Raw genomic sequence first — 144179 nt, 5'->3', positions numbered from 1 at the left:
AACATCATCATAATGAACATGCCCATCATACAGAATATTTACATTAGCATTGCATTACATTCAGAATCCTAGATATACATTAAATCCACAAAAACCATTAAAACTTAAATAAATTAATCCTAACATACAAAACATCATTCGTTGCTTCCTCATCTGCAGTCTTTTTTGCGTTTTCTTCCTATCATTCTTATTGCTTGGCTATTAAAACTGGCTTACCTTTATCTGGTTTAATAGCCAAGCGATAAGCTCCATACACTGTTCTTCTATGTTTTTTCTAATAATATACTATATCGTGAAGTATTTGCAAACAATTCTAACCTTTGAGTTAACTTGTAAGCAAATGAATTGGTTTTTAAGGTTAAATATTTAAGTCTGTTACTATTATATTGCCCCAGTCCTGTTTGAAATGTTACAATACTTTGTCCCAATCCTCTGCAAATGTATTAATGTGTTGATTTTATAAACGCCTCGTCACTTTATCCATTTTGATTACATCTAGTAACTCGACTAGCCAATTTTCCATTGAGGTTATTATTTCCGATTTCTGTAGTCTTGCAAAGATTATTCTTGCTGCCGACAGCATGTAAAATAATTTTTTACTGTGCTTTTATCCCCAATGATTCATCAATTATATTTGACAAAAATATAAAAAGATGAAAGATTTCCAATACTCATTAGTGTGGAAGTGGGGAAGGTACAATTTGCTGGTGTCCCACTGAGGAACAGAGCGGGGTTCAATCCAGCAGATCCCAAACTGGACCTGTTTCCATCCTAGGCTCCCAGAGCTCTCTATGCACATAACTGGGGGCTTGGGGTGGATGGACCCATAGGTGCCACCCAACCTCCTCTCCAGCAATGGGGAACGGATTGCTCTGCAGCATCCCAGCCCCTTCCAGCCAGCCGATCTAGTGGTTCGATTTGCACTATTAGTCTTTAACAGCTGTCCTGAATTTTCAGGGAAGGAAGCACACCAAATAACATTTTTAAGGAAACTACAGGGTGCACGTGTGAAGCTTTTATATTCTAGCCCTTCCATTTAAGGTTGAGGAGAGAAAGCGAATGCTAGTGGGATGTTAATAGCTTTCAAGGAAGTCTAAATGCCAGCTAAAGGGACCTTAGTGGCACAGACATTATAGTACTGCGGAAGGTCCTAATTAGACTCCTTTGTAAGCCACCACTTCACTGCTCACCTGTGGTGAGTGAAAATGACCTCTAGGCAATCAGATGTTGGAAGCTTCTTTTCCCCCTTATTTTATAAAAAAGGCAGCAAAAGCTGGTTCCCTCTCTCCCACCAGAAGTCAATGTGCCACAAGTCACTGCCATATCTGTGCATAAGTTGCCAGGCTCACCAAAATGTTAATGGGCCACAGATTTCTGTGACCTTATATGCTAGCAGTGGTGTCACTAGGGGAGTGCAGGGGGTGCAGACCACACCAGGTGACACCCTAAAGGGGAGTGACACCATTTCTCCTGAAACACTTACCTTTTAGCAGAAAGGGGCTGTGTCATTCATGTGCTTACCTTTAAAATGCTTTGAGGCATGTTGAGAGTGGGACGAAGCTCAGTGGGAGGAGAAAGGAGAAGCCCCAGAATTTTTTAAAATTAAAATTTCAAAATTTTAAATTTTAAAATTAATTTTTTAAAAATAGATATGTATATTCTTTCAACTTTTTTCTTTAAAAACATCACATTTTAACCAAATTTTCACTAAGTATATGTAAATAAATTTAGGTTGTGCTTATGATATTGTAATTTGAAGGTATAATTTTAATTTTGCTAGTTCTTTATGTTACAACTATTAACATCGTATTCAGTGGTATATGGGAATTACAATTTACAAGTAACATTAGTACAAAAAAGCATTACTAAGGATTCTATATGATGTGAAATGTAGGAGGTCAATGGGGGGGTGACACCATGAGTTACTGCACCAGGTGACATCAACCCTAGGGACACCACTGTATGCTAGCCTGAGAGCCAACATGGCAGCGTGATTTGGGTGTTGGACTATGACTCTGGAGACCAGGGTTCAATTCCCCACTCGGCCATGAAACCTATCAGGTGACCTTAGGCAGATCACACTCTCTCAGCCTCAGAGGATGGCAATAGCAAACCACCACTGAAGAAATGCACCAAGAAAGCCCCATGAAAGGGTTGCCTTAGGGTTGCCATAAATTGGGAACGATGTAAAGGCACACACCACCATCACCATATGCTAATCTGCCCATGTATTCTGGCCTTTTGGCCATTCAGAAATAATGGATCCACAATCCATTTTATGGCAGTACCCTTATTGGAGCAACAGCAACAACAGCAAAAGAAGAAAGATACTTTTGCTTCCAAGCTGCACAGGCTTCTTCAGCTGCATTTGCACTGCAAAAATAATGCAGCTTGACACCACTTTCACTGCCATGGAATCCTGGAATTTGTAGTTTGTTGTGCACCAGGACTCTCTGACAGAGAAGGCTAACAATCTTACAAACTACAAATCTCAGAATTCAATAACATTGAGCCATGGCAGCTAAAGCAATGTCAAACTGCATTATTTCTGCAGTGCAGATTGTTACCAAGTTTGGTTTTATATAAATTTTGGGTGCCATGCGATCTAAATCTATGACCCCTGACTGACCCCATCACTAGCCGCCATCACCGTAAAAGCGAGCTGACCACGTAGCCAGCTGTCTTGCTAGGCTTGGTCGAGGAAAAAAGGTAGAATTTAAACCTTTCAGCAAGCAGTTTTGGGAGTTGCCATACTAGTTTCGCAGGCTGCCCACAGCAGGAAGACAACAGCAGAGCTTCCTCCTTTTGAGAGCCAGTGATTAACTTAACGGCTCGGCCATCGAGATATTTGTCCCCTCCTGAAAAGTGCCAGACCTCCTCTTTGTGTATCCATTGTGTAAGTTTCAGCTTAAACAAAGATAAAGTCATCAAGCCTTTGTTCGCCAGGCTGCCATAGCCTGAGGTTATGTTTAGGGGTATAAAAGGACCCCCCTTCCAACTTTCCAGTGGGCTTGTAGATTCAGTTCCAAGCCTAAGTTCCTTGCTTGTAGAGCATCCTGCTCCAAGTTTGCATTCCTTGAGCCTTGTGCTCTGCTGAAATCACTTGAGCGAAGCCAAGCTCACTGTCACCGGGCCTCCTGTTAGCTTTGCCTGCTGGAACTCAGCTCCTAGCCACCGCGGCTGCCGCTTTCTTTCCCCATTCTCACGGCCATGTCTCACCATTCACCATCCCTCACATCCGTCGCTTTGGAAAAGACTCCTAAGGTAAATATCCCAACGATGCCTCTATTCTTTCTCCTTTACTCCTGAATCTCTCCCCTCCCTTGCTTTAGCATTGAATGTGTGTGTGCATGTGTGATCCCCTTTGTTGTGTGGCTTTAATAAATGTTTTATATTTTTATTGCAACTCATTGGCATTTTGAGTCTCTTTCTCTCTGGGGGTGGACTAGATGACCTCTGGTATACACATAGGGACCCGACCCCGCTGTGTGTGTTGTTAGGACACGCCTCTCGTAATATTTGAGCTAACTGAATTCCCCTAATTCGATCCTTTCTAACAAGATGCAGCCTTCCACTCTAAATACAGTTAATAGTCTCCATTAAAGTGGATTCACTGAATCAAATAGAACTTACTTAAGTGTAAATGTCTCAAGTTCTCAGTAATGCAAGGGATCTACTCTAGCTGAGTCAAACAATTAAATTTAGACCTTTGTCTTTTTAAAGCAATGATTTCCAAAGTGGGCGATACATCCCCCCAAGAATGGTGGAAAGTTCCAGTGAGCGGGGAAAGGGGCAACAGGTAGCAAGGGGCAAAAAATGGGCAGTAGGGGAGACTAAGTACTGACATGCAAAAGGAAGTTCAGTCGAAGTATTGGTGTGCAAGGATGAGAAGGGTCTTTAGGACCATGGTAGCACGTGGTAGGGAGGGGGAGAAGCAGTGGCAAAAGGGAACTTTCATATTTGGGACCCTGCTTAAGCTTTGTGAGCTTTGTCAGGACTTGGCTGGCAGGTTGGGGATGACATGAAGCTGTGCGGGGAAGGCAAGGTTCTGGGGAAGGAGGGGAAGAAATATCTGGCGTCATTTCTTCCCCTCTGTCAAATTGAGAGGCCTTTCTCACTAAGGAGAAATGTTTGAAGCCAGATGCACCCATCTCCACCCCAGCGAAGAAAGATTGAGAATTCTTACTCACTGTGGAAAAGCTTCTCCCTTTGTGTCTGGTCATCTTAGGGACAGCTACAGAGCAGTTGATCAAGCAATGAGTTAGAAGCTTCTCACTCATGCCAGCCATTGCTGCAAGACTGGCCCAGGCAAGAGACTTCTTGGTCATTGGCCAGCTGCTCAGTTGCTGCTACCAGGGTGACTTGGTGTAAGTGAAGGGTCAAGCAGTGATTGAGAAGCCTCTCACCCATACTAGTCTTACAGCAAAGGCCAGCACAAGTAGGAAGCTTCTCAGTCACTACTCAGCTACTCAGCGAGCTGATTGGTTGCTTCTCTCAAGGCAGGGACATAGCCAGGATTTTGGGAAGGGGGGAAGGGGTCCAGACTAACTGCCACCATTATAATGGGGCTTGGGTGCAGCGGCGCAACAGCATGCACCATTCATTGTATCTAATGGAGGGGGGTCCAGACCGGAGCCCACAGAAATCCTCCTTGGCTATGTCCTTGCTCAAGGTGACCGGCTACTCAGTCACTGCTGCCTTTGCACCCAGTCACCCTGGGCACAGTAGCCAAGCAGACAGACAGACAGCTAGTGTTCCTTTTGCTATAAAGCTGGTGCAGGTAAGACAAAGAGCTCTGCCGCTGCTGTATTCGCACATGAGAGGCTGAGGTGGAAGAGGAGGCAGAGGCATGCTGAGTGCCAGATCAAGCCATTTCCTCTTCTTTTACAACTAACATGCTACCCTGTGATATTCCACAAGATGAACTGTCCCTATATCTTCCTTATGGTTTTCAGGTCCTGGGATATTCTTGATCTGGAACCGTAACTGTGAATAAAAAAAACAAGAGCCTCGTCACATTATTGAACAAACGTGGCAGGCAAATGAAAAGATGGGTGTTTTTTTCCCCTCCCTCCACATGACGTTGTTCACTTTTGTTCTCTTCAGGTTGTAAAAGCACATTGAAGAGGGTCAGAAAAGTTTCGGAAAAGTGTCCCATTTACCAGTCTGACAAAATCCATTTGGCAAAAAGGACGCTTTTACAATACTCTCACTCTTATAACCTGAGGGGAGCAAATGTCGTGCGGAGAGAGAAAAATAACCACACATCTTTTTGTTTGCCTACCAGGTTTGTTTACTAATGTGAATAAGGCTCAAATATTATTTTAATGATCAAGGTAGCAAAGAAATGTGCTTTGTTTTTTGGTGTGTTTTTTTTTACAAAAGAGTTGCATCCAAGACCTTGTCTTCACTTGCTAGAATACCCCAGGGTATTCTAGTCCTGAATTCCCCCCAACTTCTCTCTTTTGCTGTGGGTTTTTGCCTCTTGCACTGAATGACGAGTGGCCACCTTCCCATGCAGTCCCCATTCATTGCCTGGTGCCACTGCTAAGATCCAGCCATATAATTCATGCTGGACACTTCTTTCTGATCTCAGAGTTACCCAATGCAGCAGCAGCACCTGGCAGCTCACAGGGACTGCAAGTGAAAGAAGTTGCTAACATGGCTGCAAAGAGAGCAGAAAACCCACAGCATAATATTACTTATTTAGATATGGGTTATGGGGAGGAAACCTGAATCGGGTGCAGGTGTCCAAAGGAGGGCGACTAAAATGTTGAAGAGTCTGGAAACCATGCTCTATGAGGAAACACTTAGGGAGCTGGGGATGTTTAGCCTGGAGAAGAGAAGGTTAAGAGGTGATATGATAGCCCTGTTTAAATACTTGAAGGGATGCCATACTGAGGAGGGAGCTGACTTGTATTCACTTGCTCCAGAGACTAGGACCCAGAGCAATGGATGCAAGCTACAAGAAAAGAGATTCCACCTCAACATTAGGAAGAACTTCCAGACAGTAAGGGCTGTTCAACAGTGGAACACACTCCTTCCTCGAAGTGTAGTGGAGTCTCCTTCCTTAGAGGTCTTTAAACAGAGGCTGGATGGCCATCTGTCAGGGATGCTTTGACTGAAATTTCCTGCATGGCAGGGGGTTGGACTGGATGGCCCTTGTGGTCTCTTCCAACTTTATGATTCTATGATTCTAAGACCGTCCACACCCAATTCACAGTTTTGGCTATGTGTCATATGAACAGACAGAGGATGCCTTGGAGGAATTTGGGGTCCTTTGTCTCTGAAGACAAGATTGTTATATAACAAGGAAACCAAATGAGTTAATAAAATGGTGGTGTGTGGGAGAAGGATTTTGTGTGACTCAATCCCACTGTTTGGCTCTATTTCTTGTGCCTTGAAAATCTCATTGACACCCAAGTTTTGCAAGAAATGCAAAAAGCAAGAGAGAGAGAGATACCCTTTTTTAAGTTGACAGAACTGAAGGGACTGGTGGAACGAAAATGATTTGGAATGCCATGTGGATATCAAAGGAGGTTTCAATGTCGCCAGTAATGAGTTGGTGCTCTCTCCTCGGGACTCTGAGTGGTTCTGAGAATTCGTTTGTTCTCGGCTGAAATCAGTGACATTCTTATTCATTATTATTTGCTTGGCGCTGGCAGAGTGCCTGGCACTTTCCAGCCAGTGTGTTAAGACCTGGAACATCAATAAACAAGTGACATTGTCCCCCCAGCGCTGGCAGAGAAAGAGAAATGGGATGTAGAGAGAGGGGGGGAACTGTGATGAGGTTTCTGGTTCATCTGTTTCTCCTAGGAAAATAATGTTCTGGGGCTGTTATGGAAACTGCAAGTTCTAGCAACAGAAGTATGCTGTCCTCTGAGTATGCCAAAGAATTTATGTTGGGTCAGAGCAAAACTTGTCAATAACGCTTTACATTAACTTACAGTTATCTCCAAACATGTATCTGAGGAAGTAGGCTCAAGTCTATGAAAGCTCATGCTACCAACAATTTTCTTTCAGTTTGTCTCAAAGGTACTGTAAGATCCCTTTGCACACAGCAATGTCTTTGAATTTTAGGGTATAATGCAGTCACCATTCAAAAACAACACAGTGAGTAAGAGGACATTTTTAGAGGCTCTGTGAGATAAATATGTCACATTTTATGCCTATCTCTTATCAATATGAGGTTTGATAACCCCGAAAAAGAGTAGAAAAGCAACAAACAGTGCAACAAATAACAAGTTACATTGGAACGACTAAGCATGGGGGTACTTCTCAAAGCATTGCAGGAATTAATTACATTTTAAAAGTAACTTTCCAAATTCTGGGTGTGGAGAATATGATGGATTTTAACTTTTTGAGTGGAACCTTTTCTGGAACAAAATTTAAGGACTTTTTTTTTGTTGCTATCACTCAAACTTTTGTTTCATTCAGACCACAAGCAAAAGCCATCAACCTCGAGCCAAGAAAAACTGGGTATATTTGCTTAGTTGTTCACTTATGGCAGTTCTAAGGTGAATCTATCACAGGATTCTTTTGGCAAGATTTGTTCAAAGAGAGGTTGCCCTAGCTTTCTTCTGAGGCTGAGAGAGTGTGACTTGCCCAAGGTCACTCAGTAGGTTTCTGTGGCCAAGCAGGGATTTGAACCCTGGTCTCCAGAGTCCTAGTCCAATGCTCAACTGCTACACTATGCTGACTCTCAAAAGTTTAACCTAAAAAAATAGATTTTATGTCCAGGCGAGATTCTATTAAGAAAAGTTCACTCTTAATGCAGCTCACATTGTACAAAGCCACAATACCAGAAAATAGATGCAAAGAGCATCATACCCACTTTTTGTAAACAAGCCGACTTCCTTTAAATCAACTTAAGTGATGCCATTTAGCATCAGATGAGTTCTGGCCCATGAAAAACAGCAATTTTCTCCCTGACAGAGGAAGGGGAAAGAATCCTAATTGATTCACCCCAGACAGAACAAAAGGTGCGCACATGCATTTAAACAACTCCAGATACTTTTTTTTTGACTGATTAATTGCAAACATTATTTTTTTCTCATTTGCACTTGCAATTAAGAAAGGAGGGAGATGGTTCAAGTTTCAGTTAATGGAGAGTACATGTAATTGCTGAGATTTTCTGCATCAGAGGTCTAGGGATATTGGAAAGTCCTGAGGAAAAGTGAAGAACTGTGCTTTTGTTTTTAGGAAACAACTTCCTCCAATCCTCTCCCTGCCAATGTCAATCATAAAATGTCAGAGATGCTTACAGTTGTAGGTTGCATGTGTATGTAGAACCAGTGTACTATATTGGTTTGAGTGTTGACTGAGGGTTCAAATCCCTGTTCAGCCATAGAAATCCACTGGGTGACCTTGGTCGTCACACTCTCTCAGCTGAAGAAATAGTGCATTTTGATACCACTTTAACTGCTGTTGCTCCATCTTATGGAATCCTGGGATTTGTAGTTTTACAAGGTCTTTAGCCATCTTGGCCAAAGATTACTGATGCTTCACAAAACTATAAATCCCAGAATTCTGTAGCCTCCAAAATCCGATGGGTGACCTTGGGCAAGTCACATTCTCTCAGACTCAGAGGAAGGCAATGGCAAACCCTCTCTGAAGAAATACTGCTGCCACCACCCTGCCACCCTGTGATGGGTTCGCTTTAGGACTACCATGAATTGGAAACAACTTGAAGGCAAACAACAACAGTGTGTATGTGGGTTTCCTTTTTTTTTTCATTTTATTTTTTATTGTTATTTTCATACACATACAAGAAACCAAACAGAAAATCAACTTTCCAGTTATTGTATCAATTTTTACATCCTTATCTGTTCATCGGGGCTTCTGTGGAAATTTCCTATCGTTTTATCTAGCATCTTCCTTTCTCCCTTCTTTTTGTTAAAGATCCATCTCTTCCTTCGATGCTTAGTCAATGTTTTGTCATAATTGGATCTTTTGCTTAATAATAAACCTTTTAGCTAACCTAAATCTTACCTAATCTCCCTCCCTTTCTTTACAATTGCTTATTTTATAGTCTGTTCCTCATAGATCCATGTTCCATTTATTTTGTATATATCTCTGAAAGGGGTCCCATTCCCTCTCCCTATCTTTTTTTTCTGTAGTATTTTCTTTGTATAACCCCGCAGCACAGTCCAATTCCTTAATTTCAAGAGTCTTTAGAAGCCATTCGTCAACCGTAGGCACATGCGATGATTTCCAATTCTTGGCTAATATAATTCTAGCACAAGTAACCAAGTTCATGAATATCCTCCAATATTTTCTCTGGTTCGCAGGGTTTAACATTGAGATCATATTTAACAGGTACAGTTCCGGAGCGAAGGGAAAGTCCATTTTCAACATATTTTTGATATTTTTATGGATTTTTAACCAATATCTTTTTACAATTGGGCAGGCCCACCACATATGGAAATATGTCCCCTTCTCGTTCTGGCATTTCCAGCATTTATCATTTTTCAACCTATATATTTTAGCCAGTCTTACTGGCGTATAATACCATCTATTTGTAACCTTCAGAACATTTTCTTTAAGTTCCTGTGCCTCTGTAAATTTGTTAGCTCTCTCCCAAACAGTTTCCCAGTGTTCCAGAGGGATTTCATGACCTATTTCTGTGGCCCATGCTAACATATGAGTAGATATAACTTCCTGTTCTGTTTCCCTATTTAAGAACAGATTATATAATTTAGTAATTTTGCCTTTATCTTTTGTTTCTAAAATTTTATCCAGCTCATTATATTCCTTTTCAAAACCTTCTTTTTGTAGATCTCTGTCTAATCTGGAAATATCCAAACCAGCTAATACATTTTCCTGATTCTTTTAAATCCTCTCTTGAGATAAGCTTTGTACTGTTATCATATTCTGTTTTAATTAAGTCCTTGTATCTTATCCAGTTTGTATTTCCTTCCCATCTTCCCAAGAATGCCTCCTGCGTGGAAACCCACTTCGGTATCTTTAAATAGAATTTCTCTTTTATCTTTGTCCATGTTTGATATAGAGCTTTCCTAATGGAGTGATTATGAAAATCTTTATTTATTTTATCTTTGTTATACCAAGTATATGCATGCCAGCCAAATCTCAGATTACATGCTTCAAAATGTAATAAATTCTTTTGTTCTAAATTGATCCAATCTTGGACCCACATCATACAACAAGCCCTATAGTATAGTTTAAGATCTGGCAATGCGCAGCCTCCTAAGGATTTAGATTTCACTAAAACCTTCTTGTGAATTCTAGATCTTTTTCCTCTCCATACGAAATTTAGAAGAATTTCCCAATCCTTAAAAAGCTTCTCATTCACAATTATAGGAAGGTTTAAAAACAAATACATAAATTTGGGCAAAACCATCATTTTTATGGTAGCTATTCTTCCTGTTATTGATAAATCATAATTTTTCCATTTCAACAGATCTTTAGAAATCTTTTGCCATGTTGGGTTATAATTGTTTTCAAAGAGGTTTATATTTCTGTCAGTCAACCATATACCCAGATATCTTATTTTCTTTTCAGGTTTTAAACCGGATCTTAATGATAATTCATTTATTTCTTTTTCTTTTAAATTTTTTGTTAACATATATGTTTTATCTTTATTAATTTTAAAACCAGCTAATTCCCCAAATTTATTTAGTTCCTCCAGTACCCAATTTATAGATTTTAGTGGATCTTCCAGAATAATAAAAATATCATCAGCATAAGCTCTGAGTTTATGTTCGTGTCCCTTTATTCTTAATCCCTTAATTTTCTTATTAGCTCTGATTGCATTATTTGATACTTCCAGTACCGTAATAAAAAGAAGTGGGGATAGAGGGCATCCCTGCCTTGTACCTTTATTTATTTGTATACCCTCAGTTTTTTCGTCATTTATAATTATTTGTATTTTTTGTTGAGAATATATTTCTTTTATGTTAGTCAGAAAAAAGTTTCCGACCTCCATCTTCTTCAAGACTTCGAACATAAACTCCCACTTTACAGTGTCAAAAGCCTTTTCGGCATCCAGGAACACAAGAGCTGCTTTTTTTTCATTATGAAGTGTATAATATTCAATAACATTTAAGACAGTTCTCACATTGTGTCTAATTTGCCTTTCCGGAAGAAATCCATTTTGATCGGTATGGATTATTTCTACTAAGATTTTTTTCAATCTGTTTGCCAATATTGAGGTGTACAGCTTATAATCTTGATTTAATAATGCTATTGGTCGATAGTTGGCAATGTTTTTCTTATCCTTTCCCTCTTTAGGAATCAGTACGACGTCCGCAGAGTTCCAGGATATTGGTTTCCCATCTATACTGATATTGTTAAAAGTCTTACAAAGAATCTCAGTTAGTTCTGCACTGAATGTTTTATAAAAAAGGGCTGTATAGCCGTCCGGGCCCGGGGATTTCCCGAGTTTGAGTTGTGAAATTGCTTTTTTAATTTCCTCTTCTGAAATAGGGCTGTTTAGTATTCCTTTTTGTGTCTCATTAATTTTATTAATGCAATTCTTATCTAAGTATGTTTTGCTCTTTTCTAAAAGAAGTGGAACATCTACATTTTCCCTAAATAAGTTCCTATAATATTCTTTAAATGCATTTTTAATTTCTTGTTGTTTTGTAATTTTTTCCCCTTTATATTCAATTTCTGTAATATATTTCTTCTCTCTCTCTTCTTTTAATTTCCGTGCAAGCCAACGATTTGGTTTATTAGCATGTACAAAATAATTTTGTTTTGCAATCTTGCTTTTCTTGATAACCTCCTCCATGTCCTGTTTATGTTTTTTCCTTCTTAATGCCTCATACTTAATTTTAAGTTTTTTATTTTCTGGATGCAGAATTAATTCCTGCTCTAATCTTTTTAATTCTTGCTCGGTTTCCTTTTCCTTTATGTGGGTTTCTGTGTGTGGACTCCATTGATGGATTAGGACCTCCTGAATAATCTCAGTGCAAAAGGACAGCTACATTCTGTAATAATAATAAAATAATAATAAATCCCGAGGCGGGATTACAACCTAACAGTAACAATAAAATACAAGAATAAAACATATAATTTCAAACATAAACAGTTAAAAACAATGCAGTCACTTTTATAAGATAAAATGTTCTGATCCTGGATAGAAGAGTGAATGATGTTGTTACAGAAGATTGGGTGGATAGGCTGTACACCCAGGTGCCAAGCATCCAGTCCAACACATCTACCTTGTTGAGTGTCACTTTACTCATTACCTCAAACTACTCATTGCATGCAGCTCAGATGCATGCAACTGTTTTTAGAGTAGAACTGTAATTTTCTAAGCCAATCTTCCCAATCTGTCATCTTCTAAATGCATCTGACTACCAATGCCATTGTCCCCATCAAACATAGATAGTGGAAGCAGTGGCCCTGCACCTTTGAAGGGAGTCAAGTGGGAGAAAGGTGTTTTGCATGACTTTCGTGTAGGGTTCTCCTAGGTCACAGTCTTGCAGTTGTTGGACCTTTGCCCTAGCCTGCGTAAAGGGCTAAGAATGTGCTTTTGACCATGCACAATGTTACTCCACGAACACACCTGATATTATCAATGGCAGAGGCAATTGTTTCCTAACTGTGGTGTGGAGTCAATCTTTTTAGAAATCAACCACTTCCTTTATGGTTCCCAAAGAGTGAGGTGGTGAATTTATGACAACATCAGAATACATGAATGTTACCCTGATAACTTTGAGTTGGCAGAGACAGACAAACCTTCAACATTACTGGAAGCAAAATCATTGGTTAACTATATAAAAGCATGGGAATGCTTTCTATTCTATTATGCTTGCGACAACCAAAAATGCTTGCAAACTGGGATATCTGAAACTTTTTAGATGTTGACAGTACTAGAATAGAAATGGCTTTCTAGTAGAATAGTATATTAGAGAAGTTTACTATATTACACATCAAATTTCCTGGGATGGGAGGGTGGGAAGTTCAATTTTATTTAGGTTATTATATGTAGCTACTTGGTTTAGATTAGCTTGATTCACTATATGTTGGGTTTAGTTTTTTTAAGGGGGGGATAGAAAGGCAATACGGTGGGGGGGAGTTTTTTTTTTGATTTTTTTTTTTTTGTGTGTGTTTTGTGGTAGTGTTTTGTTTTTTTTTTTTTTGCCCCCCCCCCCCAACTTTGTATGTTATGATTTAAAATGTAATAAATATTACTATTTTAAAACAAAGACAGCATACATCTCCAAATAAAACTCATACACCAGGCATGAGCTTGGTCAGGCAAAAATATATATAGTAATAAGAATGTATGAAGAGTGCTGTAGGATCAGACTCAGCATCTATTTAGCCCAGCATTCTGTTTCCAGCCATGATCAGCCAGAGTCTTCCAGGAAGGTTGAAAACCGGGCATGAAGGCAGCAATCTCATCCATCCAACTACCTAACTGCTTTTCAACAACTAGTATTCAGAGATATAGAGTGGTGGCTTCCATGTCACTGGGGTGGGTTATCCACTCTGAGGTTTACCCTAAACTTTAAAGGAGTCATCTAAGCTGCTGAATCTTATCTACCCAAGAGATCCTTGAAAGTTCATACCAAAACTGAGACATGGGAGCCACCTGCCATTATTGGAGGCCAGTAATACCACTGTATATTGCTGCTGTATGTAACTTGTTATATAATAAATCCTTACTGGTTTTATTTCGTACAACTCTGACTATTTACATTTAAGAATTGAAAAGAGAACTGGTCACACTTTACTAGACTGAACCCACTGATCCACACAGCCACATGTCCAGCATAGATGTCACCTTGAAGCCTGAGTACCAGATCCAGAAAAGGATCCTGAAGATAAAAGGGCAAGGTGAACGGCAGGAGCCTAGGATTGGTATTGTGGGAGTGCCTGCTTAAGAGGTTCTGTCACAACCACCAACTTGCCCTCAAACACTGTGGAACAGAGTGACATGAGGCAGGATGGCATTAGATGATGCTATCCTTCCTGCTTATCCAAATGTTCTGGTGCCTTGACTTTGCAAATCCAGGTGGGAAACATGCAGCCTGCTAGATCTTGTTGGATTCCATTTTCCCAGTATTCATCCCTGGCTTTGCAGGCTAGGGTTGTTGGGAATGGCAGTCTAATAATATGGGGACAGCTATGTGACTCCCGGCCCTCCTGCAAACCCTGATTGTTTTATGACATCGCATAAACCTCTTCCCCCTTTCACTTGCCCCATTTGGATTGAGGCCTTGCATTGCAACTGTTTTGTATCTGCTGAGGAGCACTTGTTTCCCCCCCCCCTCCACCCCGCCACTGTAGAGCAGGGTAAACAAGCCCAGCTGGAAGCCTAAGTGAATTTTTGAAAATAAAATATATGTATAGATCCAGGCAGATTAATGCTAATCCTTACACTTCTTTAGATCAAACTACAGTTCTTTAAATTTGTAAATAAAGCAGCTGAAACGTGCTCATTTCCTAAAGATTATATTTGCCCATCTGTCCCTTGCACAGCATCGGAATCAAAAGTAGAATTCTTGGGTTTGTTTTTTTTCTCCCAGTCTGATCCAGAGTCTTTTAGATACACAGCCATTGCCTAGAGATGCAGCTGGCATAATGGAAACCCAGTTCCTCTCTCTTTCCCTCTCCCCTCTCTGTGTGTGTATATGTGTATTTAGGTTTTGCATCTATTGGAAGGGTTTAGAAAAATATTTTCTCTTGGGAGCTGCTTTAGCAATCATCCCAAGGGCTTAATCTCTCCTCCTCGCTCCCTTTTTGAAAAAACCACACATTTTAACAGAGAAGCACTTTTTGAGCACAAAACACTTTCTGAAGAATGCTCAGCCTAATTAAGCCTCACAGCAATTCCATTTCTTGCAGCAGCAACAGCAGCTACTGCAGGTTGTCCTGGGGTGCAGAGAGCTTTAATGCTCTCCTTTTGTTTAGTCAGAACTGGGGGAAGATCTCGAGCATGGATGCACCCTGGTGATAAAACAACTCCTTGGCAAACATCTCCATTACCAGCTTCTTGAGGGGCTGTTTTCCAGAAGAAAAAAGCTTCCCGTTGCAGACGGTTTCTACTTCATTACCGTAGAAATGTCATGGCACTTTATTATTTCTTTTTTTCTTCGTCTACTTCTCACCCTGTGGCAAAACTGTAATCAGGTTTTGCTCTCCCTGAACAAATTGCTGCATTCCTTCTATCATTTCAGAGAATGAGAGTTTCTTCTTTGCTGGGCCAAAGCGCTGTGTAATTTCCATGCGTGGCGGCTGAATGGCCACGCCAGGGCTTTGATTATCATTTTCATTTCAAAGTGTTGCAGAAATTAATACAAGGACCCCAAATTAATTCCATGCCCCCTCCGTCTGAGGATGAAATGTTCCAGGCAGCTGAAAGCATGAAGAAGAGACTCAGTAGTAACACTTTGCATTTGGAGAGCAATCTCAAGCCTTCACACCACATTACATGCATTATCGCATCAATTTCTTTGTTGATTTAGTTAGTTTTTGTGCTCTTAAACCTGGCATGATTCTATGAGTTGTCGTCTAAATTTTCTTTCAAAATTCTGGCTTTCTTTATAAAACAGGAAAAACCAGAGTAAAGAACCAGTGTGATGTAGCAGCTTGAGTACTAAGACTCTGGGAGAACAGAGTTTGAATCCTCGTTCAGCCATGAAAACCCACTAGGTAACCTTGGGTAAACCATTCCCTATAAGCCTTAGAGGAAGGTCGTTGCAAACTTCTTTGAATCAATCTGGCCAAGAAAACCCTAAGGTAAAGAACAAGCATGGTATAGTAGTTTGAGTACAGTCTGCCCTCTGTATCCACATATTCTGCATCCCTAGAAGCAAACATCCATAGCTTGAAAATATTGTAAAAAAGTGAAAAATTCCCAAAAGCAAACCTTGATTTTGCTATTTTATATAAAGGATACCATTTTATTACTTCACTGTATATAAAGAGATGAGCATCCATGAATTTTGCTATCCATGGGGGTTCCTGGAACCAAACCCCAGTGAATGCCAAGGGTTGGAATGCTGTTTGCCTCCCTCTCTGCTCGTATACCTGTCAATAAAATTGGGAGCCAGTGTGGTGTAGTGGTTTGAGCACTGGACTATGTCTCTGGAGACCAGTGTTCAAATCCCTGTTCGGCCATGTAAACCCACTGAGTGACATTGGACAAGTCACACTCGCTCAGCATCAGTGGAAGACAGTGACAAACCTCCTCTGACTAATCTTGTCAAGAAACCCCTGTGATAGGTTTGCATTGTTGTATGTTGATGTGTGCCTTCATGTTGTCCCTACCTATAGGCAAACCTATCATGAGGTTTTCTTGACAAGATTTGTACAGAGGAGTTTTGCAATTGTCATCCCTTGAGGCTGAGAGCAAGTGACTTGCCCAAGGTCACCAAGTGGATTTTGTCGCCATGCTGAGAATTGAACCCTGGTCTCCAGAGTCATAGTCCAACACCAGAACCACTGCTATGCTGGAACTAGGTTTGCAATAGAGTTGCCATAAGTTGGAAATGTTGTGAAGGCACACAACAACAGCAATAACAAATTCAGCTACTACAAAACTCAAATACTGCTACAAAACACTCTATGTATGTGTCCAGTAATTTTTACTTCTGCAGGAACCAGTTCAAGTTAAGTGCCACACCTGGAACTTCTTGCAATAAGGAGAAGTGGGAGCATGGTAACCACTTATTAATTTTGTTATGCAGATGTATCCTCATTTAGTCTCAGAGAGATTTTACCTGCCCTTCCTCTCTTTCTCTCCATGACTTTGAGGCTCACTCGGATGCTGATGAGAACTTCTCCATTTAAGCTGCTTAATATTGTCATGTTGTTGTCAATGTTCTCTGAAATAGACCTTCTGGGAAATGGGAGGCAAACCAATTGAGCAAACCAAATGTCTTTGCGATGTAAATCTTCCCCAGAGGTCTTGACACTCTACTTGAGATCGGGAAAAGCTTTTAAACAAGGCATTAAAAAGCACCCTTATGGGGGAAGGGGGGAAATCCTGTCCCTTTTGATATATGGCTTTGATTTTCTCCACCATCTTTTATGCCTTAATTGATTTTGTCTGTAAGTGTGTGTTGACTTGGTAGATGAACGGAGTTTTCTATTTTTTCTGAAAATGGATTGCCATCAGGAAACACCTTGATCCTTTCTCCTTGTTTTCCCATCTGTCCCTCCAAAACATTACTATAGCTTCAAATACACCCTCACCTAAGGATAGTGTGTCTCCTGTACCTAGAGAAGGTAATGGTCTGGATGAAAAAACAAAACAAAATTGAAACTGGAATGAGACAAGATTTACTGTTAAGGGTCCTCACCTAGGTTTGGAGGTATGTTAACCAGCCCTGAATGGGATTACACTCCCCCTGAAAGGCTGTGTTCACAACTTGCGGGTGCTTCTGGATCCATTGCTCCAAATGACAATTCAAATACGTACAGGAGTGCTTATATCAGCTTCAGCTATTACGCCAGCTGCACCCCTACCTAGAAGACTTAAAGATGGTAGTGCATGCACTGATAACCTCCAGGCTGGACTTTTGCAATGCTGCATTGGGCTACCTGTATATCAAGACCAGAAACTTCAGTTATTTCAAAAGACGGCAAACAGATTGATTACTGGGATATCTAGGAGTGATCATATTGCACCAACATTAAATCACTCCACTGGCTGCCAGTTGGTTTTCGAGCAAAGTACAAAGTGTTGGTTATTACCTTTAAAGCCCTACATGGTCTGGGTCTGGGATACCTACAGTATCGCCTCCTCCCACATAATCCACCCATATACTCAGATCCTCTAGCAAATGCTTACTACAGTCAGCCAGGACTAGGATGGCAATTGCCAGCCAGAGGACTTTTTCTTCAGCCACCCCTAGATTGTGGAATGACCTGCCAGAAAAGATTCAACAGCTGAATACACTGTTGAAATTTAAAACAGCAATGAAGACTAGTCTCTTCCAGCAGATTCACCCACACAATTTTAAACTGTTAATTTTGAGGCTGAATTGTAAGTGTAGAATGTTTTAAATTGTATATATCTTATTTGTCTTTTTAAACTGTTTCATGTTTTAATTAATGTATTTAAATTGATGCTGTTCATTATTTTGCTGTTGTTCTTTCCTTCAGTCCATGAAGAGAGGTGGGTAAGAAATACTACTACTTCTCATCATCATCATCAACATCTTTATCATCATCTTACATTTTCACAGTATGGAAATCAAGACAGCTTAAAAATAGTTAAAAAGTACAGTAGGTAGAATGCACACATACAAAAAAATTAAAAGTAATTAAACTATCAAAAAAGTTAAAATAAGTTAAAATGAAAAGCGTTAGAAACAAAAAATTAAAATCTAGACCATTATACAGGCTGTTTCTCATATTAAAAAAAATGAGTTCTCAAAGGTCTGCCTGAATAAAAATGTGTGGAAAGATATTAAGGGGTTGTTCCCACTACAATTTGCAGCGAAGTGTAATTTGAGCTATATGACCCTTGTTCTCACTTGAAACCACTTCCAATCCTCATTGGATCGATTCCAGTTGGAATAAAGTGGGGCAAATGCAAAAAAATGTGGATTGTCTTCATAGTGCTTTTTTTGCATTTCTTTTCAGAAGGATCGATTCTAACGCGCGTTCAGTAAGTGGGAACGCCAGATCAGAATCGATTCTTTCTGAGAGGGGAGGGACAAATGGCCTCCCCAGAGATGTCACACACACACACATACAGTGCTGCCAAATCGTGCAAAAAAAAGTGATCACACTGGGTAAGAAAAAAAATCCTTTTCAGAGTGGGAACAAGGGACCTTTTTTAATCCCTTTCTAAAATGGAGCAAAGGCAAATCAGGAAGTGATTCAAACTGCCAGTGGGAATGCGCCCTAAGATACCTAGGTATGCAAAGGTTCTGAGGAGGGTGCAACTCTGACCACTCTGGAAAGGGAGTTTGAGTCTGGGGCCAGCCACTGAGAAGGCTCTGCCCCATGTCCCCATCATCTGTACCTATTAGGGTGAAGGGTCTCCCCAGAAGATCTCAAAACATGGGCAGCTTCATTTGGGAGGATATGGTGCTTCAGATAACCTGCACCTGAGTGTGGGGTGACTCTCTTTAAAGAAAAACAAAAGCCTGGAAATATAACTAATTAGAAATGAAGTGAGGAACTTCCAAGCCCCTGCAATTCCCTTCCTTGCAGGTTGCACCCTCTCCTGCAAGTCTGCATTTTCTCCACAGTCCATCTCAAAATGGCAACAAGAAGTGATACCACATCATTTCCTGTTGCCATTTTGAGAAGGACTGGGGATGAAAACTGAGGCATGGGGGTTTGAAGCGCTTGTGGAGGTGTGGGGCCATTTTTGTATGTTTCCGTGCAACTATGAAACTTTTTGTGTGATTTAGGGGCAACAATAGTCCAAAACCCATTTTATTTTGGGGGGGGGGATGACACCAGGGGCTTTAGAGGAATGGGAGTTTCAGAGGTGGGATCCAGCAACTGCACTTTGCCCATGGCTGATTTAAAATAGCTGGCATTCATCTTCCAGCTGGCAGCCTTATGGCTTATGTTCAAGGCTTTTGGATGCACTTTATAAAAATTGCCTACACAAGACCAGAAGTGAGAAATGGCTCGAGATACACACACAAATACAGATCACCACCTTTTTTTACCATGGTGAATGGCAATGTTTAAATTTGCCTAGCAGTGGGAAAAGAAAGTCCATATTCTTTGAAAATTCCTTCCCTTTACTATATTAGGATTGTCAGCTATATCATCAAATGTGATTAAGACACTGAAATTGTTAAAGTTTTTCAATCTCTTGGCTCAGTTATTATTAATCAAAATGGAGTCTCTAGTCAAGAAATGAGAAAACGATTAAGGCTTGGAAGGACAGCGATGAAGAAACTAGATAAGGTCCGTAAGTGTAAAGTGGTATCACTGAACATCAAAGTGATAACTGTCTATATACCGTGGTATTTCCTATTTCTGTGTGTAGATGTGAAAGCTGGACAATGAAGAAAGCTAATGGGGAAAAAAGGAAATTCTTTGAAATATAGTGCTGGCAGAGAGTTTTGCAGATACTACCGTCAGGCAAAAACAGAAATGCAGTCAGCCCTCTGTACCCACGGATTATTTTTATTCATGGATTCATGTATCCACAGCTTGAAAATATTTCAAAAAGAACTGCAAGAATTAAAGGAAATGAACAGATTAACGTTTATGGTTAACAATAAATCAAAAGACAAATTGACAGAAGAATGGCTTCCAGTACTACAATACTGGGAAGATACTTTTGGGATTCAACAAGATATATTGATTTAAGATTTTTTATCAAACGCAAAAGAAGTTTGTTATTAAGAACTGACTTTAACCTATAGAAAGCATACCTTATATATCCATTCCATAATTTTAGTTATTATATTAGATCGAGAGTAGATAAAAAGGAGAAATGTTCTTCTCTTTCTTTTGTGTTAGAACTGAAATCTGTATGGAATACCATATGCTTAGAGAAGCTAACTAATAATGAGGCAAACTAGAAAATGACCACATTAATGTCAATGTATTAGGTATATATCAAGCATATATTGTTGTTATTTGTCTTTTCAAATACAAAATTTTTAAATAAGAAAGAAAATATTTCAAAAAGAAATAAATTCCAAAATGCAAATCTTGATTTTGCCATCAGGGACACCATTTAATTGTATTTAATGGGATTTGAACATCCATGGATCTTGGTATCTTGGAACCAGACCCCAGCAGATGCCAGCGGTCCACTGTAAATGAATCTCTGCCACAATTTGATTCCCTTCCTTCAGGTTTCTTCACTGTCCAGCTTTCACATCTATTCACATAGAAATGAGAAATACAATGGCTTCTCTAGTTCCTTCATGGCTGCCTTTCCTAGTCTTAGTCAAGGTTACTATACAAATAAATAAAAGACAGCATTTTAAAGTGTGTGTGTGTGTTTGTGTATTTGGGAGGAACAAAATTAAGTGCTGAACAGTGTGCCAGCATTGAGGCCTAATTGTCCTCCAAGTGACATAGGCTACAAAGCCAGAATTCTTAAACAACAAGCTGTCTCTTAGCAAAAACATACCTGGCCCTAGATTCCAGAACTGAACTTTTAGATACAACTAGGGGTATCTATAGCAAAGGTAGGGGACAGAGGCACTGGTTACTCCCATGTCAGTGGGGCAGTGAATCCATTCCAGATTTGTGACTGCATTTTAATGGAGGTGGCCAAATGTTGGATCTGCTTGGGGTAGGATTTAAAACCTTGAAAAAGATTCCCTGCCAGTGGCTACTGGTACCTTCCATGTCAGTGAAGTGATGAATCTGTTTATTGTGTCTCAAGTCTAAAGGAGCTATCCAATGACTGAAACACATTGCAGAAATAATCCAGTTTGAGACCGCTTTAACTGCCCTGGCTCAATGCTAGGAAATCCTGAGAACTGCAGTTCTGTGCTCCATTTAACCTTCTGTGTCAAAGAGCTCTGGTGCCACAATAAACTACACTTCCCTAGCACTAAGCCAGGGCAGTTAAAGTGGTCTCAAACTGGATAATTTCTAGACATATACTCGAGCATATACAGTATAGTAGTTACACTGGCAATGGTGAGGGAAAGGTAATGGGCATAGGAGTGACAAAGAAATTAAGATAAAGTTATGTTTGGGAGGAAAAGGCTGTTGGTTCTGAGCATCTCATTTTTTCATGGTCCTTCCCCAGAACCTGAATGTTCTGGGAAGATTGACTTAACAAATTGCCTGTCCTTTGGCACAGGTGATTCTTCCAGCCAGCCTTCCCACAATAATCTGAAGACGCAGAGCCAGGGTACAATAGGCTGATCAGAGCCAACAGCTTTTTCCTCTGTCACTGCTGACTTTTATTTTCCTCCTTTCCCTGTGGCTGCTACATGACCCTGGAAAAAGTGCAGCCACTAGCATAATGATTCATTAGACTAGTGTAACGCATCAACAAGATTTTGACCCGGCTTTTGCATGACTTTGCACTAGCATTCACCTGAGTTTGTTGTAAGGCTGCTCAGCTACACAGAGATGTCTCCTATCCACTCCACTAAATCCATCCTCTGCTTTAATTGAGAATTTCATGCTTTGGGGAGTGAGACTTATAGATCTCAGGGCTTCTGTTGCATATACAAGAAGCATGTAGCTGGATTACAATGTGGTTAATCCCTTTAAGCCCCTGGAGGCTTTGCAGTCCTTTATTTGATTGTGAAGTTATTTTCCTGATAGAGGTTTGTGACTAGAACCAAATTGGAAGAGCTGGTGGACATTCAGCCATCACCTACACGATCTCACATTTGCTTATTACTGTTTCTTCCTTGCTTTAAAATCTTCAAAACATTATTAACAACATATACCTCTCTGTCCATTTTGGTAGGCCACAAAATGGCCTCCCCAAATTTTGTTTTCTTTGTAGAAACAAAGAAGATTATCTCTCTGGGAATCTCCAGTGAACACAATTTTGTGCTTAAAACTAGATGCACCCCCCAATGCATCTTATTTTAAGGGAAAGGTGCATTTCCCCTGTCCTACTTCTAGTTTCAGATACTTTTTACACACCACTGCCATTAGGAGTACTACCATAGCACAACTTCTGAGTAAGAATGAAAGTCCATAACAGTTTTCTTGTTGTACCATGTGCAATGCACAGTGGCAGCACTCAGCAGACTTATCTTGGTGTATGACTGTGCAACTGAACTGGTTCCACATGTGGAACTCCAGTCCCATCATTATCAGGTGGACACGTCCACAATCTCCACAAAAATTCCTTTGCATACATAGCACAGCTTACATCATATGTATGTTGCATATGTCACCAACACAATTTTGGCCCAAGTAATGTTGGTCTGAGACGTTTGAGTCTTGGACTAGGACTCTGGGTTCAAATCTCTGCTACGCCATGGAAACCCAGTGGGCATCCCTGGGTAAGTCAGACTCTCTCAGCCTCAGAGGAAAGCAATGACAAGCCCCTCTGAACAAATTTGCCAGGAAAACTCCATGATGGTATCACCTTAGGCAAGTTGGAAACAACTTGAAGGCACAGAACACCAACAACACTTTAGCTCTTCAAAATCCAGGGAGTCTGGCTACTACAGGAACAGAATGTTATACTACAAAGACCTTTGATCTGATCCCTCAGGGCTCTTTTTTCTTTTCATGCATCTAAAATTCTGAAGCTGCATCCACATTGCAGAAATAATCTGGTCTGACACCACTTTAACTGCCATGGCTCAATGCTGCAGAATTGTAGGAACTGTAGTTTGTTCCACGCTGCTCTGGTGCCACAACAAATTACAGTTCTGACAATTCCATTGCATTGATCCATGGCAGTTAAAGTGGTGTCAAACCGGATTATTTCTGCAGTGTGGATATAGCCTGAAATAACATAGCCACCAGTATACCAACACACCAATCTAGTCTCTCTCAAAAACATGCCGGAGGGTTTTCTTTTTTTAAAAAGAAATCACACAAATTTTCTTGGGCTTCTGAAAGTGATTGATTTGATGTAACCTTGAGGATTAATATGTCAATGGGAGTGATCTACCTGTTACAGCCAGATAAAAAAGGACAGCAGGGTATGAAAAGCAATTTATCTTCCTTCCTTCAGGCTGGCTAGTAGAGGTTGCTTATGGGAGGGATGGAAAGAAGAATCTTTTTTGATTGCCTTTCTGCCTCTGGTCCTTCCTGTACCTTGGTGTTTTGATGAAAAGATAGTTATTAATGGTGAAGAATTAAACAAGGTCTCTTAGGCAGGCTTGCTGCATTTCTTTTTTTCCACTCCATCAACCCTTCCTTCCTTCCCTCTCTCCCTCAACAATGTAAGGAATTTGAATGTCCACTAAAATGTTGGAAGAAACAATTTTATACAACACTACCAATGGAAGCACAGATGTACACACACATAGTCTGGCATTCTGTGAGTGATAACTACTACTACTACTACTACTACTACTTATTATTATTATTATTATTATTATTATTATTATTATTATGCCTTTTTCCTGATATAGGGACTCAATGCAGCTAACAATAAATTTAAAACAGTACAAGTTAAAAACACTATAAAAGCATTAAAAATGCAGATTAACATTTTGTAGATTTTAATACAGATTGGTGTAGATTAGAGAAAACAGTTTAAAAAGCTAAAAATATCACTTATGACAAATATTAAAATACATTAAAAACTATATACAAACCTAAATGCCCAACCCTCATCAGTTTTAAAAAAGACTGATGGCACAAAAATGTTTTCACTTCCTGTCGGAAGGACAAGGATGGGTCCCTCCAGGGCTCTTTAGGAGGGAGTTCCAGAACCTGGGAGAAGACTCCAAGAAGGCCCTCTCCCTTGTCCCACTTAAGGAGCCTGAGGAAGTGTTCTCAAAAGCCTGTTACAATTTCAAATATATTTTTTCTTGATGTTGGAAGGACAGCAAGGGTGTGTGTGATTCTAGCCTTAATAAAAAGGGAATTCCAGAGCCAAGAGGCAGCCACTGAGAAGTCCCTAACACCCAGAGATGTCACTGAGTGTGCAACAGAATTTAGTGTGAAGGAAACTTTTTTGGATCCTGACTCTCAGAATCCCCCAGCCGTGCTGCCTGAGAAAAGCAGGGAGTTGTAATCCAAAAAGCAACTTTTCCAAGATTGGTTAGAACTCTGGCTAGTCGAAAATGTCTGAAGTCACAGTGTCTGCCTTTGCTCCTTATCTTTTGACTTAAAGCAGACTAACTCAGCCTGGAATGCCAACCTGATGTTCTGGGGGTGATGGGAGCTGAAGTCCAATGCAGGTGGAGGATGCAGTTTGGAGGGAGGTTCTACTCGTGTCTGTTCACTGGAGTTATATTGCAAAGTATTTTCTCTCTCCGGCTGCATCTGCACTGTAGAAACAGTCCAGTTTGATACCACTTTAACTGCCGTGGCTCAATGCTATGGAATTTTGGGAATAGTAGTTTGCACCACAAATGATCTAACAAACTAGTATTCCTACAATTCCATAGCACTGAACCTTGACAGTTAAAGTGGTGTCAAACTAGATTGTTTCTGAAGTGCATATGCAGCCTCAATCTTCCAAAGAAAGATTACCCAGCAAAATCTCCACTGGATTTCCCTACAATGATATCCATTGAGCTCCACAACAGCCTAGGGAGGGGGAACATAAAACAATGTTGAAGATATATATAGATGCAGATATAGATATATAGGAAGGATTTGCTAAAGCATGATTCATGGTTTGCATCTTCAAAGTGTTGTAATGCTGAGCCACCAAGTGTGACCTTTGAATTCTTTTCTCCATCCAACCCCACTGCCCCATTACGAATCCTGCTCTTTAAACCCCATGTCTTTCCTTGCCATTTCAAAAGGGCTCTTTCTGTCTTTTGAAGCCATTTCCAGAGCAATGAGCTCTGAACTTTAAAGTGTGAGCTGGCTGTAGCAAAGAGAAGTAGCTGTCTGATTTCATGGGATTATTAAACACCATCACAGTCACCACCATTTTGTCTCTTGGTTTGTACTTCAGAATGTATGGATTTAAATGTGTGCCAAGTGCCAGGGAAAGAGCAGAGTTTAGGAAAGGTGGAGAGGGCAGTTTGGACTACCTACCTGAACTAGTATGATATATCCCCACTTGGCCATGGAAACCCACTGGGTGACCCTGGGCAAGTCACACTCTTTCAGCCCTAGAGGAAGACAGTGACAAAACTCCTGTGAATAAATGTTGCCAAGTTCCTCCTTAAGCTTGCCATAGGTCAAAAACCCAGAGGCTGAGAGAATGTGACTTGCTCAGGGTCACCCAGCAGGCTTCATGGCTGAGCAGGGAATAGGACTCTGGTTTCCAGAGTCACAGTTCAACATTGAAACCATTATGGCCATGCTGGCTCTCAGAGGTAATACGACAGTTATCTTTAAATGTCTGAGGGGCTTTCATATAAAAGATGGAGGAAGCTTGTTTTCTGTGAATGGATTCAATTTACAAGAAAAGAGACATTAGGAAGAACTTCCTGGTGGTAAAAGCTGTCCAACAGTAGGACAGACTCCTTCAGAAGCTGACAGATTTTCCTTCATTGGGCTTCTTTTTAAAACTGAGTAATTTATCAAGGATGCCTGAGTTAAGAGGCTAGACTAAATGATCTATGGGCTCCAGTTTAACTACACTTCTGTGATTCTGTGTTTGGTATCAGATGACCTCTGTTACAAAGCATCAACGATCTAATGTGAAACATAGCAAACAGTTACCACTTAGATCAGTGATTCCCCAACTCTAGCCTTCCAGGTATTTTGGACTTCAGCTCCCAGAATCCCCAAACCATTGGCCAAGGTGACTGAGGATTCTGGTAGCTGAAGCCGAAAACACCTGGTGGACCAGAATTTGGGAATCATTGATTTAGATGGTCAAGGAGGGGAAACCACACAAAGCAGGACTAAGTAATATTCAGAAGAAAAAAGATATACATCAGCTTTCCCCAACTTGGTGTCCTCCAGTGACTGGGGATGATGACATGTCTAATACAACACATGTGGAAGACAGAAGGCTGGGGAGGCTGATGTGAAACAAGAGAGAAGGCTTACAGAGCAGCTGGTCGTTGCTTGGCTTTGCAGTACCATGGAGAGCAGCCAGAGCTTGCCTCCATTGCTCCCATGGCATCCCATGGCAGGAGGCATGCTTTGACAACAAAATGTCCTTCAGACTGAGTGACCTGTGATGCTATGGATCCCCAGCTTCTGATTGATACCCTGGCTCTCAATCTCTGAACTGTCAATCAATCACACGGCATCTCAGTTCCCCAAGTGAATTATTTACAGCCCCAGACTTTAAATCAGGGGTGACGATACAGTGGGACCTTCTGGTTCCAGGACCCATAGATACCAAAATCTGTGGGTGCTCAAGACCCATTAAATACAGTGGCATGGTAAAATGGTGTCCATTGCATAAAAAAGGCAAAACCAAGGTTTGCTTATAGGGATTTACATTTTTAAAAAATATTTTCAAGACAGGGATGGTTGGATCTGGGGATTAAAAAAAATCTGTGGACATGGTGGGCCAACTGTACTGAGGTTCATTATTATTATTAACCTTTATTTATAAAGCACTGTAAATTTACACATGGGCCACACGTGACTCCTAAACACTTTTGTGGCACCTGAAGACTATGCCCAAGTTTTTAAAAAAGTCTAGTATGATTTTGGGGTAATTTTTGTGCCTTGAAACAATGCAGAGAAACACAAACACCTCTTCCACCCTGGAATCTTGAACTTCCCCAAGTGTCTTTATTTTCCTCTGCAGTTCCTCTCAAAATGGTGACAATGTCACTTCTTCTCACCATTTTGAGAGAGATTTCAGGGGAAAATGAAGGATTTGGGCTTGCTCTGGGGAGGATGTGGTCTGGGGAAGAGTGGAAATAGCTTCTTAGTACCTCAAACTTTGAATGAATTGCCCAAGGTGCTGCACCTATTTGTGGGCTGGCATCAGCACTTTGAATAGCCTTTAAAATCCATATGAAAACCTAGAGTGGATTTACCATCCCATTGACACCCCATTAGCCACCACTGGCAGCATCAGTCAGCATTCTATTGGTAATCTCTACCATAGTACACCCTTTGAATCAATTGCTCAAAGACATCACAAATGTAAATCCCATGGACTGAATGAGTCTCCTCTGGTTGGGAGTGATGATAGGTCTCAGACCATTAATAGTTAACCACTTTACTTGTTGCCAGGATATTTTTGCTCATCAGTCCTTTGAAAGTTTATGACCAGTAGGGGTTTTTTTTGTGGGTTTTTCAGGCTATGAGTCCATGTTCTAGAAGAGTTTATTCCTGATGTTTCACCAGCAGCTGTGGCTGGCATCTTCAGAGAATGCTGGCATAGAAGAGAGTGGGGTATATATACTGTTGGTTGAAAATGATTAACATATAAATCACTTTCAACCAACAGTATCTACATCCCTCTCTTCCATGCCAGCATTCTCTAAATATGCCAGCCACAGCTGCTGGTGAAATGTCAGGAATAAACTCTTCTGGAACATGGTCTCATAGCCTGAAAAACCCACAAAAACTATGGATGCCAGCCATGAAAACCTTTGATTTCACTTTATGACCAATGTTAATGATGAATGCACTTCTTGTTTCCTGCAGACCATTTTATTCCAGTCTTATCCCCACAATATGCTGCCCATGCATACCAGGATATGAATATTGTATTTCATGCATTTGAAGAAATGCCTTTTAATACGCATGATCTCATGCAAAAATAAAACTGTTAAGGGTACCATAGCAAGACTCTTTTAAAATGCTTTTTAAAAAAAAAAAAGATGCTAAAACTCATTCACATGGCAAACATTTTGTAAACAGCTTGAGTCCAACTGAAATTGCTTCAGAAAGAAAGGAGGGGGATGATACTGCAAATTCCAGCAAAATTCTTACATGCCAGGATTGCTTGGCTCTGTTCTTTCACTTTCACAAATCCCCCAAACCTATCCCAATCACTGCATTTTAGTTGCCAGCACCTGGCCGTTTGGGATTGTTGCTTTCCATTAAGAGCCAGTATATGATAGAGCTGTCTAAATGCACTGTTATTCAAAGTGGTGGTCCAAGGACAGGTGCTGGTTGGAGCAGCATCAATTGCCAGTCCATAGCAAGTTGTTGTAGCCAATGGACACAAATATGGATTCCTGTCACATTAGGAAAGAAATTGCTCGCCCTGGTCTAGAGGATTGCTTCGGAAAGAATAGCTGATAAGAGGCTCTGTTTTCATTCCAAAATTGTATATTTCCCCAAGTGTTGAAAGTGAACTAGGCCTTTGTACAGAAATCTCAATCAAGAGGTGTGTTGCACAATTTTAGCACTTTTCTCCCACTTGAATTGCTATGGCTCCATCCTATAGAAACCTGGGATGTGTGGACTGATGAAGTATTTTGAACTACATTGTGCAGTGGTTCCCAACCTTTGGTCCTTCATTTGTTTTGACCTTCAGATCCCAGAAACGCCAGGCAACGTGGCCAACAGTCAGGAATTATGGGAGCTGAAGTCCAAAATATCAGGAGGATCAAAGACTGGCAACTCTAGTCCACTCCCTTGAAATAGCATTAAAGTTTTCTGGTAGACAATTCTGTGTAGCTTACAAAACTACAAATCCCAGGATTCCATAGAAGCAAGTCCGGACAATCAAAGTGACGTGAAACTGATATAATTGTGTAATGTGGAAATAATTAAAGTGACATGAAACTGATATAATTGTGTAGTATGGATATATCCTAAAGGGGATTTAAAGAAAATTTCTTCCTTTTAGCCACTTAAGAAAGTTAAGGAGTAGAGAACAACGCCAAGGTCAAAAGCCACTTGACTCTTTCTTCTATCTTATACCTTTATTTTCTCCCTTTCTGCCTCTTTGCCAAAGATCCAGCAACCTATCCAGGACAGCAGGAAGCCTTTTTAACAGGCAGAGCATGCAGAAGGAGGCTGAGATATCGCCAGGCAGTGCGAGTCCATGAAGTCCATCAAACACAAAATCATTAGAGGACTTCTCCGCATTAGACAGACAGCAGGTCCAAGCTGTTGCAGGAACAGCAGAGGTGACCTTACCTGTCTGCAGAGTCTGGGAAGGTTGGAAGCAAATTAAATCAACACAGCAGTGTGTGTGTGTGTGTGTGTGTGTGTGTGTGTCTGCGTGTGTGTGTGTGTGTAAGGAGGAGGGAGGGAGACAAAGACAGCAGCAAATATCTGCTACTGTGCATTTGGAGCCCACAGTGAATCCTAACAACCTTGTTAAAATTTGACTGTTAAAATGATTTAGGGAAGACTTCTCTTTCTTTCTCACCAGCTGTTCACATCCTCCTCCTTCTGTCTGGCTAAAAGCTCACAACAGCAGCAATACACAGAGGGCCTTGTGAATATCTGTGATCAAAACAAGTGTATGCCATATGAGTAGATCTCAATGACAGCTTGTGGTTTCAGTGTCAGTGGGGTGGTAAATCTGCTCTTGGTTTTGGTCCGACCTTTAAAAGAGTTATCCAAAGTGCTGCGTTGTTGTTCCTGTTACTGTGTGCCTTCCAGTTGTTTCTGACTTATGGAGGCCCTAGGTGAGCAAAATAATGGGTTTTCCTGGCAAGATTTCTTCAGAGGGCATTTTCCTTTGCCATTCTCTGAGGCAGAAAGAGTATGACTTGCCTAAGGTCACCCAGTGAGTTTCCATGGCTGAGTGGGAATTCAAACCCTGGCCTCCAGAGTCACAATCCAATGCTCAGACCACTATACCATGCTGACTGTAGCGTTGTTCAAAGCAATAAGGTCAATTGCAAAGGCCCTGTCTAAATAAAGAAGGTCAATGGCCCCCTCTGGATGCATGCCAATATACTGCTTGTAAACAAATCAGTTCTTCTGGTGGGCCATGGCATGTAACCTCTGGGCAACCAACCCAGGATACAATAAACTTTAATGCTTAAAGCCAACAGAACCAGTGCCAATATCTCCAAATTTTGCAACAGTCAGTTCTGTTTGCTATGGACACCCTATCACATCTTGCCCAACTACCCAAGCAATCTAAGTAGTCCTTTAGATATACACTCAGCACTTGGTCCATCACATCTTGTAGACGTCAGCTCCCAGAATTCCTGACTATCAGCCATGCTGGGAGTTGAAGTGCAAAACATCCAGCAAACCAAAGGGTTGAGAACCATCACTTTGGAAGGAGGCATCAGGGGAGCATGCTCCACTTGGAAAGCTGTCAGGCAAACACATCTCTCAGACAGCAGATGAGAAATCTCAAGTGGAGTTCCATCCCTCTCCTCTGAGGGACTGCAAATGTATCTAGTTCTGGGCACCACAATGCAAGACGGAAGTAGACAAGCTGGAATCTGTCTAGAGGAGGGAGACCAAAATGATGAAGGGTCTGGAAACCATAAAGCCCTATGAAGAACATTTTAGGGAGCTGGATATGTTTAGCCTAGAGAAGAGAAGGTCAAGGGGTGATAGGATAGCCCTATTTAAATATTTGAATGGATGTCATACTGAGGATGGAGCAAGCTTTTTTTCTGCTGCTCCAGAGAATAGGAAAAGGAGCAATGGATTCAACCTACAGGAAAAGAGATTCCATTAGGAAGACCTTCCTCACAGTAAGAGCTGATTGACAGTGGATGAAGATGCCTCCAAGTGTGTTGGAGTTTCCTTTTTTGTGGGTTTTTAAGCGGAGGCTGGACAGCCATCTCTTGGGAGTGTTTTGATTGTGTCTTTTCGCATGGCAGAATGGGGCTGGACTAGATTGTCCTTGGGGTCTCTATGATTCCATGAATCCTGGGATTTGGAGTTTAGGGAGAGCTGTTTGGAATTCTCAGCCAGAAAGCTGTAGTGTGCCACCAAATTGCATGTCCCAGAATTCCACTGGACCTAGATGTAGCAGTTACAGTGGAATCATAATGATATAATTGTGTAGTAAGAAAAGGCTTCATGTCTACACATGTTGTCACCCCTGGGGGACTACTATCGACCCACCCTTATTTTGTTTCCACAGCAACAGTGTTTCTCTTGGTGGAAAGAAATATTGGATTTGAAGAAAGAAAACAAAAGTTCTCGCCAAAGCCCTGAAACTGGATCTACGTTCTGTGGGAGGAATTAATAATCTTATCCCTTTTTTGAGAACTCTGGTCTTTGCTGAAGTCCCAGGGGAGAGGTGTGGGGAGGGGATGAGAGAGACCTTCTTGGTGCTACAAGTGATGCTTTCATTAGATTTCGCTTGTGAGCTTTACTTTCTTCCCTTGCCAGTGACAACTGATCAGTTCCTGCAGCCTGCCTTTGGATCAACAGAAGATAAAATATTTATGACCCAGGGGGGCAGCCTTCACTGCCAAATGCTATGAGATCTGTTCTTTCTTCCTCCTTGTCTAAGGTCCCACATTTATGGAAGGGGCCTTCTTTTCAACCCCAGGAAATGCCCCAGGTACAATGCCCAGCCATGCTTAGAAATGCAATGAGTGCTCCATTTGAAAGGGAGGCTATGAGTCCAAGCAGGTTCTAAGGACTGCTACTGCTGGAGGAAGTAAGGTGCACCCTGTGCATGCTCAGAGGCACACTTCCTGGTGGCCACAGGCAGAAAAAAATTGGTGTGTTGAAAAAAGTGGTTTGTGATTTGGCTAGCCTTAGCAAAGAACCTGCTTTCCTGTGCCATAGTTTGCCAGATCTCAGGACCCTAAGGCCTGTTACAGACAGCCAAAATAAAGCTGCTTTGAGTCACTTTGGAGGTATGGTGTTTCAATGATGCTTGCGTCCTAAGAGTCCAGAAGCCACACCAAAGCCACGCTCCAGTCTGGAGCATGGCTTTGGTGTGACTTCTGGACTCTTAGGACGCATGCATCATTGAAACACCATACCTCCACTGTGACTTGAAGCAGCTTTATTTTGGCTGTCTATAACAGGCCTAAGTCTCCATTTTCCATGGGTCATCTCCAGGTTGGAGATGAAGGTGCAAATTATTTAGTTTCCAAGGACTCAACTCCAGGCAAGACTAAAGGGCTGTGTACTTCAACACAGCTAGCAGAGGCACCGTTTCATATAATTTGCAAGGATTAATTGATTTCTTGCTGAAATATACAGAGATTCTCCGTATTTATTCTATGTATTTATTTAATTAGTTAGTTTCCTTCTTCCCTCCCAGTCATTTTTGGTCCCAAAAGTTCAGGGCCTGGAATGATCCTGAACTGGCAATACTACCAGAATCCCATTTCTGGTTAAACTTCCACCTTTTCTCCCCTTCTTTACTTGCTTCTTCATTAAGGTTGTCCTGGTTTAGATACCACAGTTTTAGAAGGACACTGATAAACTGGAAAGTATCTAGAGGAGGCAACTAATGTGATGGAAGATCTGGAAACAGAAGTGTTATGAGGAATGGTTGAAGGAATTGAGTATGGATAAGCTGAAGAAGAGATGCGAGAGGTGATATGATAGCTGTCTTCAGACAACTGATGGGCTGTCATCATCTAGAAACTGAAGTGAGCTTGCTTACTGCTGCTTCAGAAGACAGGACCCAAAACAGTGGACTCAAATTGGTAGAAAGGAGATTGCTACCAAAACGTAAGCAGAACTGACTGATAGGAAACAGCCTTTTGACAGAGGAACAGACTTCCTTGGAAAGTAGCAGACTCTCTTTCATAGGGGTTTATCACACAGAAGCAATTGCTGAAATTCCGTGCACAAATGGGATTTAAAAGTCTGAAAAAACCCTGCTAAAGTGGGTTGTTTTTCAGACGTGATTGTGTAAAGGCGAGATAACGCGACATTAATTGGAAAATAAAGTTGCCAAAACCTACTCCTTTTTACTTTCAGAAGTTCTCAAAGGTAAAAAGGAGCTGGTTTTGGCGACTTTCCATATGGGTTAATGTTGTGTTATTTCTCCTTCACACAAACGTCGTCTGAAAATCTACCTGCTTTTGCAGGTTTTTCCCCACTTTTTATTTGGGTTAACCTCTGACATCATTTGAAAATCTACCCACTTTTGCGAGGTTTTTCTAGTTTAAATTCAGTTTCTGCATGGGATCTGTCCCATGTGATAAACTTCATAGAGAGGCTAGATAGTCACTTCTCAGGGATGCTTCAGCTATGGGTTCTTGCCTTAGAAGGGTTAAAGCTAGATGACCCTTGGGATTCCATTACAACGCTACTATTCTGAGGTCCCCACTTCTAGCTGGGCATTTCTCCCAGTTACAAAGCTTGCATCACTGAGGTAAACTGTCAAAGCAAAGGCAATTGCTGTTCCAAACACGATAGCCATTGTCCGGGGCAAGCGACTGAATGAACCATCTCACCCAGGGCATTCCCTGGAACTGACTTCCATCCTTCGGCCAAGCACGCGCCCAGCTTCCTGCTTTTGTCTGCCCTTGTTGTCCAGAGAGAGTCAGAGACACAGCCAGGGCGCCTCGTGGGTCTTGCTCGGTTCCAAAAGCTGCAAAGAATTCAACAGTGGGCAGATCTCCAGACTGCAAAGAATTCCTGGGTCTTGGCTTCCAAGAGCGGAAAGCTGTGCCCCATAACAGAGAAACAAAAAAGCTTGTGTGATAAGGGGGTTGCTGGATGCAGTCTCCTTTGTCTGACCTCAGGCTGCTGGAGAAGCCAAACTGTGACTCATTATGACTAGGGAAGGGCAGGATTTCTTAATGGAGAGAAGTTTCCCTTCACATGAGGGATGCTTTGGAACAAGGAGGAAAGAACATTTTTGGTACAAAACATGCTTCGCTGCAGATAAGAAGCAGGTAGTTTGCCAGAGCTCAGGAAAACAGTATTTATGCTTGACTTGCTTACTACCAGCTGCTTCCTCTAATTTGATTACCCACACCCCAGATGTGCCAGATTACAACACCCATCATCCCCAGACAGTGCAGCCACATTCAGAGGGCACCAGTTTTGACTTGCAGGATTCGGATTCCACAGTTCAAATATTAATTTTCAAAGTGTTTTTTAAAAAAATGTAACCAGCTAAAAAATAAATACTGACATGTCGAGAGAACATTTTAGAAAAACTAAAGAACTTGGGGGGGGGGGGGGAGGGGAGATACTTTTTTAAAAATATAAGTCCCAGCATCCTCCTCAAATTTGAACTCTGTAGTCCAAAACAGTAAGCTCTAAAAACACCTGTGGCTAATAGGGCTGACTATAAGAAGTGTACAGAGCCAGCATGGTAAAGTAGTTTGAGTGTTGGATTATGACTCTGGAGACAAGGGTTCAAATCCCCACTCTCCCATGGAAACCCACTAGGTGACCTTAGACAAGTCATACTCTCTCAGCCTCAGAGGCAGGCAGTGGCAAAGCCCCCTCTGAACCAATCTTGCCAAGAAAACCCTGTGATAGGCTTCCCATACGGTTGCTATAAATTAGAAATGACTTGAAGGCACACAACAAAATAAGAACCAAACTAGTGACCAAATGAGGAAAGGCCTGCTTCCTGATGATGGAGCATTGGGTGTGGTATGTTCATAAATCAATGAAAACTAAAAGAGCAAGGGGTGGCCTAAGGCAAAGTTACTGGCTGACAGATCATGCTATGGTCGCCTTGGTCGATGATCTCCGTCTGGGCATGGACAGGGGAAGCGTGTCCCTGTTAGTGCTCTTGGACATCTCAGTGGCTTTCGATACCATAGACCATGGTATCCTTCTGGGGCGCCTGGCGGAGGTGGGAATCGGGGGCACTGCGCTCCAGTGGTTCCGGTCCTACCTCTCCGGGAGGTCCCAGATGGTGCAGCTGGGAGACGTGCGCTCCGATGAGAGGGCCCTTACATCTGGGGTCCCTCAAGGAGCCATTCTGTCTCCCATGCTTTTTAACATTTACATGAAACCGCTGGGAGAGATCATCCGGAGACATGGGGCGCGGTGTTATCAGTACGCTGATGACACCCAAATAGTCTTCTCTATGGTGTTTATCAGACGAGCTCTTAAAGAGGTACTATTCCAGTGTGACTCCTCTAGCTGCCTCCTGTTGCATGCTGGGATTGGCAGTTTTAAGGAGGGGTATTTAGAATTCTCAGGCAGAGAAGTTCAACTCCTTAAAACTGCCAATCCCAGCATGCAACAGGAGGCTGCTAGAGGAGTCACACTGGAATAGTACCTCTTTAAGAGCATAGTGTGATAAACATCTATGTCTCCGACTGATGCAGTGACCGGGATTGGCGTCTCTCCTCTCGTGGCCTGTCTGGAATCGGTAATGGGCTGGATGAGGGACAACAGACTCAGCCTGAATCCAGAGAAGGCGGAAGTACTCGTGATAGGTTCCCCCGGTCCGGGGTTGGCGGTGGTTCCACCTGTCCTGAACGGAATCACGCTTTCCGTGAAGGACTCTGTACGCAGCTTGGGGGTGCTCCTGGACTCGTCGCTCCACCTTACATCTCAGGTGGATGCGACGGTCAGGAGCACCTGTTATCAGCTTCGGCTGATACGCCAGCTGCGTCCCTACCTTGACCGGGGAGACCTTGAAACTGTTGTACACAAAACAATCCAGTCTGACACACCATTAATGCCATGGCTCAAGGCTATGGAAGGGAACTGTAGTTTGTTGTAGCACCAGAGCTCTCTAACAGAAAAGGCTAAATGGCTCACAAAACTACAACTCCCAGAATTCCATAGCACTGAACTATGGCAACTGCAGCAATGTCAACCTGGATTATTTCTGCAGGGTGAATACAACCTTAGAAATGCTCAGGAAATGCACAGACAACTGAGCAACCCACCTGCTCAAAGGGTGTCAACCCAAAGCAAGCGATAACCTGTCCGTGTTGTTCCCTAAAATGTTTTTCTTGTCTATTTTGCATGTTCCTTCTTACATTTTTAGTGCACAAAACTTGTTCCAGTCCTTTGAATATAAGTCTGGAGGAAAATTTTCTTCCAGGAAGAGAAATTCTTATGGACCCAGTGGGAAATCTGATGAAGAAAATCAATGCACATTGCTGAAGGCCTACAAGGTAACAAGAGGTATCCTTTCTGTTCTATTATACCGACTAAAACCCAGAGAGACCTGAAATAAAAAACGCACTGGCATGGGATCTACACAGCTGTAATCTGATCATTTTGAGGATGAACCCAAAACAGCTCTAAAACAGATGACTGTTTGCATCTGATGTTCATATTTTGCCTTTCTTCTGGTTAGTTTTAACTTTGTTGAGACATCTGGAGCAATGCTGCCAGCAGTTGATGGAAAGGTGGATTGTTTGCTTGCTTGCTTTTTTAAAAAAGAGCTAAATTTACTAGATCAAAAAAAATTGATACAGGATTCATCTTGCAAATCCAAATTCTCTCCAGGTTAATTAAAATGATGTTTTGTGAAACTAATACATCCTTCCAAAAATGACTAGGCAAAGATCTTTTTGTATATTAACTACAAAGCAGGCAAGGTCCTGTATGTTTCTACTCATTGTTATGTTTGGAATGCTTTTACAATTTCCCCAGTTTTAATACAGGTTGAGTCTTCCTTATCCAGAATTGTGAAATCCAAAATATCCCCAAATCCAAAACTGTCCGCATGAGTGTCTGAGATAGTGATACCTTTGCTTTCCAATGGTTCAGTGTCCACCAACTTTATTTCATGCACCAAATTATTTTTAAAAAATATAAAATTACCTTCATGCTATGTGTACAAGGTATATACAACACATAAATTAATTCCATGTTTAGATTTCAGTCCCATCTCCAAGATATCTCATTATATGCAAATATTCCAAAATTCCCCCCCCCCCACAGGATGAGTCACCCTTATCCCAAACACTTCTGGTTCCAAGCGTTTTGGATAAGGGTGACTCAACCTGTAGGATGATTTATTTGTTTTTAAATTCTTTTTGAAAACCATTGTGTTTTATTATGTATTTTGTTTTAAACTGTGTTGTGAGATGCTTTGGGTTCCATGCTAACTACTCAGGCAAATATTGCTGATGCTGAGCCATGCCATGTTTTAGATGTGGAATTCCATGTGAACACTTTGGCTGAGATCTTGAATCATCAGATATAAGCACAGTGGCAAAACGTCATCACTGTAGCTATGTCTGCCAATGTCAGCTCCCCAACCAAAGCATCTCCAATGAGGAATTATGACCTTAGCATTCTCCTGGTCACAGTGCACACTGGGACACCTAGGTTTTACCCTCGACTTATCCATGGGTCATATGAAAATCCATAATTTTGGCCCCAAAACCTGCCCTCAATTTATAGATGAGGTCGACTTATAGTCCAGTATATATGGTAGACATTCATGTCAAGAGACTACCTTCACATTTAACTTTTTTCCAACTCCCAGCACCATTGCTGCCAGGAGGGTTGTGGGCGCTGCAGTCCCACACATCTGTAAAGCACCAGACCTGTTGGAGAACGCTGAATTAACACATCAGGGAGAAGAAGAAAAAAATCTACCCTGGCAATTTTTCTGCTGCGCTGGTTTTCTATTTGCAGAGAGCTTTTAAGCAAGAAGAAAACACAGCAAAAATGCTTGCCTCTCCCAAAGTATGAATTTGACGCAAACTTCTCCCTCCCACATCATTCAGACAGATGAATGGAGCAGACGTGAGATGTTTTTCATCAGGTGGCTTCTGTTTGAAGGATTGCATTCATGATAAAAGACCACATTTCCTCACTCTAGACTGCTTCAATGGCTCTTTTCCATTTCTGTCTTTGACTCAGCAATACCATTTTGCTTGGAATGCAGAATGGGGGAATGGGTCAGGGGTCTTCAGCCCTTCCAGCTGGGGGCCTGCACAGACCCAAAATGATCTGGCAGAATTGGACTATCAGGATTCTCATATAGCTGTTCCTCCTCATGCATTATCCCTCAGAAGTATACTAAATGGCCAACCACCAAGATCTAATCTGCACTTCAGAAATAATGCTGTTTGACACTGCTGTAACTGCCATGGCTCCATTCTATGGAATCCTGGCATTTGTAGTATGCTGTGGCATGAGAGATCTCTGACAGAGAAGGCTATAAATATCTCACAAAGTTACAAAGCCCAGGATTCCATAGTGTTTCTGGTCTAGCATCCAAGTAGTAACCAGGGCTGACCCTGCTCAGCTTCCAAAACCAGCCATGATCCCATGCCTTTAGCATATTTAGTCCCACTTAAGAAGCTTACCCAAGAGAGCATGTAACTTACCCAATGTCAGACAGTGGGTTACATGGCCATGCGAGGATTCAAACCCTGATCTCCAGTCGTAATCCAGCACTCAAACCATTACACCATGCTGGCTCAGTAGATACAGAAGCATGAATCTAGGTACTGATCCACATTTGCAATTGCTACATAGTCACAATTGTGACACTATTGCCACAATAGTAACTCCCTTCCCCAAAATCTACTTTACTGGGCATCAGAGGAGAAGAGGATCAGTTCTGCCAGGGAACAGAGCATGGCTGAATGGCATTTCTATCAGGTTTGGGAGTGGCTGGGCCAGGAGAGAGATTACTTAGTTAAATATGCTTAACTAAATAGTGGGTATAGAATACAGGGTTCGATTCCCAGCTTGGCTATGAAAGTCACATGCTCTCAGCCTCAGGGGAAGGCATTGGGAAACCTCTTCTGAACAAATCTTGCCAAGAAACCACTATGATAGGTTTGTGTTAGTGTCATCATAAGTTGGAAATGACTTGAAGGTACACAGCAGCAGCATCAACAACAGAATACTGGCCAATGTTATTAGGTGTCCATTTTCTCCGTCATAATGTTCATGAGTGGAAAATTCTGTACTAAGTACATTCCTGACATTGAGATTGATGCGAATACACATAAAGCATAAGGGGGACTTATATCTGTGTATGTCATTAAAAGGATGCTGGCCTAAATGATAAGGTTTTCCCAATACACTGCAAATGCTGGCATCACTTTATAGAATTTGGGCCAGTAGGCAGTGGGTGGCATCTATGTTGATGGACTGGCGAATATGCTCCAGATCTCAGACATGACTTTTAAAGAACTATCCAAGGAGCTGAATCCTATCCACAAATAACAGCACCATGAGGTTCACACAAAAACTCAGAAAGGATTGACCAACCGACATACAAGCTGCCGGCCAGAATTACTCATAGTCCAGCCAAATCAGAAGAGCCACAGAGTCACAACCTCTCCTTCAAAACTATGACATCCAGGGACTAAAATAACCTTTCTGCTATCCTGACTAGATGCTTGCAAGACAATCTGACTTCAGAGGAGCCATAGACTTGCATGATGGATGGATGAAAGTTAACTTTATGTCCGTCTCCCAGATGTGACCTTTGCAATTCTCTCCCGCTGAGCTGACATTTTCTGTGAACCTGCTACAGCAAACCCAAAATCTCATCCCTGATCAGGAACAACTCATTCAGATCCTTATGTTTATTGCAGAGGAAACTATCCATAACATCATGGAGTCTGGCATTTGAAAAGGCAAAAGGTGAAGACTAGATTGAACGCAGTCTTATTGATAAACCCCAATAGGGCCCATTCAACCACTAAGATTCATAGATCCCTTTCATGTGTATTGCCATTAGACCCAGTATCACCTATCCTGTATCTGTGCATTTCATGTTTACTGTCTAACGGCAGTGTCTTATATTTCTCCCTGTTGAAATTTCTTTTGCTAGTTTTGGCCCAGCTTTCTAAACTGTTTAGATTATTTAATTTCTGATCGTGAACATTGGGGTATTATTTTAGGCTGCATCAATATAAGTATAGTGTCTAGATCAAGAGAAGTAATAGTGCCACTGTATTCTGCTCTGGTCAGGCCCCACCTAGAATATTGTGTCCAGTTCTGGGCACCACAATTCAGAAAGGACATTGAGAAACTGGAGCGTGTCCAAAGGAGGGCGACAAAAATGGTGAAGGGTCTGGAAACCATGCCCTATGAGGAACGACTTAGGGAGCTGGGGATGTTTAGCCTGGAGAAAAGAAGGTTAAGAGGTGATATGATAGCCCTGTTTAAATATTTGAAAGGATGTCATATTGAGGAGGGAGCAAGCTTGTTTTCTGCTGCTCCAGAGAACAGGACCCGGAACAATGGATGCAAGCTACAGGAAAAGAGATTCCACCTGAACATTAGGAGGAACTTCCTGATAGTAAGGGCTGTTCGACAGTGGAATGCACTCCCTCGGAGGGTGATAGAGTCTCCTTCCTTGGAAGTCTTTAAACAGAGGCTGGATGGCCATCTGTCAGGGATGCTTTGATTTGGATTTCCTGCATGGCAGGGGGTTGGACTGGATGGCCCTAGTGGTCTCTTCCAACTCTACGATTCTATGATTCTATGATTCTATGATTACCTCTCCTAATTTAGTGCCATCTGCAAATTTGATAACCATGCTCTCTATTCCATCATTCAATCTCCATCAATGTAGGAGAGGTCAGTAAGGCAGGGCAATGGTGCAGTGCAGCTTTTCTAACATCTTTCAGTCAATCAGTGGGGATTCAGAGAGGTGTGGAGCTGTTCGATCCAGCTGCCATTGGGTAGCCTTGGAAAAACTGTTGCGCAAGGAGGTACTAGTTATTGAATACCTCCTTGTGCAATGCCATCCATCATATGCTGACCTAACCCCAGTCATGCCAGTGTAAATCACTCAGAGGATTCTGATCTGTATCAACCTGATACACTAGAGGGAGGTCTTCATGTATGAATGTTCAAGCTGGTATCTGTCAGTTGAAATCCAAGTTATGTGTGTGGAGAGGGAGAGTCACTGCACAACCTGAGCTTAATAGACACATTTCCAGCCTAAGCCAGATGGAACAAAATCACCAGTTTGTTTGGGCTGCCTGTGTGTTAATTAGACACATGCTTGCATGTTGCAATAATCTGCACCCACGGCTTTGTCTGCTGTTCCTACACGCATACAAACACACACTCTCCACTAACAAAGTGTACCACATTATGCATAGCACACCAGCTACTGGGAAGTGGAAGGTGTGAAATGTAATTGCTGAAATAGGAACACTTGGTCCATTCCATCTTCATGCAAATTGCAAAATAAAATCCAGAGTCCTGGAGAGAGCATTGTCCTTGTCAACAAGAGATTTTGATCACACTGGGAGCACGGTTTTGCACCTGCTAATTGCAGGCGGCTCCTTGCATTTGAGCGGAAGAGGCTACGGTGCTGAAGAAAAGATATTATTAGGAGGTTTGTCTTTGATGGTTGGGGGGGGTCTTTTTTTCCTTCCCAGATAAACAAATCCGGAACTTGTCTGAGCAGCTCTTCAATTAACACTTGCAGGAAAGTGTTCTCACTCTATTATTGTCAAGTGCCGTTCTAACTCTCTGAAGACAGGGTGGCCTATTTAGCAAAATCAACTGTGCATTAGGTAAATATTCCTCTTGAAATATTCATTAGTCCCAGGGAGCAACATCGACAGCAGAAAAGGCCCTCGAGATACCACCACTGATGTCAGATTGCTTCTGTAGGAAAAGGAGGCGGTCAGATCTCAGCAACTAAGAACTGAAGCCTCAATCTAGGCATGGAAAGAAGGTTAAAAAATATTTCCCCCCCAACCACTAAAGATTAAAAAAAAAGTTTTTTGACTGTCGAGAAACCCTGACGAAAAGAACCCCGAACTGACGAGAATCTTTGCAATTCAGGACTTTTTCTGTGCACAATTTACACATGGTTATTTTGTGCCAAAAATAGAATTTCTACACAGAAATATAATATCCAGCATAGAAATACTGTAATCACAAAATTCCCATATGGGTGATCTGCATAAAAATGGTGGCCAGTATTCTGTATCAGCTACTTAGTATCTGCCACTCTGTAACTCTTCCATATTCACAATCCATGGCACCATTCTCACAGACTCATTTGATGTGGACATAGGAAACAGACTTTTTGGTGGCTGCTCCTGGACTATGGTTTAGTTGGCCCCTCTCTGGTCTCTTTGCCCTGGTAGGCAAATAAATTCTTATTTAAATCAACCTAACTGTGGAGTAGATTATTTTTGAGGAGGTCTTTCAACAGAGATCAGATGGCCATATTTTGGGAGTACATTAGTTGAGTATTCCTGCATGGCAGTGGGCTGGACTGCATGGCCCTTGTAGCCCCTTGCAGCTCTGTGAAATTCTGCCTTTATAGTTTTAAAACTAATTGTAAGGCCCAAAGGCCATGAAAAGTAACCATCTTGGCTGCCTTTTGGAAGCTCAACAGAGATGGAACCAGCCTGACTTCATTTGGCAGGGAGGTCCACTAATGCTTTGCTGGTGTAGAGAAGACTGTGTCTCATAGACTCACTAGCCTAGTTTTTTGAAGGGTGGGACATTTACCAAGACCTGCACTGAGAATCTCATTTTCTGGGTAGCCTCATAAAGGAGGACACAGTCTTTCAAGCTGATGAAGACTTTGTAGTTCACCTTGAGTTGAGCTTGGAAGCAAAATGAAAACCAAATCAATTGGTCCGGTTGTTGTTGTTGTCATTGTTGGGACTCAGAAAGGCTTAGTCGAATTTTTAAAAATTGTTAAAAATCCACAACCCAGATATTAAAACACAATTAATCTATCACAAAAAATTAAAACCAGTTTTTAAAAATGTATTACTAAAACACACACACCAGTACAATTGGCAATATCCAGTTCATTGTGTAAGACATGCCCTATATTATCACTCCTCAAATGCTTGTCAGAATAGAAAAGTCTTTGCTTGTCTGTGAAAATGAAGGGAGTAGGGAGGGTGCCAGTCTCTCTGGGAAGGAAGTTCTTGATCCTGGGGGCAGCCACTGAAAAGGTCTTGTCTTTCCCGTGTCCCTACCAGATTTACATGTGAGGGTGGTGGGACAGAGAGAAGGGCCTCTCCATAAGATCTCAGAGCATGGGCTGGTCCATAAGGGAGAATATAACCCTTCAAATAACCAGGACCTGACCTATGCAGGGCTTTAAAGGTCATAGCCAGCCCAGAAACAGACCGGCAACAAGTGGAACTGTTGCAAAAAGGGAGATGTATACTCCCTATAAATGCCTCTCACCACAATGCAAATCCCATAATTTTGCAAGACAGCCATTAAAGTGAAATCACAGCCCTGTAATTCTGTAGTGTGAAAGGGCCCCTAGTCATTCCATACAGCTGTCTACCGGAGAGAGAAAAGGAAAGTTTCTTATCACCTTTACTGAGAGGTCTTTGCTTTTGGCTGTTATGTAGCAGCAGCCATTCCATCAGAATATGAACTGAAACATTCCCAGCCCCAGCCGATAGCTGTAAGAAGTGTGGCTTTAAGAGAGAGAGCCTCCATTGATATATTTTCCTCTTCCCTCCTCATCTTTTTTTCCTCTTCTGTCATGTCTTTTGCAGAATAACCCCGAGGGCAAAGACTGTCTTTGATCTTAGTCACCCTCAGAAGCTTATTTGCTTTTTAAAAAAACTGGGTTTAAACTCTTAGGTAACAAAATCACAGTATTTTAACAAGACAACCTCCCTCAAGCAATTTTTTAAAAAAATAATTGTCATTATAAAAAACTAGGAACAAAAGTGAGACAGTAATTTGATTTCTAGAACATGGCCGCATAGCCCGAAAAACCCACAAAAAAACTACAGATGCCAGCCATGAAAGCCTTTGACTTCACATTGATTTGAGCCATTATGAAATCAGGATCATCCCTAATAATAGTAGCAACTGACAGCTTCCATCTTAGTAGCATGGTGAATCCAATCAGTTTTTTTTAGTTTTTTAGCTTTAAAAGAGCTATTTGAGATGCTGAACCTGTTTGGGGTGAAGGTTAGGCCTGGCATCTTGGTTAGCTTCTTTAAAGTTTGGACTGACACCTGGAACGGATTCACTGCCACACTGGCATGGAAGTGACCTGGCACCACTGCTTGGTAAATAGGATAGGAAAGGTGGAATGTGAGAGCTATGATTGAATTGTGGAGCAGAAACAAAGCCAAGATACAATTGGAAGAGGGAGAAAAATGGAAGAGAAAAAAAGTGGAAACATATGTTGCCTTAACAGATTGGTATGAGAATGAATGTTGGTCAGTTGTCAAAGACCAACTAAGCCACTGAACTCAACATGTCATTTGCATAACTTTATTTCCCCCCCCCCCCGAACTAAGTCCCCATAAGACTAGGTTTGGATCCTTACCAAGACCTATTTTTATTATCCCCCCCCCTTTTCAGTTTTTACCCGTAGGAACCAGGAAATGTGCTAGTGTCAGCTAATCGTTTACTTGGAATAATCGCCATTTCTGGGACAACTCAGAGGAAGCTTGGAGGGCAACCATTTCCTGCAAGCTGCAATTCTAATAATAACTGCTTTGCCATTTTCAGCCTTTGGGTCAGGTTATGGAATCCGGGGTGTTTTTCTTTTCTTGTTCTCAACGCCCTTCCTCCTAAAGTGTTGTGGTTTCAAGGGAATCTGGGATTTCATAGAATGAAGGAAGTTTCCAAGACTTGTAGCCACAGAGAGAAGTTTGGAAACAGAAACTCTAAAGCGGCACGGAATAGTTTCCATGAAGGTTTTCCACATTGGCCGCTTCAGTTCTGCAGCTCAGTAAACATTTGGTGACAAATTGGCATGCTCCACTGAATGCTCACTTAAGTGGAGATTTTAAAATGAGAACTTGGAAGACAGTGGCAGTGAGCTAAACAAAAAGCTAAAAGAAGTGAAAGTCACAAATTCCCACAATGGCCCGTGTCATATTTGACACCCAACCAGTACCAATATAGACTTTTAGACTTTGCAGACGTTCTTCAAGATGCTGGACCATGGCCAAGCAGGGAATTGAACCCTGATTGCCAGAATCAGAAGAGATTATCACACAGAGACGTCTTTGATTGCAATCTCACAAAAGACTTACAGATTGCAGCGCTATTAGCCCATCACTGAAGTGGCATTGCATTAACGCAAAGTCTCATTAATGCATACTGCCAGGCAATGATGCTTCAATGACAGGACAATGACGAAATCTGTGCGACATCATTTGAAAGTCTTTCACACGATCGCAGTCAATTGAACTTTCTGGATGAGATGAAACTCTTCTTGCAATAGTGCTATGAGAATGTGAAAAGGACAGGACAAGGCTCATAGAATCATAGAATCATGGAATCATAGAGTTGGAAGAGACCACAAGGGCCATCCAGTCCAACCTGCTGCCATGCAGGAAATCCAAATCAAAGCATCCCCGACAGATGGCCATCCAGCCTCCATTTGAAGACCTCCAAGGAGGGAGACTCCACTACACTCCATGTTTCATCCTCCATTTTATAATCTCCATAGTCCAATACTCAAACAAATACAGTGTGCCAACGCCATATGCGGGCACACCATACGCAGGGGAAAACAATGGTGCATGCATTTGTGGTGCACGCCCCTTTATTTTCAATGGGTCAAAAGCATACATGCTTTTTCCCTTATGCGAGGGGTCCAGAACATATCTCCTGCATAAGGGAAATTTCCACTGTACATAATGCTGGCTCTGCTGTGTAGGTATAACCCAATAAATAGGTACCAGCACATTGGCTCCCTCTTCTTTAGAATTCCCTGATGTGGCTAAAATGCTATATCCCCAAACCCAGAAAACATATCCAGGGGAAGCCATGTTGGCCATACATCAAAATACAATAACATCCAAAATCCACAAAATAGCAAAACTTTTTACATCATGAAAGCTTTCAAAGCTCTGCTGTTTTCTTCATCAGGCAAAGCTATTAAAAACCATGCAGGAGAAAGGGGGGGGGGATGATGAGTCACAGGCCGACATTTTGTCAAGATGTTATTTTTTGTTTTCTCAGTTACGATGGTGTCCAGGGATATCAATGCAGGCAGAGGCCATTCCTCTCTTTGGCCATGTGGGGAGAGAGAGTTCAGCACCTTGCAGAATTCCTTTAAAACAAAGAATGGGTTCCCTGTACCCTCAATATCGAAGCCACTGTCCACCCCAATCTTTCTCCTAACCAGTTGGGTGAAGAAACCCCCCACCAGCCTAAGAAGGAATGGATCCAATCTGAAAGGTGTCCCAAGATTAGAAGCAGCAAGGTCTGGGGAAGTCTGGATCTGATACTGCAGGGCAGTTACAGGAGAGTCAGAACGAGAAGAGATGTAGTAAGCAGGGGTCCATTCACACTACAAAATTATAGTGCTATTAGGATCTAGTTAGTCCTAGTAGACCACTAGTTGAATGAGTCAAAAGAATGATGTGGCAGCTAAAAAAGCTAATGCGATTTTAGACTGCATCAATAGAAATATAGTGTCCAGACTGAGGAACGTAATGGCGCCACTCTATTCTGCTTTGGTCAGGCCTCACCTGCAATACTGTGTCCAGTTCTGGGCATCACAATTCAAAAAGGATGTTGGGAAGCTGGAGCATGTCCAGAGGAGGGCAACCAAAATGCTGAACAGTCTGGAAACCACCAAACCCTATGAAGAGAGACTTAGGGAGCTGGGTATGTTTAGCCTGGAGAAGAGATGGTTAAGAGATGATATGATAGTAGGGTTGCCATAACCCGGCTGCAACTGGGATTTTCCCGGTTTTGGCGGCACCTGCCCGCTCCCATCACGGGTGCTGCCAAAAACTGGGACAACCCCGGTTGCAGCGGGGTTGCGCTGCAACCCACGGGGCCTCGCTGCCCTCCTCCTCCTCCACCTTGCATGGCCGCGTGGAGGAAGAGGAGGGCAGCGAGGCCTGGGGTGGAGGAGGCGGCGCCTCCTGCACGCAGTTGCGCCACCCTCCCCGCCTCCCTGTGGCTCCTCGCCCTCTTTCCCGGCCTCTGCGGAGACCGAGAAGGAGGGGAGGCCCTGGCGACAGCAGCTCCCTCACCCTCTTTCCCGGCCTCTCCGGAGACCGAGAAGGAGGGCAGGCTCTGGCAATCACCAGCGGCTCCTCGCCCTCTTTCCTGGCCTCTCCGAGACCGAGAAGGAGGGGAGGCCCTGGGATAGCCAGAGGCCCTGCGCCCTTTCCCGGCCTCCGAGGAGACCGAGGCCTCCGCAGAGGCTGGGAAGGAGCGTGTGTGGGCCACCAGCGATTTAATTTTGAAATGTAGGCCACTTTTTTTTAAATGGAGCCTCCATTAAAAAAAAGTGTCCTAATTTCATAATTTGGTCCTATATTTTCCTGGTTTGGAGGTCACCTTATTTATGGCAACCCTATATGATAGCCCTGTTTAAATATCTGAAGGGATGTCATATTGAGGATGGAGAAAGTTTGTTTTCTGCTGATCCAGAGAATAGGACCTGGAACAGTGGATGCAAGCTACAGGAAAAGAGATTTCAGTTCAACATTAGGACAATAATGAGCTGTTCGACAGTGGGAGACACTCCCTCGGAGAGTGCTGGAGTCTTCTTCCTTAGAGATCTTTAAACAGAGACTGGATGGCCATCTGTTGGGGATGCTTTGATTTGGATTTCCTGCATGGCAGGGGGTTGGACTGGATGGCCCTTGTGGTCTCTTCCAACTCTATGACGGGTTACAAACGGCCCTCAAGGGGCCATTTTCCCGCCGCCGCCATTCGCTGCGTAGGGAAGCCCCAGCTGCCAGACCGTGAGGCTTCACTGCGCAGCAAAAAAGGAGCGGCGAAATGCCGCTCCTTTTTGGAACACGGAAGTGGCGCCACGAGGGGTGGAGTGCGTCCTCGCGATGTCACTTCCGCCGTGACACATCTGGATGCACAGCGTCCAATACGTCAACATGGTGGCGCCCATGTGGATGGGCACCGCAAAAACATACGCGCTCCGCGCGTACTGGGAGGAAGGGCTGTCAGGAAGGTAAGAACCTTCCTAACCCTAATACGGCCCTTCCTAACCCTAGTACGCGCGGAGCGCGTACTTTATGGCGGTTTGTAACCCGCCTATGATTCTATGATTCTATGAAGTAAGTAGTGAGCATTGGACTATGACTCTGGAAGCTAGGGGTCCAATCCCTGCTCGGTTATGGAAACCCACAGGGTGACCTTAGGCAAACCACATTCTTTCAGCCTCAATGGGAGCCATTGGCCAAAATACCTCTGAACAAATCTTGCCAAGAAACCCCCATGATAGCTTTGCCTTAATTATGCAGTGGCTTCCATTGCATCTTCCTTCATGCCAAGGGGTTGGACTGGATGGCTCTGAAAGACCAAACCTTCCAGTGTTTTGAGGTCCTCTGTGGTAGGTCTTCTTTTTGTCCCACCATCCTTTCAGGTACATTAAGAAGAAACATGGGAAAGGCCTTCTTGGTGGCTCCCAGGCTCCGAAATTCCCTTCCAAGATTGGTTAGACTGAGACTGCCTTTAATATCTTTCCACAAGCAGGTTACAGCTTCTTTCTTTCTTTCTTTCTTTCTTTTTTATTTCAAAAGGCCTTTGATGGCTGACTGCTCAAGGGGACCAAGCCTTTTAGAATTGTGCTGCACTGTCTCTCTGTGTTTTGTTTGCTTGTTATTTTTAATAGCCATGTTTTTTAATTGGCCTTAACATTAATGATAGTTTAATGCTATTTTTAACTTTTATAATTAATATCTTTTTTTAATTATGCATCTTTTAACTGCTCTAAGCCACTTTTGAGTCTCAGACTGGGAAAAGGGCAGGATGGGGAGGAGGAGGATACTCTTGATAAGAATGCCAGAGAGGGCTTTCTCAGGGGCTGTCCCCTGCATTTAATAACTTTTTGAATCTGTAGCTTCATGGCAGAAACACCACAAACCACATTAGTAATTCACAAAGATTTGCATTGGGCATATCTGATGTGCATAGGGCATTTCTGAAGGGCGTAGGTCTTCATGTTGTGTTCTGGCACTTCCTAGCCAGTGTCCTGATGTCCATCAGGAAGCACCTCAATGCACATGAGTGCCCATTGTACATCTGGCCATGGTGTATCAGTTACTCCACTGGCTACCACTGCACAATGGATGTTGATCCATTGTAATCATGGCAGCCACTAGGTCACACAATAATCACACACAAAAAAAGAGGAAGTATATCAATGGAAATTGACCAACAGAAGTGAAGATAGAAAAGTTATTATATACCATTATAAAAATGTGTAAGTAATAAAAGATACAAAACAATCTATGTACAAATCAATATATCACTAAGAATATAAATTACACTATTCAACAGAGCCTATAAGGCTGACGTTCATAGATTCATAGAATCATAGTTGGTAGAGACCGCAAGGGCCATCCAGTCCAACCCCATTCTTCTGCCATGCAGGAACTCACAATCAAAGCATCCCTGACAGATGACCATCCAGCCTCTGTTTAAAGACCTCCAAAGAAGGAGACTCTGCCACTCTCCAAGGGAGTGTGTTCTGCTGTCGAACAGCCCTTACTGTCAGGAAGTTCCTCCTAATGTTGAGGTGGAATCTCTTTTCTTGTAGCTTGCATCCATTGTTCTGGGTCCTGTTCTCTGGAGCAGCAGAAAACAAGCTTGTTCCCTCTTCAGTATGACATCCTTTCAAGTATTTAAACAGGGCTGTCATATCATCTCTTAACCTTCTCTTCTCCAGGCTAAACATCCTCAGCTCCATTAATCATTCCTTATGGAAGCAGGAGAATAAACTGATGGCTACCATAGTATAGTTGGCCCTCCACATTTGCAGCTTTGATTTTTGTGTATTTGATTATTTGTGTTTTTGATTAATGTTCTCTCTAGGAATCTTTAGGTCCTCCAGCACAACTCTGCCAGAAGCTGACCATATAGAGCCCTGGAAGACCTAGAAACTCCTAGAGAAAAGACTTCTCAGGGCATTTGTAAGTCATCCAGCATGATTCCATATTCAACTTCTGGCAGATATTGACCATAGAGTTGCACTGGAGGACCAGGAGATCCCTAGAGAGGTCTTTTCTCAGGTAAAACTAATAGTGCTTTTTTATTTGCGGTTTTTCCACATTCATGGGGGTCTTTCACACCCAATCCCAGTGAATGTGGAGGGACCACTGCATTTCAGTCCTTTGTTTGATGTAAAGCCATTCATCCGTTGTAAAGCCAGACTCATTTTGCAGTCTTCATCAATGGCAGACATATTTCCTCATGTTATCCAATGTTCCCTTCAGCCAAAAAATAAGCTTATATTATCAACACACCCTGCAGTCTGTCACTTCATAGCTCCTAGGTGAACACATGCATTGTGAAACTACTTGATTTAGTTTTGCCCATACGTGAGGCCATTCATGAAGACGTAGATCCCAAGCAGAATGACAGCCAATAATAATAACAACCCCTAAACTACAACATGGAAGTGGATTCATGCCCCACTGACATGAAAGCTATTTGGCATTACTGTTCAAAATTGCAGTAGAGTCTTTTCTGATGAGATCCAAGGCTGGCTTTTCAGGAGGGAGGGAAGGATGCTAGTTGTACTTTTTCTGAAGGTCACTGATGCCAAGATTCTCACCTCTATCTATGTCAGTATCTCTCCTTTGTCATGTATATTTACGTTGATGGTTTTGTTTCACCAGAGCAAGCTGTCATATTGCTGATGAGGCTGATCTTCAATGGCCTACAATGTACATTGCATGTTGATAAGGCCGTCCTGAGCCAGGATTTGTTCTATTGGATTTTGATTATGTGGGATTGAGTGTGTGTGTGTATCTCTGTGTTTCTCTCTCTCTGTGTGTGTTACTTTCTCCACTGCCTCAGCATTTGCCTGATTAATTTTTCATGGGCCTTTGCACTATTGTCTCTTCAGTTATGCAGCAGAGTTAAAGGCAATCGTGAAACCCAGCAAATATCAATGCAGTAACAGGCAGTCTTACACTTTGTCCAAGACAGGCTGACCAGCTTGTTGAAAAATTTATTGGCTTCCAAGAAGGCAGAATAATATAAAAGCACATAACTAGGACTGTAAGGAGGGATAGGTGGGAGTGATGGCCATACAGAAGCATGTGGTGTGGAGTATTTCGGCACACTTTAGTACAGTTTGATTAATGGCAATGAATCTTATTAGTAACCCAGAGATTCTCAGGAGATGCGTCAAAGGTTCCGAGCCTTGCTTAATGACTGTGAAGTGATCAGGCCAGAGGACACCTTTCTTACCTTAGAGACCGATGAGCTGAGAAGAGGCTGAGCAGGCGACTGGACACATGGACAACTTGTCCTTCCAAAGGAAAAGCTACAGTGTGCCTCTATTACACAGTTATCTCAGTTTTGTACCAATTTAATTGTAACATCTTCATGTTAAGGCATCATAGGATCTGGAGTTTGGTGAAATATCTTGGACCTGCTGTTTCCAGACTCTGGAATGACCTTACAGAGAAGATACAACAGCTTCAAATGCCAACTGCTTTTAAAAGAGCCTTAAAGACATATCTCTTCCAGCAGGCCTACCCAGTCAATTTTAAAACATGTATTATATGAATGTATTTCAATGTTTTTATAGTAATGTATTTTAACTGTTGGTTTTATATGTTTTCTTTTTAATTGTTTGTATTTTAATATGCCGTACCTCCACCTCAAGCCTTGAGGACAGGAGGGGAAGAAATATATTATTATTATTATTATTATTATTTAAAATCATTGAATTTATATCTGGGCTCTCTGCATGATGTTTATATTCTACAGTCCCCAAACCCCAAATTGAGTCCTTGGGGCTCCTACCCCTTGTCCCACATTAAAAGACTTAATGCTCCAGGTTTTCCAAAACAAACAAACAAACAAACCAGAGCAAAATGCAGCAGTGACAGCTGGCCTCCTTCCCACATGGTCCCTGCAATAGCAATAGCAAGTACATTTCTATACCGCTTATCAGTGCACTTAAGCACTCCCTAAGCAGTTTACAAAGTGTAAGATAACTGCCCTCAACAATCTGGGTATTCATTTTAGCCACCTCAGAAGGATGCAAGCCTGAGTCGATCTTGAGCCCTTTCACTGGTATTGAACTTGCAACCTTATGGTTTGTGAGTGAGTGGCTGCAGTACAGGCATTTAACCACTGTGCCACCTGAGTTCCTTTAAACCATCTTTGACTCCTGCATAGCAGGGGTTTGGACTGGATGGCCCTTGTGGTCTTTTCCAACTCTATGATTCTATGATCTCTGCTGAATCTTTTTGGGCGCAAGTCGCTCTGTGGTCAGAAGGAAGTGCCCAGCATTGATAACATGGCTGGGTATCTCATTCTGACCCCTGGTAACTTGTGCCTGCAATGGTGGCACTCTGGCTGCCTTGCAGGGACCACATGGGAAAGCATTCACTTGCTGTTTCCAAAAAACCCACAGCAGGTAAGAGGAGGAATGCTGGTTGAGATTACTCCGGGAGCAGCCCAGAGTATTCCAGGAAAATGTAGCTGAGCCCTTATAAAGTTCCAAGGTATAGTGAGAAGAGAGGGGCTGAAAATTCAATTGGTTTAAGTATATCATGATGTAGACAGACATCTTAGGACTTGTAGTTCAAGAGAGTGTAGCAGCAGAGTAATTTAAATTCTCACCAAACTAAAATCTCACTATTTCCTAGGCTGGAGGCACAGCAGTTAAAGAGGTATGAAACTGATGCAATTGAAAGGTAGAGCTTCAACTGATCACAAATAGATTCCCAGGCCATTTGACTTGCTCAAAAGATAGGGGCTGGCATGGCCCTCCTGATACTGAGGAACTGTTACATCCATCATTCCTTGGGGTTCATGGATCCTAGAATTCAATCTGAAGGCCACAAATTCCCTGTTTCTTGATTATGAGATTAGATATTCATTTCTGGATGAGGACCTGCATATTATCTTTGCCCTAACAGACAGGTACTAAATGAGATATATTGCAGTCTAGGAAAGATGTCAGACCTCTCCATGTTCAAAATTCCAATATTCGCTCTCAGCCTCCTCGCTTGCTGTTAGAGTAACTGGGGTTTAGATAGGACATAATTTCCTGTATGTAAAATCCTTCCATTTTTTTCTTCTCTCCATTTGCTCTTCCTATCCTTTGAAAGTCATGGTCATACACACCTTTTGAGTATCCATGTAACTAGAATACATGACCCTGGAAAGTTCCTAGAATTATCCATCATATAAAAACTCCCCCCTTCTCAGTCTCCTTCTTACTTTTTCTTCTTTTTACAGATCTCTTCCTCTCCTCACCTTCAGCCAAACTTCACCTTTCCATCATAAGACAGCAAGTTAAAGACTAAAGCTCTTTCTTTTACCTAATCCTTTCATTATCTAGTCAAGATGTAGGCACTCCACATGCATACCTAAATGCAAAACCATTAGTAAACTTTTTTTAAGTTTGCAAAAGAAATTGCCTGCCTTGCTTATTTTTGAGACATTTTCAGTTCTCAGGTGAGTAGCATTAAGATTTGGGCATGTTTATCTTCTACTCTGCTAAGAAGGCCAATTCCTAATAGTTTTAGCTTTCATATTTTTTGCCAAACAAGGGCTAATACCCTGGGAAATTCCAACACTCTAAAGACTACTCGCCTAAGAGGACTGCTCCTTAATAGTAAAGAGCTGCTTACAAGTTAGGTCTTTCTTATGGGGAAGAAGTCCATCAAAATTCCTGCAGCTGAGGCTTGGGCAAAGCTTGTTTCAGTTTTGGACTGAGAAGACTGTTGGAAAGTGTGTTTTAGAGATTACCACATACCGTTTTTTGCCCGATCATGGAATGGACTTAAACAGGTGAAAACAGATCTTATTGCATGCCTGCTTGCCCAACTCAGTCGCATTGCAATGCCCGATCTGGATTCCTGGCATACTTTTCAAAGAATGAGAAAATATTGTTCATTCAAAAAGTACATCAGGAGTCTGAATTATGTACACGATGCAGCTGAGTTGGGCAAGGAGATGCTCAATAAGATCCATTTTCACTCATTTAAGCCAATGCCCAACCTGTACATGGATCAGGCAAAAAAAAAAAAGGTGTGTGATAATCTACCTATACAGACTCAAGCCTTTGTCAAATGCTTCCCCTGGTTCTAGTCCCTTCAGACTCCACTTATGCTTGAAACTGACTTGCCTTGGGACTTCAGACCACCTTTAACCCAGAATCAGTGGCAACAGGTGACTTCAATGTCATGCCTTGCCTCCAGGAGTCAGGCATGTCTTCTCAAGTTTGAGGTAACAGACTAAGAGCCCAGGGGACATGCCAGGACTGCAGCCATTCCAGCAGTCTCTGGAGGTAAGCTTGCAGCCAGTACCAGGACCAAGATCCCAGGAGCAAAGTTTCCCTCCATCCAAGCCAAACTTGCCAGTGCCTACTCCTACAGAGAGATGCCAGGTAAAAGAGAGATAATGGCACTCTCTGTGATTAAGTAAGAAGCAGGCTGCTAACCAGAAACACCTGCTAGATCCTGATGGGCTATAAATATCTCAGCATCACCCTCAATCTACCATGGTTGCCAGCCATCCTTCAAGAAATACCTTGCTGTTGTCTTGAACCTTGACTGATTGCCTGTTGCTTGAAACTTTGCTTGGACCTGAACTACTCTTTTGGATTCTCCCTTCAAATCTCCTGTACTGGACTGAGTGATGCCTTGTTACAAACAGGGACTGGATTGTACGACCACCACTTTTGCAGCCAAAGACAAGCTTCCTTTCTTCCTCTCCCTCAGTGCATGAAACACTGAACCTCTGGACTGAGGGTTTGGCTAGCCTCCCAAGGCCAAAACAGGGCATCCGATATCAGTGGGGCAGTGCATCTGTTTTGGGTTTTAGTCCAAATTTTAAATCAACTATCTTAGGCATTGATCTCTATCTTCCAAACAAGTTCAACACCTTGGATAATTCCTTTAAAGTTTAGGCTAAAACCAGGAATAGAGTCACTGCCCAGTTGACACTAATAATAATAATAAAAACACTAAGGCCACTAGTTACCACTGTCTGCAATCCCTGCTGCCTGGTCACATTTTGTCAGCCTAGAAATTGGACTGCTGGTGACTCTCATTTTGAGTCCTCTTTCTTGAAGGACCTACTGTTTCTGGCTTAAACCTTGGACACCCTGGCCTTACTGTTGGTACCCACCTAGGCCATACCTGGGCTGGGACATGACAATATATGGAACTCCCACCATCCTATCATTTTGATGAGCTGAAGAACACATTGCATTCCACATCCCACACTGAATGCTATTGTTGTTTATGGGCTTTCCTTTTGGCATTTTGCAATTTTCTTCTGCACTAGGGGTCATGCCTTCTTGGAACAATATTTCAATAGCTGGGTTTCCTTCCATGCACTGCACATGGTGGATTTAATAAAAGACTAGCAGAGATGGAAAAGGTCATTAACACACCGGACTGTGATTTTATCGGTTCAGCACTGAAGTCATTTGGGTAAGCAATATGCAAGCCTTTTTGGATGACCCAATCCTTTACTCTCAGAATTGCTTTTCAGAGGAAGCCTTTTACTTGTATGTGGGTAAGACTGTAAGGCTGCGTCTGCGCTGCAGAATTACCATATATACAGTATACTCGACTATAGGTCGACCTCATGTATAAGTTGAGGGCAGGTTTTAGGGCCAAAGTTATGGATTTTGATATGACCCGTGTCATATCAAGGGTATCAAGGGTAAAACTTAGGTGCATGTAACAAAGGATGTAAAAGACGACACAAAGGAAAATGACACCAAAGAACTTACAAAATTCTAGCAGGCATAACTGTTTATATTCATCCTAAAGGCTGGATAGATGAGAGAGTAGAGAGGATCCATGCCTCCTTTTGGTGCTCCCAGGATGGACTAAGCTCTTGTCTTTTACCACTCTATTCATAGAAAGGGGATGGCTCATATATATATATATATATATAGAGAGAGAGAGAGAGAGAGAGAGAGAGTTAAAGTGCAGTACTTACATTGACCCATGGATAAGGTGACCCAGGTTTTTTGGGTTAATTTTTTACTAAAATTTTTAGACTTATACATGTATACAGTAATGTAGTTTGACACCATTGCAACTATCATGGCTCTATCTGGTAGAATCCTGAGATCTGTAGATTGTTTTGGCACGAGAGCTCTCTGACAGAGAAGGCTAAACAGCTCACTAAACTACAAATCCCAGAATCCCATAGCTTTGAGTCATGGCAATTAAAGCGGCATCAAACTGCATTAATTCTGCAGTGCAGACTAGACCTTAGTCAGCACTTTAAGATATCAGCTGTTCCTTTTATCACATTTTACTTTATAAACAGATTAACTCCTTTTTTTCTCTTTCCTCCCTTTCTTCTTCCACCTTCCCCTCTCCCTGGATTTCATTTATACATTTCCTTAGGAGCCTGTCTCAGCCATCATAAAGGACCCTGTGCCTCCAAAGCACCGCCTGCATTCCCAACTAAATCAATAATCATAATCATGAATCACAGAGAGCAGACAATGGTAGGGAAAGGAATAATGTCAGAGACGGAGGAGAAAGAGAACAGATAAAAAAGGAGGTGAAAAACAGGAAAGGAAAGATTTTGGCATCTGATAAAAAAGAAATTAATTAAAAAGCAAGCCTTGCATCATACTCTAGGAGGACATCAATGATGACTCCACCCTGGTTTCAGAATATGGATTTATTTATAAAATGTATCTCTTGCCTCTCTCAGAAATAACCAAAATGGCTTATAACAGGAACAAAACCAATACACTATTTCATTTTATAAACCACTAAAATATAAACTTACCTTGGACTTGTTGCAGGTAAGTGTGCAGAGGACTACAGTTTTGAGTACATGGTGCACCAGCCGTCTCACTTCTAATGATCTTCCCAAACAGCCATGAGGTTTAAATTTTTAGAAATTTATTTACTTTAATAAAATATTTAGTTGTCATTGTTGTTGTGTGGCTTCAAGTTGTTTCCAACTTACGGTGAACCTAAGGCTACCTAGCTATCTAACATCATGAGGATTTCTTGGCAAAATTTGTTCAGAAGGAGTTTGCCATTGTCTTCCCGAGGCTGAGAGTGTGCGACTTGCCCAAGGTCACCAGATGGGTTTCATGTCCAAGCACTGGTCTGAATCTATCCACTACACCATGCTAGCTCACGTGCTCCCTTAGTCATTCATCCTGGGCCCTTGCATTTTTATTCAATGTGCTCCTTTAGTCATTGAATAAAAATGCAGAGGACATGTGTCCACACAGGAAAGATTTGTGCTGCTGCCTTGCATATTTTACACACAAAGGCAGGACTACATTTTTGGAAAGCCAGCATGGTGTCATGGTTTGAGTGTGGGATTAAGGATACTGGGAAACCAACGTCTGAATGATCCATGGAAACCCACTGGATGACTTTGTACAAGTCACACTCTTTTAGCCTTGGAAGAAAGCCATAGCAAATATCCTCTGATAATGATCTTCTCAAGAAAGCCCAAGAAGATGGTTAACATGGGTCACAATAGATGTGAAGGCACATAAGAGTGGAGCCAGTGTTGTGTGGTGGTTTGAACTGGACTAGGACTGTGAAAGACCAGGGCTTGAATCTCCACTCAGCCATGGAAACCCTCTGGGTGACTTTGGGCTAGTCATACTCTCTCAGCCTCATAGGAAGGCAAGAGCAAACCTCCTCTAAATAAATCTTGACAGCCAACATTGTATGCTGATTTGAGAGTTGGACAAGGAGCTCAGGAGACGGGGGTTTGAATTACTGCTCAGCCATGGATACCCGCTGGGTGATCTTGGTCAAATTACACTCTCTCAGCCAAAAGGAAGGCCCTGGCAAATCTCCTCTGAGAGTCTTATCTCATGACAAAAGCAAGCCAAAAAGCAGCACGAGAGAAGAAGTTTTACCTTTCCACATGCCCTCTAAGCACTTCTGAGATGGATGTGAAAGCATGCCTTTTGTATGGAAAAATCCGTTTGGTAAAAGGCATGCCTTTACAACCATCTCCCTCAGGAAGAAGAAGAGGGAAGCGGAAAGCCATTTCTCTCTCCTGCTGCCTGTTGTCTTACTTTTGTCATGCAATCATCATTTCAAAAGGTGCCATCCTATTGTAAAAGGAGGTTTTGTTATTGTTGTTGTTGTGCACTTTAAGTCATTTTGGAGTTATGACGACCCTAAGGCAGACCTATCATGGGGTTTTCTTGGCAAGATTTGTTTGGAGGGGTGTGCCTTTGCCTTCTTCTGAGGCTGTGAGTGTGTGACTCACCCAAGGTCAGCCAGTCGGTTTCCATAGCCAAGCAGGGATTTGAACCCCAGTCCCCAGATTCATAGCCCCAACGCTCAAACCACTATACCATAATGCAATACTGCTTTGTGTTTTTAAGTTGTCCCTTTCAATAACAGCAACAACAATAACAAAGGCATTTGACACTGAAGATCCTTTTTACAAAGCCTTTTCCCACCTTCCCTACCCCATCCTCTGACTAGCTAGAAGTCTCTTTAGTAGCACAGACATTGGAAGGACAGTGAAGTCAGGCTGGAGAAACAATGAGGATTTGAACCCTGATCTCTGTGGTCCAGTGTTCTAACCACTACAACACACTGGCTCTCTCTTAAAGAGAAGTGCAGCCTGAGATCGATTGCTGGGATCAACCTGCCAGGCAAAGGGGTCCCACTTACACACCTTATTACACATAGCCTGGGAGTAATTTTATGCATAGGGACCAGTGTGGTGTTGTAGTTTGAGCTTTGATCTATGACTCTGGAGACCAGGGTTTGAATCCTTACTGGGTCATGGAAACCCACTGGGTGACCTTGGGCAAGTCACACTCTCTCAGCCTCAGAGGATGGCAGTGGCAAACCTCCTCTGAAGAAATATGCCAAGGAAAGCCCACGATAGGTTCAGCTTAGAGTTGCCATAAGTCAGAAATGACTCGACGGCACACAACAACACATTATACATATTATTTTTATTTGTCTGACATCTGAAAGGCTGGCATATCTAACATAATACTGTGATATTCTGATTATAGCTTAGTAGAGTAGATACAGTGTTGTGTAATAGAGAAGAGAGTTTGAAATTCATTGGAGAAAGATGTGCTTTCAAGTATCTATTTTTAAAATAATTTTGTACACAAAACTGTGTGTTTCTTGGTATCCGCTGCGTTTGGTTCCAGGACCCTCTGTAGATACAAAAACCCATGGATGCTCAAGTCCCATTAAACACAATGGAGAGTGAACTGGTGCCTCTTATACACACACACACACACACTGTATATATAGGCCATGGATGGTTGTGGCTTATAAAATCTGTGAATAGGAGGGCAAACTATACATTGCAGCACCAGAAAGCAAAGGCATCACTCTCTCAGACACCAAGGTGGCCCAATTTTGGACTAGTTGGATTTCAGGATTCTGGATAAGGACACAGCTTTGAAGGAGGAGCCTGGGAAGAGCCTCCAGGCGAAGGAGAGAGAGAGAGAGAGAGCAGCAAAACCAGCCAGACCAGAGGAAAGGAAAGCGCAGGGCCTGGACCTACTGTGTCTCAGGGGAGCATGCCTGAACCCAACCCGCCAAACCCAGAATGCGCTTTCCCCGGACTGGGAGGAAAGAACAGGGTGACCAGAAGGTCCTCCTTTTCCCGGACGCATCCTCCATTCCGGCCTCCTGCCCAGGAGGAATCCCAAAACGACCAGGCTGAGGAGCATGCCTGGACCTTCCTAGGAGTGGTGGCCGTTTTGCTTTGCTAGTGTCCTCCATTTTGTCCTCCAGCATCCTCCATTCCTCAGGGCCTTGTCCTCCTTGGGATATCAGGTCAGCCTGGAAAAGAAAGGAAAGGCAATCCCATACAATCCGCCCCATATCCTAGTTGTTCCCCACCTGGATAAGAAATAATAATAATCACAATAACAATAATAAGATTATAATAAGATTATTATATTACACGTTATAAATATGTTACCCGGCTTGAGTCCCTCTCCCGGGAGGAAGGTGGGATAATGATAATGATAATAATAATAATAATAATATATTGAGTCCTTATCCCAGGAGGAAGGTGGGAAATAAATAAATAAATATTATATTATATTATATTATATAGTATAAATAAATTAGCCGCCTTGAGTCCCTCTCCCGGGAGGAAGGCGGAATAGAAATAAAGATAATAATAATAATAATAATAATAATAATAATAATAATAATAATAATAGATGCTGCTGCTGCTGCTGGCAAGGCAAGGGCAAAGGCAAAGGCTGCTGAGGCCGGGCTTGGAGAGCAGCAGGAGGCTGGGGAGGTCTGGATGGCCTTTGGAGGAGCCACTGCAGCCAGGGGCGGGTTGCGGGCTTGCTGGCCTCGCCTCGCCTCGGACCCTTCAGCGCAGAGAAGGAGGAGGAGGAGGAGGAGGAGGCCCTGATCCGGGGAGACAGAAGCCTCCTCGCTGGCTGCCTTTGCCCCGCGCCTCTTAAGGCGAGGGAGAGGAGAGGAAGGGAAGGGAGCCGCCCCCCGGAGCCCAGCCTCCGCCTGATGCTGGCTGCAGGGTCGCCCTCCAAAGGCAGCAGCAGCAGCAGCAGCAGCAGCCCGGTTCCTCTTGCCTTGCTGCCAGATGAAGGAGGGACGCTGAGCATGAACTGCGGGGAGCCCAAGGAGATGGAGGGTAAGGAGGAGCAGGGCCCAGCAGGCGGACGAACGCGGGCATGGCTGTCTCGGGGAGACCCAGGGACCCAGAGGGAGGCAGGCAGGCAGGGGGCGGCGGCGGCTCTAGGGCTGCGCCTCCGGCCGGAGCTCCGCGGGAGGCAGCCAGCCAGGCAGGCAGGGCCCCCTTCGCTGCTCTGGGCTGGGGTCCGGGTTGTGTGTCTTCGTTGCTGGCTTAGCAGGAAGCCAGGGGTGTGTTGGGTGTCCTTCAAGGCGTCTCTGACTTAGGGGGAATCTCTCTCTCTGTGTTGTGTGTTTTGTGTGCTTCCAAGTCATGTGGGATTGTGGAGAACCGGTGGGTTTGTCTCTTGTGTGCCTTCAAGGCTTTTCTGATTTGTGGGGGATCTCTGTGTGTGGTGTGTGTGTGTGATGTGTGCTTTCAAGTCATTTTGATTTATGGAGAACCTCTGTGTGTGTGTGTGTGTGTGTGTGTGTGTTTTATGCCTTCAAGGAGTTCCTGGCTTAGGGGTGAACCTGTGTGTGTGTGTGTTGTGTCCTTCAAATCGTTTCTGACTGATCGGGGATCTCCTTCTGTGTTGTGTGTGTGTGTGTTTTGTTTGCTTTCAAGTCATATTTGGCTTATGGAGAAGTTGTGTGTGTGTTGTGTGTCCTTCAAGTGCTTTCTAACTTAGGTTGAACCTGGGTATGTGTTGTGTGTCCTTCAAGTCGTTTTTGACTAATGGGGAATCTCGGTGTGTGTGTTGTGTGTGTGCCTTGAAATCGCTTCTGGCTTAGAGTGAACCTGTGTGTGTGTTGTGTGTGCTTTCGAGTCATTTTTGGCTTATGGAGAAGCTGTGTGTGTGGGCATTGTGTGCCTTCAAGGCTTTTCTGACTTAGGGTGGACCTGTGTGTGTATGTGTCTGTTGTGTGCCTTCAAGTGGTTTCTGACTGATGGGCAACCACCTCTGTGTGTGTTGTGTGCTTTCAGGTCATTTTTGGCTTATGGAGAACCTCTGTGTGTGTGTGTGTGTGTGTGTGTGTGTGTGTGTGGGATGATGGCTGCTGGGGTCCAGGACTGGTGGGTTCTCTGTGGGAAGAGAAGAAGAGGTTGGGAGCTGCGAAGGAGCCATTCACCTCCACTGCACCAGCAGCCAGACCTGAGCCCTGGAACCAGCTGGAATGGTGGAGAATGCCAGGCCAAGAGTCACCCTGAGCCTTCCTTCCCCTTCAATATCATGGGGCTCCATGCCCAGCCGCCCCCCTTGACCTACCTGGACAACAAGTGAGGACTGCCAGGTGAGACATCTTGGTGAGACAGACTGCCAGCAGTGGAGCCTAGTGGTTTGAGCACTGGACTAGCAGCGAAGGTACCAACAAGAAAGGCAGAGCCTCCTCCCTCCATGTGAGAATGTGGAGTCTGTGGCTGTGTGCCTTCGAGATCCTTTCCTAGGGTTTTCTTGGCAAGATTGGTTCAGAGGAGGTTTGCCATGGCCTTCCCCTGAGGCTGAGAGAGTGTGACTTGCCCAAGGTTTCAAGGCTAAGTTGGGATTGAAACCCTGGTCTTCAGAGTCTGAGTCCAGCACTCAAACCACTAGGATCCACTGCTGGCTGTCTCACCAAGATGTCTCACCTGGCAGTCCTCGCCTGTTGCCCAGGTAGGTCAAGCTGGACATGGATCCTCATGATATTGAAAGGAAAGGCACTCTGCACAGGCTCTGGGTTACTCTTAACTTCGTATCCTCAGACATTCAAACCAGTTCCAGGGCTCAAGTCTGGCTGCTAGTGCAACTTAGGTGAGCTTTTAAAAAAGCTGTATCTTCTTAGGAGTTTATCACACCGGGGCTAATTTCAGCATTAATGAGAGATTAAAGCCCATTTAAAGCATCCTGAAAATAAAGCAAAAATGGCAAGTAATTGCACGAATGATTATTATTATTATGTGATATTGGAATTGCCTTGTCGCTGAAATCCCGAAAGTAGAAAGATGCGCGTTAATGCTTCTTTGTGGCCACTTTCATGGTGGGTATTGTGCGACGTCGTTTTGCGTAATTACGTGTTTTTTTCCATGATATTAACAAAATAAACTCCTGATCTCCTTCGTGTGATAAACTCCCAAATCTGAAATACTCCAGATTGTCCCTATGGATGGCTGAGAGAGTGACCACTTTGCTTTCTGGTGGTTCAGTGTACACACATTTTAATGTTCTTTTCATGTTGTTAGCCATACTGTGTATTAAGTGACCTTCAAGCTATGTGCATACGGTGTGTATGAAAGACAGATGAGTGTTTAGATTTGGGTCCCATCTCCAACATTATGTATATGCAAATATTCCACATTCCCAAAATAATAATCCAAACTCCCCAATGCTTCTGCTTCCAAGCATTTTGGATAAGGGAGACTCAACCTGTACGTATTCTGTTTGGGAGTAAATCCCTTGGAGCCTTAGCTCCTGCATAAAGCCACTCTGAGTCCCTGTTTTGGGGGGGAAATGGGCTATATAGATAATAGAAATATCAACAAACATAATAATAATAATAATAATAATAATAATAATAATAATAATGCGCAGCACTGATCTTAGGTTGGATGAGGCTGCTTTTGCTCCAAGAAGAGACAAAGGCTTTGACAAAAGAGATGGTTAAATGTCTGAAAATACTGGCATTTAGGGAGAGAGGGCTTCCGCAGAAACAAAATATGCTTTTAGGCAACCTGGACTGATGGAAGATAGAAATGGTTCATGCCTTGTCAACCTTCGTTTTATAAGTTACTATGTGTATTCCAGAATTTCACTACTACATTCCTTGAAACCTTTGGCTTAAATGTAACTCCCCATGGCTTGCTAAGAATTCTGCAAAGAGAGTACTGAGACCGCTGGATGCAAGGGAAGCAATGAGATATTTAAAGGAAAGGACGGCCAGCTGCATATCCTCACCTTGAGCACATTTAAAGAAATAGGGCAACTATAGAATATTTTGGATGGATCTCAGCTATATCTACTTGGAAGTCATTCCCATTGCTTTCAATGGGACTTGCTGTCCTGAGCATTGCAGCATGGAGGTCAAACAGATCTGTCATGACTATATTTGTTAGTAAACTAACCCTGCTGGGTAGGGATCTGAATGCAGAGTGGATCCATTTTAGGAGTAATTGTCCATTGACCTTCTTGAATGCAATTTCATGGAAAGATGTGTACAAGCAATAACAGGGGTGTAATTCTTCACTGAGTTTCTTCTTGAAGGTAGCAAATTTTGGCAATTTTCTTCCCATTGCGAGAAAATCTTTGAAAAACCACACATTTTTTTTTCAAAGGCTGTTTCCAGTTTGGGGCTGACCCTGCGCAAGATTTGCACGTGGTTGTTTTGCGCAGAAGAAAGTGACATTTTCTGTGCAGAAGACAGCATCTTCTGCGTGGAAAACAATATTTCATTGTAGAGAGATCAGTTCTTGTGTGGAAGATGCATAGAAAAAATGTTATGTTGTATGCATGTCAACCAATAAACCCCCAATTACAACACTTTTTGCACAAGAACGGATATTTCTGCATATTAGTTTCCCCGCAGAAAATGCTGTTTTATGTGCAAAACAACCACACACGGACTTTGTGCAGAATAAGTCCCAAACTGTCAATGAATCTCGTCATTCTAGTTTTCTTCTCATCAGGGCTCCTCAACACTGGAAAAACATGTTTTTCAGCTGGGATTTAAAAAAATTATTTTTGAATATCCTTTCCATCCTTTGCAAGCAGAGGAGATGTATGAAAGCAGCATTTCTAGACAGAGTTGTTGCTGTGTGCTTTCAGGTTGTTTCCAACTTATGGTGACCCTAAGGCGAATCTATCATGGGGTTTCTTGGCAAGAGGGGGTTTGCCATTGCCATTTTCTGAGGCTGAGACAGTGTGACTTGTCAAAGGTCACACAGTGGCATTCCATGGCTGAGCCAGGATTCAAATTTTGGTCTCCAGAGTCATACGTCCAAAACACACTGCAGAATTAATGCAGTTTGACACTGCTTTAACTGCCCAGGCTCAGTGCTAGGGAATTCTGGGAACTAATTTTGTCAGACATTTACCCCCCCCCCCATTTCTTCCTTCATATATATAATATATATATATTCCCTCATATTATAACCAGGCACTGCAATCAATAATATAAATACAAACCCAATCCTACTGAACTGAACTACAAAACAAACAAACAAACAAACAAACAAACAAAAAACACACCAAGACTGTATTACAGTATATCAGTCCAAAATGCCATACAGTGGGCCTATGAAAACCAAAATCCATGGATGCTCAACTCCCATTAAATATAGTGGCATAGTAAAATGATGTCCCTTGTATAAAACGGCAAAATCAAGGGTTGCTTTTTGGAATTTATATATGTTTTAAAATACTTTCAAGCTGTTGATGGTTGGACCTGTGGATAGGAAATCCGTGGATATGGAGGGCCGATAGTACATTTTCCAACTGGCTTCCATGGGTGAAGTTCATTTCTGAAATGCTACATATCTTTTAATGTTAATGTTTTAATGAGGTCCCGAGTGAGAGTCTCCCTCAAGATTGGTGACTGGCAGCTTTTACTTGGAATGTAGAGTTTGGCATTGTGTGTGTTTGTTTGTTTTTTTAAAAAATCTGTGTTTGCAAATCGCAAAGTGGCACCCATATCAGTGTGGCAGTGATTCTGCTCTGGGTTTAAGCATGAACTTTAAAGGCACTATGGTGCAGGAGCTTTTGAGTGCCACATTTTGAATAACACCCTTGATGTTCAAATCAACCCCAGAGGTGAACCACCGACTGCCACTAGCAAAGACGAAACACAGCCAGGGGCATCACTAGGGGAGTGCATATGATGCACTAAAGGGGGTGAACCACTGCTCCCCAAACATCTACCTTTTGGCAGAAACAAACTGTGGCATTTGCCTTCATCACATTAAAGTGCTGGAGCTCAACAGAAGAGATGGTGTGAGAGGGGTAAGGCTCAGTGAGAAGAGAAAAGAGAGGCCTCAGATTTCTTTTAAAATCTAAATTTTAAAACTGAAAATAAAAAAATTAATTGTTCTTTCAAAACTTCACATCACATCTTATATTTTCACTTTAACCACACAAAACTATGTATATATAAGTTCATTTAGGTTGTGCACATAATGTTGTAATTTTGTTAGTGGTTTACATCATTGCCATTAACATTCAACCATATACAAGAATTACAGTTTTTGAGTCGTATTAGTACAATTGCCTTAGGGTTAGCATAAGTCAGAATTGACTTGAAGGCACACACCACCAACAACAAACAATGATGTGGGATGGGAGGAGGTCAGTGGTGGGGTGATACCATGAGTTATTACACCAGATGACACCAACCCTAGTGATGCCACTAAACACAGGCAGATAGTTCTTCTGCAGCAAGTTCTAATGATGCTGCTGAAGATATTCATCTTCATTATTAGATTAATGAGGTTGCTTTAAAATGTATAAAACATGGGCAGCTCATGGACCAAGCAGAAGCAATTGCCATTTTGGATAAAGGTAGAGCCAGTGTGGTATAGTGGCCTGAGTGTTGGACTATGACTCTGGAAACCAGGGTTCGATCTCAGCCATGGAAACCCACTGGATGACCTTGAGCAAGTCACATGCTCTCAGCCTCAAGGGAAGGCAACAGCAAACCTCCTCTGAAGAAATCTTGCCAGGAACACCCTGTGATATGGCTGGCTTAGGGTCACCATAAGTAAGAAATGACTTGAAGGCACACATAAACAACACCATGCTGTCCTGCATGCTCAGTCCACTGAGTCAAAGTGCATTATGTTCCTTCTGTGCTGCTCCAGCCCAATCTGGCCCAGTAAAGAGTAGAGGCAACAGGGAAGAATACCAGGGGCTTCTTTTTATCCTGAGCTCTTAGGAAGTCATGCTGTGGACAGGATGTGAGGTGCTTGCCTCAGGCAGTAGATTTTGGTTGTTGTGAAAGGGCAGCAGATGGTGAGTAAGTTTGTTATTGCAGTGTTTTTACTGCCAGAGTTGCGGGGAGGGTTTCTGGGAAAGTGTGAAAGACTTGTCATTTTTTGGATTGCAATTCCCAGAATTCTGCAGGCTACATAGCATGTTTGTTCTGTGATTGTTGGAGCTGTAGTTCAGGAAATGCAGTTCTTTCATGTTCCATCTTTTTGCTTTATATGCATAAAAATCTTGGCTGGCTTCTGGCACTACAATTCCTTGACTTAGGTGCAGTGGTGTAGCTATGGCGTGTGTGTTGTATGGATGGATGTATATGAGTGTACATGCACAGAATGAGAGCATTGTCCCCAAGTAAGATTTGTACTTCCCTATGAATGTTTCCTTCAGTCCCCAAATTTCTAGCACTGCAGAGTGAGACCCTGAACAGAACATTTGTTCACACCTTGCTCTTTTATCTTTGTTGTGTTTGCATTCCCTTTTCTTTGCATGGGAAAACTCTTTATTTCTAAAGGTTCAACTGCAGTTTTAAATTAACTGCAATGTTAGAAGTTTGGGAACTGAAGGAAAACTTCATTTCTAGGGGCAGAATTCTTATTTGGAGGAACAGCATGCTAACTTTGCCGCTCCCTGTAGCTACAGCCTCATGTGAAAGGCAGGTGTCATTCCCTGTCATGCCTCAGGCAGCAAAATATCTTGGGTCAGCTCTAATTTTGGAGGGCCACTGGGCCTTCTGTTTTCCCTTTACTTCCAACCCTCTGTTTCACACCAATGGTTTGTGTGGAACAGGGGAAAGACACTCCAAATGCTTGGGAAAGAAACATAATGTGCTAATGTGGTGCAGTGGTTAGAGCATCAGACTAGGGCCAGGGTATTCTGGATTTGTGCCCTTCTTCAACCATAAATTTGCTTTGCATTGAGCCTGTCATCTTCTCTCCAAGTTGTGGGGATAAAATTTGTGGAGAGAAGGGAAGGAGATAAATGTAATTTTCATAAATAATAATAATAATAATAATAAAATTTTATTTATATGCCGCTCTTCCTACGATCAGGGCGGCTCACAACAGGTTAAAACAATCGAACAATAATATACACATTTAAAACACAGTTAAAACAAGGCAACAATAAAAAGCCCCATAGCCCAGCCTCTTGGCCACGAAAGAGGAGGGAGGCCCACAGGATATTTATTCGGGGAATGCCTGCTGGAATAGGAAGGTTTTGAGATCCTTCCTAAATTGGGCCAGGGTAGTGGACGAGCGGAGCTCAGTGGGCAGTGCGTTCCAAAGGGCTGGGGCAGCTATGGAAAACGTCTTCCGAGTCGTGGAGACTAACCTGGCCCCAGGCACCTTCAGTAGCTGCTGCCCAGACGTTCTGAGGGTGCGAGGCGGAATGTACGGGGAGAGGCGGTCCTTTAGGTATCCTGGGCCCAAGCCATTTAGGGCTTTATAGGTAATTACCAACACCTTATATTGGGCTCGGAAGCGAATGGGCAGCCAATGGAGATCTTTTAAAACCGGTGTTATATGGCTGGTCCTGGGGGCACCAGTGACCAGCCGGGCTGCCATGTTCTGCACCAATTGTAGCTTCCGAGTTTGGTATAAGGGTTGCCCCATGTAGAGTACATTGCAGAAGTCCAGTCTCGAAGTTACCAGAGCATGTACAACAGTTTCTAGGTCCCTCTGGGCCAGGTATGGGCGCAGCTGGCGAATCAGCTGAAGCTGATGACAGGTGCTCTTGACCGTCGCATTCACCTGAGCAGTCAGGTGAAGCGACGAGTCAAGAAGCACCCCCAGACTGCGCACGGAGTCCTTCACAGGGAGCGTGACCCCGTTCAGGACAGGTGGAACCACCGCCATTCCTGGACCAGGAGAACCTATCACTAGTACCTCCGTTTTCTCTGGATTCAATTTGAGTTGGTTTTCCCTCATCCAGCCCATTACTGCCTCTAGACAGGCCACGAGAGGAGAGACGCCATCCCCAGTCACTGCATCAGTCGGAGACATAGAGAAAATAATTTGGGTGTCATCAGCGTACTGATAACCCCGCGCCCCATGTCTCCGGATGATCTCTCCCAGCGGTTTCATGTAAATGTTAAATAGCATGGGAGACAGAATGGCCCCCTTGAGGGACCCCAGTTTTAAGGGCCCGCTCATCGGAGCACACGTCTCCCAGCTGCACCATCTGGGACCTCCCGGAGAGGTAGGACCGGAACCACTGGAGCGCAGTGCCCCCGATTCCCACCTCTGCCAGGCGCCCCAGAAGGATACCATGGTCTATGGTATCGAAAGCCGCTGAGATGTCCAACAACACCAACACGCTTCCCCTGTCGATGCCCAGATGGAGATCATCGACCAGGGCGACCATGGCCGTCTCAACCCCGTAACCCGCCCGGAAGCCTATGTCCTACATGGTTGGGAAGACAAAATTTTCAAAATGAGCTAGGCGTGCACACTTTCTTTTAGCAGTGTTTACAACAGCTTTGCAAGGTAGATCAGTGCAGGTGTTTCCGTATTGTAAATCAGGAACTGAGGCTTAGTGACAGAAAGCTTTCCTGGGGCCACTTGGTGAGACTTTAGCTAGGATGAGATTTGACACAGTGATTTAAAGTCCCTCTAAGATTGGGTGGACACCTATCAGGAATATTATACGTTTGTTTGTTTCATATCTCACCTTTTTCAGTGTATTGGGATTCAAGGCAGCTGCCAAAGGTTAAAAGTGATACAGCTTTTTAAAAACACCTAAATATCTTTTCCCATAAGCACTCAAAGATATGAATCCAGTACATGTCTTCCACATGTGCAAATTTCCCTACAGAAGCAGTTGGACATTTTTGTCTTATGTGAAACAGCTGCATTTCAGTTCCAGGTTGCGGTGACAGAGTTGCACATGCCTTTGCATATGGATGTATATTGTGCATGCATGGATATTCTACATTGTGAATAGATGTGCATTATGCATGGATATGCATGTGCATTTGGTTGTGCTTAGTGGGAAACAGCAATAACAATAGTTATTGCAAGAGACTAACACGGATACTTTTTGGAAATGTTGTTGTTGTTGATGATGATTTGTGCCTTTGAGTCATTTCTGACCTATGGTGACTCTAGGGCAAGCCGATCATGGGGTTTCCTTGGCAAGATTTGTTGAGAGAGGGTTTTACTTTGCCTTCACTTGAGGCTGAGAGTGTGTGACTTGCCCAGGGTCACCCAGTGGGTTTCCATGACTGAGCAAGAATCGAAATCCTAGTCTCCAGAGTCATTGTCCATTGTTCAAACCACTGCATCATGCTGGCTCTCTTCTTTGAAAATACATCATTGTTATTATTTTTATTTTCTTTCTGTAAGGCAAGAACAGTGAAAGCACAGCCCACGAGACCACATTTTGCAAGCAAGACCCCCAGGACACCCTTAAAGCTCTTGGACATCCTGCCATGTTTTCAACTCTGCAAAGAAACACCCCAAATCACCAAACCTGCCACAATATGGAGCAAACTGCTCCCATGCATCCAAAAATAAAGCTAAATTAAAACTGGTGTGGCTCACTGAAATAAATTTGCCCTGCGTCCCCAGCATAGTCATCCATCTCTGTTCCATGGCCACTCTGCAAAATCATGACCGTGCCAGGATTTGAACCAGATCTGCCTGTTCACACCTCATTCCCCATGCAACACAAAGGTGTGCTCCTGTGTGCGCAATGCCAGCGATCCCTGTCTCTGTCTTTCTCTCTCTCACCAAGGGAGAAGAGAGACTCTGCATCTGTCACACTTGAGCAGTTACAGCCTGAGGAAAGAGAACAAGGTGTAATATGCAACTCCTGCTGAGGAAAGATGGGAGTAGATGTCTCTGAGGCAGGAAGTGTGTTTGGATTGTGGAGAGAGGCTGTTGTTGTTCATTGCTATCAAGTTGACTTTGACTTATTATGGTATCTCTATGAATGTGTTTTGAATGTTGGATGAGAATCAGGGTAGAAACCCACTGGGTGACCATGGGCAAGTCATACCCTCTCAGTTCCAGAAAGCCGACCTTGGGGGTCACAACAAATCAGAAATAACTTGAAGGCCCACCATCACCACAACCCCTATGAATGAGAGCCCTCCAAGTCCCCCTTTTATCAACAGCCCTGCTCAAGTCTTGCAAATTCAGGGCAGCTGTGGCTTCCTGGATGAAATCTATCCATCTGGAATGTGGTTTTCCTCTTTTCCTGCTGCCTTGTGTCTTACCAAGCATTATTGTCTTTTCAAATGAGTCTTGTCTTCTCATATGTCCATAGTAGCAAAGTCTCAGTTTTGCTATCTTGGCTTCTAGGGAAAGTTCAAACTTGATTTGCTCTAAGACCCATTCATTTGTGTTTCTGGTGATCCATGGTATCCATAGAACTCTCCTCCAGCACCATATTTCAAGTGAGTTGATTTTCTTCCTATCATCTTTCTTCACTGTCCTGCTTTGGCGACCCTGCATAGAAAGTGGAAAATATGATGGTATGGATGAATCTGACTTTGGTGTTCACTGCTATGCTTTTGGGGAGAAGGACTCACTGTAATAAAATAAATAAAACCCATGGCCACCAATCAAATCAGACTGATACAACTCCCCCCATTAGTAGTTCATTTGTTCTGTGAGCCACTTGGAACTCAAATTCTGATTGTCTTCTAAAGTCAAACAAGATGTGAAGTCAGCCAATGGCCATCTCCTTTGTTTGTACCTGAATCTGTCACAATCATGTTGAAAAGAGCATGGGGACCCAGTTTTTAGCAAGGGGCTGGGTACTCCAAAACACAGATACAAACACATATAAACATACAGATTGAGCTTGCAGAAGCATCTCTTCATTAGATTTGTCTCCAGTTGGAATCACTTGTAGGATTGGACAGCTTAAGGGAAGCTGGAAACAGTGGAACAGAGGAAGGTGAGGTCCACTTATAGCTGGGATCCTACACTGAGGACACAGAGCATAACTTTGTGCTCACAGATTCATGTGGCAGTTCTACAATGCTGCTGCTTTAGTGAATTTCAGTCTTGTGCGATCCTCAAGCAGCAGGCATACTTCTCAGTGGGCGGCTATGCACAGTGGGTGTGCATGTCACTATGCATGCACATGAATGTGCAACTGTATGTAGGGCCCATGGAATCATAGAACTGTAGTGATGGAAGGGACTGTGGGGCTGGGAGGCAGGAGAAGTTATATATACATAGGACACAAACAGGATTTCAGCCTATTTGTCCATCCATGGCAGATGTGCTCAAAAGTATATTACTGGTGTTGCTCAGTCCTCATCTCTCTCAGATTCCTTGGACTGCCATTTTCCTGACCAACAAGAAGTGTGAATTGTTTTTCTAAAAGCCCCTGGGAGTAGCAATTCTCCTGTTAAATAAGTTGCATCCCCACCCTGTTTGGCCTACAAGTAAATACTTGTTCTTCAAAACCAAGTTGTTATTAACTTGCGGGCATATTTTTCCAAAACAATGAAAATACAGAATAGGTTGATAAATAATATATTAGAGAGGGACAATGCTTGATCTTTTAGCACACTTCCAATTGATGATTTCTGAGGTAGTTTGGCTTTAATCTATTCAGTACCCAATGCAAAATGCAATATATCTTGAGACAATTTGGCTACAAGCTTGGTGTAGCCAGTTTTGCTGTATTATCTGAGAAGGCTCAAATAATCTCCTGCCTAGTCTTGGAGAGAAGGATCAGGTATCCTCCATACTCTGTTCCAAAAGCCATGGCCAAAACTGCCTTTTCATTGTCCTAAAATGTATAATCTCTGTGATGTGGGAAAGTGGTATTGTTAGAGTGGTTGTTAGAGTGTTAGACTTGGAGCATGTCTACACAGGCCAAATGAACCGATCCCATGCCCTCACTGCAACCTGTCTTCACGATGCAGGGCCAAAGTCCCAATTCGATCGTACACTCTCTTCAAAATGTGAGCCCAGTCCTACATCAAATCCCTGCCTTACACTGGTTTTAAAAGACATACCTTTTGCTCCGGAGTTTCCAGGAAAATTGGAGCACCCTGGGGCGATGACAGGTGGTTATTTACAAAGTGGCTGGGTGTGCTGCCCACTGCTGGAATGAATTACTCCCTTGGAGGTTGCAATGAGGTGCCCAGATGTGATTGATGGTGGGAACCTCTTTTTCGACCTCAGAGGGAGCACCCTGCACCAGCAGTGGTGCTGGATAGCACCCCAGGACAATGTTGCTCCAGAATGAGGAGGTAACAGGGGAAGTCGTGGTAACCTTTAAGCCAGAATACCCCAGGAGCAACTCTGCATATTCTGGCCAGTGTACACCTGCCCTTGGACAATAGAAATCTTTGCATTCAGATTCACGCTCCACCATGAGACTCGCTTATTCATCAGTCTAACCTACCTCACAGGGTTGTTCGGAGCAGAAAGTGGGGTGGAGAAATTTGTACATAACTCTCAGCTTCTTGGAGAAAGGAGGGGGAAAGGGTGCTTCCGATATTGGAGACAGCATGCAGTCATCAAAGCTGAAAGCCTTTGCTATCCCTTTTCTCCAGAAATTGGTCTCATCCTCTTTGAAAGCTCTCTGAGTTGGCAGCCGTCGCTCGCACCTTGTGTTAGCGAAATCAACAGTTTAAGGGTGAGTTGTGTGAAGCTGTCCTTCCGTTTTGCTTTTTTGACACTTTGGCACACCAGCTTTTTGGCATGCAAGAGATTGTGGGCGGACAGGACAGGAAAGGTAGGAAGTCTGAAAACCGATACCAAAGAACCATTATAATTGGTTATTTTTCATTGTCAGATTAATTCTTTGGTTCCTGTTTTCTTTCCTCACCTAAGTAGCTGCAGAAGCAGAAATGCCTGTTCCTTAAATCATGGCCTGCAATGGTATCTGCAAGCCCATCCTCGCCTTAAGGACTGAGGAGGATGGGTGATGGCACTCCCTTATCTCTCGTTCATTTTCAGAGCAGCCCTGTGACTCAGTGCCAGTTTATTATCCCCATTTCACAGATAAGAAATCAAGATTGTGAGAAAGTGCCTCAGTCTGTTGCCACCCAAGGGGTTCATGGCTTGACTCAGACATGAACTCAGGTTACTACAATAGAATGTGGAGCTGGCTTTCAGCCATAATAGGATTTTATTAATTTTTTATTTTAAAAAATCAAGCAAATTAATTGAAGTTAAATGTTTGCAGTTGTTGTTGTGATTGTGTACATTCAAGTTGTCTCCAACTTATGGTGATCCTAAGGTGAACCAACCACAGGATTTTCTTGGCAAGTTTCTTCAGAGGGGGTTTGCCACTGCCATCCTCTGAGGATGAGAGAATGTGACTTGCCCAAGGTCACCCAGTGGGCTTCCGTGGCTAAGCCAGGATTCGAGCCCTATTTGCCAGAGTCATAGTCCAATGCTCAAACCACAATACTGTACCAGGCTGGGTCCCAAAGTTAGATGTAGTACTGAAAAAAGAGCCTTCATATACAGGAGCAGTATACCCTGATGTAGAGCTTGAGAGAGAGAGTCTTTTTTGGACGACAGTTCCCAAAATCTTCCAGCCAACTGAGAGTGCTAGTTCCCAAGAGTAACTTTTCCAAGTTCTACCCTGATTATAGACAGGCTTAGTCTTAACAGAAATGCCATTATTTTCTGGAAGCTCTTCTTTCAAATCCCACATATCTTGTGGCTTTGATTCCTTGGTGGCACAAGGAAAGTGGTTCACCCCTCCAAGAAAGACCAGAACCACTGCATAACAGTGCCCCCAGGTCTCGTCCCAGAAAGGTGACCCATAGCTAAGCCTGAAGCCAGAGTGAAATGTATCTTTCAGGGGGGCAGTTATTTATGGGACTGCTCCCTGAATGTACTAATGCCGTCTGGAAAGAAAACAGACATGGGTAGCTTATGCTAGCTTGTAGGATTTAATTTGAATGTCTTAACCCATTTGTTTCCTTCAAAGAAGGTTAACATAATATTTATCCAAGATGCAAGTCCTGCTGGAAGTCAAGAAGCAAAAGGCTGTGGTTGTAAAGTTGTTTTTTCAAACTGAAAGGTGAAGGAAAGGGTCAAGTTATCTTTATTATAAAAAAGAAAAATCACACCTCTGGGAGGACAGACAAACACAGCCCGATTGTTCCAAAGGCTTTGATCTAGCCTGGAAAAACAACACAAAAATACAAGCAGGTGAGACATCTTTGAAAATTTCCTTTAGAGCCAGGGAAGAGACTGAAGACAAATGGATAGCAATGCTTTCCTTTGCCAGAATAGCCCTTCCATTGACAGACCTTAATCTTTCTGAATGGATCCAGGTTGGGATCAAAGCAAAATGTTTCTTCTCCCATCTCAGTTTCTTAGTTGTGTTTGGAGAACTTCTGGTACCATGCCCCACCTCTGACAATATTCAAAGTGGTGGCCTTCCATGGACTGGCCCCTCCTTATTTATCTGAACTTCTTTCTCCTTACATTCCCACTCGTACCCTCCGTTCTGGTAGTCACGGTCTCCTGTCCCAGCGTAGGGTTGCCACTGCCCTCTCCCGGATTTGTCCCTTTTCACTTGCTGCCCCTTACTCCTGGAACCTTCTTCCACCACATGCACACCTCATCACTTCTCTAACCAGTTTCAAAATTGAGTTAAAGACTATATTGTTTAGAGAAGCATTCCCGGGGTGAGCCCCTCTCTGCCCCAGGATGCCTCGTTTTAACTATCCATTAAGAAGAAGAGCCCTCCCTCCAGTCCATCTGACTTGGTCCAGGCCTCTGAGGTAGAGAAGAACCGCTGGACCTGATCCCCTTCCCCACCGCCATTCCCTTCTCCTATTGTGTCGTATTTTTAGGTTGTAAGCCTGAGGGCAGGGAACCGTCTGATTAAAAAGATTGCATCTACAGCGCTGTGTAAATTTACTGCGGTTTATAAATAAGGTTAATAATAATAATATTTGAAGGATAGTATCTTCTCCTATGAGCTTTCCCGAGGTTTAATTTCTGCAAGGGAGGCACTTCTTTCTATCCACCAGTTTCACAGGCACAGTTGGTGGAAATGTGGGAGAAGGTCTTCTCTGTGGCTGCTCCCACGCTTTCGAACTCCCTCCCTGGAGAAGTGAGGATGGCTCCTTTGTTTTCCTTTCCACAGCATGTTAAGACATTTCTTTTTTAGAAAGCTCAAGCAAGAAAGGGGATTTTATGGTTTGTTGTTGTTGTTAACTGCCCTCAAGTTGATCCTGATTTATGGCAATCCTGTAAATGAGACATCTCCAAGACTACCTATCCTCTACTACTCTGCTCAGATCCTGCAAATTCATACCTGCGACTTCTTTAATAAAGTCCATCCATCTAGCATGCAGTCTTCCTCTTTTTCGACTTCCCTCCACCTTTCCCATCATTATTGTCTTTTCCAATGAGTCTTGCCTTCTCAGGATGTGGCCAAAATATGACAACCTCAATTTAATCATCTTGGCTTTCAGTGAGATTTACAGTCTGATCGGTTGTAAGACCCTTTTGTTTGTCTTTTTAGCTATCCACAGTTTATCCACTTTCTTCACTGTCTAGCTATCACCTCTTTACATGGTAATAGGGATTACAATGGCTTTTATGATTCTGACTTTTGTGTTCATCTTTACTTTTTAGGATCTTGACTTTTATCTTTATTTTTTTGGATTTTTTCCTTTACCTTCATAGCTGCCTTCCTTGTTCCCAGTCTTCTTCTAATTTCTTGACTGCAGTCCCTTTTTTGATCTATGTTGGATCCTGGGCTTTTATGGTGCTGTACTGTTTTTAATCTGTTTTAAAATAAGATATTGATTGGTTTTAATTTGGTTGTTATTTGATGCTGTTTTAATCTTAATTTTGTATGGTTTTAACTGTGTCTCTGCCTACATGGGCCACATACAATGTTCTCCTGCTGCCCTTTTTGATGGGGAATCCGGATGATGCACAGACCAAACCCCGGTTCTGGTGTGAACAGTCTGGATGAAGTCTAGCAAGTTCCGCACTGATCCCAGAGTATATCCCACTTAGATTAAAATAACTCACCTTTTGCTCTGGATCTTTCCTGAAGATTGGGAGCCCTTTGTTGCAAAGCCAGGTGGCTGGTTACAGTGCATCCTGCTATGTCCTGCGGTGCAGCTGCTGCCATAACAAGTCTCTCGCTCTGTGGTGCCTTGCACCAGAAGGCACAGCAAGACATGCATGCAAACAATTGCTCAGTGGTGCAACAGAAGTGCCCAGGTAAGAGGGGATGTCAGGGCAGCTCCGGAACCAGAATACTTTGGGTTTCTCCTGGAGTATTCTGGCACCTATATGTGTTTAATTGTATGTTCTGTCTTTTTGTAAGCAACCTTGATTTGCAACTTGGGAGAAAGGCTAGATATAAATAAAGTGATGGGTGGATAGATGGATCCCATATCAGTGGGGTGGAGAATACCGGATCCACTCCATGTTCCAGTCCAAATTTTAAAAGAGTAATCCAAGGTGGTGAGGCATCCTCCGATGATGGGTTCAACATCTTTGATAGCACCTTTAAAATTTGGTCTAAACCTGGAACCAGTTCCACACCCCACCAACATGGCAACCCCCAGCTGTCACTGGCTGGCACATTGATCTCTCCCCACGGAAAAAAATCTCTAGCACATTAAACAAAGGACCTGTCATCAGTGACAAAATCGGAGAGATTTATCTTGTGGTTTTTCTCATTATGTTTTCATATTCTTTGGGATACATTCCAAACCACAGAAATCAGTCAAGATCATAATATTTATGTATTTGTGTGTGTGTGTGTGTGTGTGTGTTTAGTTTTTTTACATGGATTCCTGTATGCTTTGCAATACAGAACAGAAGACTTACTCTCTAGGTGTACTCTTCTCAAGAGGAAGATAATTCTCTTTTATCCCTGGAGCTTCATGCCCTCTCTTCCTTTTAATCTTCCACCTTCCCTCCCCTTTCCACCTCCTTTGAGAAAGAAAGCACCAAAGAGAATATATTTTCCATCCTTTACAACTGAAACAGATAGGAAAACACAGCAGGGAGTCAAGCTAGGGAAGTCATGCTATGAAATATTTTGGTTCAGCTCTAACTAGAATCCTTCCTTTTAGGTCTGGTTCTGCTTCAGGCCCAAAAAAAGAGCCCAGTAAGCTTTTTTGGAGCACTGGAATGGAACAATTTGGATGCAGTTTTGCTTTTAGGTGGTAAAACTGTTACTGGTGCTTTCTGCACCGCCATTTGGGACGTCCAGAGGACGTCCCATTTTAAAAAAGGGGCGTCTCTTATAGACGCCCCATGGCCAAGTAAGGACTCTGTCCATACAAGATGGCGCCGGCCCTTCTACATGGCCGGCGCCATCTTTGCGTATCGGACGCTTAGCGTCCGTACGCGTCGCGCCACTGCTGACGTAGCGAGCGCGCCCCTGGCGCCTCGCTACGTCGCAAACGCGACGAAAAAAGAAGCTCCATTTTGGAGCTTCTTTTTTCGGTCTGCGTGGGAGTCGGGCCGTGTGAAGGCTCCGGCTCCCCCGCGGATCTACTGGCGGAGGCAGCAGACCGCCGCAAAGCGGCGGTCTGTACCCCGCCAATATTACTCAAGTGATTAATATTCTTCTGTTTATCTATCTGCAAGGAAAGCTTCATTTCTGGGTGCAGCAGGCACAATTCGCACGTTGTGTCAACCGTAGTTTGCACTACTGATAAGTGGATGACCCCCTTCTCCTAATTTTTTGGCTGCAAGCGTAAGAAGGGACATTTTAGACCCAAAGACATGGGACAGGATTCAATTATTTATTGTTTCATTGCTGCCTTTCTTCCAGAGTGGGACCCAAGGTGGTTCCCAAAGAAAGTCATTTAAAAAAAAACCTTCACAATAAAAAAATGAAAAACAATTAAACTCACCAGATAAAACATATAAAATGATTTAAAGGACAAATAAAATATAAATACAGTTTAAGTCTCATCCTGAATTCTGAAATCAGAAATATTCCAAAATCGTCCGCTTGGACGGCTGAGATAGTGACACCTTTGCTTTCTGATTTGTTCAGTGTTCACAAACTTGGTTACCTGTACAAAATTGTTTTCACATATTTTGTATAAAGTTGGCTTCAGGCTGTGTGTATAAGGTGTATACGAAACATAAATGAATTTCATGTTTAGACTTAGGACCCATCTTCAAAGTATCTCATTATGCATATCCAAGTATTCCAAAATTTAAAAAAAAAATCCAAATTCCAAAACATCTTTGTTCCCAGGTATTTTGGATAAAGGAGACTCAACTTGTGGACATGCTCTTGGACACTGATTCTTTAAATTTGATACAAGACGCAAAAATAGCATGGAAAGAATAAGGATAGGTTGTTACAGAACAAAGGCTTCATCTGCACTACAGAATTTATGCAGTTTGAAACTGCCATGGCTCAAAGCTGTAGAATTCTGGGATTTGTAGCTTTTTGAGATTTAGAAGATTATCGCACTGCGTTCTGAGAACGTTCTCATCACGTGATGAGAACGGAACGCATTTGAGAATACCGCACGTATGTGTTCCAATCGGGTTCTCAGAACGCTTAAATGTGTTCCAGGAGGGAACAGATTTGAATGTGTTCTGAATGTGTTCCCAGAGAGCTGAAACGTGATGAAAACGTTCCAAGAGAAGTGTGTGCGGTATTCTTATCCGTTCTCAAATCCGTTCCCTCATTCCTCCGTCTCCTGATTGGCTGAAAGAATGACAGGCAGGGAGGGAGGCAGGCAGGCGAGCGACTGCAGTGAGGGAAGGTGTGTGTGTGAGGGGGGAAAGAAGGAGGGAGGGAAGGAAGGAAAAAGGGAGGAAAGGTGGGACAAGGAAGAGAAGAGGAAAGCAGGGAAAGAGAGAGAAAGAGAGAGGGAAAGAGGAGACCAGAGCAGAGAGCAAGAGGGAGAGGGTCTGGCTGCTTCTGGGGGGGGGCTCTAGTGTCATGTTCAGTGGGGCTCCTGTGCTGTCACAATGCAGGAGGCAGGGATGCCCAGGACCTTCTCCTCCTTCCCTCCAGGAGGGAACCCACAAAAGCTCCCCTGTTTGGAGCACCACAGAAAAGCAAGCAAACAACTCCCAGAATTCCATAGCAAAGAGCCAGACAAGAGTTAAAGCGGGGAGGGAAGCTCACAACCTGAAGGCACACATTACATGCACACACACAGGAGCAAAAGGGTGTCAAGCTGCCAGAAAGGGGAAATGGGATGACAGCAGAGGACTCTTCTTTTCTAACCGGTTTAAAGAGCTGCTATGGCTGCCGGGGCTCTGCCCTTGGCTCAGTCCCCTCCCTGGCAACTTGCTTTCCTTCGGCTTGAAGGGACCTCCATGAGGGAAGCTCCTCCTTCCCTCAAGGAAGAGGGGACCAGGGCAGAGAGCAAGAGGGAGAGGGTCTGGCTGCTTCTGCGGGGGGCCTCTGGTGTCATGTCCAGCGGGACTCCTGTGCTTGCAGCCTGCAGGAGGCAGGGATGGCAGGGATGCCCAGGACTTTCTCCTCCTTCAATCCAGGAGGGAACCCACAAAAGCTCCTCTGTTTGGAGCACCACAGAAAAGCAAGCAAACAACTCCCAGAATTCCATAGCAAAGAGCCAGACAAGAGTTAAAGCGGGGAGGGAAGCTCACAACCTGAAGGCACACATTACATGCACACACACAGAAGCAAAAGGGTGTCAAGCTGCCAAAAAGGGGAAATGGGATGACAGCAGAGGACTCTTCTTTTCTAACCGGTTTAAAGAGCTGCTATGGCTGCCGGGGCTCTGCCCTTGGTCCAGTCCCCTCCCTTTCCCTCCGCTTGAAGGGACCTCCATGGAGCTCCCTTAAAGCCCAGGCTGCCAAGGAGGGGACTCTGCCCTTGGCCCATCAAGTTACGTAGGTTTTATCCTATTTTCTTCAAACATATGCCAGCATATGAAGCCCCAACGTTTTATAGGGGCTTGCCTTCCTTCCCTCCCAAGGGAATCTTCGGAGGGAAGACTTCTCAGTGAGGCTGAGAAGCACTCTCCCGGCCAGAGTCCCTAGACTTACTGAAATCCCTCACCTCCCTTCCCCATAGAAATCAATCCAAAAACTGAGTTTAAAAGGAGCAGAGGAGAGCCCTTTGGGTCTGCATCTGGGAGAGATTTTAAACTCCGTTTTTGGATTCTTTCCTATGGGGAAAGAGGGGAGAGAGAGAGATGGCAGGACATCCCCATAGCCAGGCATCCTCTGCTCCCCCCCAGATGAAGACCCATAGGGCTCACTGCTCTTTAAGCTCCGTTTTTGGATTCTTTCCTATGGGGAAAGAGGGGAGAGGGAGAGATGGCAGGACAACCCCATAGCCAAGCATCCTCTGCTCCCCCCAGATGAAGACCCATAGGGCTCAGTGCTCTTTAAGCTCCGTTTTTGGATTGATTCCTATGGGGAAAGAGGAGAGAGGGAGAGATGGCAGGACAACCCCATAGCCAAGCATCCTCTGCTCCCCCCAGATGAAGACCCATAGGGCTCACTGCTCTTTTAAAACTCCGTTTTTGGATTGATTCCTATGGGGAAGGGAGGTGAGGGATTTCAGTAAGCCAAGCCTCCCTTTTCCCTCTTTCCTGGGGGCAGCGCCTCTCCCGAGCCGTCCAACCACTGAGTGGCGACGTCATCAGAAGACAGCCCACAAAACGTAATACAGCAAACCGTTCTGAGAACGGTTTCAAGAAAAAGGAATCGCAGTGCGGTAAACTGCCGTTCTGATCCCGTTCTGATCACGTTTTGATTTCTAATGCGGTAATATCCGTTCCAGGAACGTTCTCATCACGTGATGAGATGGAACGTTCTCAGAACGCAGTGCGATAATCTCCTAGCTTTCTCTTTCAGAGTGCTCTGGTGCCACAATGAACTACAAATTCCAGGATTTCATAGGATGGAGCCATGGCAGTTAAAGTGGTGTCAAATTGCAGTAATTCTGCAGTGCAGATGCAGCCTATGTTTCTCCAGCCCTCCTCCTCCTCCTTCCCCAAGACCATGCTGCTAAAAATCATACAGCTAGACAGAGGACAGCAAGAAAAGAGGGGACTGGGTTTGTGTAAAAAGACTTTATAAAAAGAGCATCTTTGTCAGAGGTTTTGTTAACTGAGGTATGCTTGTATTCTTCCCTACCCACAACTCCCAAGAGAATAAAGGAAAAGATCTATTTTATGGCTTTCCATTTTATGTTGGAGCAATGAAATTAAGTGAGTGTTTATGAAACCAGCTGGCAGGATTAGACCTGGAGGCATTTGTCAAAGTGCTGAGTGGCATTCTAGTGCTAAACGGCCAATAAATCAAAGAGAATGGTTTAAAGATGGGTTTGGGGTTTTTTTTTTTTCTCTTCTAGTTTTTCAACTTCTTTGGGGAAGAATCTCAGAGATCCTTCACTGGGATGACCAGCCAGTCTGTTTTAGAAGCTGGGTTTTTGTTTTTTGAAGACAGCGGGGGAGAAATTTTAACAGTAATATGAGGCCTGATGGAAAATGCCAAGTTGCACAACAATAAAGACAGCTTTTTAAAATGTATTGTGGGAGCCAAAATGTGCAGCCAGGCCAAGAAAACAGAGAGAGGAGAACAGGAGAGGAACCAAGTGGGTTCAGCTTCAGCATTTAATAAATATGGGGGGGAGGGATATTTTGAATGATTCCTCTTGAATATGGCTGCATCTTCACTGCAGAATTAATGCAGTTTGACACCACTTGAACTGCCGTGGCTCAGTGCTATGGCATTCTGGGATTTGTAGTTTTGCCAGATACTTAGCCTTCTGTCTCAGAAAGCTCTGGTGCCACAACAAACCATGAATCCCAAGATTCCATAAAACGGAGCCATGGCAGTTAAAGCGGTGTTAGACTGCATTAATTGTGCAGTGTGGCAGCAACATGAGAAATCCTTTTCCAACCCTTGTCAGATGTGCTAAGTAACAAATGTTTTCCAGTGTTAAATGCAGCTTTGCATGGCAAGAAAAGAGAGACCACCTAAACTTTAAGAACATCTTTACTGGAAGAGCTGCTCACCAGTGAAATGGACTTCCTTGGAGGGTGGCAAACCCTCTTTGGAGGCCTTCAAATGTTGGATAGGCATCATTTGGGGTTGTTTTACTTATGTATTTATGCATGGCAGAGGCTTGTGCTAAATGGCCTTTGAGGTCCCTTTCATAGATTCTTGAATACTATGATTTGCATGCACCCCAAGTAAATAGTTTCAACTGCTGTGGAAGGGCAGATTTCCTAATAATTATCACAGGGAAAATCCTGATTAATCCTATTATGTTTCATTATTTCAGCTAATTTTAAAATGTCCCATTTTCTCTCTCCCCAATTTCCCCTGTTATTCTCTGGTTACTTCACTTGCTGCAAAGTGAACTAAAAGTGCAAAAATAGTTTGCACTCAGTTAACTCAGCAAAGTAGAGAGGAAAAGAGGGGACTGAATCTTGGCCTCCCCTGAAAACTCAGGCAAAAGCAAACAGCGGCAGCATCTCCTAGTTTCTGTATTCTTCCTCATTAATAAATTTCACCACCTTGACTGTACTCATATGTTGCTGGGCCACATGCATCCTGGGTTTCATCTTTGAAATGATGGAGGATATGTTGTTGAACTCTTCAGCTGAAAATGGATGCCTCTCCTCCCCTTCTTTGATGTGTCAGGTGGGAAATTTAGTCCTCTGAAGGTGCTGTTTGCTTTTATGTGGAGAGGACGGGTGGAAATCCCCCATTAGCACCAGTGATCTCATCTCAGTGCAAATACCATCTTCACAGGAGAGAATTTCTTTTGTTCTTAATTGCTGTCAAGTTGGCTTTAACTTATAATGACCCAATGAATAAGAGCAAGAACCAGCATAGTGTAGTGGTTTGAGCATTGGACTGTGACTCTGGAGACCAAGGTTCGAATCCCTGCTCTGCTAACCCACAGGGTGACCACAGCCAAGTCACACTCTCTCAGCCTCAGTGGGACGCAAAGGCATCCCCCCACTACAAAACCCTGTGACATTCACCTCAGAGTCACTATAAATTGGAAATGACTTAAAGGCACATAACAACAACAGTGAATAAGAGACCGTACGTATCCATGGATAGATCCACCACAGTCACTCATCCCTGGCATAAAACTTTTAATGATGATGCTAATAGTGATAGGAAAAAGAAACATTGAACTATTGACATGTATCTAAATGCAATCACTTGGCCAATTAGTGCTTGGAAACAAGGATTGACAATTGCTAGGGTGGGATGGAATGGCCATTGGCTGCTCCATAAAGGGCTGCACCCTTAGTGCCATTGTTCTGGTACTGCCAGGCTTATGATGCCACTCCATGCTTTAAAATAAGGTGCACAGCAAGTGTGTCTCTGTTTTTTATGCTGAACCCTTCATGGAGGCTTCCAGGAGCATAGATCAACTTCAAAACCAGGCACCCACTCACCATGCACCTTGTTTTAAAGAGATGATATGCCCTTTTATTTTGTCATCACTGCTGCAAATTGAGCAGCCATGGTGTTTGATGTGGAGCATGAGAAGGAGATGGGAGCCACACATGACAGGCACTGGCTGTTTGCTTCCCCTTAAACTGACAGAATTACTAAACTTCAAACATTTTTTAAAACGAATGGTTTGCATCCAGACTTGCATTGGCATCTAGCCCTTTTGGGCAACTGTTTGAGCTTAAGCATCATAGCAGGGCTTGCCAACTCAGTGCTGGGCAACTATGACTACAAATTGCTGTTTAAATACTCCCCTCCCATAGAGTGACCGAAGATTGTGAGGATTTAAAATGGCTACCATTTTGAGACATATGGATCACAACTCTGGAGATCAGGGTTCTATTCCCAGCTCAACTATGAAATCCACTGGGTGACCTTGGGCAAGTCACATGGTCTCAGCCTCAAAGGAAAGCAATGACAAACCTCCTCTGGATAAATCTTGCCAAGAAAACCCTAGGATAGGTTTGCCTTAGGGTCACCATAATTTGGAAATGGACTTGAAGGCACACAACAACATGCAGCATAGGTGAAACATGCCCCTTTTAGGCGCAAGAGCAGATACATTAGTCAAATGAAGAGGCCAGTTCATTTAACAATGCACCAGTCTACACAACAGCATTCAAGGTGAGCAGTCTGGTGGTGAAGCTAACAGACACCTCACCATTTATAGTAGTTCTGCAAAATGTACCGAGCATCCACATGGAGAAACGTATAGCAAATCACAGGAGCATACCCAACATGTTGTTGTTGTGTGTGCCTTCAGGTTGTTTCCAACTTACGGTGGCCCTAAAATGAACCCATCATGGAATTTACTTGGCATCATTTGTTCAATAGAGGTTTGCCATTGCCTTCCCTTGAGGCTGAGAGCATGTGACTGGACATATGTTTGCCAGTAATTGAACAGCACTCGTGTCAAGTCATAATGGAAAATTATTAAGCAAGCACCGTGGTAAAACTATTCATATTCCCTTACATTTCAGATTGCTGTAGTTATTAATAGAAAGCACTCAGTCGATGGTAGGGTCAGAAGGCTTTGGAAAGGCTTTTTCTTGAGATTCCCAAGAGTGTATTACCTCTGCAGCTTCAGAAATTTTCCTTGCTTTAAGATATTTTCCCTTCAGCATGGCTCTACCTTACTTTGTCCTTATGGAGAAGCTCTGACCTTTCCAAATCAGGAAAGCCCATGCCAGGTAGGGATGGCAGACCGGTCTAGGAGGGGAGGAAGCAGCAGTACTCTCAAATCTGGAATCAGTCCTTTTTTGCTGCCCTTTGAATAAGGAATGTTGTAAAATAACCAAAATGAAGGCGATGATACTGTTTTGGAAGCAAATTCAAGGTCAGAAACATTGCTGGGCATTGTGGGGAAGATAGTTGTGCTGGTCCAGCAGGTGGGGGGGAAGCAAGATTGTACCTACATCATAAGTATTGGAATTGTAGTTTGTTGTAGCACCAGAGCTCTCTGACACAGGGGGCTAAATATCTCACACAACTGCAAATTGCAGAATTCCATAGCATGGAGCCATGGCAACTAAAGCAGTGTCAAAGTGCATTAATTCCACAATATAGATGCAGGCTAGGTCTCATCTCCCAACCTGACTTCCCAAACCTGCCTGTACAGCCAGCAGCCACAAAGCAGTGGAGATTTGTTCTGTTGGTGACTGGAACAGAATAGGATGATATTTCCAGTCCCCTCGCCCACCAGTGATCTGTGGTGGAAGAATCAGAATCAGAATCCCATCTCAGCTTCAAATCCCATTGCAGATCACTGTCAGGATGAGGCTGGAAGTATCCTGCTGTGCCCTGATCTCCAGAACAGATTTCCATTACTTGATGCAGCTGCTAGCTGCAAAGGTAGGTTGGGAGGGGCATTTGCAATGGTGGCAATAGTGCCACAGTTGTGACTACGGGGCATGGCCGAATATGGATCAGTTACAGATCCTTAAGTCTGGGTTATGAATCCGTAAGTGCAATTTAGGATGTCAGCCAAAATCCATAGTTGAGCAATGCCATTGTGAGAAACAACCCAAATGCCACAAAAAGGATGTGAGCTTTTGAGTTCCCCAGAATTTTTCAGCAAGGTGAGAAGAAAAGATTTGGGGATAGCCTGTCCTAATTTATGGAGTCGTCTGCTTCTTCTTGTGTCGGCCCATCCACTTTCCCTTCTTTTTTCTTCTCCTATCCATTTGCCCAGATGGAAATTGATGCAGAACTTAAACACTTGCACAGTTTTGTGCAATTTAGATAGATGTTAGCAAAGATCATTGCCCAAATCTGGAATTATGGTGGGAACATTTCTCCTGCATTTTATTTCTCAGAATTATAGAGCTGAAGCAGACCACAAGGGCCATTTTGATATTATTCCAAGTGAGAATACGCTCTCTCTGATAGAGGCCTTTTGAGGATTCCCTGGGTTTTCAGGGCTCCATTGTGGCAAAGGAGTGGTATAATGAACCAGATTGTGATGGCCACCCCAGCCAGGTCCTCTGGGTGTACACAAGGCCTTGGAAATCCCCACTTGACATGGGATTAAGAAGGGCTGAGTAGCGGAAATGGCCATCTGAATTGGAAGTCTGGCAGCCTTGGTGGATTAAGTTGTTTTTCCCGTCCTTTGCATTCTGCCCCATTTTGCATCCCCTGCCTTGAGGATGAATGAAATCAGCAAGGGGCTGGGAGAGGAGCGGATTATCCAATGGGGCAGACAATGAGACCGAAAGGTGGGGGCTTCCCTAGAGGCAGCAGGAGGGCCTTGTGTGTGCACGCAAAGGATGCCAAGATCTTAATCCTCCTCTTTTTAATTATGAGAAAAATAGGTGGTTTCCTAGAAGTCGAGGGCACGGGAATGGAGGCAAGGACAGGCTGGTGTTTTGTACCAAAAAAGGAATGATGGAAGAAACAGAGGGAATTCGTTTAAGGGATTGTGTAGAATTGGAAGGGGAAGAAAGGAAATGAAAGCAAGCAGATTCCCTAAAGCAGCTACTCTGCATTCTCATGGTTTCCCTCCATCTTTGCTTTATCCCTTTTCCTCTTAAGAATGCTGGCCCATCAGTGTTTCAATGGTCCAGCGCACTCAAGCTGCATTAGAGAAAACAGTGTCCTTGCTTAAAAAGCCCACAGACTTCAGTTTTTGCAAACTCCATCTGTAGCCTGCCATGTTTCGCTCTGGCTTCATTTCTAATCCAACACTTTAGAAGCAGGGTTGATGCTGAAATGTGTTTTTAAAAATAAATAATCAAATTGTAATAAGGATGCATTTCACATCAGCTCCCCATAGGATCTGCCAGATGCCATGTTGGCCTTACCACAATTGTACTCATTCTCTCTTGGCCCTGTTTGATCATTGACCTAGAGATAAAAAACAGACGTTGATACTCTTGATACAAACCCCCCACCCCCAATGATGTTGATGCAAAAAGACTAGAAACAGTTCGATAGTCTGAGATCAACATGATTTCCCTTTCAGAACTGTACAGTCATAGAGTTGGAAGGGCCACATAAGCCACTGAGCCCAACCCACTGTTCCATTCAATGCAGGAATTTCAGCTAGAGCATCCCCAGGTAATGGTTGTCCGGTCTCTTTTTAAAGATGTCCAGAGAAAAAGACCCCACTAGCTCTCTAGGTAATTGATTCTTTTGCAGAACTGCTCTTACCTTCAAGAAATTCTTCTAATGTTCAGTTGAAATCCATCCTCCTGTAACTTAAAGCCATTGGGTTTGGTTCTTCCCTTTGGGACAGCAAAGAACAGGTCTGACCCTCCTCTCTGGGGCAGCTCTTGAGGTACTTAAAAAGTGCAATCTTGTCATCCCTCACTCTTCACCAGACTGAGCATACCCAGTTCCTTCAGCTTTTTCTCATATGTTTTGTTCTCCATGCCTGTTATCACCCTAGTTGCCCTTCTCTGAACCTGCTGCAACTTGTCCATAGTCTCCTTAAAAGGAGGTGCTCAGAATTGAACACAGTACTCCAGATGAGGCCTGACTAGTGCAGAATATAGTGGGACACTTGCTTCCCTCAACTTGGAAATTATGGTTCTATTAATGCAGGGTAAGATAGCATTTGCCTTCTTTGCTGCAGCATCACACAGTGGGTTTATGTTCAATTCAAGATTAGCAATAATCCCACACGTAGTATTGCTAAACCAAATATCCTCCATCTTCCTATACCTGTGCTTTCTTCTTGTTGTATTCCTTTAAATCATTTCTGACTTATGATCTATCAGGGATTTTCCTTGGCAAGATTTGTTCAGAGGTTTGCCATTGCCTTCTCCCTGAGGCTGAGAGCATGTGACTTGCCCACCAATCTGCTCACCTTAACTGCTGCATTGTTAAATAAATTGGTGTCTTCATTCAACTAACACATCCACTCCTGAATCTAAAAGTGGTAAGTTTCACCTACACCTCATGTTGTGTGCCTTCAAGTTATTTTTCACTTACAGCAACCCTAAGGCAAACCCATCCTGGGGTTTTCTTGGAAATATTTGTTCAGAAGATGTTTGCCATTGCCTTCCTTTGAGGCTGAGAGCATGTGACTTACTCAAGGTCACCCAATGGGTTCCATGGCTGAGCAGGGAATCAAACCCTGGTCTCTAGTGTTATATTCCAACACCATGCTGGATCTCCCAAATCTGTGCTATACTGTTTGTGGCCTAAATTTAGAAATGTTTTCTTGTATTAAGGATATAGAGTATTTCAGACTCTGAATACCAGGGCTGGGTTGGCTGAGATCTGATATGGTTGAGTGTATCCCTGTCACCACCCCTAGCCTCAACATTGCCTTCTCATTCCATTGTTGGGGGAGAGTGGTGGGGAAATTGCAGAGGCACCTTGCTGTGTCCCCATAGCTAGATGCACACTGAGGACATCTTCTGCCAGGATCCACCAGGATCCCTGATGTTGCAGCAGATTATAACATCAGTTTGCATCTGGCTGTGCAAACATAGCCAAATACTTCTGTGATACCCTCCACTCTCCTCCAGCACTGGAATCACTGTGTTTTTGTTGGGTTGTTGTTGTGGTGGTGGTGGTGTGCCTTCAAATTGTTTCCTACTTATAGCAACCCTAAAGTGAACCTACAAAGGGGTTTTCTTGACAAGCTTTGTTCAAAGAAGGTTTTGCCTTTGCCTTCTTCTGAGGCTGAGAAGGTGTGACTTGCCCAAGGTCACCCAGTGGCTTTCCATGGCTGAATGGGGATTCCAACCCTGGTCTAAAGAGTCATAGTCCAATGCTCAAACCGCTATATCATATCTCAACAAGGAGTCACAAAGGAGGGTGTTAGATGTTGCAGAGGGTGGAAAACAATAACCATCTCAACCAAAGAAGAAATACATACACAAGTGGAAGGTATACCTATCCATGCATATGCTACTAAGAGGATGCCATTCATTTTGTGTTAGTATAGTGACTGTTGCTTACACATCCTCCAGATTTCCCAGAAATGGGGAAGTACTCTATGCTGGCACTGAGGTTGCTTAGTGCAGTGTCACTCTGTAGACCAGTATTGGTCTGTGAGCCTTTGGCTGCCAATCCATAATAATCCAGTCCAGGCTAAATGTGTGTTCTTTATTCATTGATTGCATTGTATGCATCTTTTCATCTCTTTGGGGGGTACAAAAGCTGGGACTCATAACTCTTGGACAGATAACTCACTTTAAAATGTCTTTGTGGAATCAAATGTGCAGCCAAATACTAAACCTACAATTGAAGGTGCAACAAACAGGCACAACCAAAAGAGTACCGCCACCAGGTGCAGACAATTATGCATTGGCTGAGAATATACATCTGCATATAGAGGGCACCACATGGGCAACTATGCTCCAAAATGTTGCTCACAGTATCAAAACGTTCATCTTTTTCTGTTGCACTTGTGAAACCCCAACAGGATTCTGGTCTCTGTATCCCAGGGAAGCCATGAAAACACCACAGCAGTTACAAACGCTTTTGGGGAAAGAGGTTGCCCTTGTTATTCTCTTGCAACAATTTTTGTGACACCTTAAAGCCTACTACATTTTATCTGGCGGAGCCCTTTGTGAAGCTGACACCCACTTCATCAGATGCATCTTCATACAAGCTTATGCAAGTCAGACTTGTTAATTTTTAGGAACCTTGTTTTTTGCATGAAAGTAGGTGCAGGAGTAATCCTTTCAGAGTGAAAGGATGTAGCTCAGGTCACTTCATCTGAGGAAGTAGCAAACATCCTCTGAAGAAACTTGCCAAGAAAAACCCATTACAGTTTTGCCATAGAGTTTCCCTTAAGTCGGAAACAACTTGAAGGCATACAACAACAAATGCTGTTGTCTGATGAAGAAGTCACTGGAACGTCAAAAGCTTGTGTCATGTATTTTATGCATTTTGGTTGTTCCCATGAAGGTATCACTCTTTTGTGGATTTGGGATATTATTGTACTTTGCTATGGCTAACATGGCTACCCCTGAATATGCTTAAAGGAGCTATCCAAGGTGCTGAACATTATCTCAAATGCTGAACCTCTAATATGAGTACTGTCCTATTTTAAAATGGGCAAGTACCCAGAGACATACACCTCCAGCCTGCAGAGGTTGACCAGGGAAAAGCCAGGCCTGGCCTGGCCTAAAGTGATACCAGTGTCTGTAGAAGCTGAAGGGTAACCCAGACCATCCAGTTTCAAATGAAGTAAACAGTTCTGGGCTGAGTCAGAAACTGAAAAGGGATTTGCCAGAAGGAACAGTCTAGAATCAAGCCAAAGGTCAAAGATATATGAAGCTGAGGATATCAAACAAGGTTACCAGGAGGTGTTGGATGTGTTGTCTGCATCACCAGAATGCTCTTGACTCGGGCTAAGGTTGAGAGAGTGTGACTTGCCCAAGGTCACCCAGTGGATTTCCATGGTAGAGCTGGAATTCAAACCCTGGTCTCTAGAGTTGTAAAAAATAAGATGATGTTAGACACAGGCCTGCATTTGTCAAGATTTAAAGTCCAGGAAATAAAATTCAAATTCCATTAGCAACACAAAAAGGTTCTTCCTTTGAGATCCACGATGTCTCCATTCCTTGTGAGGCTACAAGCCCCTTTGTTCCTTTAAATTTCAGACTAAAACCTAGAGTGGATCCACTGCCCCACGGACAGGGAAGACAGCAGCTGCTATAGCCATGGACATGTATCTACAATTGGTAGTGTCCTGGATAAATTTGTATAACTATATATGTGGTTGCCAAGCAGACTTGAACACAGGGGATGTCTCATTTTAGCAGCTAACTGCTGGTTTCAGGCTACGAGAAAATGCAGCCAAGCAAGAGGCCAGCTGAGAGATCAGCAGGAACAGATGGAAGGAAATAAAAGATTTCTGGAACAACCAAAAAGATTCACACATCAATAGAAGAAAGAAAACCCAGAGGGCTTGTGGCATATGAGCTTGGTATTTTCAGCCCTCTAGATCAGACTTCCTCATTATACAACAAAGAAGGACATGGATCTGCATCCCAGGAAATGCAGCCCTCGCCTCCCTTTGTACAGGTTTGGTTTTAAGGCAAGAAGGTTCCACTTTGGGGCAGCAAGAGGTTGACAGTCAGAGGGAGAATGGTGTGGACTTCCATTACTCATGAAGCTGTATGTTATGGCACAAAATATTGAATGAATATATGGGGAGAATAATAGAATTATAGAGTGGGAAAAGAGCCCAAGGGCCATCCAGTCCAACCCCGTTCTGCCATGCAGGAATACACAATCAAAGCACTCCCTGTGACAAGTGGCCATCCAGACTCTGTTTAAAGACCTCCAAAAAAAGAGACTCCACCACACTCCAAGGCAGCATATTCCACTATGGAATAGCTCTTATTGTCAGGACGTTTTTCTAATGTTAAACTGGAATCTCTTTTCCTGTAGTCTGAACCCATTGCTCTGTGTCCTGAGCTCTGGAGCAGCAGAAAACAAGCTTGCTCCATCCTCAGTATGCCATCCCTTCAAATATTTAAACAGGGCTATCATATCAGCTCTCAACCTTCTCTTCTCCAGGCTAAACATACCCAGCTCCTTAAGCCTCTCCTCCTCGCAGAGCATGGTTTCCAGACCTTTCCCCATTTTGGTTACCTTCCTCTGGACATGTTCCAACTTGACAGCGTCTGTCTTGAATTGTGCCCAGAACTGGACACAGTATTCCAGGTGAGGTCTGAGCAAAGCAAAGTACAGTGGCACTATTGCTTCCCTCAATCTAGACACTACACTCCTATTGATGCAGGAAAGGCAGGAAAGTAAACTGAAATATAGACCTTTTTATTGAGGAACAGAACTACAGTGGGGTCAAAATGGCCAAAATGTTCCCAATCAATCTTTATATAATGGATGCAGATTACACCATATTACTGGCAGAAAATGGGAAAGACTTGGAATGATTTGTGATGAAAGTTAAGTGCCAAAGCAGGGTTACAGCTGAATGTTAAGCAAACAAAAATAATGACTACAGATTACTTTAAAGTGAGTAATGAAATGGAAATAAAGGTATACCACAGTTAAGTCAAGGTTTTCTTGGACATTATTTCTTTGGCAGAAAACTGGGTGCCAGAGACAGAAATTACATGGAAAGAATAATTGTGTTTCTTGTTAGCTGCCTTCCTTGAGTCACTCACAACTCCTAAAACAAGAAAAGCAGGTCAACATGTTTCAGCAACCTTGTGCTTCTAAACTAATAATATACACATGTGAACCAAACAACCAGGGCAGGGAAACCTTGCACAAGTAATCAAAGATATTTTCAATTTTAAAGAACACTTGAAGGCTTTTCCCAAAATGTATTCAGGAGGACTTTTTCTTTCACAAGATTTCACATTTCTGATGATTTTGATTTTGGTGGCCTAACTTACAAATCTATGTTTTAAGAGAGCTGGCAAGTCAGGCTTCTCAGCTCATCCTTTTGTTCACTGTTTTGCAGTGATGTAGACTTGAGTCAATTGACCTGGCCTTAAGTCAGAATTAAGTAGCCTCAATGATTTCATAGAATCATAAAATCTTAGAGTTGAAAGGGACCCCAAGGGCCATCCAGCCCAACCCCATTCTGCCATGCAGGAATTCACAATCAGTGACAGATGGCCATCCATCATCTGATTAAAGAGCTCCAAAGAAGGAGACTCCACCACTCTCTGAGGGAACATTCCACTCTCAAACAGCTCTTACTGTCATGAAGTTTTTACTAACTTTGAGATGGAATCTCTTTTCCTGTAGCTTGCATCCATTGTTCCAGGCCATATTTTCTGGAGAAGCAAGAAAAAAGCTTGCTCAAGCCTCACTATGACACTCCTTCAAATATTTAAACAAAGTATCATATCACCTCTTAATCTTCACTTCTCCAGGCTAAACATACCTAGCTCCCCAAGTCTCTTTTCATAGGGCATGGTTTCCAGACCCTTCACCATTTTAGTCACCCTCCTTTCTCAACATCTTTTTGAACTGTGATGCCCAGAACTGGACACAGTATTCCAGGTGAGGCCTGACCAAAGCAGAATAGACGATTATTTCCATTGATCTAGACACTATACTTCTATTGATGCAGCCTAGAATTGTATTGGCTTTCTTAGCTGCCACATTACACTGTTGACTCAAGTTCAACTTGTCATCTACTGTTGTCAAGTCAATTGTTCCCCATCCTATATCTGTGCATTTCATTTTTCCTCCCTAAGTGCAGTATCCCTGTTGAAATTCATTTCGTTAGTTTGGACCCACTACACCACATAGGGTTCACCATAAATTGAAATTGATTTGCAGGGATATAAGGCAGATTCCAAAAATATGTCATAATAGCTCCATGAATTCTATGCAGCAGCCTATAAATGCCTCAGTTTGGAAATTACATGTCACAATGTAATTTTACATGTAACAAGTTACTTTTGGCAGTGGTGTGTGTGCGTGTGCGCGCAGGTGCACACACCTTCAAATTGTCTATTGACTATGACAACCCCATGAAATTCTCAGGGTTTTCTTAGGAGTACTCAGAGGTAGTTTTACCAGTTCCTTGCTCTGAATTATAGCCTACAACACCTGGTATTTGTTGGTGGTCTCCCATCCAAATACTAACCAGGGTTGAACTTGCTTAGGTTCCAAGATCAGACAGGATCCAGTGTCTTTGGGATATTTAAACCCAATAATGTCCATCAATTGCAGTTACTCATCCAAGGAACAAATGTCAGTGAGAGCCAACATGACTATGATTGTGGAGACCAGGGTTCGAATCCCAGCTCGGCCATGGAAAGCCACTGGGTGATCTTCATCAAGTCACATTCTCTCAGCCTCTGAGGAAAACAAAGGCATAAATCATTGAAAACCCCATGATAGGGTAGCCATAAGTTGGAAACAACTTGAAGGCACACAGCAACAAAGTATATACATACACATGTGTTTTTCACATTATTTCTATGTGCAGCATACATTTCTCTGTTTTGATTTAACCATCCAAAGTCAGAGCATGAGAAATTGTGAACTGGCACCCTCTCTTCTTCAGGAGAGAAGAAATCTCCCAATTCCACCTCTCTGGCATGAACCTTTAAAATCCACTTAGAAGGTTTCAATCAAGGACTTTTCCTCCTTTGCACGGATGCCATAATCCTACTTCCCCCAAGGGCTTGATTAATCCTCTTTTTTGTTGTTTCCAATTTCCCTTCCCTTTGCTCCATCCCTTTTGTCAGGTTTATTTCTATGAAAGACTAATCATCCAGGTAGGACATACTTATTGTTTTCTAACCCTTTCCTGGCGATCCCTTTACCCCCTTTCATAGGGTGAGATTCATGCATCTGCTTCCGTCAGAGGGTCTTGCAGCTAGAAAAGCAGTGGAATTAGCACACAATAGATCAATGGCTTCTAGGAACGCTTTGATTCCCAGAACGGCAGACTTAGACATGAGCTCCTTGTTCTGTTGCTCTCTGATCTGCCTGTTTATGGCTTGTGCATGCTCCTCGTCTTTCCTTGCCTAGATCAACCTGGCTTATACAAAGCTGGCTGCTTTTTATCCAGGGAGACAGGCACATGAGTCTCTTGTAAGGGTCTTTCTTTCTTTCTTTCTTTCTTTCTTTCTTTCTTTCTTTCTTTCTTTCTACCTCTCTATCTCCCTTGCTCCCTCATGGAGACTGTAGTTTCCTTAAACAACAAAGAATTTCCTGATACTTGGCCCTAAATTCCAGGACTGAATTTTGAGAGACAACTGAAACCCACTAGGCCATCTTTCTCTCTCTCTCTCTCTCTCTCTCTCTCTTCTACCTCCTTCCCTCCCCTGCTCCCTCAATGTTGACTGTAGTTTCCTTAAATGACAATGAATCTCCTGCTACTTGGCCCTAAATTCCAGGACTGAATTTTGAGAGACAACTGAAACTCACTAGGTGATCCAGGGAAAGTCATACAGTACTCTCTCAGCATCAGGGAAAGACAGTGGCAAACCTCCAATGAAGAAACTTGCCAAGAAAACCCCATGATAGCTTCGTTTTAGGGTAGCCATAAGTCAGAAACAACTTGAAGGCACACAACGACACAACAGTCTAAAAGATCCAGGTACACTCTCCTTAGAGCAGAGGGTGGGCATAGTGCAGTCCATGGGCCACATGCAGCCCATGGACCTCACTTTTGTAGCTCTTGAAATCCCCCACAGCCCCCCAAAGCTGCCCAAACAGCATTTTGAATTGTGTCCAGAAATGAATTGGCAGCATGTGAAGCTATTGCAGTAAAAGAGTTGTATGTTTTCTGTAAATTGCCCCAGTCAACCCTCTGGCTGCAGCATTTTACTATGTGTTATTATTTTACTATGTTTTACTCTTGATTGTAACCTGCCCCGATCCTCTGGGGAGCGGTGGGCTATTATTATTATTATTATTATTATTATTATTATTATTATTATTATTATTATTGACCTAATGAAGTTTCCAGACAACTTCCAAAGGCATCCTCACTAGAGTGCCTTATTGTAGCCCAAACAGGTTGGAATCAAGGCATATGTCCATGTTAGGATAGCCAGTTCAGGGTCCTCCTTCAAGAGGCCACAGTGGTGGCAGCTGGAATGGAGAGATAGGCTCTTACCTTTGGATGGAGCCAAGGTATGAGGGAGCAGGCTTTCCTGCTCTTCTGCCTCTCAGAGAAGCCACTATATTTGACCAGGACAAGCATAGAATGATAGAGCTGGAAGCACTGGGGGGGCTGCGGACCACACCAGGTGACATCCTGCTCCTCAAACATCTGCATTTTGGCAGAAACAGGCTGCGGCATTTGCCTGTATCTCTTTAAAAGGCTGAAGGGATGGTGTGAGTGGGGTGAGGCTCAGTGGGAGCAGAAAGTAGAGGTCATAGGGGGTTTTTTAAACCAAATTTATATATATATATATATATATATATATATATATATATATATATAGAAATTCTTTAAAAACATCACATTTCACCAAATTTTCACTTAAACTGCATGAAACAATGTATACGTAAACACATTCATTTTGTGAGAATGATACTGTAATTTAAAGATATCATTTTCATTTATGATTAATTTTAATTCGTGATTTATGAGTAAATTGGCAAAACAAATTAGTATTCTGTATGGGTGTCATATGGGAGGAGGTCAATAGTGGGGGGTGACACTACGAGTTACTGCTTCATGTGACACCAGCCCTAGTGACGCCACTGGTTGGAAGAGGGCCATCCAAACCAATCCCATTCTGCCATGCAAGAAGACACAATCCAAGCACTCCTGGCAGATGGCCTTTTAGCCTCTGTTTGAAAACCTCCAAAGAAGGAGACTCCACCACACTCCAAGGCATCATAAACCACATAACTTTATCCCCCAAAGTTTTCTTTGGCTAGGGGACTGGGGAACAGCTAGATGGGACAGATGCCATAGCTGCCCCTCCTGCATCTATAACCTAAGCCAGTTGCCTTAACTTGCCTAACGTTAGAACTGGCTTTAGTAAGGAGAAGATCCAGCCCATGGATGCTCTTTCCCTCATCCGGTTGCCCTGTTGTTCATTGAGCCGGCATGAAACTCTCTACTGTTCTTGCATCGAGGTGAGTAGAGCAACAATCCAGATTTATTTGAGCAGAGGCAACCAGCCGCCCCATCCCAGTTCTGGCATAAATCTAGTAACGTGATGATGTGTTGTGAATTGTTGGTCTGCATCTGGTGTGAAAGTTGGCAGTCGAGTGGCTTTCTTCCCAGCAAATAGTGTCTGGAGCACACACAGATGTCTCTGTCCCCTGCATTTAATTCCTTTGGAGTGAATCAATACCATTGCTGGTGTTCAGGGCTTGGTTCAATTATCCGTCAAAAGAAAAGGAGGAAATGCTGGAGAGGTGGGCAAAGTGGATGGGATTCAAAATAAGATGACAATTACCTTCACTTTTGGATGACCGCACAAAGTAGAAAGTCCCATCTGATGCTGCCATCTTTCTTTGAGTGACAGATCCGTTTTTTTGTTTTGACACTGCTGAGTGAGTAGGGATGGGCAGAGTATTCTCCGTTATTTGTTTTCTGGTTGAAAAATGGGTTTCCTGCCAATTGGGAGAGTAGTGTGGGAGGAATAACAAAGTAGCGAGACATCTGGAAAGATTCTTGGTATGTGACCACGACTTGACTACAACGTTGGGTGAACCTATCGGGGGAGTGGTGTCAAGATTTATTGTGAGGAGGTATGTTATTGCCTTCCTCTGAGGCTGAGAGAATGTGACTTGTCCAAGGTCAGCCAGTGGGTTTCCATTGTCAAATGGGTATTTAAACCCTGCTGTCCCACGGTGTCTCAATCCTGAAACCACTATACCACAGTGGTTCCATTCTTATGTGCCTTGAAGTCTATTGTGACTTAAGTTGACCTTCTCCAAGCGTTTTCTTGGCAAGATTTGTTCAGAGGAGGTTTGCCTTTGCTTTCCTCTAAGGCTGAGAGAGTGTGATTTGCCCAAGGCCACCCAGTAGGTTTCCATCACTGGTTGAGGATTCCAAAGTTGTAGTCCAGCACTCAAACCACTACACCACACTGGCTCTCTTTGGCATGGTATTCTCCTGGAATTCAAACATCTCAATATGTTCTGTGGGGTTATTCTATGCCTTCTAACCAGAACCTTTGAGGGTGCACAGTAAAACCAATATGACAAATTTAAAAGAGTGTGACTCACAAAAACTACTATATATACTCATGTATAAGTGTAGAAATTTAGATCAAAAAAATTGACCCAAAAAAACCTGAGTCAACTTAGTCCATGGGCTAGTTTAAGAACTGTACTTTAACTCTTATTTTAAAAAGGAACCATCCCCTGGTGAAAGGCAGGAGCATAATCTTGCAATGACCCTCCTCTACTCTCTCATCGATCCAGCCTTTGGGGTGAGCATGAATAGTGATGCCTGCTGGAATTTTGTAAGTTCTTTAGCATTGTTTTCCTTTGCTTCATCCTTTACATCCTTTGTTACATGCCCCTATGTTTCCCTCGACTTATCCATATCATATCAAAATCCATAAATTTGGCCCCAAAAAAGAGTCTCCATAAGTTGGTGCCAACTTGAAGGCACATGACAGACAGATGTGCAGACAATTCAAATTTAGTAACAATTGTGGTAATTTCAATACAAATAAAACACATCTTGCCACCACATTCCCATTCAGCCAGTTCAGGCTGTTGTCCGTGCACTAACTAGAATTTGTTTTATTTATTTATTGGAGTTATACCCCACCTTTCTTCCGGGATGGGATCCGTGGTGACTTCTATTTAAAAGTAACTTCAAAACTGTGGCTTCCTTTTTTCTTTTTCTTTTTTAGCAGTTTTTCTTCTTTATGCTGTTCTTGCACTGGAGAGACCTTCAAAGAGAAGATTTTAAAGCAGGATCCAGGATTTTCCTACCAGAGACTAAAAATGTTACTTTGGGAGACTTCAGCTGCATCTACACTGCAGAATTAATGCAGTTTTATACTACTATAATTGCCATGGTTGCATTCAGTGCAATCCTGGGATTTGTAGTTTGGTGAGACATTTAGCCTTCTCTGTCAAACTACAAATCCCAGGATTCCATAGGATAGTGCCATAGGCTAGTGCCATGAATTTAAGGTCCTCCCTTTTTCTTAAATGTCCTACATTTTGGGCTGAGTTTCGTCCTGCAGTTGTCCTACAGTTTGGTCTGGAATTTGTTCCACATTTTGTCCCTGGTAATAGTGGACAATTATGGCAACCCAGATGACAGTTAAGCGGTATCAGTGTGGCAGCAGCTTTCATTTCCCAATATCTCCCAGTCAACACAGCCAGAGTTTTGGCGCTTTCTAAGATCTGTACCCCTACAACACCATGGCTATAAGGGAAACTGGTTTGCATCCTTACATATGTGAAGTGTGAAAACATAGTTTACTCCTTTGGAGAATGCAATCAGACATTCTACAAGAAAAGGATGTGAGGACGGCAAGGGAGGGAGGGAGGCATGTTTTTTGGTCTGGTTTCTGATTTCAAGCTACGATTTCCAGGGAGTGTGTCTGCCACAAAGTATTATTTAAATGCCTGTCGATCTTTTGATTAGATGTTTTCTAAGCAGGAAGTGGCTTGTTGTTTATCTTCCTCTAAGAATTTCAAAATAATGATCTCACAGTCTGGAATGGCTAAACCAGATGAGAACGGTAAGGCATTTCACACACTGAGACAAGTACAATAGAATTTTTAACATAAACAGATGACTGTGGCTTACATTGGGGTTTTATAGCATAAATCACGGTAAATCTCCAGAGGTGGAGTTATACATTGGTTGTGCTATGTTGCAACCTTTGTGTTGAATGGCAGCATAGCACAACTGATTGCCCGTGTGATGGGCAACTGTATGCACATTTCACGTGCATCTTATACTCTGCTTATGCATATGTGTTTGCCTTGTGTATATGTGTACCTGTATGTAACATAATGTTGCACATACAACTCTACTTCTGCAAACTTGTGCTGAATGCATATACTCTATAATAAGCAAAAAAAAAGTGCAACCACTTCTGTAGGGCAGCTTGAATGTGTGTAAACATCATCATTGTGTAATGGTTTGGCCATTTGACTAGGATACTAGGAGACCAGGCTTTGAAACCTGGCTTGGCCTTGGAAACCCACTGGGTGACCTTGGGAAAGTCACTCTCTCTCAGCCTCAGAGGATGGCAGTGACAAACCCCCTCTGAAGAAACTTTCCAAGAAAACCCTATGATAGGTTCACCTTAGGGTCGCCCTAAGTCGGAAATGACTTGAAGGCACACAACAACAACAGTTTGGAAAGTATACAGAGAAAAGGGGCAAGCAAAGTGACCAGGGGAATGCGAACACAGCAAATAAAAGAATTCAAGACGTGAGTTCACTAGAGTTCAGTGTCTCACTTCCTACAATGCTAGATATTTTGGGAATAAAGGAAAAAATGGGGGGGGGCAGAATTCTTATGTGGAGCAGCAATGCTCTAATTTCCCCCCCACACATACACACTTAGCTTCATCCCTAAATGAATTCTATTCACATCAAGAGGAAGCCCTTGTGGCGCAGTGGTTAAATGCCTGTACTGCAGCCATTCACTCGAAACCACAAGGTTGCGAGTTCAAGACCAGCAAAGGGCCCAAGCTCGACTCAGGCTTGCATCCTTCCGAGGTCGCTAAAATGAGTACCCAGACTGTTGGGGGGCAAATTAGCTTACTTGCTAATTAGCTTACTTGCTGTTCACCGCTATGATCTTTGGAATAGCGGTATATAAATAAAACAAATTATTATTATTATTATTATTATTATTATTATTATTATTAAGATTGCAGCCTTTGATGCAGGTACTGGTCAAAGCGATTGTTGTTCCCCCTGACCTTGTGATATCTAGTTCAGATGGTGCAACTGCATGCATATCTCAACCCCTGGGCCAGGATTGGGCCAGATCCTGATAGACCAGACACAGATTTGGTGGCCCTATCCTGGCATAAACATCCAGGACTGGTGGATGCTGAAAGTTGTAGTCCAATAAAGACATTTTCTAAATGCTGAATATTCCTAAATAAGCAGCTCTGCCTTATTGACTGTTCATAATCCCTCAACTAATGCTTTTAATTGCTGCGACATAACATTGCCTTGCATTGCCTGTCAATTGCTAGAGGCAACTTGGCAGCCCAAGTGAGTGAAGATCAGAAAGAAGCTTCAGTTAGCACGTCTTGGTTAACCGCAACGTTTGATGTTGTCTTTTGCCCTGGTCAGGCTACAAAGACTGTGTATCATGCAACACTTTTGTACAGTTGGGAATAAATCTCTCTATGTTCAGTAGAAACTATTCTTAGACTACATGCACAGATGATAGGATGTGAATGTTGAACCCCTTTTCACATTATTTTGTAAAACTGTACTTCAAAAAAAGTTTAATATACTCTGTATTTTCCCTCCCAGTGTGAACCTCAGAGCAGCTTGCTATACTGATATTTAACAATAAACCTGTTTAAAACAAGGAATCTAATAATAAAACAAATCAATGCCATAGTAACCATCACATAGTAATAAGCATAATGACATGGCCTGACATTCTGCTTGGTACTTGAGGTTTTTTTAAATGGCCTTATGTGTGCACAAAATTGAATTGAGTAATTTTGCAATGTCTGTACATACCTAGAAACTTTCATGACACTATAGCACAGGTGTGTCTGTTGCACAATGGTAGCGAGTGGAATGACTGCTGTTCCATGGCCTGATACACAATGGGCAGCGATGCGCATTGGAGTACTCCTCAATGCATATCAGGAACCAGCTAAGAAGAGGGAGCACAATAGGAGTGCCAGATCCACATCAGAAGTGCCTGATGAATACCTTAGCAATTCAATGATAGGGTTTTCTGGCATTTCTGCTACACAGCTTCTTGTTGTTGTTGTTGTTTGCCTTTAAGTCATTTCCAACCTATGGGTTGGCTCTCTGATCTATTCAGGCCATTTTGAACTTTGATCCTCTCCTCAGGAGTGTTAGCAACTGTTCCTAATTTTGTGTCACCTGCAAATTTGATAAGCATGCCCCCTGTTCTTTCATCCAAGTAGTTGATAAAGATGTTATATAACACTGGGTCCAGAACACAAGCCTGTGGCATGTCACTGGTCACTTCTCTCTAGGATGAAGAGGAGCCATTGCTGAGCACCCTTTGGGTTTGGCCAATCAACCAATTACAAATCCATTTAACAGTTGCATTGTCTAGCCCACATTTTACTAGTTTGTTTGCAAGAATACCATGGGGACCAAAAGCCTTATTGAAATCAAGATTTATGATATCCACAGTGTAACCTTCATCTACCAAACTGGTAATTTTATATATATATATTTTTAAAAAAGGCCAGATCAAATTAGTCTGGCAGATTTAGTCCTGACTAAAGTGATTAAATCAATTTGGTTTACTGACACACTGATTCACTGTTCAACAATCCATTTAGTTAACCAACAAGATTCCAATCAAAATGTATCCTTAAAGAAAAATTGCTGATGTTCCTTAATGTTTCCGTTTGGCACTGAATGGAGTCCCTCTCTACCCAACAGCTGCTGCTGCTCACTTCAGCTTCTGCCAGAACCTTTTGGAACACACGGTGTCGGCTGAGAACCTCAATTACCGCCTGCAGAGGAATTCGGGCAGCAGCCTGACCTGGCATGATGGACGGAGTCAGAGGTCAGCTGGAGGAAGGACTGTCAAACTCCTTCAGCAGCCAGGAACTGAGGGCTCCCAGGTGAGATGATGGAACGTGGTTGTGGAAATATGTGAATTAGGGACAAATCAGGGAGCCTGAGATCAAGAGGTACAATTAGGCCACCCCAAAACATAGCTGTTGAAACGTCTTCTTTGTTTCAAGCTGTGGTCAGGATCCTGTTAGTGGGGTATGCAGCATACAACTGTGTATTTCCCCCCCCAGGTTATGCAGTTTCCTTGTTGTTGTGCAGTCCTCCTTCTGCACCAACCAAAGCCCAACCAGTACATGCCTATATGGTTTGAGTCCATGTTACCAACAGGATTGCCTCCTTCCACATAATACACCCTGTACACTTAGGTCCTCTAGCGGACATTTATTTCTGTCAGCCAGAACTGGGTTGGTGACTGTCAGCCAGAGGACTTTTTCTGCAGCCACCCCAAGACTTTGGAATGACCTGCTGGAAGAGATTTAACTGCTCAATACACTGTCTGAATTTAAAACAGCACTAAAGACTAATCTCTTCCAGTAGCCCTATCCAGATGATTTTTAAAACTGTAAATTTTAAATGATGAATTTTAAACATAGATTGTTTTTGTATGTATGTGTCTTGTTTGTTCTTTTAATTGATGTATGGTTTAACTAATGTTGTGATCTTAACTGATGCACATTTGTTGGTCTGTTGTTGTTCCATGCCTCAATCCATGGGGAGAGGGAGAGTTGTTGTGGTGCAGTGGTTAAATGCCTGTACTGCAGCCATTCACTCAAGACCACAAGGTTGCGAGTTCAAGACCAGCAAAAGGGCCCAAGCTCGACTCAGGCTTGCATCCTTCCGAGGAGGGAGCTAAAATGAGTACCCAGACTGTTGGGGGCAAATTAGCTTACTTGTTAATTAGCTTACTTGCTGTCCACCGCTATGATCTTTGGAATTGTGGTATATAAATAAAACATAATTATTATATTATTATTGTTGTTGTTGTTGTTTCACTGTGATAGCCTTCCCCTACAGCCATTTTGTGGCTGGTAGAGAGCAGGATGTGTCAGAGAGGTGCCTGAGATCTCTGGAGGAACCTGGTAGATCTCAGCAGATGGTCTCATCATTGTGTATCTGAATATGACGAGTGGTGCAATTGTGTGGAGGCCAATGGCCAATTCACCCTCACTCACCCCCAGGAGCACACGCATACACAGACACATACACAAACATAGAGAGAGCACATTCTCTCAAAATAGTGACAGAAAGTGATGTTGTGTCACTCCCTGCCAACATTTTGGGAGGGAATAGGGAAGAAAATTGAGGTATGCAGGGATTACAAGGTTCTGGACTGCTTGTGGGGGTGAGGTGGGAATATTTTCAAATGTTTGGGGGCACTTTCTCCATGGTTTGGGGGGACAGAAATTGCCCCAAAATTGCCTTGATTTTTAAAAAAATTGTAATGAGGGGCTTTGATGGAGTGGTAGGGGGCTTTATGGGTGAAAAAAAGGAGAATCCAGGGCTTCACATTGTCCACAGGCCACATTATGCTCACTCCAACTGTAGCTAGTTGCAGCAATTACAGCTGGTCTTTAACATTTGTGGGGGCTAGTGTGCAGGAACCATGCAAAGTGGAAAAAATGTGACTATAGCCCACTCATTTTTTTTTAGAGAAAACACTTTTCTAGGCATTTCTAAGTCCTCTACTGCACATCTGGTGCAAGTTGACTATAGAATTATACTAGAAGACTAAGAGATGCCTAGAAAGAAACTGGAGTGTGTCCAAAGGAGGGCAACTAAAATGGTGAAGGGTCTGGAAACCATGCCCTATGATGAACACCTTAGGGAGCTGGGTATGTTTAGCCTGGAGAAAAGAAGGTTAAGAGGTGATATGATAGCCCTGTTTAAATATTTGAAGGGATGTCATATTGAGGAGGGAGCAAGCTTGTTTTCTGCTGCTCCAGAGACTAGGACCCGGAGCAATGGATGCAAGCTGCAGGAAAAGAGATTCCACCTCAGCATTAAGAGGAACTTCATGACAGTAAGGGCTGTTCGACAGTGGAACACACTTCCTCGGAGTGTAGTGGAGTCTCCCTCCTTGGAGGTCTTCAAACAGAGCCTGGATGGCCATCTGTCGGGGATGCTTTGATCTGGATTTCCTGCATGGCAGGGGGTTGGACTGGACGGCCCTTGCAGTCTCTTCCAATTCTATGATTCTAAGAATATATTTTTTCATGTATATGGCAGCAGTGGAGGTCATGGTGGCAAATACAATAATCTATGAATAATCCAGTCTGCAAATGCTTAACCTGCAAATGTGGAAGGATGACTGTACATCATCCACTGGGACATCAAGAGAACCCCTGTGAATCTTGGCAGATGATGCCATCAGTTTGCGTCTGGCTCTGGAGACATAACCAGGTGTTTCTCTGTTTCCCCTTCCCTCCTTTCCACTATTCACTAAATGGCCAGGGAGAGCTATCACAGTGAAACAATGAGTCCTGGGGTAGTGAAAAGGGAGCTGTAGCATGTTTCAGCTGCAAAGATTTTACCCTGTGGCCAATAATGTAGGAGTTTGCTTTGGGTCAGGATGAAACTGTAAGAATACCAGTACCTACAGAAAGGCCAGCTCATTTGTACTTCATGCTCAAAAAACATTTTTCATATCTCAGTTCTGTTTATAGGAGAGGCACTGAGGACGAGTTGCATGGTGTGTGTGTGGGGGGGACGGACTTTAAAAGAGTGTACTGGATGCTTTCAGTCTGGAAGGAAAAGGCAGGAGGGAAAAAAAGCTGCCTTTACAGGCTAAAAAATTGCCTCCAGGTGCCAGGCTGCATCTGCTCTGTTTTTGGGTTCCATTTTAAGCAATGTATGCCAGTTTGGGCAGTCGGGGGGTAGACTGGAAGGAGATAGAGCAGCAAATTCAGAGAGTTGCCAATTGGGGGGGGGGGCACAAAAACAAGAGATTAAATGCCGAGAGTAATACACAGTTTGCTTCTGTCTGGAGGAAATTGCTAGTTGCGCTGGGTAACTATTACGCAGGAGCAAGAAGGGTTATTTGGATAATGGTAGCTCTTAGGTTTGGTGTCTTTCCAGAAATGATGCTCTCACTCTTGGACACAGATTTCCTGGGCAAATTCTATTTTCCCCCATGGAATTAGGATGTATGCAAGCTATCACCCTGCACACACACAAACATTTTACACTGACCTTTGGGTTTTTTCATTTTCTTAGAGATGCTCAGTTCAGAATTTTTTAAAAAAATTCACAGCTGGTCCCAAGTTGAAAAAAAGAGAAGGGAGAAAAGCTGCAGAAAAGGATGGGTGGAAAGATCTAGGATCCCCTCCTGGGGCAGTGGGGGGGGGGGGGGATAAAAAGTCTGGGACATGATATTCATCGGTGGGAATCATGAGGCTTTCCAGAAGGTGTCAGGCTAAATCTCCCATCAATACTAACCAGCATAAACAAGGTGAGGAATGCTAGGAGTTACAATTCAGCAAGGATGGATGATGGCATCATGATTTGGCATCCAACTATAGGGACATAGCCAGATACTTCTCCACAGCCACCCTCTCTCCATTAGCTACAAAATGACCATTTCTAGAGGCTCCCCACAAGAGACTGGTGACTGGTTTTGAGAAGGTTGGGGGTTACTATACAATAGAGGTTAAGCCATAAAAAATGACATACATCATCTGTGTGTGTGTGTGTGTGTTGTGTGTCATCAAGTCGTTTTTTTATTTATGGCAAGCCTGAGGCCTATCATGGGGGTTTCTTGGCAAGAGTTGTTCAGAGGAGGTTTGCTATTGCCTTCCCCTGAGGCTGGGAGCATGGGACTTGCCCAAGGTCACTCAGTGGGTTTCCTGACCAAGCTGGGAATCGAACCCTGGACTCAAGAGTCATAGTCCAACACTCAGACCACTGTGCCAGACTGGGCTCTGTATGCCAGCAATGTCTGCAAGTCAGCATGGTATAGTGGTTTAATCATTGGACTATAGCTATGGAGACCTGGGTTCAAATCCCCATTCAGACATGGAAGCCCACTGGGTGATCTTAGGCAAATCAAGCCTCAGAGGAAGGCAAAGACAAACCCCTCTGAAAAAAATCTTATTCAGATAACCCCTTAATAGGGTTGCCATAAGTCGGAAACAACCTGAAGGCACATTACAGCAAATGCCAGAGGTGATGCTGAGCACTTAGACTGGGAGCCTTAGCTACAGACTCATCTCAGATCCAAGATTTCTGTCCTACATTTCATCCCCAGAATGAGATTGAGGGCAACTGCCAATAAAATTAATAAAGCAAGTACAGGTTAAAAAAGGAAAGGCACGGGTTTATTCAAACAGAACTTGAGAAAATTACTTTTTAGAATTAGAATTCCCAGAATCCTGGCAGGATTCTGGGAGTCATAGTTGAACCTTTTCCAAGCCCTAATGAAAACATCAGCTAACTTGAAAAGCATTTCGAAACCATTCAATTATATGTATATATTTGAAAAGCAAAGCCTTCTTAAACAGCAACTCTCCTTAAGTGCCAAAGGCTTTCTCATCTTCCACAATGCTGTTCAGAACAAATAAAGTGTTGTTGTTTGAACTTCTCTTTATTGGTTGGAGGACTTTAGGAATAATGGTGACTTAAAAAGATGAACAAATCTAATATTGACCCTTTTCCTCACGTTTCCCTTGCCCGAGTGGTGGGGAGATCAGAGACTCTTTTGTAAAAAGAAGTTCTTTTGAAGCAGAAAAGCTCTGGCTTCCTATATCAATAATTCCCTTCACTTTGTTAATAATACTCAACTAAAAATGTACAGGTGAAAAAAGGGAGGCAATACTAGTCTCAAAACAGTCTCAGCTGAATAGAATTACAAGTACATGGTGATACTTTCTTACCTCCCATTCTGATCTCCCTGGCATACTGGGCTTGTCTGGACGATCAAAATAATCCTGATACAAAGTGAGTAGAACCTTACACCCCACTTAGTTTTTACTGCCCAAGCCCCCACAAAAACTGGGATATTTCATCCTGCCCCCCCCCCCCACTGTATCCTGAAGGATTCACTTCGTCTGCTATGTGAATAAGGATGGAATCAGGATATATCTGTGCATGTGTTGACTGTGTTTTGAATACAACCGCATCATAGACTCCATATTTATTCATAGTGCTGATACATGTGGGCAGTAGAATTCACAGAGGTGTGCATAGGTGTGGTTCCCATAAAAAATAGTGTGAACAACAAATTGGGAATGCATGATTGAGATTATTCTCATAGTCACGTTGCAAAGCAAAATGTGTAGATAGTGACCCCTCTGCTAGTACCAGGTATTTTTTTTCTGGAGTATTAACCAGAAGTGGGCAAATTGTGGTCCATTGGCTGCTTGTGCCTCTAAGGCCATTTCTATGACTTTCAGTCCCCTTTTGGCCCCATCCTGTGCCTCAAAAACCCTGGCCAGAATCCAGTTGCCTTCAAGTTGCCTTTTGACTTATGGCGACCTCATGAATTTCATACGGTTTTCTTAGGCAAGGAATCCTCAGAGGTGGTTTTGCCAGTCCCTTCCTCTGTCTAACATATAGCTTACAACACCTAGTATCCGTTGGTGGTCTCCAATCTGACCCTGCCTAGCATCCAAGATCAGATGGGATCTGATTCCTTTAGGGTATTTTGCTCAACAAAAACCTAGTGACTCACCTTCTGTCTGAAAACAGAAGTTGATTTTAGCATTCAAAATTTCAGCAATCCAGTGTTCCATCCTATACACCTACTCACCCAAGAAAAGTGAAATGAGTTGCTATATGTCTTGTACATGTGTAAATGTGTAATAGCACATTTGGTTTAAGGTTGGAGCAATGAACTTGTGAATGTGGCACCACTGTGCATGCATATGTACATTGCACTTGGATGCACAGTGTGCCTTCTGCATGGGTGCATGAGCACATTTGGTTGTGCATTCAGTTGCAGATTTGACATCTTGGTTTGGTGGTGCAACACTGCCATTCAACAGTTGCATAGCCCAGTTGATGCATAACTCCACATGTGGAGATTTACACTGCAGAGCAGTAATCTAGGATTTCAGCCATCATTATTTTTATGCTTTATTTATTTATTTGTGCATGCTCCTGCAGTCTTCCAGGACCAGCATTTTGTAATAATCCTCCCACACACACACGAAAACATTTAAAAATAATATATTGTATTGTATGTATTGGGTATGATTGCTTTTGCAAAGGATGGCTAGGGATGTAATTCTAACCTTTCTGCAACCTCACACCATTGGCAGGTTCCCAGTTCCTGCATCCTTAAGCATGTGCCAGTCATGATTGATTGAAGCTTTTTGGAAAATGTCTATGCATAATTGGATTGATCTCTGCAAGCCAAGGGCAGCAAATTGGCCCCAGTGACCCACTATCGGTTATCTCACCTCTCTTGAGACTAGTCATTAAGCAATGCAACAACCACAGTAGGGCTTCACAGTCCTGTTGCACTAATTGCAACTGTTCCTTCATTAGGAATGCTTAATTAGCCAGTGTTCACACTGTAGGAACGCAATGGCAAAGCTCCTCTGAATAAATCCTGCCATGTTTTCTAAAGAGCCTGTGTGGCTTGAATTTGGGTTGCAGGAGATCAGGGTTTGAATCTCCACTTGGGCAAGTAAACCTTGGTTTGATCTTGGGCAAGTTACACTCTCTCAGCCACACAGAAAGGCAAGGACACACCCTTTGGGAAAAAATCTTGCCAAGATTATGGCAAGTCACTCTCTGTCAGATGAGAAAGGTGAGGACAAACCCTTTTGAAAATATCTTGTCAAGAAAGCCCCATAGTAGATTCAGCTTAGAGTTGCCATATGTCATCCACCCTCCCTGGCTTTCAGCAATATCTTTCCTCCTGCTTTTGTCCCTCAAGGACCACAGTTAAAAGGGAACTTGTCACTTCATCACCATACCCATATGTTTTGTATTTCTATGGCTATTTGTACAGTCTGATTATAAAGATCCTTCTTGGGCAATAGTCTACTCCATGCACCAGAGGAAGGAGACCAAGTCTATGAAAGCTCATGCTACAATGTCTTTCATTCAGTTAGTTAGTCTCAAAAGTACTACGAGATCCCTTTACATACTGTTTATTACAGATACAATACTGCAACCTGACACGATAGTCTGTGTTCTCAGTCTTTTTTCACCATCCTCCCAATGCTGATGCTGGTAAAATGCTTCCAACTGTACAGAACAAGAGGAGGAAGAGCAGGGAGAGGGCAAGATCTAAAAAGATTTTTAAAAAGGATCTTCTTAGAATCATAGAGTTGGAAGAGACCACAAGGGACATCCAGTCCAACCCCAAAAGCATCCTCCACAGATGACCATCCAGTCTCTGTTTAAAGAGCTCCAAGGAAGGAGACTCCACTACACTCCGAGGGAGTTTGTTCCACTGTCAAACAGCCTTTACTGTCAGGAAGTTCCTCCTAATGTTGAGGTGGAATCTCTTTTCCTGAAGCTTGCATCCATTGTTCCGGGTCCTAATCTCTGGAGCAGCAGAAAACAAGTTTGCTCCATCCTCAGTGTGACACCCTTTCTAATACTTAAACAGGGCTATAATATTATCTCTTAACCACCTCTTCTCCAGGCTAAACATACCAAGCTCCCTAAGTCTCTCTTCATAAAACATGGTTTCCAGACCCTTCACCATTTTGGTGGCCCTCCTTTGGACACGCTTCAGCTTCTCAACATCTTTTTTAAATTGTGCTCAGAACTGGACACAATATTCCAGGTGAGGCCTGACCAAGTAGAACAGAGTGGCACTATTACTTCCCTTGATCTAGACACTATTCTTATTGATGCAGCCTAAAATCGCATTGGCTTTTTTAGCTGCTGCATCACACTGTTGACTCATGTTCAACCTGTGGTCTACTAGGACTCCTAGATCCCTTTTACATGTAGTCTCCTTAAGCCAGGTGTCGCCCATCCTATATCTATACATTTCATTTTACCGTCCCAAGTGCAATACCTTACATTTCTACATGTTGACATTAATTTTGTTAGCTTTGGCCCAGCTTTCTGTTCTATTCTTTATCAGAGGCTTTGTTAACTGAGGTAGACATGCATTTTTCAAATATTCCTTCCATCCCTACTTCTTGCAGCCAGACCCAAAGACTAGCTGCACTTGAGATTATGTCAGCATTCAGCCAAAGGGACATGTTTGTGAATCCTTTTTTTTTATTTCCTATTTCTTTTTCTACATCCTTTGTGGATGCCAAAATCTGTGGATGCTTAAGTCCCATTAAATACAGTGGCATAGTGAAATGGCATCCCTTATACAAAAAGACAAAAACATGCTTTGCTTTTGTAGAGAGAGAGTGTGTGTATAATATTTTCAGGTCATGGATGGTTGAATCCAGGGATATAGAGTGCCAACTGTACTTGTTATTAATGAAGCTATACCCTCAGTATCTGAGTTTTCTCTCCATGTCCCCTTTGAACCTGGGACTTTATCACACAACCTCTATTCTTTCCACAGTCACATTAATAAAGGGATGTGCATACATACCAGTTTGGGAGAACTCCTTTCTGCCTGTCCTTCTATTAGCATGGCTAGACTGTTGCTGATCCCACACGCTTTCCCCCGTCCTTAACACCACCTCCCAGCCCTATGGTCTACCCAGCATGCCTTCTGGATATGTGTGTTTTAACACAATTCTGGAGTTGTGCTAATATAATTTAACAAAAAAATAAATAATAATAAGAAGAAAAGATTATAAAAGAAAGTTAAACAAAAAAGAGAGGGACTGTTCTGGAATAGCAAAGGAGTGGGGAGGGAAGAAGACACCAACACCCTGTGACAGCAAAGTCCAGAAACTGGAAAAATATAAACACGCCATACATTAATATGTAATGTTGTGGATGGAATATTTGTCAATTTTTAATAAGTTTGTCTATGTTTTATGTGTGTGTAAATGTTCATTTTTATAGATGTGTATATGTGTATAGGGTTTACTAATTTTTTTTAATGGCAAAACCCATGCCAAAAAAACAGCCAGTATGGCCCACTGAGCTCCAGTGTATGCGCACCCCTGCTTTAATACTAACACATTTCTCATAGCAGGGCCTTCTCTTGACACCAAGAAACTCTGGCACCGTCTCTCCCAGACTTGTCTTTTCTTAACAGAGTTTGTAACAAAGGAGCATACATTCCCACCAGAACAGCCACTGCTCTCATTAATATTGAAGAGCTCCTGCCATCATGTTAATTACTCTAAATCTGGACACAAGGGATCCAGACCACTGGTATTCTTCAGGGACCCAGATTTTCCAGGTTACCCAAGCTAATTGGGTTGATTTATGCATGGCGCCTCATTGTTCAGGCATGTCCCAACAAGGTTTGTTACAGGACTCTTAAGATTTCTAATTCGAGTTATTTCTTGAAAGAGAAATAAGTAGGAGAAATCAGGTTTGGTCTAACAAGAAAAACAAAAGGACCATTCTGTCTAACTATGCAATTCCAAAGTGAGTTCTGCACTTGTGTAATGAATACCATCTTTCATATACAAAGACGCACAGGGTTTCTTTGAATGCTGAAGTATTGAAATAACAAACATAGAAGCATATTTTGGATGCTTCTGTCTTACAGGTGTGCTTTGGGAATGGCAATGATGGGTAGCTAGGGAAGGTACAGGAAAAGGCTGCACATGACCTGCATGTTGCTATGGAAAGGACCACCATCTGTCACTCAAGGTTGGATTTACTATCCAAGACTTTCCACTTAAGTCAGTAGGAGACATACAAAGAATATTCCCCATATTTATTTCTTGCTTGTAAAGGGGGTTTTCCAAACACTTGGGAGAACTGGTCAGCAAAAATAAAACAGTGGTGAAAATTTGGTGTGGTTTTTGCCTGATGTTCACAATTCCAAAAATGTTTCAAGAAATTATTCTGTGCAAAAACATGGCTGTTTGTGAAAGCAACAATTTCCAGACAGCCACATGGGAGGGGGAGGGTTGTACAAGATTTTTTTTTGCTGTTGTACAAAACCCAGTATTGTGCAACAAGACCCATGTGACTATCTGGAAGCGGTGTTTTTCGTGCAAAAAAACCCTGTTTACAAAATAGGACAACCCTGTAATGGGGACCCTGTCATGGGGTTTTCTCAGCCAGATGTGTTCATAAGAGGTTTGCCTTCCTCTGAGGCTGAAAGAGTGTGACTTGCCAAACCCCGATCCAGTAGGTTTCCATTGCTCAGTGATGAAGAGGATTTCCTCATTTAAGCTGATTGTGTTTGACCGGGGCCTAGTGAAGGTCCTGCTCAATTTGCACCTATTCCCCTAGTTCCTGTGAATGGCTAGTGAGAGCTGTCTTTCATGCACACACTGTGTGATCTATAAGCAACCAAAGGCAAAGACACCATGCGATCCCTAGTAAAAACAACAAATTGGAGATGGGCAAATTTGAATGTTTGATTGTATGATTCTATGAATCAGAACTCTGGTCTCTTGGAGCTCTAGTCAAACATTCAAATTTGCCCATCTCCAATTTGTTGTTTTTTACTAGGGATGCATGGTGTCTTGCCTTTGGTTTGCTTATAGATCACACAGTGTGTGCATGAAAGACAGCTCTCACTAGCCATTCACAGGAACTAGGGAATAGGTGCAAATTGAGCAGACCTTCAACTAGGTCCCTGTCAAAACACAATCAGCTTAAATGAGGAAATCCTCTTCTGCATGCATGCACAATCTTGGGATCTACTTACGTGTCTTGCCTTTCTGAAGAAAAAGAAGCAAGAAGAAAGATGAGTGATTCTTATCTAGTTCCTTCCTAGCTGCCTTTCCAAGTCTTCTTAGTCTTCTTACCGCTGCTACTTTTCTACCATTAATGTTGAAGCTGCCTAGCTTTGCCCCCCTAAATGATGGGATTCTAGAGCTATAGACCCCCACTCCCAAAAAGAAAAATTTCCAACTCTGTTTCCCCACTATAGGCAGATTCCTTACCTGGATGTGCAGATTCCAGGGATGAAAAATAGGTCCTTCTTTTTGCCAAATAGGGGTGGTTTGTGGCTTCCTTGGCAGTAGGGAAGAGAATGCACTCTTCCCAGCTATCCATGGTGCTGGGCCCTCTTTCCCAGAGATGGTTTGTCACCTTGGATAGCTCTCAAGACCTTCCACAGATTCACCACTCCCTGATAATGGAACCCATGCTGCAAAAGTCATATATGCATTTAATATAATAATAAATAAAATCTTTATTTGTATCCCGCCCTTCCAAACGATCAGGGCGGCTTACATGATGCGCAAGTGCAAGCAGATACAAAGGTTAAAACATATACACAACAAACAATAATCTAAAAAACAACAATAAAAGCCCCTTAGCCCAACCTCATGGCCACGGAAGAGGAGGGAGGCCCACAGGATATTTAATCGGGGAATGCCTGCTTGAATAGGAAGGTTTTGAGGTCCTTCCTAAATTGGGCCAGTGGTGTAGATGAGCGGAGCTCCGTGGGCAGCGTGTTCCAAAGGGCTGGGGCAGCTGTGGAAAAGGCCCTTCTCGAAGTGGAAGCTAACCTGGCCCCGGCACCTTCAGTAATTGCTGCCCAGATGTTCTGAGGGTGCGAGGCAGATGTACGGGGAGAGGCGGTCCTTTAGTATCCTGGGCCCAAGCCATTTAGGGCTTTATAGGTAATAACCAACACCTTATATTGAGCTCGGAAGCGGATGGGCAGCCAATGAAGATCTTTTAGCACAGGTGTTATGTGGCTGTCCTGGATACGCCAGTGACCAGCCGGGCTGCCATATTCTGTACCATTTGCAGCTTCCGAGTTTGGTATAAGGGTTGCCCCATGTAGAGTACGTTGCAGAATCCGTCTCGAAGTTACCAGAGCATGTACAACAGTTTCTAGGTCCCTCTGGGCCAGGTTGGGCGCAGCTGGCGAATCAGCCGAAGCTGATAACAGGTGCTCTTGACCGTCGCATTCACCTGAGCAGTCAGGTGAAGCGACGAGTCAGAAACACCCCCAGACTGCGCACGGAGTCCTCACAGGGAGCGTGACCCCGTTCAGGACAGGTGGAACCACCGCCATTCCTGGACCAGGGAACCTATCACTAGTACCTCCGTTTTCTCTGGATTTAGTTTGAGTCGGTTTTTCCTCATCCCGCCCATTACTGACTCCAGACAGGCCACAAGAGGAGAGACGCCATCCCCAGTCACTGCATCAGTCGGAGACATAGAGAAAATGATTTGGGTGTCATCAGCGTACTGATAACCCCGCGCCCCATGTCTCCGGATGATCTCTCCCAGCGGTTTATGTAAATGTTAAATAGCATGGGAGACAGAAGCTCCTTGAGGGACCCCGGTTTTAAGGGCCCGCTCGCTGGAGCACACGTCTCCCAGCTGCACCATCTGGGACCTCCCAGAGAGGTAGGGCGGAACCACTGGAGCACAGTGCCCCCGACTCCCACCTCAGCCAGGCGCCCCAGAAGGATACCATGTCTATGGTATCGAAAGCCGCTGAGATGTCCAAGAGCACCAGCAGGGGACACGCTTCCCCTGTCAATGCCCAGACGGAGATCATCGACCAAGATCATTCGCTACTTACGATAGCAGATGCCTACCATTCTGTTATTCAGCTGTAGCCCCTCCCCATAAAAGAGACAGGAACAAAGAGGGAAATGGTTGAAGTGATGGAAAAAACAAAAGCTCATTGGGTTCAGTTCACCCAGATTGGGGTTAGAGATGGTTTCCAATGAAAGCCTGTTGTGCTATGCAATTATTAATAAACTAATTTCTTGTGGTGAGAGGGAGGACTCATTGTTTCTGAATAACTCCTTATTGCTAGAAAAGAGGGTCAATCACACAGGGAGGAGTGGATTTGGAATAAGGCGCTGGCCTTCTCTAGCTGTCAGTGTTGCTGCCATACAGCTGTGGATGCCACGCTGAAGCCAACTCTTAACAGCCCTCCTTTTTTCCAGCATTCCAAATCAACAGGAACGTGATGTCAGATCCATCCAAAACATTGTCTCTTATTAACAAGCTGCCACTTCTTTTGCTTGCCAAAGAGATTAAACTAGTCCAGCCTCTGTGGTTGCTGAGTGCCCACTTGATACAGAAGGAGAAACATGTTCCAATATTCAACAACCTGAAAATACTAAATGTGCATTTGGAACCCATTCAGGACATGGTTTATGGAGGGTTTTTTTAATTCTGTTTTTTCCTCATCTTTCTAAGAGCCATGAGTAGTTTCATCCTTTCCACCACAAAAAAACAAAAAACGAATCTAGACTAGAATCTTGTTTGGTGTCTAAGCAGTGGGACGTTTTTGTCCAATATGAAATAACTGTTCTCAGTTCAGTTTTGCAGAAGTGGAGCTGGGCAAGTGGTGCCATTGCATATGGAGGCAAAATGTGCATATTGTGCCTTGCAAATGGAGACACATTCACATTTAGTTATGCATTCTGTTGAACCCTTAGTTAAGTTGTGCAGTATCGCCGTTCAACACAACAGTTGTACCGCACAATTAATGCATAGTTCCGTGTGCAGAGATTCATGTCATGCCCTCTCAGTGGAGAATCTCATCCTTAATATTCTCAGTGTTTTAATTTTGACCTTCCATCATCTAAGGGCTAGTTTACACATAAGTGTATTATGCAAATTGCTGGGGATTTTTGCACATTAGCAATAGCAGTAGCAAGTACATTTCTATACTGCTTATCAGTGCACTTAAGCACTCCCTAAGCGGTTTACAATGTATAAGCTAATTGCCCCCAACAAGCTGGGTACTCATTTTAGCAACCTCACAAGGATGCCAGGCTGAATTGACCCTGAGCCCCTGGCTAGTATTGAACTCACAACCTTGTGGTTTGTGAGTAAGTGGCTGCAGTACAGGCATTTAAGCACTGCACCACCAGGGCTCCATTCGCATTGACACTTAATTGTCTTCAGTTTGCTTCACATATTTGTATTTGTTTACCCTTTGTCTGCCAAAAATGCACAGCCATGTGAATCCATGTGAAGTGTATGGATGGCCACACTTTCAGTGTTGTGCATACTTGTGGATACGCCAGCAGAAATTACAAATCCTTTTCCAGCAGAGTATATAGAGTTGTTCAGCAGGATGCAAAAAGCCCCAATTCCCCCAAATCGCATGTGGCCTGATCGCAGTTTATTCAATTCAAGTGGGGAGTACTTTAATCATGCAGATAAGCCCCAAGTAATTTCTAAAGAAGTTAAACATCTTGCCCATTGTGTGTTAGACTGAGAAGTGGGCTAGAGAGGCGAAACAATACTTGAAGAAGAGAAATTCCATTTCTCAGGGCCCTTCCTCACTGATCTGAAGAAGCATAAGTCCTCACAATATAGTCCCTTGAGTTTTGCTTGGGTTTGCTGGTTGCTGTCACCTCTGCATTCATTTGTTCCATTCCTTTGCAGGATTTTTTATAACTATTTCTTGGATCTGCACAAGGGCTCTTCCAAAGTTTTTTTGGGTTTTTTTAAACTAGGGTATGAATTGTTCAGGTAGGCCTGTGTTTTGAAGGGCAAATTTACTCTTTCTGGTTTTTACATTTCTCTAATTGTGCTATAGTGCACAATTGCTATTTCACTGACACACTCTGGTACTATAGAACTCCTTATTTAAAAAAAAGAAATTTAAAAAGTGATAATGATTCTTTTGTTGTTCCGATATATCTCAAAATTAATAAGAACGTACTCTGAGGATGGAAATAAAATGTTGCAGCTGTAGCCCAGGACAACAGCGATGTAATTTAAATATTTGCAAAAACCCTGAGAACTACAGCAACAAATACCTCAACCTCCTCAGAAATTTGCTGTGTCTGGAGGAGCCCAGAGTCTAGTAAAACTCCACACAGAAGAAGTGTCAGAATAGAAACCAGGAGGAGGAAAGCCCTGGTGTCATGGGATACTCAGTATTCAGGCAGGGCAGTGGGGAGGGGAGGAGATGGAGGCTTCATGGCTGGTGTTTGGCAGCCTAGAGCAATCCCAGTAATTGGATTCTTAAGTAGTAGAGCCACGGATGACTAAGACATCTTTACCCAATGGTTCACTGCAACGCCACATACACTTTCTTGCGAGGCAGATGGATATGCCAAGTGACAGGTCCGCTTGAGCAGTGAGGCAACACCAAGCATATAATAACAACATTGGGGCACTTGCAGCTTGTTTTAATCTTTCCTTTACACTAATGTCAGCTTTCAGTTGCTCAGTAGACACTGCACTTCTTTGGAAATGTTGTTGTTATAGTGTGTGCATTCAAGTTGTTTCCAGCTTACGATGTCCCTAAAGTGAAGCTATCATGGGATTTTCTGGGCAAGACTTGTTCAGAGAGGGATTGCCACTGTCTCCCTCTGAAGCTGAGAAAGTCTGACTTGCCCACGGTCATCCAGTGGGTTTCCATGACTGAGTGGAGATTCGAACTCTCGTCTCCCAGAATCCTGGTCCAGCACTTAAATCACTTAAATACCACTAGACTCTCACTCTTCTTTGGACTAAAAATGATAATTAATGGGCTCAATAAAAAACATAAATGATTGATTGATGCTGCCATTTAGAGCATGAATGGACAACTGTGACCCTCCAGATATAGTTGGATGATAGACTCCAACATCTACTCATCAATGGTTGTTCTAGTTACAGTTGTTGATAATCATAGTTCAACAGCCTTTGAAGCGTCACCATCATGTACGCTTGTTTTACAGAGCTTTAAGTGTTTCAGTGCAACTACCACTACATCATTGTATTAAAAATAAACAGGAAGAGGACAAAATGTCATTGAGGCTGCATCTACAATATAGAATTAATGCAGTTTGATGCCACTTTAACTGCCATGGCTCAGTGCTATGGAATTGCGGGGTTTGTAGTTTTGTGAGGTATTTAGCCTTCTATGTCAGAGAGCTCTGGTGCTACAACAAACTACAAATCCGAGGATTTCATAAGATGGAACCATGGCAATTAAAGCTGTGTCAAACTGCATTCATTCTGCAAGTGTTGGCAGCAGCCTCTGTTTAGATTTCAATAAGAACTTGCCAAATTCTTTCTTAAGTCAATATATGAAGCTGAATGCAGTTATTGCCACAAATAAGCCATAGAAGGTTGGCATGACATTCCTTAGAATTGATCAGAAAATTATTTTTTTTCCTCCTGTAAAAAGCCTATCTTCTTTTGGAGCAGTCAGCCCTAAGAGGTTGAATATGTTGTGTGTCTGGACAGCCGGGAGAGTAAGATGCCCAGAATATTCAGTACATAAGAAGAGAAGTCATACTAATACAAATGGCACCAAGCAAGTTCACAGTGAACTTTGGGCAGCTGATATGACAACTTTAATTTGGCAAGACAGTTTGGATAATGTCCCAGACAAAATGCTGAGTTCACCTCTAAAGATCAAAAGAGTTGTGTGGGAGATGAGGCGCAAACCTGGAAAATCCAGGGTCAAAAATGTAGTTAAAGTGGTCAGTTATCAGTTAATGAGCAAAAGAAAATATTGTGCCAAGTACAAATACTGAAAACTTTGATAAATAGCTATCTAGGAAAAAATGCACTTGGGGATCATTAGTGCACTTTGGGTAAGGAGTTGAATTGGATTAGCTAGCCAGATATCTTTGTGTTATCAGCAAAGATGTTGTGAATGTCCAGTGTTAGGAATTTCAAACAAAATATAAAGTCCAAAGGAATAAAAAAATTTTAAAACCTCACTGGCCAGCAATACCTTTATTAGCAGAACAGCATGCAAAATTTCAGTTTCTCCAGAACAGTCCATTGGGTTCCCTGGGGGGGGGGGGTATCCACACTTCACAAATTATAGCAGTTTGATACCACTTTAACTGTCATGGCTCTATCCTATGGAATCCTGGGACTTGTAGTTTTGTGAGGTACACAAAATTATCAGCTGGGGAGCTCTAATGCTAGAGAATCCTAAGTACCACACCAAAGTACAGAACTACAGATCTGCTCATTTTCTTCCTCCCAAAACTCAGACCTGCCATTTTATTTTCTTCTGAATTGCCTCCTTTCCCAACAGGCCAGGACATGGCCATAACAGTGGTCCACCCAACACACACATGGTTCTTTGGATTCTGAGAATTCTATAGGATGGAACCATAGCAATTAATGTGTTTGCTATGGCAGTGAAAGCAGTCCTTAATGAGTCACCAATAGGTGTAGAAGTATTGGATTATACCCAGCAGTGCTTTCCAGGATGATGTAAAAATGGTAAGTCTTTATCTTGTGTTTCCACAAGATCTGGACGAATATTTGGACTTCCATAGTTCTGCTTTTACACACACACACACACACATTTTTAAAAAAATCATCTTGCCTAATGAAGAGTTCTGGGAACTCAAAATCTTTCAAGCTACTGTGGAATTACAGTTGGCACAGATAAAGATATTGCCCACCTGTAGATCTGGGATTTTGTAATGTAATTATTGCTTGGTTTTGTGTGCTTTCAAGTCGTTTCCAACTTCTGGTGACCCTAAGGCAAAACTATCATGGGGCTTTCTTGGCATTGATTGTTCAGAGGACGTTTGTCTTGCCTTCATCTGAGGCTGAGAAAGTGGGACTTCTCTATGGTCACTCCATGGCAGTTATGGGATTTGAACCTTGGACTCCTAGAGGGAGCCAGCGTGGCATAATGGTTTGAATATTGGACTAGGACTCTGGAGAACAGGGTTTGAATCCCAGCTAGGCCATTACCCAATGAACATTACCCAACCATTACACCACACTGGCTCTAATGTGATTTAATTTGTCTTGTCTTCACTATCCACAATACCTTCATCTCCACATGTCCACACACACACTCTCCATCTCTGTCTTTATATACAGTAAACCCTCCACATTAGCTGGAGTTAGGGACACAGGACCTCCATGATAGTGGGAAAAGCACAAACAAACACTGAGAGGACACCTCTGTAGGCATCTCTAGGTCCTACAATGCAACCTTATGGTCAACAACTGCAAGAGGCTGACCATAGCATTGTGTTGGGGGGGGGCGCTATAAAGGCCAAGATAAGTGTTGTGTCCTCCAGCACAACCTCTAGTTGGCCATGGAGTCATGCTGGAGGACCTAGAGATTCCTAGAGAGAACATAGTAATCAAATCCAAGAATAATCAAATCCACAAAAGTCAAAGCCACAGGTGTGGAGGGCTGGCTATATACACACATAAACACTTGTAACTCAAGATCACACTTGGTGCATTGAATGAAGTCAGGTATAGTTCATTAAAGCTCATGCTAATATAGTACAGTATCGGGTGGTCCTTAAGGTGTTGCCAGATGCTCTCACATTGGCTGCCATAGACTAACTTGACTTTTCAAAAACATTGTCCATGGTGTCTGGTGGGGACCATGTCAATTCACTCCACGTTTTAACATAAACTTTTAAGGAAGTTTCCAAGCTGTCTTGAATAGCTCCTTCAACATTTGAACTAAACCCCAGAATGGATTCACTGCCTCACTGAACATAATTGAAAATTAATGACATCTTCCCGGAAAGGTGTATGTTTATGTAGTCTCTGTATGTGTTCAATCACTTAGAATTGTTTTAGAAGTCAAGATAATGAGCCTAAATGTCATGGAGTAGCAATGAATATCAACAATGAGGTAATACTTTAGAAGCTGTATAAATATGGCCTAATATGGAGGTTAGCCGTGCTTTCTTTATAATAAGCCAAAAAATTCTTAGGAATACAAAAATGGATTCAAAGCTTCCTCTGCTTTAATTACGGCTGGTACAAAACCTTGATTGCAGCCCAGCAAACAATCTTACATGTGCACTTTGTTAAGAATCTGTTTGTATTCTTTAAGGAATTGCCAGAAAGTTAAAGCTGCTGGAGTACTGAATTTTAAGCAGGCAATTCAAAGTAAAATCACAGCATCATCCTTTCCTATTTCCACATCTCAGAATCCTGGAGTACATTTCCACAAGGAAATGCATACAGAAAGAGGTGTAATCTGGAGATGCTGAGCTTGAAATTAATTCCTTTTTTCAATAACTGAGGTGTATGAATAACTCCAAATGTAACATACAAGGAATAATGTCACTCTTGCTGCACTGTAATTGTTTTAATTACTTTTATAGTTATAAGTATAACACGTGTGCAGCCTCACTGCTTAGCTAGGTTTTGTACTACAGTTCAGTAGCTTCTAGCATTCTTGATGCAAATATAGCTTTGCTTGGAATTCTAAACACACTTTACACCTTATTTGCAAGAAACTTTCACAGAGACAATCAAAAGTTACAATTTTAGAAATAAAATCCTCTAATCTTTTGCTAACCAGGGAGTAGATCAGTTGAGCAAAACCACTCAGTAGCCTCTTGAATTTCCTTGAGTTGTTTCTAGGGGTTTTGCATTCTGTTTTTTAAAGTAACTAAAAAGGTGTTCTACTTACACACTTGTAAATATTGAACAGGAGGCTAGCTATAGTTTTTTCTTCAGGAAGAGTGATTTTTCTACCAACTGAATTATTCACAAGTCCTAATTTGGGATAGCAGAAAACATGGGGAGGACCAATTTATGACGACCTTCAATTTGCTCACTAACCATATTTTTGTTCCTGTTTTCCCAACTCCTGCAGGGCCGCAACTACGAACACTATGGAATCTACCACACCAGCCCAACCCTAGGCAGCCTTACCAAACCGGTAGTACTGTGGACACAGCAAGATGTGTGCAAATGGCTCAAGAAACATTGCCCACACAACTATCTCATCTACGTGGAGGCCTTTTCCCATCATGCCATCACAGGTACCATATCTGTCTGGTCTTTCCAAAAGGAAGTGCAGTTGCAAAAGAAAAGGCTAGTCAATGCACAGTGATCTGGTGTTAAGGATTATTGGGATGGCACAGTATTTCTTATTAGTTAGGGGTAACAGTTTGTTCACCATTGGTCCCAGAATTACTTATTTCCTACATTTTTATCCTAGGTTTCCTCTGCTCCTTTTATAGCCACCCCAACACCCCTGTGAGGTAGGCTGGGCTGAGAGATAGTGACATGGTCACCTGATGAATTTAGTGGCTGAGTTTTAAACTCAGATCAAATGGTGGGGAGTGATTAGAGCTATAGTCCAACACATCCAGAAGGCACCAAGATTGGGGAAGGCTGAGAAAGAGACTATCCCCCTCTGAACCAGTCATTTATTTCAGAATGTGGGTACAGGCCCTCCATCATATCAGCCTCTTCCTTTATCAGCCTGGCTCATTTCCATGACTGTACTTGGTCCAGGAGAGGAGAAGGGGAGATAAGACAAAATACATTGTTAGTATATCTGCACAACACATTAATAGCAACTTGATACCACTTTAACTATCTAATCTAAATATCCTGAAGGCACTAGAAGCTAAGCAGGGAAGCTAAGCAGGGTCAGCCCTGTTTTCTACTTGGATGGGAGACTACCAAGTAATATCAAGTGCTGAAAGTTGTATTTCAGAGGAAGGCAATGGCAAACCACCTCTCAGTATTCCTTGCATAAGAAAACCCTGTGAAATTAATGAAGTCAACACACACAGACAGACAGAGACCACTATCACTTTAATGGCTCCATCCTATGGAAATTTGGGATTTTTAGTTAGAATTTTTTGCTGGAGAGCTCTAGACAACAATATTTGAGCTCTCCAAGCACTTCACCAAACTACAAATCCCAGATTTCTGTAGGATGGAACCTACGTTGCATCCTACTGATATAAATATGCAATGCAGATACATGTCAAGTCAAGTCAAAAGAGTGAACACTGAAAGAACAAAATGGCTTCCCCCATTACCATTACTTTGATTCTTCAGTTTTCTAAGAAGCAGTTGGTCCCTATCTCTGTCTCAGGTTTACGTCCACACCAGGTTTACCCACACTGCAGAATTAAAGCAGTTGGGCACCACTTTAACTGCCATGACTCTCCTACAGAATCCTGGGATTTGTAGTTTGGTGAAATATTAGCCTGGTGTTTCAAAGAGCTCTGGTGCTTCACCAAAATTCAAATCACAAGATTCTGTAGGATAAATAGGTATCAAACTATTTTAATTCTGTATTGTGGATACACCTACAGAGAGAGGCAAACATGCTCATGGCATTCATTTGACACATTTCAAGTATCCATGTTGCTTCATGAGCATTATGTTCACAAAGCTTACAAAACAAAACTCTGGTTACCACATCACACCAAGATACATTTAGATACAATGAAGAATGGATGCATTGAGATAAAATACATTTTGAAATGTGCATTTTGAGAGAGAATATGCTCCAAACTGCCTTATATATGCATTTAAACACAGAAACAGAATGGAACAGAATTCAGGAGGAAATGATGTGCAATTGACACAGACCAGAAATGGATAGATCCATCAGCTTTCTTTGTCACATATATGATTTTGCCACACTGCATTCATTCATGTTCTTTACAGTCCCTTTCCGTGTAGGTGCCTTGTACAGTCTTTCTGCATGACATGCTTTCAGATTTGCTCAGCTGTCACAAAATAGTTGATCTAGGGTGGCTTGATCCGAAGAACAAAGAGCTATTTGCAAGGATGGATAAGGCATGGATTAAAATTTGAAAAGTCTCAGGTACACAACTCTTGTCTAGCACAGGAGGGAGTAGACACTGATAGGAGTGTCTGTCAGCCATGTTAGGAGAAGGAAATTAGAAAAAGAGAATACAGCAAATATCTTTTTCTTTCTCTCCCATGTTCCTTTCTGCACTTTGCTCAGGAGAGGGTAACTTGTCTGCTGTCCTGATTTAGAAAGCAAAGATGCAGAAGGAAATGAGAAAACAGAAGATGTAAGGAGGTTTGTGGTAGTGGTGGTGTGTGTTTTTCCCCAGGACCTACAGAAACTGAGATCTTTAGCTTTGTGTGCCCTGAAGGAGACAATAAAGTACTAATGGAAGAACTCAGTAAAGTCTTTATGTGGGAAATGAAAGGAAGCATTAGTGATCATACCCACAGGAGATGAGGACAGAGCAGATTATAAAAACCTTCTTCTAAGAGACTCTGCATGGAGAGAAAGGCCAGGGCAACAGCTAATGCATTCCCATGAAGATGTGCCAGTTTGCCTGTTTTCCATCGGCACCCTCCTAAAAGGGCATTAGAAATGAACTTAAGTCTTGGGCAAACTGGGAAATAGAAAACCCTTTGCCCAGAGATGAAGTGGTAAATTTTGAAGGTAGGATAATCTCTATAACAACAGCCCCCTGCCCCCAAAATACTGACAGTTGGCCAAAAACTTTTGGTGTTTTATGCATGCATAAGTTCCTTGATATGAGAGCAGTTGAACATTTCTGCCCAGCATGGAATATTTAGGCTATGAGGTTTAGCATTTCACAATTTTAAGTATTTCCATATTACTTCCCAGCCCACAAGGGCTCTCAAGGTGATGGACAAATAAAAAGTGATTAGCATCATAGACTCATAGAGTTGGAAGAGATCTCAAAAGTTATCCAGTGCAACCCCATTCTGCCATGCAGGAACTCACAATCAAAGTATCCCTGACAGATGGCCATCCAGCCTCTGTTTAAAAATCTCCAAAGAAGGAGAGTCTACCATACTCCAAGGACTTAATGGATGGATCCATCAGCTTTCTTGGTCACATATATGATTTTGCCACACTGTGTTCATTCATGTTCTTTACACTCCCTTTCTGTGTAGGTGCCTTGTATAGTCTTTCTGCATGACATGCTTTCAGATTTGCTCGGCTGTCACTAAATAGTTGATCCAGGGTTGTGTGCCTTCAAATTTTTCCTGACTTATGGCAAACCTGTCATGGGGTTTTCTTGGCAACCAAGAAGGGCTTCTCTTTATCTCCCCACCAGACACCCCTGTGGAGATAGTGGAGTGGAGTTAAAACTGTTCACCAAAGATCTCAAAATTCAAATGGGCTCATTTAGGAAGATGTGGCCCTTCAGATTGCCTAGACCCCATCCATATGATATGGCGGCTTTACAAGACATTTTGGACTATCATATTTGCCAGTCCTGGTTCAGATGGTTAGAGTAAATAGGGATTGTGGTCTAATTAATTTATTGTTGTTGTTGTTGTTTGTTTTGTTGTCTGTGCCTTCGAGTCATTTTTGACTTATGGCGACCTTAAGAAAAGCCTACCATGGAGTATTCTTGGCAAGATAAGTTCAGAGGAGGCTTGCCATTTTCTTCTACTGAGGTTGAGTGCATGTAGGTTTCCATGGATGAGCTGGGAATCAAACTCTGGTCTCCAGAGCCATCCAACACTCAAACCACTAACAACAACAACAACAACAACAACCCACTTCCCCCCAAACTGAGACTCAAAATAGCTTACAATTTAAAATAACAATACAATTCAAAACATACAAAAGTGAGTATAAAAATAGAATCAAACTATTACAACATTTAAAAGCATCACTCATTAAAATAATAAAATGCAATTTTAAAAGACGTAATGGCTCTTAAAAACAGTGCAATGAAAACAGTACAACACCCATACTGCATCCAGATGGCCACACGTAACTCACTGAGGACCGAGCATTAATCAGATTACATCCTTTCAGCCTCAGTCTTTCATCTGCAAAATGGGGCTGTATCACTTCAGGTTGGAAGTACAGCAAGGCTCAAATTAACAAGGTACTGCCTTCAGACCCATAAGTATCCTTTGTCATTGTCGTTGTGTGCCTTTAACTCATTCCTGACTTATGGCGACCCTAAGCTGAACTTATAATGGAGTTTTCTTGGCAACATTTGTCCAGAGGAGGTTTTCCATGGCCTTCCCCAGAAGCTGAGAGAGTGTGACTTGCTACACAGTTTAAAACTGGCATGTCCAAGAGAAGCCTGGACCTGGAACAATGGCGTCCCTAGGGTTGGTGTCACCCAGAGCAGTACCTCATTGTGCCACACACTCTCTTGACCTTCTCCCATACCACAGTTTACAGAATCCTTATTTTAATTTTTTTTTTTAAAAAAAACACCTGGGGCCTCAGCATTGTCCTCCCACTGAGCCTCACCCCACTCACACCATCTCTTCAGCATTTGAAAGAGATACGGGCGAATGCCACATCCCATTTATGCCAAAATGCAGATGTTTGAGGAGCAGTGGTACCACCCTCCTTTGGATGCCACCTAGTGTGGTCTGCACCCCCTGAGCATCTTTAGTGCCACTACCTTGCTCTTTGTTGTTCTGTAGGTCGGGCACTGTTACGGCTAAATGCAGAGAAGTTGCAGCGCATGGGGATTATGCATGAGTCTCAGAGGCAGGAAGTCCTCCAACAGGTGCTGCAACTCCAGGTGCGAGAGGAGGTCCGCAACTTACAGCTCCTCAGTCAAGGTACGGGCATATTTAAGGAGCAGGGCGTACGACTCCTTTCTCATTTCAGCCTGCAGAAATGGAGTGCCCCCTTTCCTTACACAGGGGATCCGTTCTGCCCCCCCCCCCAACGTAAGACAAATACTGCATATGCTTGAGCCCCATTGAAAACAATGGGGCTTGTGCAAGCAGCGTGGTCCACCATTGCCTTTTCCTTCATGTGGCTTTCAGTGTAAGCTGAAATCTGTGTATCGTGGCCGTGTATGACACAGGTGCACTGTAAAGCAGTTTGACACTGCTTTAACTGCCATGGCTCCATGCTATGGGATCCCGGGATTTGTAGTTTTGTCAAATATTTAGCCTTCTATGTCAGAGAGCTCTGGGGCCACAACAAACTACAAATCCCAAGATCTCATAGCATGGAGCCATGGCAGTTAAAGTGGTGTCAAACTCCACTATTTCTGCTGTACAGATTCAGCCAAAAGTTTGTGGGTTACCTTACTGATAAGGTGAGGAGTGAGAAAGTGTCCCCATAAGGACAAAAAATTAGTCAGTGACCTTTTTGTTTTTCCTGCCTAAATCAAGGCTCCTGTGCAGAGTGACCAGGGGTCCTAACCACAAAAGAAGACAAAGCACTGCAAAATGTAGGACACATAAGAAAAATAGAAGGCATTGCAAAATTAAATCTAAAAACACACTCATAAAAATGTAAATTCATGCATCCTAGTCATGCTCAAAATGCAGAGCATTTTGAAATTCCTCCTGGACAGAAGGTTGAAATGTAAGACATATCTGGGAAAAGAAGGACATCTGGTCACCCTACTCCTGTGCCCTTTTAACAACTGCAAAACAGTAGAAATTCAACAGATCTAGCTTATCCTGATGAAAACCTACAAAGATTTTAAGGGGAGGAACTTACAGGCTACTCACTAGCAGAGCTTGGAAAAGTTGTGGGGGTTTTGGATTACAAATCCCAGTTTCCCTCAGCCAGCATTTCCTAACCTCTAGATCAGGAGTGGGCATCTGTGGAAGGGATGGGATCCAATTTCCACACACATCCCAATTCTGGCTGATTTTTGGCCCTTCTTTCTTTTCAGGTGGGTCAGCTATAGGCTTGAGGGGAAAACCATGGTTTTGAGTCATGGCAGTTGAGCAAAAACAACATAGAGGATCTGGAAGCTTTGGAGGGCTTCAAGAGCTTCATGCAGCTCACAGGCCACAATGTGCCTACTTCTGCACTATTATTATTATGCTTTATTTATATAGCACTGTAGATTTCATTAGATAATAATACTGAACAACCTTAGAGGGTTGTTGTGGGGACCCCAAGTTTTGAATTATTATTATTATTATTATTATTATTATTATTATTATTATTAAATAATAAATAAAATTTTTATTTGTATACCGCCCTTCTTAAAATCAGGGCGGTGCACAGCAATATACAACATACAATACAGCTCTACAAATTAGTTAAAAACAATGCAACAACAATAATACAACAATTCATAAAATTCATACCGGCAAAACAGTGCTAACCACGAAGAAAGGGGGGGAGGAAGTGTTCTGGGGCAGAGGTCAGGGGTAAGCCTGCTCAAATAAGTAGGTTTTTAACCCCTTCTTAAATTGGGCTAGGGAAGTGGTTGAGCGGAGCTCAGAGGGCAGCAAGTTCCAGAGGTTGGGGGCCGAGATGGAGAAGGCCCTCCTAGAAGTGGACATATATTTCCCCTCTGGAACTCTTAGCAATTGCTGCCCTGATGATCTGAGTGTGCGGGGCGGATTGTACGGAGAGAGGCGATCCTCCAGGTACCCTGGGCCCAAGCCATTTAGGGCTTTATAGGTAATTACCAACACCTTGTATTGCGCCCGGAAGCGAATAGGTAGCCAATGCAAGTCTTTAAGGACTGGTGTTATATGACTGGCCCTGGCAGTGCCAGTGACCAGACGGGCTGCCATATTCTGCACAAGTTGCAGCTTCCGGGTATGGTACAAGGGTTGCCCCATGTAGAGCGCGTTGCAGAAGTCCAAGCGAGAGGTTACCAGGGCATGTACAACAGTTTCAAGGTCCCTCCGGTCAAGGTAGGGTCGCAGCTGGCGTATCAGCCGAAGCTGATAACAGGTGCTCCTGACCGTCGCATCCACCTGAGATGTAAGGTGGAGCGACAAGTCCAGGAGCACCCCCAAGCTGCGTACAGAGTCCTTCACGGAAAGCGTGATTCTGTTCAGGACAGGTGGAACCACCGCCAACCCTGGACCGGGGGAACCTATCATGAGTACTTCCGTCTTCTCTGGATTCAGGCTGAGTCTGTTGTCCCTCATCCATCCCTATTAATAGTAATAGTAATCTTTATTTATAAAGCGCTGTAAATTTACACAGCGCTGTACATACAGTCTTTTTAATTGGATGGTTCCCTGCCCTCAGGCTTACAATCTAAAAAGACACGACACAAAAGGAGAAGGGAATGGTGGTGGGGAAGGGGCCTCTCTATTAGGATAATACATATAAAATACATAGCAATACAGGAAATGATTCAATAAAACAGACAACAAAAGAACATCAAATAGCAAGTGACAGTTATGCAATGCCTGGGAACGCTGCCGTGAACAGGATGGTTTTCAACTCCGTTTTGAAGCTGGTTAAAGAAGTGATGGCTCTTGCTTGTGGGGGAAGAAGGTTCCAGGAGTGAGGGGCAGCAAGTGAAAAGAGGCAATCCGGGATGGGGAAGAGGAAATCCTGGGCTGGGACAGCAGACCTTGACTACCAGAACGGAGGGCCCTAGTGGGAAGGTGAGGAGAAATAAGGTCTGATAAGTAAGGAGGGACCAGCTCATGGAGGGCTTTAAACGTCGACAGCAGGAGCTTATACTGAATACAGAAAGGGAGGGGGAGCCAGTGAAGGGATGCCAACACAGGAGAGATATGGTCACAGCGTGGGCGGATGTGATAATGCGTGCAGCTGAGTGCTGGACAGAAATTAAAGGACGGAGGTGAGAAAGAGGAAGCCCAGCCAGGAGGACGTTACAGTAATCAAGTCGTGAGACCACTAGGGCATGTACCAGGATCTTGGCAGTAGAGGCAGAGAGATATGGTCAGATTTTGGCAATGTTGTATAAAAAGAATCTACAAGCCTTGGCTGTGGTCTGGTTCTGAGGGGTACATGACAGGGAAGAATCAAAGATAAAATGTTCTATACTGGGGTTGAAAATTATGCCATCTTCTAGGTTGGACTGCAGCTCCCAGCAGCCCTAGGCACTCACTGGTGAGGAATGCTGGGTGTTAAAATCCAACATCATGATTCCCATCCCTGTGCTACATACATGCCTATCAAAGAGAACCAAATCCACCTTAAAAACTGTGCCTGATTTTTGGTAACATACCCAACCTAATGGTGATGGGGATTCTGAGAGTTGTAGTCTCTCTATGGGGCGGAAAAAATCCTTTTCCAAGCTCAGTCACCATTGCCCTCCATGGATTCACAGAATGCATCAGTGGAGGAAAAGATTCTCATAGATTGCCAGTACCTCCAAAATCCACAAGCCACCCAGTTCCACTGCCCTGAATTCTGTGCATTTGGAAGAAGGTCTAAACATGGAACCTATATTTATATGTACAGAAGTAACATCCTATGCATGTCCAAGAACCCAAGCAGTACAAGATTGCCAATTGTTATCATGCAGGGAAACCCCATTCAGGTTTTCTGTCAAATGTTCAGACCAAGGAGAGCATGACAGGTACTTCAGGGGTGCATCTACACTGTAGAAATAATGCAGTTTGACCCCACTTTAATGGCCATGGCTGCATCCTACAGAATCCTGGGATGTGCAGTTTGGTGAGGCACCAACACTCTTTGGCCAAGAAAGCTGAAGACTTTGCTAAACTACAAATCTCAGGTTTCCATAGGATGGAGCTGCAGCACTTCATGTTTTATCAAACTGCAATATTTCTAGTGTAGACACACCCCTGGGCTTTGGGCCTGTTGAATTTCTGCTTGTGTGATTATGGTTCGGGGCACACAAGTATTCTTTTGACAAGAAGTGGGGCAGAGGGAGGGGAGATGCAGCAATCTTAATTCTAGGAAGAGCATGAAAAAGTTAGTTTTTTGGATAACACCTCCCAGCATCCCTCCATCATGGCATCTAGGGAGTTTATCACATGAAGGAGATCGGTAGTTTATCCTGTGAATATCCTGTAAAAATCACATAATTACATGTAACGATTTCACGTGGCATTGTACAAAACCCATCATTATATGGTCACAAAGAAGCATTAATGTGCATCTTTTTTTACTTTTGGGATTCCAATGACAATTCATTTCCAATACCACTTTATTTGCACAATTGCGTGTGATAATCATTCATGCAATTACTCACCATTTTTGCTTTATTTACGGGATGTTTTAAATACGCTTTAATCTCTGTTTAATGTCAAATTCAGCCCCAGTGTAATAGACTCCTAAGAACTGTTGTCCAAAAAAGCAATGTTTTTCTCCCAAGCTTTGCCTCTAAAACTACTAATAGATAGCAGGGAGGAGGTTGTAGCGGGAGGCTTTGAGATTGTAGGTTTCAGATGGTGTTGTAAAAATAGGGCCTTAATTGGACATTGTGCTATGCACGAGTGGAGACCTGCAAGGATGAAATTGCCTGAAGCAGGTGGAATAAAGGAAAGATCATCCTCCAACTACACTCTTTCTCTCTTTAACCCTTGACTCCCTTCTTCCATTCTTTTTCTTCCATCCCTTGCCTCTTCTGCCTCATTCACCTCGCCAAACCCGGCCCTTATTCCCCATTTCATTTGCTCTTTATAGATTTCCTCCGTCCTTCGCCACACTTCAACCCTTCCCTGTTGATACTTTCCTTCTTCACCCTATTTCTTCCCCGTTTTGTTTCCTCCGCCCTGCCCCCCCCATTCCAAACTCTTTTCTTGTTCCAGCCTTTGCAGAGGCAGCTGTGAGGCTTCCAGATCATTGAGCCAGTTAATCCGTTCTGGGTTTCAGTGCAAACTTTATAAGCCCTATTATAGATGCTAAACCTATTTGTATCAGGGAATGGGTTTGGCAGTTTGGATATCTCCTTTAAAAGGCACACTAAAACCCGGAGCAGAGTTGCTGCTCCACTGACATAGGAGCAACCAGGCTCCATAGCCTTTGCCTTTCATCTGCCTAGGGTTGCCAGGGTGAAAACCGGAGATGGCTCCTCTACCTTTAAAGGTTGCATAACAAGGGAATTTCAGCAGGAATTGCTTGTCTGTCTGGTTGTGTAACAGACAGCATCTGCTGACACTTGCTTTTCTTGTTATTGTGTGCCTTCTAGTCATTTCCAACCTATGGCAACCCTATCATGAGTTTGCCTTGACAAGATTTGTCAGAGAGAATTTGCCATTGCCTTCCTCTGAGGTTGAGAGAATGTGGCTTGCCCAAGGTCACCCAGTGGGTTTTCATGGCTGAGTAGGGATTTGAACCCTGATCTCCCAGAGTGCTAGTCCAGCACCCAAACCACTACATCTCCCTTTTCTTCACAACCTTTCAAGGTCCCAGAGCCTGCTCCAGTTTTCTCTTTGGCAACCAACCATACATCTGCCTTTTCTCCATTTTTTTCTCAGTTTCTTTTGCAATCCGCAGCTCTCCGTCCTCCTTTTTCTCCTCTGTCTCTCCTCTGTCCACCTGTTTCTTCTTCTGTCATGAATGTTTGTCTGGTTACCCAGCTCTCAATGCAAGATTGGTGCCTTCAAGAGATGTAAGGAGAGGTAAAAACATGGCCAATAAAAACATTAAGTTGCCGTGGGCTGTGGACCTTGGCTTAACCATCCCTGTCCCATCAGTAGGCTAAAGCCAGTCATCATTCCGGAAGTGCTTGAGAACAGCCAGAGAATATTCCCTTTCTGGACTCCCAACTCCCAGAAACCCCCAGGAAGCTATACTGACTAGGAGATTCTGGGAGTTGGACTCCAGAAATGGAATTTCCCCCAAAACTGTAGGAAAGGCCACCAATCTTGCTGCCCTCTCCCAGGCTCTTTAATGTTGCAATGTCTCCCTGTATCCTTCTATTTCCGTCATAGTTTCAGTACTTATTCCCTTTTCTGTTTCTCCCCATACCCCGAAACCTGCTTCTTTCCACTGTCAACCCCACCCCAAAACCCATCCTTCCTTCCCTCCTTTCCAGCCTCCTTTGGAAATGACTCCTAACCCGTCCATCCGTCTGGCATCAGACTGGTGCAACACTGTGAACTGACTCTCTTCCGGGATTATGGATGGAACGCGTGGAAAGGAACACAGGTCTAGACACTTCCGCCGCATGCTTTGGAGAGGGAAAAGAAAAACACAAAAATTCAGGAAGGGTGAGATTCTGGGCCTGCCTTGAAGGGAGGTCGTTGTGAGCAGGATGTGTGGTGATGCTCACTTTCTTCTCCTTCCCCTTCTTTCTCTGATTCCTCGTTGTCCCATGTAGAGACCAGCTGTTCTCTGGCAGAGAGTTCATGTCACGCCAAGCAACCACCACCAGGACTGGTAAAACTCAGCCTTGTGGGACCAGATCACAGAGCAAAACTATTTCCTTGATGCACACACAAAGACACCATTAAAAACCACGGACAGTGAGCGGAGATATTTGCAGTGACGTTCTCCTACGGGGGACACAGAAGACAGCAGGATGAAGTTTGCCAGTGCCTCTACTTACATTGTAAAAGTATCTCTGAGGTCCTATGGGTGCTCTAATTTATTTTCACAGTGCCAGTCAGCAAGAGGCAGAGTCACCTAGTGGCTGAAGAATCTGAGTTAGGAATCAAAGAGTCAGTATCTTCAAATCAGTGACTGCCAGTGGCTTCAAAGTTAGTGGAGAAATGCTGAACCTGCCCCAGGTTTTGGTTGGAATGGAACTGTCAAAGGAACGATCACATGCCAAACTCTCTCTGCAAAATAGGTTCTGTGCTTTGAATACCATGACATTGAGGCAGCAAATCTGCCTCAGGTTTCAGTTTGGAACTATCCAAGGTCCTGAACCTTATCTGCAAAAATCACCTTGGATAGCTCCTTTTAGGGTTGGACCTAATGGACTCACCACCTCACTGTGAAGTCAGCCACCAATGGTTCAAATGTTATCTTTGCTGTGAACTATCAAAGTGACCTATAAGGTGAGAAATTCTCAGTTTCAGGCTCTTTGTGCAATAGAAGGATGATAATTACAGAGCCTGGGGAAGTTACTTTTTGGACCACAACCCCTTGGATCTTTGACCAGGCTGCATGACATCGGTTTATCTTGGGTTGCATCTACACTGTAGAAATAATGCTGTTTTGACACCACTTTAAGTGCTGTAACTCCATCCTACAGAAGCCTGGGATTTGTCATTTTAGAACACTCCGACAAAGAGTGTCTCACAAAACTACAAATCCCAGAATTCTGTAGGATGGAGCCATGGCAGTTAAACTGGTGTACGTTATTTCTAAAGTGTAGATGCAGTCTAAGTGCAAAGTTGAAGCTTGACATTGGGATTCTGGGACTTGTTATTCAAAGAACAACTTTCCCAACAAGCTTTGGATAAAATAGCACTGACCAACCTGACAGGGTTGTTGTCAGGACTGCAAGAGGGGAAAAGTATGGAATACTAATGCTAATACATGAGAGCCAAAACCCACTTTTTGTGTGCTAGTGCAAAATGGAGTCTTGATTTCTTTTTCTCTTTTGAAACTTGAATGCCAAATGGCCAAACTTAATTTTTACATGTACATATGTATAAATACATGTATACATACATTTAGTGTGGGGAGGGGACCTTATTTAAGACTGAACGTAGATCAGTTCCAGCATTCAAACTGCCCCTTCCTTTTTAGGAAGAAAAGAAAGAAAGGGAGTTCTGAAAAGAGGCCATGCTTCCAGGTTGAGAACTTGGGGCTGTGCCTATGGGAATGTGCTGGGAATGGGGAGAGGGGCCAGGTATCTGCTTTGCATTGCAGAAAGTCACAGGCTCAGTCCACAGCATCTTCAGATAGAAGGATCCAGTAGCAAGTAATGGAGAAACCTCTGGCTAGCCTCCTGTTGATGACGCCAGTACAGTATATGTATGTCTTTTATGGTCATTGCAGACAGAGAAATCCACTACCTTCCTCAGGCAAGGGCTCCCACCCCTTGAGATTCACCTTTCTCCTGCAGAAGCCACTCTGACATGGCCATCAAAAGGACAGGGGCAGTGAGAAGCAACTAGCTATGTCCCTATAGCCAGACCTCTGGGATATACAGTAGACCCCCAGGGAGATCTTGGCATGATGCCTTCATTGTTCTGTGTCTGGCTATATCAGAGATGCGCACAGTTACCCATAGGTCTCATACAGCCAGTGGACCCTGTTTGTGAGCCCTGAAGATCCCCATCTGTCCACTAACACCCCTATTTTTAAAAATTGGCACAATTTTGGGGCAATTTTTGCCTTCAAACCACACAGAAAGCCCCTCCTAAACACATGTAAAACATAATCATACCACCACCAAGCTGTACTATTCCCAAATCCTTCAATTTTTCTCTGCAGTCCCTCCTAAAATGGTGACTAGACATGACACAACATCACTTCTGTTTGCCATTTTGAGAAGGACTGCAGAGGGAAATGGAGGCAGCATCTGGGAGGGGTTTGGGGGGAATTGGCCCTTAGCAGCCATACAGTGGCCCAGCCCAGGGATGTAGGACAATAGCCAGCCACTTGTTGGGATCGCCTGGCCTTCCCAGTTGCTACACGGCCATTTTGAGAGGGTGCAAGAGGAAGATGGGTCTGTCAGGATGAAAGATGGAAGAGGAAGCTCTCTGGATGCAATTTTATGCTCGGTGTCCTTGTGTAGATTCTTGCTGTCTGTGTTTGTGAACCTAGAAAGCCACTGTCTAGATGGACAATTACTCTGAGCTGGTATGACGTCAAGCCACATTTCAGGATCTGTAACTTGATTTTCTTTTTTAACAAATACCAGATCTATAATTTATATAATTATTTTGCAGATTCACTAGTTTTTATCATTTTAATATATAATTGTCATCTAATCTAATTTCTACAGGTGAAATCTATTATATTGGGATCTATAATGTGAATTGCAGCTTCTTGCATTTGATGATGTTTCATGTATTTTGATGTTAAAAGTTTTATGAAAAGCAGTAGCTCTGAGGAAGGTAGTCACAATGCATCTTGTAGGAGAGGGCTTTATTACTGTGTTTTTCTCTCCACCTCCCCTTCAATATATAGATATCTAGGCCAAATACCCTAAAGGCACCATATTCTGAATTTCAACACGGAGAAATGTAAGCACTTAGGGCGGAAAAATGAAATGCACAGATATAGGATGGGTGACACCTGGCTGAACAAGACTTAATGTGAAAGGGATCTGGGAGTCCAAGTAGACCACAAGTTGAACATGAGTCAACAGTGTGATGTGGCAGCTAAAAAGGCCAATAGTAGTGTCTAGATCAAGGGAAGTAATAGTGCCACTCTATTCTGCTTTGGTCAGGCCCCACCTGGAATATTGTGTCCAGTTCTGGGCACCACAATTCAAAAAGGACATTGAGAAACTGGAGCTTGTCCAAAGGAGGGCGATTAAAATGGTGAAAGGTCTGGAAACCATGTCTTATGAGGAACAACTTAGGGAGCTGGGGATGTTTAGCCTGGAGAAAAGAAGGTTAAGAGGTGATATGATAGCCCTGTTTAAATATTTGAAAGGATGTCATATTGAGGAGGAAGCAAGCTTGTTTTCAGCTGCTCCAGAGAACAGGACCCAGAGCAATGGATGCAAGCTCCAGGAAAAGAGATTCCAGCTCAACATTAGGAGGAACGTCCTGACAGTAAAGGCTGTTTGACAGTGGAACAAACTCCCTCAGAGTGTAGTAGAGTCTCCTTCCTTAGAGGTCTTTAAAGGCTGGATGGCCATCTGTTTGGGGTGCTTTTATTGAGATTTCCTGCATCACAAAGGGTTGGACTGGATGGCCCTTGCGGTCTCTTCCAACTCTATTATCCTATGATTCTATGATTCTGTCTGATTTTGGATGCTAAGTAGGGTCAGCCCCGATTACTACTTGGATGGGAGATTGAGAACAAATACTAGGTGCTGTTGGCTATATTTCAGAGAAAGGAATTGGAAAGAAAGCCCTGTGAAATTCTTGCAGTCACCATTAGTCAACAGGTGACTCGAAGGAACATATGCACACACAGTAGAACTTGAAAATTTTACTTCTTTGGGGATACAGTTCTGTAGCCAACCAGTGACTCTGGCAAAAGGTGGGCTGTGAATCCAGGCTATGGTTTTTATTTTTATTCTAAACTTTAAGGAGCTGTCCAAAGTACCGAGCCAGTTTTGAGGATATGGTTCAGCACCTTGCATTGATCCTTTAAAATTCAGACTACAACCTGGAATAGATGCATCACCCCCCCCGGCCTCCCCCCCCCCCCCCCTCAGCATTTCCATTCTGGAAGTGTTAACTTTTCCTGCCTCTGCTATTTATATAATAATGGTTTCCATGCTTCATTGCAGTAATCCTTGCAAATAAATTGAGGTAATCAGTCTCTGTAGCAGATAACTGTAGTTCTGTTAATGCCGATTGTAATCCCAAACTCATATTCTGTCCAGCTCTCTGTAGTATATTTGCCAGAAGAACATACATGTGCATACACACACACACACCATACATACATCTATTTTTTTTTAAAAAATCTGCCAGACAGCATCTGTGTCTGAATGAGTTTGTATAATATATACCTACAGTTTCTCAAAGCAAATAGATCTGAGATATTCCTTGGAGTTTCCATAGGTAACAAAAGCTCCCGGGTGGAAAACCCCATTGAAAATAAAGGCTAATATTCTAGATAAGCCACTGAATTCAGCAAACTAACCACTCCAGGCCCTACACCCCTCCAAACCTGATGGAAACATTCATTTACCTGTGCTCTGATTGCCAGCAGAATGCACCTCCTTCTCCCCATGCAGCTGATGCCTGATAAATCAGGTTGGAAATGGAGTTACAATAGGTTTGCATTTATGGCTATGTAGCAATTGTGAATACAAAATAGTTACCTAGAGCCATTTATTCATAACTGTTAACTGCAACTTACACTTAACGAAGTGGATGGTAGAGGATACCAGCCAAAGTTTTCACACATCCCTTTAAGCAAGAATGGAGAACCTTTACCCTTCTGGATGCTGATGAACTCGAACCATCATCATGATTCCTCATTGGCCTGATGGGGTAGAGCTGCTGGGAAATGGAGTTCAGCTACATCTAGAGGACTAGAGATTACCCATACTGGTTCTCAAGGTAGGGCAGTATTACAAATGTAGGCGCCAAGACTAAGGATTCATCTACACTGTAGAAATAAGAGAGTTTGACAACTTACTCAAGCCAGTAAGCAAGCCATCTATCTATCTATCTATCCATCCTATCCCATCTATTTGATTTACGTCCAATCTTTCTCCTTATGCAGAACCCAAGAGGGCCTACAGCATCTTAAAAAAACAAGATACAATAAAAACATTTTTGTATGCAAAGTATTTGTTATAGATACTCCCACAGTGCATCCACACTGTAGAAATAATGCAGTTTGACACTACTTTAACTGCCATGGCTCCATCCTGCAGAATCCTTGGATCTGCAGCTTGCACTGTTTGACAGGAAAGGGCTAAAGACCTTGTAAAATTATACATCCCTGGATTCCATAGGATAGAGCTGCAGCACTTAAAGTAGTGCCAAAGTACATGATTTCTATACTGTAAATGACTGACTCATCTACGACCACCTATTGAGTTCACCATAGGACCAAGATTCAAACAGATAACTTCCAAGTTTTCACTGTGAGCCATTCCTTTATATACAATACTACTCTAACAATGTCATTAAAATGCCCTGAGTCCTGTTCTTTAGGAGTGAGAAGAGGATGTAGACTTATATGGTTTAGCATGCCACCATTTGCCTCAACCTTCCATCTTAGCACTGCCTGAATCTTAGGATAAAGAAGAGCCCTGGAGGTGGATCAGACTAATGACCTAGCTAGCCCATCATGCCATTTCTCCCCATTGGGCCATCGCATGCTCCAGTGAGAAACCAATATGCCAGATATGAGCAGAGTTGCACTTTCCTGCACCATCCTGTAGCAATGTAGCAAAATGCTGTTTCTGGTCTGGGAGGTAATAAATACAGTAGGTAGCCAACAAGCCAACAAGCACAGATAGCCTTATCCTCCATGAATTTATCTAAAGTATTTAAAGCTTGTCCACAAATGAGGCCATCCCTCCATCTTAGCTAGGGATGCATCACATCACTCCCAATGTGATTGCATCAGTTCCAGTGCACATGCGGCACTAATACTCATTGGTCACACTTGCCAGTGTGCCATTATACATCTTAGCTAAGTATACGTAAAGTTATGTAGCACTGATGGTGATATAGGAATCCAGTGATTTTTTTTTAATTTGTTAAAAAGTCTGATGCATTTTGGATGGTAGAGGTTCTTCAAAAGTCTATGACTGCATTTGCACTGCAGCAATAATGCAGTTTGACACTGCTTTGTTGTTGTTGTTGTTGTTGTTATTATTATTATTATTATTATTATTATTATTATTATTATTATTTCAATAATCTTAAATACAGTATGTCACGTATGTCAAATACAAATATGTCATCTTTCATAAAAATGTCCATATAGTTCACCACACTAAATAGGGTGATTGTCTTTGATTAACCTTACCTCAGTTACACTAATCCTGAATATCTTCTCAGTACATGTCAACTTTGTACAAAACTATATGCAGAAAGAGATAAAATCCTGCTCTTCCATTATAGTTGGCCCTCCATTTCCATGGATTCTTTATACACCGATTCAAGCATTCCCGACTTGAAAATGTTAAAAAAATATATAACTTCCAAAAAGCAAACCTTGATTTTCCATTTTATATAAGGGATACCATTTTACTATGCCATTGTGTTTAATGGAACTTGAGCATCCACAGATTTTGGTATCCATGGTGGGGTTGTGGAACCAAACCCCAGTGGATACCTATCAGAGTGTGGGACCAGAATCCTGGACAATCAACCAGTCAGCTTGTTTAATGAAACAACAGAACTTTATTGAAGGTTCCAAGATCAGCCATGTCTCATCACCCAGCTTCTAAGCTGAGACTGACCCCTCCCAGCAAAAGCAATGCATAAGTCCCCGTAAGCCAAAGCACTCCACCCCCAGCAAAAGCCCGCTCAGTAGGCTTTTGCTGGGGGTGGAGTCCTTCCCAGCACTAGTTCCCATCCTCCATCCCTATTCCCTGAGAAACGAAACTGCATTCCAAGTCTCTGCAGGCCAGCCTCTCAAGGACACTAGATAACTCACACCTGGTCCAGCCAAGCACTACATATCACCATCTCTACAAGCTATGCAAAGCGCAACCCATTCCCCCATCATCCACAGTTAGAATACATCTGGTAGAATACTTCAGGATTCTAACAATACCAAGAGCTCGCGGTACATTAGAAAGGTAGCTAATTAATTATTTACATAATCCCTTTCTACTCTGCTTGGTTGTGTTTGCTGGTAGTATAGCTAGTGCTACTCTCATAAAGTATTACATAGTTATCATTGTTATATCGCACTGCTTTAATTGCCATGACTCCATCCTATGGAATCCTAGGGATTGTATTTTGGTCAGGCACCAGAGCTCTATGACAGAGAAGGCTAAATATCACACAAACTTACAAATCCCAGAATTCCCTAGCATTGAGCCACGGCAGTTAAAGCAGTGTCAAACTGTATTATTTCTGCGCTGCAGATGATGTCTATATAAAAATATTACAAATCAGTCCTGGTGTAAGCCTTTATCTTACACGGGTGCAGCTCCCTAGCTCCATTCTTCAGTGCATCAGCGGCAGAACTTGGGAAAGTTCCTTTTGAGGACTACATCTCCCAGTATCCCTCAGCCAGCACAGCCGCTGGCCCCACAAGAACTTTCCCAAGTTCTGTATCACTAGTCAGGAGACCTAAATGGCCTACATAAGCAATGGTCTGTGAAAGGTGTTCCCTCTAGCTGGCTGTTCATCCGACACACTGCTAAGCTGCCACATGCCTCTGGGGTCCCCTATCCCAACCATTCATCTGTGAAGAAACACCACTTTCAATTAGTTTTCCTGCAATCCTTCCCCAAGGAGTTCATCCCAAACCCCTCCCCATGTGACTGGTGGGTGCTAAGGATCCTTAGCAAGTGTCCAAAGGAATTTTCCTAACTCATCTCTCCTATCACTTGAAATGAGCTTCAGAGCTGGGAATGAGACAGTTACACTGGCTGAAACCAAGAGACCTGGGGGAAGCCGACAAGGAGGTTCTCACAGCCTTGCAACTCAGACCTGCACCTGCAAGAACTCATTTTTTAGAAAGCTGGGTCATCCTTGCAGCTCTGGAATTCTACTATACCTTGGAGTGGTCATCCTTCATTGGCAAACTGGACAATTGACAGAATTAACGGTATATACTTGACTATAACTCAACCTCATAAGTCGAGGGCAGGTTTGGGGGGCAAAATGATGGATTTTGACACGACCCATGGATAAGTCAAGGGTAAAACTTAGAGGCTTCTAACAAAGGATCTAAAGGATGAAACGAAAGAAAAGAATGCCAAAAAACTTACAAAATTCCATCAGGCATGTTTGTGCTCATACTAAAGGCTGGATGGATGAGTGAATGGAGTGGGGTCAGTGCTTCCAGGACAGATTACATTCTTGCCTATCACAAGGGAATGATTTCTTTTTAAAATAAGAGTTAAAGTACAGTACTTAGATTGACTTGTGGATAGGTCGACTCAGGTTTTTTGGGTCCGTTTTGTGACTAACATTTCTAGACTTATACATGAGTATATACAGTATTCTTGCAATTTTGCTCATCCTCAGTAAGAAAAGGTGTCTTCACACCCTTGAGAATCCCATCAAGAAAATGGTAAAATAAAAGTGAGGATTTTTTCCCATATTAAGACTTATTGATGAAAAATCCATTTGTGCAACCCCACCCAACACACACTTTTATGGTGCCCATTGTTTTTGATGCATAAAGCAACATCTGTGTGTAGAAAATGGGGCAATCTGCACAGAATTCCATGGCTGGAATCCTGCTGGTAATGGACAAGTTACTCTAGAGAAGCATTTGGAGATTTTTGTCTGATGTGGATGTGTGTGTTCCGTTCAAGGTTGTGAGTGTGGGGTTTCACATGGTGCCGTATGTATTTCACATGCATGTAAATTGCATTCCACATGCACATTTGGTTGCACATTCCATTGTGCAATATTGCAATTCACTGATGCATTCGTTTCACACAGTCATGTGACTCTTAAGAGTGTAAAGTGATGTTTCCTCTCTTTGATGTAGGATCTTGGCCCCTGTTTTCTGTGGGGGGTGGGAAGGGTTTTGTACAAAAAGGAAAAATGATGGCCATGCTGTCTGAGAGATTCTAGAAACCCCAACGTCTGTGTATTGTTGCTTTTGCACAAGCAATGTTTTCCAAAGCCCTGAAGTGCACAAAATCATCCAAAAATGGGATAAACTGCTCATCATCTTGCTTAGCAAGGGAAGGAATTATTCGAGTGTTTACATCTTGCAAGGAAGGAGGTTGAGTAGCAAACTAGATATAAATTGGCTTTGCTTTAGAAGACTATTGTTAGTCCTATATAGGGTAGACGTATTGAATAAATGATACTTACCTATGTGTTGACTCAAGATTCAACAAATGATCCCATGGGTCCATCCAAGAGGGTTCAGCCCAAGTCCTGGGAAAGTTACTTTTGGGCCTGCAGCTCCTAGAACATCATAGTCGATGGCCATGCTGTCTGGGAGATTCTGGAAGCTGTAGTTCAAAAACTAACATTTCCAAGCTCTGTTTCCATTATTCTGACACTTCAGTGGGCTTGTCTTACACAAGAGGAGATCATTTTCTGATTTGGGCCACATCTACACTGCCGAATTGATGCAGTTTGGCACTGCTTTAAATGCCATGGCTCAGTGTTGTGGGATTCTGGGCTTTGTAGTTTTGTGAGAAATTTCGCCTGTCAGAGCACTCTGGTGCCACAACAAACTACAGATCCCAGGATTCTATTGGGTGGACCCATGACAGTTAAAGTAGTTTGTTGTTTGGCATATGCCTTCAAGTTTATTTCTGAATCATGGTGACTCTAAGGCAAACCTATAATGGAGTTTTCTTCTCACGGTTTGTTCAGAGGGGGGTTACCATTGCTTTTCCCTGAGGCTGAGAATGTGTGACTCACCCAAGGTCACCCAGTGGGTTTCATGGCCAAGTCAGGCTCCAAACCCTGGTCTCCAGAGTCATAGTCCAATGCTCAACCCCCTATGCCACACTGGTTTCTAGTTGCATTACTAGAAGTGGTATCAAATTGTATTACTTCTGCAGTGCAGATGCAGTCCAAGACACGTTCAGAAATTACTTGAGCAACTTTAGCAGAGCAGGTCTCAGAGCAGATGGACAAAAATGAGCACCTAGCATCTGTGGCTTATATGATCATGATTTTCATTGACTGCAAGGCTGATTATACAGAGAATACCATGCAATAAAGGTGGTGGGGTTGGGTCTTTTCCCCCCTTGAATATATTTATTATGTCTCGGCAAATTTGATTTATAATGCAGTACCTCTAATAGGCACATCCACACTACAGACTTAAACTGATTCAAATATTTATTATTCCTAGACGTTCTGGGAACTGGTCTGAGAAATTCCTTATCATCCTCACCAGATGACAGTTCCCAGGATTCTTTGAGAAGAACAGTGACAACTGCAGTGTCATCGATTCAGAATAAGTTTGTAGTGTAGCTCAGGCCTTTCAGTTGTCCTTTCTGTACTGTCTGTGATCTGATGTGTGTAAATTTCCAATTTCATGTGCAGGGGGAGGTGGGAATTGTTGGGGGAAAGAAAGGGGGAAACTCTCTGTCTGGTGTTCATTCCTGGGGGTGTGGGGAATGGGGAACTTAGGTAAACAGAACAAAGTGCTTTTTTCTTTAATTGGTTGATTTTTGTACTTGACACAAATAGCAGAATTAAAAGGAACAGTTCTTTAAAATTAAAAAAAATATGATGGATTGGTTGTTTCTTTCTAGTTTGTTTTTGGAACCATTCATCCATTTGTAACCTCTGGTCTTGACTATAGCAGTTGTATGTGCTCAGGACTGCCCTTGATGGCTGCCTTGGAATTTTTATGGGTTGAACAACGTATATGACTGCAAGACTCCTACATCTTGGTGAAGCCCATTGCTGCACTGACATCTGTCTTTGCTTCC

At 42.9% G+C, this 144179-nt stretch overlaps 1 protein-coding gene across 5 annotated transcripts; it reads left to right on the top strand.

Moving 5' to 3' along the window:
* The first annotated feature begins 60489 nt into the window (after positions 1-60489).
* SAMD10 (sterile alpha motif domain containing 10) lies at positions 60490-134236 on the top strand. 5 transcript variants are annotated; one of them, XR_006103292.1, is made up of 6 exons: positions 60490-60744; positions 102547-102731; positions 122228-122396; positions 126793-126933; positions 133071-133245; positions 133356-133446. XR_006103292.1 is itself a non-coding variant. In XM_042461466.1 (5 exons), the coding sequence occupies exons 1-5, from the start codon at positions 60615-60617 to the stop codon at positions 133463-133465; spliced, it is 735 nt and encodes a 244-aa protein (XP_042317400.1). In that variant the 5' UTR covers positions 60490-60614; the 3' UTR covers positions 133466-134236. The 5 variants fall into 5 exon arrangements, 3 of the variants coding, with proteins under 3 accessions (XP_042317400.1, XP_042317398.1, XP_042317399.1); XR_006103293.1 differs by having other exon boundaries at positions 133071-133183; positions 133356-133436; XM_042461466.1 differs by lacking the exon at positions 133071-133245 and having other exon boundaries at positions 133356-134236.
* Positions 134237-144179: the final 9943 nt, after the last annotated feature.

The sequence above is a fragment of the Sceloporus undulatus genome, chromosome 4 (genome assembly GCF_019175285.1).
Source record: "Sceloporus undulatus isolate JIND9_A2432 ecotype Alabama chromosome 4, SceUnd_v1.1, whole genome shotgun sequence".
In the NCBI taxonomy this organism is placed as follows: domain Eukaryota; kingdom Metazoa; phylum Chordata; class Lepidosauria; order Squamata; family Phrynosomatidae; genus Sceloporus; species Sceloporus undulatus.
Note: the sequence above shows the minus strand (reverse complement) of the source record. Positions and strands in the feature narration are given on the sequence as shown.

What these genes read in the sequence shown, in the direction of transcription:
- SAMD10 (XM_042461464.1), top strand. Translation starts at nt 60,615, where the DNA reads ATGCTGGCTGCAGGGTCGCCCTCCAAAGGCAGCAGCAGCAGCAGCAGC. An exon ending in TTCCCATCATGCCATCACAG is followed by an intron (nt 122,397 to 126,792) that starts GTACCATATCTG and finishes GTTGTTCTGTAG; the next exon opens with GTCGGGCACTGTTACGGCTA. An exon ending in CTTACAGCTCCTCAGTCAAG is followed by an intron (nt 126,934 to 131,716) that starts GTACGGGCATAT and finishes TGCTCTTTATAG; the next exon opens with ATTTCCTCCGTCCTTCGCCA.